At 36.8% G+C, this 126,254-nt stretch overlaps 2 protein-coding genes across 5 annotated transcripts; one reads left to right on the forward strand and one right to left on the reverse strand.

Moving 5' to 3' along the window:
• Positions 1-2,428: 2,428 nt before the first annotated feature.
• GEN1 (GEN1 Holliday junction 5' flap endonuclease) lies at positions 2,429-37,287 on the reverse strand. The gene is made up of 14 exons (XM_046661577.1): positions 36,840-37,287; positions 30,181-30,373; positions 29,327-29,513; positions 24,737-24,913; positions 17,202-17,312; positions 14,175-14,248; positions 12,010-12,101; positions 10,254-10,404; positions 9,907-9,943; positions 9,738-9,818; positions 8,681-8,811; positions 6,843-6,904; positions 5,171-5,311; positions 2,429-4,656 (listed from the first exon to the last, which is right to left on the reverse strand). The coding sequence occupies exons 2-14, from the start codon at positions 30,339-30,341 to the stop codon at positions 3,335-3,337; spliced, it is 2,727 nt and encodes a 908-aa protein (XP_046517533.1). The 5' UTR covers positions 30,342-30,373; positions 36,840-37,287; the 3' UTR covers positions 2,429-3,334.
• A 1,266-nt stretch (positions 37,288-38,553) lies between these two features.
• SMC6 (structural maintenance of chromosomes 6) lies at positions 38,554-119,011 on the forward strand. 4 transcript variants are annotated; one of them, XM_046661572.1, is made up of 27 exons: positions 38,554-38,711; positions 46,402-46,555; positions 51,113-51,230; positions 53,289-53,394; positions 59,672-59,808; positions 60,462-60,523; positions 63,904-63,984; positions 64,736-64,837; positions 68,694-68,813; positions 68,910-69,008; positions 72,998-73,144; positions 73,417-73,505; positions 73,760-73,924; positions 74,327-74,505; positions 76,183-76,387; positions 82,321-82,435; positions 83,660-83,820; positions 87,490-87,625; positions 88,526-88,606; positions 89,968-90,138; positions 99,457-99,594; positions 100,551-100,696; positions 104,197-104,322; positions 107,291-107,396; positions 112,701-112,853; positions 116,109-116,206; positions 117,040-119,011. In XM_046661572.1, exons 2-27 carry the CDS (start codon positions 46,418-46,420, stop codon positions 117,164-117,166), a joined length of 3,306 nt encoding a protein of 1,101 aa, XP_046517528.1. In that variant the 5' UTR covers positions 38,554-38,711; positions 46,402-46,417; the 3' UTR covers positions 117,167-119,011. The 4 variants fall into 4 exon arrangements, with proteins under 4 accessions (XP_046517528.1, XP_046517529.1, XP_046517531.1 ...); XM_046661573.1 differs by having other exon boundaries at positions 46,413-46,555; XM_046661576.1 differs by lacking the exons at positions 38,554-38,711; positions 46,402-46,555; positions 51,113-51,230 and adding an exon at positions 54,903-55,009 and having other exon boundaries at positions 53,300-53,394.
• The last annotated feature ends 7,243 nt before the right edge of the window (positions 119,012-126,254 follow it).

A 126,254-nucleotide genomic window follows, 5' to 3' on the forward strand; every position in this document is an offset into this window, starting at 1 on the left:
CAGAATTTATCATTTATCTATTTAAATTGCACAATTCAATGGTTTTAGTATGTTCAGTTTTGCAACCATCACCACAATCAATTTTAGAACATTTTCATCATCCACCAGCTTCCTGAAAAACCCATCCCATCAGTGGTCATTCCCTTTTCCCTCCTCTGCTCCAATGCCCTTGGCAACCACGAGTCTACTTTCTGTTGCTATAGATTTGCCTAATTGGGACATTTCATATAAATTGAATCATACAATATGTGGTCTTTTGTGACTGGCCTCTGTCACTCAGCATTTAGCACTTAGTTTTCAAGGTTCATCATGTTGTAACATGTATCAGTACTTCATTTCTTTTTATTCCCAATGTCCCATTGTATTGATACACCACATTTTGTTTATCCACTCATCAGTTGGTTGCATTTTGGGGCTATTATGAACAATGCTACTATGGAGCATTGTGTACAGGTTTTTGGGTGAATGTGAGTCTTCATTTCTCTCGGGTATGTACCTGGGAGTGGATTTGCTGGATCATATGGTAACTACGTTTAATTGTTTGAGGAACCACCAGAGTTTTTCCAAAGTGGCTGCCCCATTGTTTTACATTCCTACCAGCAGGTTATAAGGGTTCTAATTTCTCCACATTCTCACTAACATTTGTTATTGTCTTTTTGATTCTAGCCATCCTATTGGCTATAAAGTGGTATCTCACTGTGGCTTTGATTTGCATTTTTCTGATGACTAATGAAGTTAATTTTGTTCATGTGCTTATTGGCTATTTGTATACCTTCTTTGGAGACATGTCTATTCAGATACTTTACCCATTTTTGAGTGATTTGTCTTTTTATTACTGAGCTGTAAGAATTCTTTATACAACGCATTCTCGATACAAGTCCTTTAACACATTAATGACTTGCAAATGTTTTCTCCCATTTTGAGTTGTCTCTTCATTTTCTTGGTGGAACATAAACTGAAACACAAAAGTTTTAGTTTTGATGTCTATACATTTTTTTCCTTGTTGCCTGAGCTTTTGGCATCATGTCTAAGAAACCTTTGCCTAATCCAGAGCCACAAAGATTTATGTCTATGTTTTCTTCTAAGAGTTTTATAGTTTTAGCTGACATTTAGGTCTTTCATCCATTTTGAGTTATATTTTGTATATTGTATGAGGTAGGGTTCAAACTTCATTCTTTTGCACATGGATATCCAGTTGTACCAGTAGCATTTGCCGAAAGGCTATTGTTTCCCCATTGAATTGTCTTGGCACTCTGGTTGAAAAATCAGTCAAACATAAATGTGAGGTCATATTTCTGGACTCTCAATTCTATCCCATTGATCTATGTGTCTACCTTTATGATATTCAACCCACTCTTCATTACCTCAGCTTTGTAAGTTTTGAAATCAAGATCAGAAACGGTAAGTGCTACCATTTCTTTTTTTCAAGAATTGTTTTGCCTATTCTGTGTCCCTTAAATTTTCATATGAATTTTAGAATCAGCTTGTCAGTTTCTGCAAAGAAGTCAGCTGGAACTGACAGGGATTGCGTTGAATCTGTAGATGATTTTGAAGAATACTGCCATCTTAATATCAAGTGTTCTGGTCCATGAACGTGAGATGTCTTTCCATTTATTTTTCTTTCATTTTTCTTAACAATATCTTGTAGTTTCAAAGTGTAAGTTTTGCACATTTTGTTAAATTTATTCCAAAGTATTTTATTCTTTCTGATGCTGTTGTAAACACAATTGTTTTCTTAATTTCATTTAGTATTATTCACTGCAGGTGTATAGAAATACAATTGACGTTTGTCTATTGATCTTGTATCCCGCAGCCTTGCTGAACTCAATCAGTTTTAATAGTTTTTACTGGATTCTTTAGAATTTTGTATACATACGATTTTGTCCTCTGCAAATAGAGACAATTTTACTTTTTCCTTTTCTATTTTTTTTTAAAGATTTTTTTTTTTTCCTTTTTCTCCCCAAAGCCCTCCAGTACATAGTTGTATATTCTTCTTTGTGGGTCCTTCTAGTTGTGGCATGTGGGACGCTGCCTCAGCATGGTTTGATGAGCAGTGCCGTGTCCGCGCCCAGGAGTTGAACCAACGAAACCCTGGGCTGCCTGCAGCGGAGCACGCGAACTTAACCACTCAGCCACAGGGCCAGCCCCTACTTTTTCCTTTGCAAACTCATTACCTCTAGGATTTTTGAGTGCTAAATAAATTAATACACAACTTGATATTTGGAGGTATTGAAGTCAATACTGTATTTTTTTTTTTTTTTTTTTTGCTGAGGAAGATTTACCATGAGCTAGCATCTGTTGTGAATCTTCCTCTTTTTGCTTAAGGAAGATTCACCCTGAGCTAACATCTGTGCCAGTCTTCCTCTACTTTGTATGTGGGTCACTGCCAAAGCATGGCTGATGAGTGGTGTAGGTTTCCACCCAGAATCTGGGCCTGTGAACCTGGGCTGCTGAAGCGGAGCACAATGAACTTAACCACTATGCCACCAGGCTGGCCCCTGTAGATTCATTTCTAAACCAAGAGTAATGGAAAGAAAAAATTGCTATAGAAGAGAAAGAAAACAGAAAAACCAATGAATTGGGAGGCAATCCTACACCAATATTAATTAGCTGTGTGATCCTGAGAAAGTTTCTAACCCTCTTCTGGTTAGACATTTTATTTTCCAAATCTTTTTCCATTTGGCCCACCTATGAATTTCTGGGGATATATAAGTAATAGCTTTTCTCAGTTTATTCAGCCATTTAAAACTATGATCTTTGCTACATATATTGATCATCTTCTCTTTTTCCATTTTTGCCCCTCACAAAAGAGAATAAGGTTACCAAAACTGGAAGAGCACATTAAAAATATCTTCACATTGAGAGAAAACATAACTCTCAGGAAAGGCACAATAGAAGACATTGTGAGAATGAAGACAATTATAAAGAAGTATCCTTTTGGGAGCAAGCTGGAATATAAATAAATACTTCAGAGGCTTGTGGAAGAAATGAGTAGAAGTGAGCAAATGGATGAAGCATCTACTCTGTCTGGTACTGTACTAACATTTCAAAGCTCTAACTAAAAAATAATCAATAATATACAAAATGGGAAAAGTATGTTTTAAAAATATACTTATCTCAAATTGTCACCACAAAGGATCATCTTTTAAAACCAAAGTTTTACGTATCATTTTTTATTACAATTTTGATTAAAATTTTAGGCAAAAGCGTCTCGTGACATATAGAACCACATTACATTTTTCTACCAAACATTAACTAGACACCTTGCCTCTGCCTCTGCCAATGTCGATTGTACTAGAATACTAAGTTATACTTAAATATTTTTAATTTCATTTCAAGTGTTTTGGAACCTCAGTTTTAATCTCTGACATAAAGGGAGAGGACTATCCGAACAAGCACCAGAGTCTTCTTTTTCCTTATGACACTGTGGAAAATTCAGAGACTCTTTCTCTGCCACTGGGAAACAGTTTTCTTCATTTCCAGCTGTTTTATAAGCCTGGACACACTGTTCAGTTTCTTTAATACGTATCTTAGAGTTAGTTAATTTGTTGACATCATTTTTCTTGAACTGGGCTGAGTTATGCTTCTGAGAATTGTGCTTCATTTTGTGAGTTGTATACTTAGCTTTCTCAAACACTGGGACATTTTCTTCATCAGAGGAATGTCTATCAAGGCAAACGCTTTTCTTCATCACAATTTTCTGAGTGGTTTGCACATCAACTTTTCTACTATGATCTAAGGCAGTATTTGGTAGTCCACCTCTAACACTGGAGGTCTTTACTACTGGGTTATTGATGGAATAAGGTATAGAAGTATTCACTTCATAGTTTTCTTGAAACAGCTGGTCTCCTTTTAGAACTTTAGAGTTTCTAGATTCATTTTGTAAGTGAATTCCTAGAATATCCTTTGAAAGATGTGACAGATAATCAGAACTACTGTTAGCAATACAAGCTTCTTTTACAGTAAGTAGGGATAAAGTTTTTAGGTCAACATCTGGTTGTATATTCTCCTGAGGATATGATGATTTTACTTGTATTCGTTCCTTTAAAGGCAAATCCTGAAGATGTAAATCAGTAATGCCAGAAAGTAGACGCTCTTCAGGATCAGACTTTCGAAGATCCCAATCCAACACTTTACTGATGTTTGTGGTGTTCTGCTCTGATTCACATGACAATTGTCCTGGGATATTTTTAAAGCTATCAGGGATGGCTGTTTCAAGCTCTGATTTTAAACCATGAGAGAAAGCGTTCCTTGGAATAGCTGGAGAATTACTAAAAGAAGTACTTTCCCAGTCAATGGTGCTCAAGTGTAGATCAGCAATTGCCGACATATTATGAGAAGAGGTACTGGGTTGACTAGATTCTGAAATTAGAGATTTACTGACAGCTTTAATTTGCTGCATAACCAAAGGTCTTGCAGAAGACATTAACTGTTGTTGTGTATTCAAACAGGGAGCATCTTCAGGTAAAAGCAAGCTATTCAATGATGCAGAAATAGATTCCTGGGATAATGTAGAATCAGGGGAAACTTCCAAACGTAACTTGGAACTCTGCTTAGAAAAGATTTCACATGTGGGTTTTAAAGTCATGTGTGAGTGAAAACTCATCATATCATCTGGTTCTGGCAAATTGTTTTCTTTAGGTTTAATTTTCATGCCTGAAAAGAAAAAAAATGACAATACAATTAAAATCTATTTTATTTTCCTTGAGTAAACAAATAACTAAAGAGTTCAGATTGGAACTCATCTATATAAGTAATTTTTGTCTTTTTTGTCTCAGGGCATTCCTGGAAACTGTGTTATAAAGCAAAATATTTAAAATATTTTCTTTTGGAAACAATGTTATAATTGAATTGTTTTCTTCACTGAGTTCTGCGAAATAAAGAGTATTTATAATCCAAAATACATTACACGTACCAGTTGTTCAATAAGTGGTTAGTATAATTAGCATTATTAATAATTGCTTAAGTCAGCAAACACAATAGATTGGTTTACTCTTGGCTTTTCAGTTTTAAAAGAAAGTATGTCAAGACAAAGAAGCAAAAGCACAATCTTTATGCTTGATTTTATATAACTTTCAGCAAAATTTAGACAAGATAGATTCAAATAGAACAGGTGGCTCTTCTATAACATTTGTGTGTGGCATAAATAGCTGTCAAATGCAATACTTACTTTTTTGTTTCTTCCCTTTAATTTCTAATTTCTGTTTCTGGTAAATAGCAACAATCTCAGGGTAAGCTGCCTCAAACAATGATTTTTCTTCTATTGTTTGCAGAACCAATTCTCCATATTTATCTTCTATAGCATAATGTTCTAAAAGATTAAAGATATAGTAAAACGGCCTTAATTACAGATTTTAAAAATTCAATTTTTCCAGGTAACTAGGTTTACCAGGTAAACTAAGTCATCCACAAATGAACAACTCATTGCAAATCTTGCTTTACAACATCTCTGTTCTAATCATCTGTTGATACTAGTGCAGTATTGATTTTATTCTGCCTAGCAAAAGCTGGAAGGAGATCCCCTTTAAATTCGAACTTTAAATTCTCTTGGTTCAGAGATGGTAGGAGCAGCTTAGAGCATAGAAAATTTGTTTAGATAAAGTTGACTTTAATTTAGTATAGTAAATGTTAAAATTACAGATAAAGAATGGGAACAGACAGTTTCCTGAAACTTCTTCAACATTAACTTTCCTTAATGGTGGCTTCTGAAAAGAACAGAATTGAAGGGGTCATCAAAAATACTACATTTTCCCGATTGTTGTTTCAGAGGTTATCAATCTCTTGATTATAAGCCCAGGAATACTGGACTCACAAGCAGCTGATAAATGAAAATGAGAATGCTTACACGTAAATTTATAATAAGATATACAAATAGTAGACTAGATTCTTGTGTTTATCCTATATGAGCACAAAATTGACTTTGAGAAGTCAAGTTATGATAAAAATATTAATTGAGTTTAAAGTAGAAACAATAGAAACAGGTGAACTTAAAGTGTTTCTAGTCTGACTAGCTTGGGGTACATTTTCTCCCTCAACGGATAGCTCCCACAAGGATAAGTGAAACTAGGTACCTAATCCTCAGTTCCAGACGGAGGAGATGCACCGCCAAACTGGGTTAATGCCATTTTCTTTCCTGGTGGAACTGTTCCTAAACTGTTTTCAAAATTCTTCAGCCCTCTATTTTCCTATTATTGCTTATCTCATTCTTTATAGTTTCATTCTTCAAAGTTGCCTACAGCTTAAACTTTCATTAAACAAATCCACTCTCTCTCATTCAAATATAATCACACAATCTAATTTAAAAGCCAATTGGAAATGAATTTGGGATTATTTTCCATTTTAAATGATCTGTGCTTTCCTTGCCTTCAGTTTTGGAACTAATTCAGAGTTCACTGTATTTCCGCTTGTAGCAAAAGAAGAGTAATTTGACAGCTACGAATTCCCATGAAAACTAAAAAGAGTGGAAGAAAGGGGAGGAAGAGAACCCCAGGTGCCATCAGCAACCTAGATTTCTGTCTGAGACCCACCTATATAGTGAAATTCAATGACCAGACCATTTGTAGTAGCATTTTCTTGAGAAATATAAATCAAAACAATTTCCATATTATTTTCGTAACATTAATTACAAAAGAAATATCCATTTAAGGATCAAAATAAAGTTACTTAAACTTTTTCATATTTACTATTAGTCAAAGCCTATTTAAATAACAGGTAAACTACAGAATTAACCCTTGGTGCATTTGATAGGTTTCTTCTGTATTTCTTCTATGCATTCATATGTATATGATATTTGCTAAACATCTACGGGCAAATGTTATAAATTTTGCTTAAAGTGTACATACCAGGCTTTTCCCATTCTACTTCAAAGCAATGAACTCCATTTCTGACTCGGGTTTTAACAATTCTGAAAAATAAATTCATCTAATGAGGTCCAATTGCATGAGTTATTTGGAAATTTCTAATTTTTAGACTGAATAATTCAATTTCTATTGATTTTTATAATGCTCCGAAAATATATGGAATTAATGCATAGTTATTCCTTTGATTAGTTTATTCAAAAGACAATTTTATTGACAGACGCATAAAGTTTATAATTGTTAGATCCCATCAGTGGACTGACTGTACCTTTGATTATTTTTCAGTGTTTCTCTTTTCCATAATAATTTTTGTTTTTAAGTCTATTTCGTTTCTGTTAATTTTCCTACATCATTTTGGTAAATATTTGTCTTTTAAATCTCTTTATTTTCAAACTTTGTAGAGTTTTATTCTGCATATGCCCTATAAGCAGAATATTGCTGAATTTTGTTCACTCATCCAATATAATGTAATTTAATAGATGAATTAATCCACTTACACTTATTGTGATTACAGATGTAGTTGGACGCATTTGTACATCTTACTTTGTGTTTTCTGTTACCACACTTTTTCTTTGCTACTTCCCTTTCCTCCTTCCTGTATTCTTTTTGTCTGACAGTTTTACTTTCTTATTTATGTATTTAGAAGATAGAGATTGTATTTTTAAAGTTTTACTGGTTACCTTCAAAGGTTTAATGCATATTTTGGGTTTATTACATGCATAGTTTTAGTTTATTATCATCATCATATATTAATCATCAAGCATTATGCAGATATGCATATTTTTTCCAGTCAGTTTATTAAATGAGCTAAATATGTCTTATCAGTTTCTATGCCGACCATTGTTTCTTGTTATCCACATCTTCCCTCTGGGTTCATTTTCGTGTGTGTGGGGAGGATTGGCCCTGAGCTAACATCTGTTGCCAATCTTCTTCTTTTCGCTTGAGGAAGACTGTCACCGAGCTAACATCTGTACCAATCTTCCTCTATTTTGTGGGATGCCTCCACAGCATGGCTTGACAAGTGATGCTAGATCCATGCCTGGGATCCAAACCTGTGTACTCCAGGCTGCTGAAGCAGAGGGTGTGAACTTAACCACTATGCTACCAGGCTGGCCCCCTGGGTTCATTTTTCTTCTTGCTGCAGGACATCTTTTAACAGTGCTTTTAATGAGGGTCCGTGAGAGCTAAACTCTTAGTCTTCATGTCTGAAGATGCCTCACCAACTGTGAATAACGTTTTAATGATGTCTCTATGTTGCCAATTATTTTCACTCAAAGCTTTAAAATATTACTCCATCATCTCCTGGAATCTATTACTGTCATGAAAGATGTGTGCCACCAGGTTGTCATTCCTTTGTAGTTTATCTTTTCTCTTTGATACTTCCTCCCAAACTTTTAATTTCGAAAATTTTCAAACTTTTAGAAAAATTGCAAGAATAGTACAATGAATACTTACATATCCTTTACCAAGATTCATCAATTCTCAGTTTCAGTCTCTCCATTCACTTTACATTTTTGTTTCCTTTCTGGGCCATTGAAATAGTTATCCGATTAAGCCTGGCTATATCTTTTTATATTTATTTCTTTTAATAATTTATCAGTACTACATGTTTGAAGCAGAAAAGTTGTGTCAAAGCACAAACTCGCTATGTTGTCTTGACTGTAAGCCCTGAATAAACTTTTAATATTCCAGTAGATCATTCCTCCATCTTTATAAAACAAAGAGCTATATATCCCATTATTAAAGATATTAAGAAGAATATTTTAGATCATAAGATATTCAAATGGAAATAAGAGACTTCTTCATACAATTCTTTATATTACCGAATTGGCTGTAATTGATTAGAGTTCCTTCTACCAAGCTTTCTTTCTATCATGTCATAGCGGGTTAAAAGCACCAACAATTTCTCACATGCATAGTGATTGGGCCACTCCATTTTTTCAAGAGTAAATCTCTGTAAATTTAATAAAAATAAAATAAGATTTCATTATCTCTTGGAGACAAACAGCACTTTCAAATGATCTTATTTTTTCCTCCGGAATTAACATTAGTTAAAGTAGTATCAATCAGAATATTCTCAGAAAGAACAATGAGCCTCCTAAGGAGACAATACTGCACAATGTTTAAGTGTGAGGGTTCTTGATTTGAATGCCAGTATCATATTTCCTAGATGTTGGGTCAATTACTTAACCTCTCTTAGCCTCAGGTTTCCCAACTGTAAAACAGAACCCAGCTCACGGATTATGAAGATAAAGTGAGATTACACGTAATGTGTTAAATATAATAGCAAATTTTAAATGTTCAATAACTGTTGGTTGCTATTATTACTGTTGTTAGTAGGGATAAGCAACAAGTAGTTATAATTTATTGACCCACTCTGTTTCCCCTAGCTACTATTTTAGAGGTTAATATAAATTATCTTTTTTAATTCTCATAGTGGCTTCATGAGATAAGGAATATTATTTCTATTCTGAGGATAACATATATCCAGTAAGTGACAGACTGTCCAAATTAAATTTAGGTTATTGATTACAAATTCCAATGCCCTTATAAACTATACTGCTTACCATAAAAATATATTTGATCCTGACATTCTCTTGTTATTAGCCCCTCTCCCACAACATGTCCCTGAATACAATCTGTACATGGTATTTAAGGTGTCTTCTAAGGAACAGCACAATTATGATTTGTCTTATGGTCTGCAAAGTATGGTTAGTGTGTGGCAGAGGAATGAAGATTAGAAATAAACGCTGAAAAACATAGGGGCAGTCAATAGGCATCTATTTTAAATCTCCTCTCAGACCAATCAGAGTGCCTATCTATTCTTATTGTCCTAGTATCCAACTTCATACCATAAAGTAAGAATTTATTTTCAGATACCTGAAACAACAGTAAATCAGGCCTTTGGTACCTGATTACCTTCACCAATTTATCCTTGTTCAAAAGGAATTCTTGAATAACCTAGCAAGAGAAAAGAAAATAGCAATTGAGACTTCAAACTTTAAAAAAGCCTCTGAAATAAACACATAGTTGAATCATTACTTATTACCTCAGGGAATGGGAATCCTTCACAACTGCAAGCTTTTCTGAAAATAAATTATATACACGTTATTAATACAATTAAGCAATTTTAGACAGACTCTGAAATCATCTCATCCAATCTCTTCTGATTTAATGAAAAAACGTCCCTGTATAGTATCCCTGTCATTAAGCTTCTCTTTGAATCACTATTAGATTACTATCTTCTGAGACAGGCTGATTTTTGCACAGAATAAAGAAAAGGATTTTGTGAAACATTACTAATCTAGACATGGAGGAAGGTTATATGGAAATACTTCAACCACAGATGTATAAACAGGTGATGCCAGAAAAAAAAGAATTAAGAGAAAACCTTACTTCTTAATACCATTCTCTACTGCATTCAGCTGCCTGTCATGTTCTGTACGGTGCCACTCACAGGGACAACAGTATTCATAATCATGTGGTTCACAATATCGATCAGTTTTACATAATTTGCATCCATTATGCTCATGATCCTTAGGTGAACCTTTATGGAGATACAAAAAAGTATGATTTTCACTGCTTTTTAGAATTACCTTTTACATACATTTTTATGTTTTTGCCCTGACCCAAACTTTCAAAAATACTGCCCTAGCACAGTGCCTAGCATATAGAAGGGTTTCAATACACATAGGTCAAACAGAGTAATGAACACTACAGTAATTCTTAGGGTAAAGTAGATCTTGAGCTGTTACTATTACATGACACTACTTTTTTTTGTTTTTGTAAATTACTCCTCTCTGAAGGTGTTAATTTGTAACTTGATATTATATATTTATAATAATCAACAAAGAAAAACTTTGTAGTGTATGCGGTAGCTACATGCAAGAAAAGTAGGATATTAGTAGTATTAAAAAAAGATTATTTAAGGGCCAGCCCGGTGGCGTAGTGGTTAAGTTTGTGGGCTCTGCTTCAGTGGCCCAGGTTCGTGGGTTTGGATCCTGCAGGCAGATCTACACACTGCTCAGCAAGCCATGCTGTGGTGGTGTCCCACACACAAAATAGAGGAAGACTGGCACAGATGTTAGCTCAGGGACAATCTTCCTCAAGCAAAAAGAGGAAGACTGGCAACAGATGTTAGCTCAGGGCCAAGCATCTTCACTAAAAAAGAAAAAAAAAAGTTTATTTACTTAATAAATCATGAAATGTTTTCTTTAATGAGAATATTAAAAGAATATAGCAGTTAATTACCTCTGCTAGTGGCCAGCTCTCAGTTACCTATATAGCTATTTTTAAACTATGCTTGGAACATGAACAAATTATGACTGTGGGGACCTAGTTCCCTTTAAAAAGAAAACATGACCACCTTCAACATTGTTTTGAGAATATGGAAGAACATACATAATTGATTGATAAATTGATAAATGACCTAAAATTGTCTTTTATAAAGTATCAAAAACTAAGGAATGGCATCTTATCTATAAAAACATTTATTTCTTCCATGACTTCATCTATAACTTAACAATGTTAATAAAACATATTAAGACAAATAGATAAAGCAGAATTCCTTTTAAAAGATGAGCTAATGTGATCTGCTAATCTCTCTTGGGAGCAAAAGGCCTTTCTGACCCAGTACATGTCAGTGACATCACTTTTTTTTTTACCAAGATTAACGAAGAGGATCCAAGCTCTTTTCAATAATAGTGAACGTGTCTTAGAAATTAGTTTTACATCACTATCTCCACACACAATAAAAATGCTCTATAGGACAATTAAGATCGTTTAAGTATATAAATATAAGTCACTGACATAAAAACAAATGGTTTCAGTTCCATTCTCTCCCAAGAATCATCAGTATAATACTTTTTTTCTTAAAAGGAATTTCTATATTGAAAACATAATTTGAAGACCTAAATAATTTGGTAGCATAGTTTGAAATTGCATTTATCCTATATTTATCATTTACATCACATTATTTCAGTAATAAACATTTACTGAGTGCCTACTATGTGTATGTGACACAACTCCTGACTCTGAGAATCCCCAATCTAGTGAGGAGGGCAGGTGTGTACAAAGTACTATAAGAACAGGGATGAAAACACAGGTATCAGACACTAATATTCTAGAGGTAGCACTCCCTATGTCTACTTACCTGGATGGGAACACACAGAGCAATGAGCCAGTTTTTTAATGACTTGTGGTTGTGGATTAGAGTAACCAGATTTTTCATTCCACTGATTAAACCTTTAAAAGAAGATAGTTTAAAAAAAATAAAATAACAAGGTCACCAAAATGACATGTTCTCAAATGTCCAGATATATTGTTCCCTTCCACCTGCCTACTTATTGTCCCTTTGGTGGCAGATAAAGTTGCTGGCCGAGTTTGGGAAAACCCTCAAGCTATGTACCAAAATTTCTAAACGTGGCCCCAAGGACAGCAGAATTGCAACAGGGGAGAGCAAAAAAAAAAAAACAGAGTGAGAGAAAGAGGGGAAAGTGTGTGTATGTGTGTGTATTCGAATACTCATTCAGCCTTTCTTTTTTCTAAATCTTAAGTTAAGCAGCAATATGTGGGGAGAATGATTTGTATATATCTACTCTTGGTCTCTTTTGTGTATGCTAGAGTATAAAACAGAATCCTGTACATGAAAATTTCTCTATATCAGAAATTAGGGTGAAGGGGAAAGTATAAAACTAAATAAAACCTTAAGCTTCTGGGGAAAAACTGTTTAAAAAATATAGATCATTTGAAATTATCATTTTTTAATCTCTATGCAAATAGTGAAAACATTACCTGTTTAATGAAAGATTTTAAGAAAAATGTATATTACTGCTAAGATTTCTACTAAATAGAAGTTAAATTTATTTTTGGCTAATGTTCTAGGTCAACATAAAACCACCAAGAGGGTAGTTAAGCATTTATTATAAAACATAAGCGTTCTGAATTGTGTTCCTCTACTTACAGAAATTAAACTTTTACTGAAAAGCTAAATTCTCTCTTTAGCTCATTGTGTAGTAAATGGTACTAAGAGTTATTATTTGGCTTTTGGAATTTCTAACTCATTTACTACAAAGACCAAGTACAAGCTTGGTAAAAGCTAGGACTAATTACTGCTGGTAAAATAATAAATAGAACTTTAAAAATTAAAAACAACTAGGCGGAAAGTCAGTCTAAATTAATCAAAATTAGAATGACAGATAATTATAACAAGAAACGTAATTTCATTATTTTCACGTGTTATGTCAAACATTTAGTAAAATGTTGCCAAAAGCACATATTTGCTGGAAATATTTCAGTAAGAATGATTTGTAGTTAGTACCACATTTGCTTGCTTTTCCTTCTTTATATTATTCTTCACAATTACCAAATGATTGCTTAACTCACTCCCAGGCCAAGTAGACCTTTTTTCCCTGCTTTGGCATAGGAATCAATGATATCAATAAGGGATTTATTGAAGTCTTAGATCTATTGACAGCTTTACAGCTGAAAGAGAAGCATTACAGGAAAGAGCACAGTTACTGGAAATTGTTTTCACGGTCAGTCCTTCTTGATTTCTGCAAGTTAATGTTTCCTTTCATGCACTCACCATCTTAAACCTACCGCAGGCCAAGACTGCTTTAAGTCTGCTGGTGTTCCAGTTCCTTTCCTCCTTTTTCACGCTACATCTTATCATCATTAATATTAACTTGTACAAACCATTGCTTTCAATCAAGTAAATTCACATGCTTTCAAAACTAAATAGAATTGTTTTTAAACATCAATATATTCTGTATCTTAATTGTTCTGAATCATCGAATCGACAGTTGAAATTAATTAGAATTACTATATCAGTAAATGTATGGCTATAGAACAAAAGGAAGTCAAGTAAAAATTTTGATCAAGTGTTACTTATTATTAAATATTTGCAACATAGGAATTTTATTTATAGAAAATAAATACAATATCAAAGTATTTTATATCAAAAATAATTTTAAGTATAAAATTATTTTAATTTTATGTTTATCTCTACTCAGTAGTAAAACAGTCTAAAATAGCCTGTGGCAGGCAAATGCCCAAACACATTTGACATCTTACTACTTGGGTTTGTAGTGACCGAATAATATTGAAAAAAATATAATATAGCTTAGGACATATATACTCATCCTTTCTTTGGAAAACTTCAGAATAAATAAAAATAACTGATTTTAAGTGAAAATTTAGATTAGCTTAAAAATATAAAACTCTTTTTGGGAAAGTGTAATACTTTTTGTAATATTCACTATTAAGTTCAACAAGAATCAAAGTCCAATGTCACAAGAAAAAGTAATTTTTAGTTACCTTTCAAGTAAACTTTGCCCTTTCAAAATCTGTATTAGTTTTAACGCTTGCTCTTTTCCAACTCCAGGAACTCCCTTTCAGAAAGGGGGAAAAGAAATTCAAATGTTAATCACTAAGGAATGGATAAAGTGTAGTGGGACCATTCAATGGAAGATTGTGCAGCTGAAAGAATGAAGTAACTCTATGTAATGATGGGAAAAGATGTACAGGATACATTGCTGTGTGTAAAATAAAAATTGAAGAATGGCATGTGGTATGATCTAGATTTGTAAGTTAAATAACAATTATATTGTTAATCTGTGCAAACAAAAAAGTCAGAAGGTGGGCCAGCCCGGTGGTGCAGTGGTTAAGTGCACACGTTCCCACTTTGCCAGCCCCAGGTTCGCTGGTTTGGATCCCAGGTGCAGACATGGCACCGCTTGGCAAGCCATGCTGTGATAGGTGTCCCATATATAAAGCAGAGGAAGATGGGCACAGATGTTAGCTCAGGGCCAGTCTTCCTCAGAAAACAGAGGAGGAGTGGCAGCAGTTAGCTCAGGGCTAATCTTCCTAAGGAAAAAAAAAATACCGATGTGATGTTTATTTTAGGAGAGAGGGCAAAAGAATTTTAGAGGGCTTTCTCTTTCTATGTTAATTATTTTGATAATATTTTTAATTTGACCTAAATATACATTATATTTGTAATCAGGAAAAAGCATGTTTATTTAGTTACATGACCATTTAATATTTAGAGACCCAGACTCTAAGGAGAACAAAGGAGAGTTTCAAGTTAACTCTTGAAATTAATAACTTAAGAAAATTAAAACAAGTGTTAAGTTTCCAACACACAAAGCATACAAATAAATGTGTATTCACACGACAATTTCTGGTTTAAATTGAGTCTTCCAGTTCCTATAAAAGTTTATGAATATGTCCTTACAAGCAAGGCCGCTGTTTAGTCAATATGCACCAGGACAGGCATACCAGTTCTAAAATACTTCTAAACTGGTTAGTAAATAGCCACTGCCAAGCACCCTGAGTGCCTGCCAGCGAAGGGGTCTGCCCTCGAACCTGAATGCCCTTCGCAACCCACCTATACCCAGGATTCAGCTACTAAAGGCTAGCATATGGCACAACAGAGGGTAACCCGAAGCCTGTTCCATCTCTACAGCCTATGTCTTTGCCATACCAATTACTAGATATTTGGATATCACCCTTCTTGTATTAGCATTTAGCTACATCTTAAATTTTCTGAAGGCAAATCATGTTAATACATAGCGTTAAAAATCTTTAAGTAGAACAATATAAATAGATAGCAGCTTTGGTTACAAAGGACACTAAAGGTCAAAACCCCTAAGGCTAATGCATAATGTAACACCACTGCAGCTAAAGTTGGTTTCTGTGAGTTCAAGTTTGCAAATCTTTTCTTACATTCAACATTGGGCTGTTTCTAGACTTTAATTATGATATAATTATATATGGGATAGACGAATCTTCTATTTCAGAATGAGAATGACAATATAGTAATAGTATAGTTCCCCCTTATCCACGGGGGATGCATTCCAAGATCTCCAGTGGATGCTTGAAAGCATGGATAGTACCAAACTCTATATATAGCGTGTTTTTTTTCCCCATCCATACATACTTATGATAAAGTCTAATTTGTAAATTAGGCACAGTAAGAGATTAACAACAATAACTAATAATAAAATAGAATGATTACAACAATATACTGTAATAAAAGTTACCGTAGATATTGGCAACCTCAGCATATGAGTTTTTTCTTGCTTGTGTTTGTGCAGTTTATAACTTTCACCTTTTCACTAAAGAAAGCACTTTATGGCTTCTCTTTGGCATATCTGAATTGCCAGCATCATTACTCTTGCTCTTTGGGGCTATTACTAAGTAAAATAAGGGTTACTTGAACCCAAGCACTGTGAGACTGCAACAGCTAATCTAATAACCAAGACGGCTAGTAAGTGACTAATGGGGCAGATAGTGTACATGGCACGGATACGCTGGTCAAAAGGATGCTCCATGTCCCAGGCAGGATGCAGCAGGACGGCTGAGATTTTCTCATGCTACTCAAAATGAAACACAATTTAAAACTTATGAATTGTTTAGTTCTGGAATATTCCATTTAAAATTTTTGAACTGTAGTTGACCATGCGTAACTGAAGCCATGGAAAGCAAAACCATGGATAAGGGAGGACTACTGTAAAATAATTATTTTTGTGTTATTTAAAAGTTTCTTTCCTCCTCCGTCCTTTCCTTACTAGTTAAAAAAAAGGTTGATTTCTCTATTTGGTCATTGATGACATAAATTAGAAATTAGGGTTAATAATTTTACTATCCTGCTATTTTTTCCTCTCCTAAGCTCAGGTAAAAAAAATTTATGTCATCCTTTTTTAGACTTCTCTTGGGGAGAGACATATTTAAGGATGGGGTTTCTTCATAATTCTTAATTCATCACACCTATTATACTATTTTTTTTTTTACAGAGTACTATATTTTGCATCTTAGGATATAAATAAAAGGTTTTTATGAACAAAACTCAACATGATGCTAAGAGGCATGGGAGGATGAATGGCTTACCTCAATAATCATGTTGCCTAGCAACAGTAATAATAACACTGAGCATGTGCACAATTGGAAAGCTACAATGAAACTGAAAATCAAAAAACAAAACAGTGAAAGAAACTAACATTGGCGTGATACAGGAAAAGAGTAATTCCATATTTCCTTCAAAGGGTAGTCAAACTTGAATGTGAATCCCTTAATCTAGAGCAATGGTTTACTGAGATTCAAGCTGTGGTACTGGTTATTATTTCATTCTCATTTTATAGCATTCAGTGTCAGAATGAGCGAGCTTTTTAATGCGACTTGAAATGCTAATTATTTGTTATTGGATAGTTTACTAGGCCTAAAATTACATTCTAAATTAGATTCTTAATCATATAACCATATTACATTCATATTTATGTAGCATGTAAGGTATCAAAAAAGATACACTCTGAATAGTAAATAAATATGACAATTTCAGCATACCTTTGGAAGATAATCACAGCCAAGCAGTATTGCTAGTCCAACCATAGCATCTCTATCCAAACCTAGTTTACTCTTGATAGATGACATTGTATAACAGTCAACATGTGGGTCCTAGAAGAAAGCATGGACATAGTTCAATCTTCAAAAAGTAAACATTTAGATATTAACCAACACTATAAAAAATAATTTGTCAAAGTTGTCTCTAAATGTTTAATTATTCCTAAAGGTTAAAAAGGGAAATTATCCTGATCACCAGAATCTACACAGAATCTAACACTTCAATATCTGGAAATAAACTCATAGTTTCAAAAACGGCTTAAAAAAACAAACTATAGCAGTTAATTTTTTCCTCTTTACTGTTTTTTGGTGTCTACAAAAGTAGATTTTCATCTTACAAAATTAAACACTGTAAAAATGTATATAATAGAAAGTAAACATTTCCTGTAATTGCATCATCTAAAGTTAACTATTATTTTTATTTATTTATTTTTTAATGTTATTTTTCTGTTTTATTCCCCATTATCATTTCTTTTTTTTTGATAAAGTTTTTTTTTTATTGAATTAATGACAGGTTACAATCTTGTGAAATTTCAGTTGTACGTTAATGTTTGTCATTCGTGTTGGAGGTGCACCACTTCACCCTTTGTGCCCACCCCCGACCCCACCTTTCCCCTGGTATCCACTAAACTGTTCTTAGTTCACATTTTTAAATTCCTCATATGAGCGGAGTCATACACAGATTATCCTTCTCCAGCTGGCTTATTTCACTTAACATAATTCCCTCAAGGTCCATCCATGTTATTGCAAATGGAATGATTTTGTTCTGTTTTGCAGCTGAGTAGTATTCTGTTGTATATATGTACCACAGCTTCTTTATCCATTCGTCTGTTAGGTTGCTTCCATGTCTTGGCTATTGTAAATAATGCTGCAATGAACATTGGGATACATAGGACTTTTGGGATTGCTGACTTCAAGCTTTTTGGATAAATGCCCAGTAGTGGGATGGCTGGATGGTAAATGTAGTTCTATTTTTAATTTTTTGAGGAATCTCCATACTGTTTTCCACAGTGGCTGCACCAGTTTGCATTCTCACCAGCAGAGTATGAGGGTTCCTTTTTCTCCACAACCTCTCCAACATTTGTTACTATTAGTTTTAGATAATTTTGTCATTCTAATGGGTGTAAGGTGATATCTTAGTATAGTTTTGATTTGCATTTCCCTGATGATCAGCCATGATGAGCATCTTTTCATGTGCCTATTGGCCATCCATATATCTTCTTTGGAGAAATGTCTGTTCATGCCTCCAGCCCATTTTTTGATTGGGTTGTTTGATTTTTTGTTGTTGAGTTGTGAGAGTTCTTTATATATTATGGATATTAAGCCTTTGTCAGATATATGACTTGCAAATATTTTTTCCCAGTTAGTGGGTTGTTTTTTTGTTTCAATCCCATTTTCATTTGCCTTGAAGAAGCTCTTTAGTCTGATGAAGTCCCATTTGTTTATTCTTTCTATTGTTTCCCTTCTCTGAGAAGGCATGGTGTCCAAAAAGATCCTTTTAATACTGATGTCAGAGTGTACTGCCTATGTTTTCTTCTAGAAGCCTTATGGCTTCAGGTCTCACCTTTAGGTCTTTGATCCATTTTGAGTTTATTTTGGTGAATGGTGAAAAAGAATGGTCAATTTTCATTCTTTTACATATGGCTTTCCAGTTTTCCCAGAACCACTTGTTGAAAAGACTTTCTTTTCTCCATTGTATGCCCTCAGCTCCCTTGTCAAAGATAAGCTGTCCATAGATGTGTGGTTTTATTTCTGGGCTTTCAATTCTGTTCCACTGATCTGTGTACCTGTTTTTGTACCAGTACCATGCTGTTTTGATTACTGTAGCTTTGTAGTATGTTTTGAAGTCAGGGATTGTGATGCCTCCCGTTTTGTTCTTTTTTCTCAGGATTGCTTTAGAAATTCGGGGTCTTTTGTTGCCCCATATGAATTTTAGGATTCTTTGCTCTAATTCTGTAAAGAATGTCATTGGGATTCTGATTGGGATGGCATTGAATCTGTAGATTGCTTTAGGTAGAACGGACATTTTAACTATGTTTATTCTTCCAATCCATGTACATGGAATATCTTTCCATCTCCTTATGTCGTCATCCAATTCTCTCAGAAAGGCCTTGTAATTTTCAGTATATAGGTCCTTCACTTCCTTAGGTAAATTTACCCCAAGGTATTTTATTCTTTTTGTTGCGATTGTGAATGGTATTGTGTTCTTGAGTTCTTTTTCTGTTAGTTCATTATTAGAGTATAGAAATGCTACTGATTTATGCAAATTGATTTTGTACCCTGCAACTTTGCTGTAGTTGTTGATTACTTCTAAGAGTTTTCCAATGTATTCTTTGGGGTTTTCTATATATAAGATCATGTCATCTGCAAACAGCGAGAGTTTCACTTCTTCCCTCCCTATTTGGATTCCTTTTATTCCTTTTTCTTGCCTGATTGCTCTGGCCAGGACCTCCAGTACTATGTTAAATAAGAGTGGTGATAGAGGGCATCCTTGTCTCGGTCCTGTTTTCAGGGGTATGGCATTCAGTTTTTGCCCATTGAGTATGATGTTGGCTATGGGTTTGTCATATACGGCCTTTATTATGTTGAGGTAGTTTCCTTCTATGCCCATTGTGTTCAGAGTTTTTATCATAAATGGCTGTTGGATCTTGTCAAATGCCTTCTCTGCATCTATTGAGATGATCATGTGGTTTTTATTCCTCAGTTTGTTGATGTGGTGTATCACATTGATTGATTTGCGGATGTTGAACCATCCCTGTGTCCCTGGTATGAATCCCACCTGATCATGATGTATGATCCTTTTGATGAATTGCTGAATTCTGGTGGCCAAAATTTTGTTTATAATTTTTGCATCTATGTTCATCAGTGATATTGGCCTGTAGTTTCTTTTTTCATGGCGTCCTTGTCAGGTTTTGGTATCAGCGTGATGTTGGCCTTATAGAATGTGTTAGGAAGTGTTCCATCTTCCCTAATTTTGTGGAATAGCTTGAAAAGGATACATATTAAATCCTCTCTGAAAGTTTGGTAGAATTACCCAGGAAAGCCATCTGGTCCTGGGGTTTTATTCTTTGGGACGTTTTTGATTGCTGTTTCAATCTCTTTCCTTGTGATTGGTCTGTTCAAATTGTCTGCCTCTTCTTGAGTGAGCTTTGGGAGATTGTAGGAGTCCAAGAATTTATCCATTTTCTCTAGGTTATCCTTTCTGTTGGCATATAGTTTTTTGTAGTATTCTCTTATAATCCATTGTATTTTTTTTTTAAGATTTTATTTTTTTCTTTTTTTCCTTTTTCTCCCCAAAGCCCCCCAGTACATAGTTGTATATTCTTTGTTGTGGGTCCTTCTAGTTGTGGCATGTGGGACGCTGCCTCAGCATGGTTTGATGAGCAGTGCCACGTCCGCGCCCAGGATTCGAACCAATGAAACATTGGGCCGCCTGCAGCGGAGCGTGCAAACTTAACCACTTGGCCACAGGGCCAGCCCCTGCAGAGTCTGTTTTGTTATTTCTCCTCTTTCATTTCTGATTTTGTTTATTTGAGCTTTCTCGCTTTTTTTCTTTGTAAGTCTGGCTAGGGGGTTTGTCAATTTTATTTATCTTCTCAAAAAACCAGCTCTTTGTTTCATTGATCCTTTCTACTGCCTTTTTCATTTCAATAGTATTTATTTCTGCTCTGATTTTTATTATTTCTCTCCTTCTGCAGACTTAGGGCTTTATTTGTTCTTCTTTCTCTAGTTCAGTTAGGTGTAGTTTAAGATTGCTTATTTGGCATTTTTCTTGTTTGTTAAGATGTGCCTGTATTGCGATGAATTTTCCTCTTAATACAGCTTTGGTGTATCCCATATGAGTTGGTATGGCATGCTATCATTTTCATTTGTTTCCAGGTATTTTTTGATTTCTTCTTTAATTTCTTCAATGATCCATTGCTTGTTCAGTAGTGTGTTGTTTAGTCTTGACATCTTTGTGCCTTCCTCAGCTTTTTTCTTGTAATTAATTTCTAGCCTTATAGCATTATGATCAGAGAAGATGCTTGTTATTATTTCAATTTTTTTAAATTTGTAGAGGCTTGCCTTGTTTCCCGACATATGGTCTATCCTTGAGAATGTTCCATGTGCACTTGAGAAGAATGTGTATTCAGCTGTTTTAGGGTGAAGTGATCTATATATGGCTATTAAGTCCAATTGTTTTAGTTTTTCATTTAGCTCCACTATTTCCTTGTTGATTTTCTGTCTGGATGATCTGTCAATTGATGTGAGTGGGGTGTTGAGGTCCCCTACTATTATTGTGTTGTTTCTAACATCTTCCTTTAGGTCTGTTAATAGTTGCTTTATGAATCTTGGTGCTCCTGTGTTGGGTGCATAGATATTTATAAGCGTTATTTCTTCTTGATGAAGTGTCCTTTTGATCATTATATATTGCCCCTCTGTGTCTCTCTTTACCTGTCTTATTTTGAAATCCACTTTGTCTGATATAAGAATTGCAACACCTGCCTTTTTTTGCTTGCTATTAGCTTGAAGTATTGTCCGCCACCCCTTCACTCTGAGTCTGTGTTTGTCCTTGGGGCTGAGGTGTGTTTCTTGGAGGCAACAAATTGTTGGATCTTGTTCTTTAATCCATTTTGCCACTCTGTGTCTTTTTATTGGAGAGTTCAATCCGTTTACATTGAGAGTGATTATTGATGCATGTGGACTTAATGCTGTCAATCTGTCGCTCATTATCTTGTTTTCCTGCGTTTCTTTTCCTGTGTGCTTTAGCCTGCCCATTTAATACTGCAATTTCTTATGCTGGGTTTCTTAGATTTTTCCTTATTTATGATTTGTGACTCTGTTCTGTATTTTATTTTAGTGTCTACCCTGAAGTTTGTATTTAGAATCTTGTGTATAATATAGTCTATTCTCTGGTGGTCTCTTACTTACTTGGCCAATACTGATTTAGATCCTTTGCTCTTCCCCTCCTAAATAATTATTTTCATTTCTTATTCCAACTCGTGTTATGAATTTGTAGTTAGAGTGATAAGATCGTCCTTGCTTTGGTAGTTTCCTTACCTTTACCCTAATGCTATAGTTGAATATTTGCTATCCTGTTCTGGTTCTATCCATCGGTCTCCCTAGTCTGTGGATTGTGACCCCCTTCTCCCTTTTTTCTTTTTTCAGGTATGAGAGCCTTCTTGAGGATTTCTTGTAGCGGAGGGCTTTTAGTTACAAATTCCCTTAACTTCTGTTTGTCTGGAAAAGATTTAATTTCTCCCTCATATCTGAAGGAAATTCTTGCTGGATAGAGTATTCTTGGCTGAAGATTTTTATCTTTTAAAGCTTTGAATATGTCACTCCATTCTCTCCTAGCTTGTAAGGTTTCTGTAGAGAAATCCACTGAAAGTCTGATAGGGGCTCCTTTGTAGGTTATTCTCTTGTTTTTTCTTACTTCCCTGAGTATTCTTTCTTTATCTTTCCTTCTTGCCAATTGTACTACTATGTGCCTTGCAGTAGGTCTTTTTACATTGACAAATCTAGGAGATCTGAAAGCTTCCTCTACACACATTTCTCTGTCAATCCCTAGATTTGGGAAGTTCTCTTCAATAATCTCGTTAAGCACACTTTCTGCTCCATTTTCCTTTTCCACGTTCTCAGGAATTCCTATGATCCTTAAGTTCTTACTCCTCATTGAATCCACTATCTTTTGGAGATTTTCCTCGTTTTTTTAAAATTCTTAGTTCTCTTTCTTCCTCTGTCTGGAGCCATTCATCCTGTCTATCTTCAATTACGTTAATTTGCTCTTCTATGGTGTCTACACCAGCATTCAGGGAATCCGTATTCTGTTTTATCTAGTCCATTGTGTTTTTCATCTCTAGTAATTCTGTTTGATTCTTCTTTATAATTTCAATCTCTTTTGTGAAGTAACTCCAGAACTCATTGGCTTGTTTCTCTATCTTTCTCTCTACCTCATTGAGTTTTTTGATTATAGCTGCTCTGAACTCATTAGCACTTAGTTTACCTAATTCCAAGTCCTCAGGACTTAATTCTATGTTTTTATTGTTTTCCTTCTGGTCTGGGGCTTTTAGAAATTGCTGGATGGTAAAGGAGCGTTTTTTTCGCATGGTGGTAGAATTTGGTTGCAGTTACAGCCTGTCGCCACTAGATGGGGGTTGAGAGCCACGTGTTCTGAGCTCTCCGCCTTCAGACAAGATGGCAGCACCCAGTGCGCTTTGCCAGGTGGGAGGGGCTGCTATTCTTGAAGGCTGATCTGGATTCGGATCAGTTCTGTTCTCTGGTCTCACAAGGCCCTGGGTTTATGGGGTCCCTGTGGACGGAAGCTTTCCCCCCATCAGTGGGTTTCCACTGAATCAGCGGCAGGAGTCCTGGATGATCCCCCGGTCGTGCAGCCCCTCCCCCGCTCCTTCCCAGACCCGCGCAGCAGGGTTCGCAGACTCTAGGGGAGGGAACGACGTTCTCTCCTACCCGTTCCAGCGCCTCTGAGGCCGTGAGCAAGGTTTATGATCTCCGCCTTCTTGGTATTGTAGGTCTCTAATGTGTTGGCATTAGATTTATTTGAAATTTAGTTTTTCCAATCCTTTGTTGTATTTTGGAGGGGAGAGAATCCCGGGTCAGCTCACCCGGCCATTTTGCTCCGCCCCTTCCTTAAAGTTAACTATTATTAACAGCCAGGTGCATATTCTTCCAAAAAAAATTTTCTTTGACACATATATACAAATATTTATTATTAACATATTTTTAAGGAAAAACAATATTATTTAAAAGTACTATTTTGCAACATTTTTTGCCTACTAATACATCTAGATATTTTTAATGTCAATAATACATACCGTTTTAATGACTGCTTACTACCACATTATATGGACTCTAAGGCAGTGTTCCTCAATGGGGATATTATTAGCATTTTTGGAGAGATAACACAATTGTCTAGCAAAAGATTTAGCTTTCCTGGCTTCAATCCACCGAATATCTATCGTCTCCCTTGCCCAACCCTGAATAGTTATAACCAAAATGTCCCCTGGGAGAACCTCTCTAGCTGAGAACCATGGCTGTATTTAACCATTCCCTATCAATGGGCATTTGGGTCATTTGCCAAAGTTTTATTACTAACAATGCTGCAATTAACAAGCTTGCATATCTCTCCTTACATATTTGGAGGTGTTTTTGAGGCTATTAGAGGTATTCTTGAGGATAAAAAATGTTTAGGTCAAAGCAGTACATTTCATCTGCAATTTTGTAATATATTATTGAAACTGACTTTGAATTAAATCATGTAAAGTAAGTCAAGCTCTTAGGAAAGTAATACACATTTCAAAGAGAATGAACTATGTGGCGATGATATTTTTAATAAGAGTAAATGTTTTATTTAGCAATTGCTATGTGTCAGGTACTATAGTAAGCATTTTACACATATTATTTCATTTGATCATTTAATAAAAACTTCAAAAAGGTATTTTGTAAAACAAATGCTGAAAAAGAGAAAGAAAACATACCTTGGTATTCATAGTGAAATTCCTGTAAACAGTCTGGGCCCCGTAAAGGAAAGCATCTCCATCATTGGTGAGGCAGCCGTCTACGTAGCCACTGGCATTGAGGTATGCACACATGGCTTCAGCTTCCCCAGCAGCTTGGACCCAGGGAATTCCTAAGCATTCCACCATGTCAAGACACTGAAAAGAAAAAGTAGGTGCAAGAAATCTAAGGATATTATCATTGCTATGTTTTTCAGTGTTTAATTTACGTCTGTATTACAAATATTAATAGTAGCTATTTAGGTGTTTTATAATTTATGACAGTTAAGAAACTGGAAATTTGAACACTGAATACTTCATGGCATTAAGGAATGACTGCTAAACTTTTAGATGTGATAATCAAAACTGTATTGTGGGTATGTTTTTATGTATTTTTTAAGAGTCCTTATGTTTTAGAGAAAGGTACTGAAATATTGAGAGTGAAACAGTATTATGTCTGGGATTTGCTTCAAAATAATGTGGGAGTAGGGGAGTGGGTGGGAGGATAGATGAAACAAGATTAACCAAGAGTTGATAATTATTTAAAGTTGGTGATGGGTTACTTTTGTATTGATTTAAAATTTTCTGTAGTGAAAAGTTAAAAATTTTAATATTAATTAAAAAGTAATCCATATTCAATTTAAAAAATTACTTTAAAAAAGTAATGAATATTCCATTTTCATTGTTTTGTTCAATCTTATTATCTCAAGATTCTGGAAATATCTTTAAATAATTAATCACATTAAGATTTATATCTATAAAACTATAAAAATTCTTCTCACATGATGGTCAACCCAATATGAGCTCTTCCAAAGAAGATGCTATCATACAATTTTGGCTTGAGGCCTTGAGGGTCTCTCCTTTTCCTCATATCCCCTCCCCTCTACAATGAAACTCTCACATTGGGGGAGACCACATAGGGGTCAGTTGTTGGTGTGTGCTTAAGAAGCCAAATGTTGGTGCCGGAGGTTTATATCAATTTGCTGATGTATAAACAATCTGCTGTGAGTTTTCTTTGGGTTGTGAATTTAACCCAGCTGAGTACTTATAGTTTAGCCTTAGAGCCTAATGCACTCTTTCTTGTTGTGTATCGGACTCTCATTCTATCACTGGGGAATACTGGGTATGGTGAGGAAAAGAAGCTATTTGCTTGTAGTTTCTAGAGACTGATAGAATAAATATCATCTCTTTTGCTTTAACTGATTAATTGCTTGAATGCTACATTACGTAAGAAAAACCTCTGCGAGATGTTGCCCAAAGTGGGCAAGGTTCGGAAAGACAAAGTATGTCAAAAAAGGGGGTACTTTTCAGGACTCTGGATGAATGACTTTAGAGAGACAGTTTTGTTACAGGTATTGATTTATTGCAACACCATAGCTGCCTTTGACTTTGCCCCTAGATAAGAAGTATTCTTTCACAATAAACATAAAGAGTTTGAAAGTTATTTCAGATTCTAGTGTCATGTCATTCCAACTCTTTCAAAAAACCAGCACAGAATTTGTGAAGAGGCTGGTTGCAATTTTCTCTACCCTAAGTCTCTGTCACATGGGTTGGAGGTAGTATCGGAGGACTAGTTTGTGTTTTTCATACTTATACCTAAAAGATGGCAGTGGATTAAGAGGAAGTAGGGCCTAGTAAGTGACAGTACAGAAATATGAAAATGAATAATAGGTGAGCAAGACTGAACTGACACAAAATGCCTAAAAACATCACAATTACTGCAATAAAGAAATAGGAATGGAGCAATTTTCTCAAGAAGAGATGGATATCTTTTTGCCTTATACTGGGCATTTAATGCCCTAAGTATGTGGACCATGGATATTTCCAGGAACTGATTATACAGGAAATAATTAAAATCCAGTATATATTTTCTTCAACTACTGATATCATGAAGGTGGAACAGTCACTAACTGAGAATTATTTTTTTTTAAATCACATAAAAGTAGAAAATAAACAAAATTTCAGGAGAAAAATATTAACTTACGTAATACCTTTTAAAATAAATGAAATTTTTAGCCAAAATTAAAAATAAAAACAAGGATATGATTTCAAAGCAAATATGGTAAAAGGTTTATATCCTTAGTATATAAAGAACTTGAACAAAAGAAAAATTAAAACCTCAAGAGATAAGTGGGGAAAAGACATGTTGGCCATTACCCACAGAGGGACTAAAACTACATTAAATATTTAAGCTTACCATTAAGAGACCAATACATATTAAATATGTATTATGTGTATTTATATTTATTATATAACAAAGAAAAACCTTTGTTTTTGTATACTAAACAGTTTAAAGATAAATCTCCTAATATCCAATGTTCTTGTGGGGGCAGTGAAATTGTTTATCTCATCTCTGTACTGGTAGAAAGTAACTGGCAAGAGCAATAAAATCATTCCGAAACTTTGGGCTATCAATCCCACTTTGGGTAATTTCATCTCAAAATTCCAAATCACAAGGAAAAGCTATACACACAAAAAATGTTCACCAAAATTTCATGTACAATAGGGAAGAAAACAGAGAAAAAGCAAACAACATATCCAGTCATGGGGAACAATTTCATAGATTTATATGTTGTACAACCATTACGTTATGATTTTGAATAGAATGTAGCAACAGAGAAATATGGGTATGATACATTAAGTTAAAAGTCCAAGATAAAAGTTATTTGTGCATTATTAAGCCAACATTTAAAAAATATATACATTTGAAAAGAGACAATAGTAGCTTTCTATTGTTTTAATTAGTTTATTTTATTATAGAGATTTCTTTTTCTTAACTTTTATAAATAATATAAGATTTTATAAGTAATTCACAAATATATTAAAATTTAATAATAAGTACTTTTTAAAACTACAAAGCCCTAAGGGAAGGCAGATATGAACTATCATTAATCCCGAACGAGTAAAGTATGAATTAAGATCTCTATTCTGGGAATTGTTTAAGTGCTGAAGATGTCATAAAAGGTAACATGTATCCAGTCCCTACTATGCAGTTGTTCCTTTAGATATATTTTCTCTAATTTTCACCACAGCCCGCTAAAGTATTACTATCCTCATTTCACAGAGTAGGAAATGAGGCAGATATAGGTTAGAAATCTTGCCCAACGTCTCAGAGTTTCTAGATGCCACAGCTAGGACTTAAACTCAGGTTAGTTTCACTCCAAAACATAAACAAAACTCTTCTCTATCCACACTAGCCTTCTATTTACAGTTAGGTTAATAAGTATTAAAGCTATGGAACAACAAGGGAGAAAGGAAAGTCTCTTTAATAAATGGTATTGGAAAAACTGGACAGCCAAGCAAAAGAATGAAAGTAGACCATTATCTTAGACCATGCACAAAAATTAACTCAAAATGGATTAAAGACTTCAATGTAAGATCTGAAGCCATAAACTCCTAGAAGAAAATAAATGCAGTACACTCTTTGACATCGGTCTTAGCAGCCTCTTTTCGAATACCATGTCTACTCAGGCAAGGGAAACAAAAGAAAAAATAAGCAAATGGGACTACATCAAACTAAAAAGCTTCTGCACAGCAAAGGAAACCATCAACAAAACAAAAAGACAAATCACTAACTGGGAGAAAATATGTGCAAATCATATACCCAGCAAGGGGTTAATTTCCAAAATATACAAAGAACTCATACAACTTAACAACAAAAAAATGAACAACCCGATCAAAAAATGGGCAGAGGATATGAACAGACATTTTTCCAAGGAAGATATACAAATGGCCAACAGGCACAAGAAAAGATGTTCAACATCACTAATTATTAGGGAAATACAAATCAAAACTACAATGAGATATCACCTCACTTCTGTCAGAATGGCTATAATTAATAAGACAAGAAATAACAAGTGTTGCAGAGGATGTGGAGAAAAGGGAATGCACACTGGTCCAGCCACTATGGAAAACACTATGGAGATTTCTCAAAAAACTAAAAATAGAAATACCATACAATCCAGCTATTCCACTACTGGGTATTTACCCAAAGAACAAGAAATCAACAATTCAAAAAGATTTACGCACCCCTATGTTCATTGCGGAGTTATTCACAATAGCCAAGACATGGAAGCAACTCAAGTGCTCATCAATGGATGAATGGATAAAGAAGATGTGGTATATATACACAACGAAATACTACTGAGCCATAAAAATGACAAAATTGTGCCATTTTCAACAACATAGATGGATCGTGAGGGTATTATACTAAGCAAAACAAGTCAGGCAGAGAAAGACAAACACTGCATGATTTCACTCACATGTGGAAGATAAACAAAACACATAGATAATGAGAACAGATTAGTAGTTACTAGAGGAACAAGGGGTGGGGGAGGGCAAAAGGGGTAAAGGGGCACATGTGTATGGTGATAGACAAAAACTAGACTTTTGGTGGTGAACACAATGCAACCTATACAGAAACTGAAATATAGTAATGCACACCTTAAATTTACATGTTAAAAACCAATATGACCTCAATAAAATAAAAGTAAATTAACAAAAAGATAGTAAACAACAAACTTTATCACAGTAAAATATACTCTCTAATTCAAATCAGATCAGAATGCTCACCTCTCTTAAGACTGATTTAAAATGTGATCTTCCTGTTTTCTGAGACCATGTTTTTCCAGAAGGCCCGTACCGAATCTGATTCCTCTTGCTTATGACATCAGCTTTCAGCTTTGGGGGTTCCCCTTCCATAATGAACACCAGTTTTACATCCATTAGCGTTAAATATGAGATACGAAAAAATAAGTTCCTGAAATATAAAAATTAGTAATATATTAATCATCATATATTGATAGCAAAAATCAACACAGCAGTATGACATACTGGCAAGAAAATTAAACTAGTATCAAAAATGCAATCGCATTTTATTTATTAAGATTTAAGTGGACTAAGAAACCACGGAATGTTTTTAAGAAGGGAGATGTATGATTATTTTAATTTCTATGTGGAAAATGGTTTGGAGGAGGAGGCCAAGAGTGGAGGGAGGGAAACTAGTGAAGATATCACTTCAGCAGGACAGATGAGAGATGGTGTTGGCACACACTGAGCCAGTACCTCTGGACATTGAGAGAAGTTTGTGAACACAAAATATATTTTGGAAGTAGAACTGGCAAGACTTCCTGATGGATTGGATGTAGGGAGGGATAAAACAGGCAGTGAATGGCTCCCAAATTTCTGCCTTTTCCAATGAAGCATCCTAATGGATATGTTAGTAGGCAGCAAGGTATGTGAGTCTGGACTTCAAAGGGCAAGAGGTACAAGTTTGTGAGTCATCAATAAAGATGGCAGATCTAGACATGTTAATGCATTTTACAATCTCAAAATGTAAAATAACAAAAGAAGTAAAGTGGAAACAAAATCAAGATATCAACTGCTTACGTAATCAAACATTTATATTCTAATAACTCGTACTATACCTGAGGTGGGGCTTCAAGACTGTTCCAATCATTTTTTTGACTGTCTGTGCTTCACATACCCAGAGGCTCAGATCAACTGCAATGGTTTTCCCAGCAAGACTGTGCAAGTGGATGTGCTGCTTAACGGGCTCCAGAATTTGCCACAAGTCATTCACTCCCATTCTGGTGATTAACTGCGCTTATTTGAAACACACTTTCCAAAAAATTTTAAAACACACAGAAGCTCAGAACAGGAATACAAACAATATATTATAAGCTAGTTTAGGATAATAAGATTCTCCTGATTTCTTTCATTTGTCAGCTTTTCTAAATGAACCAAGAACACCTGAAACATTAAAAATGGTGGTAACTGACCTACCGGCTACAAAAACAGTAATGCAACTAATGGATTAAGTTATTTTCAGATTGTAGCATGCTAAATTTGTCCCTAAAATCCACTGATGTCACCAAACATGGGTTTCTCTATAGTACTGAAAAATAAAGTTATTTTTAAAGTTAATGAAACTCAAATGTTAACGGTCTCCTTGTTTCTCCTCATTCTTTCTTCTTCTAAGTTCTCCTTAGCAGTGGCCAAGAATAAAACTTTTCACATGGTTACATTAATATTGCATGAAATTTGGAAAAGGAAAACATTACAAAAAATATATATATGGTGGTAATTGACTTTGTTCCAGCTAATAACAAGAGCTAACAAATGCAGAGGTGGGTAGAAAATCCAGGGATGCTGTAAATCTTGTTTGTCTTCTTCAGAATTCACTTCTTGATTTACGTACTAAAGAGAATAGGACTAGTCTTCTTTCATAATCAGAAAAAACAAAAAACAAAAGCAAGGAAGCATGCAGATAAGCAAACTAAAGAAAAAAACAAGGGGTTAACGAAGGCAAACTTTGATGGAGACAGAAAATGGAGAGTTGGAAGAATATGGAATTATCTTTTGAAAAGAGCATTGACTTCTTAAATTACAAGGTCACACATGTTTGTTGTGGAAAAATAAAAAATCTTTTCAAGGAAAAAAACTTTAAAAATCACCTATAGTCCTACCATCCAAAGAAAACTAATGTTCAATTCTTTTCTATGTACATGACATTTTAAAAACGAAATTGGCTTAAACTCTGCGATTGTATCCTGCTTTGGTATTTTCTGTAGGGCAGTTTTTCTTTATTAAACATATATATCTGTTTTTCTTTTCCTTTGTTATTATTTGACAAAAATATTGTGTAGTGTTTGCAATTAAGATTCAGTTTGACTATACAAATATAATCCAGATTATCATCCTCTAAATAATGACCTTTAATTCATTCCAAAAACACAAGATAGGATACAAAAAATATGAAGTCATAAGCTATCACCATGATGCAAAACCAATCTAAATAAAAAGTACTGTATTGTCTGTTTCCCTTAACAGAGCCCACACTAAAAGTGATTTCCTCAAATTGTACATGGCTACAAAGAAAATAAATGCTAGAAGTGTTGCTGTCATGTTCTTTGTGCTTTTCTGAATCAATTTTATACTGCAGCCAGTGCCACCATAAGTATCATTTTGTGCATTCATTTTTTATGAAGAAGTGCACAAATATTTGCATATATGTCACTTTACAAAGAAAAACAGATTTAAATACAAAGACGAAAGCACCATTAACGTTAACAGTGGCTCAGTGCTAATACTGTCTACTTCACATCAAGAAGTCTCACGGGTTGAATGTGACATTGTGGCACAGATTCAGATTTAAGGTTTTATCTCTTTGTTAATGTGAAAAGTTGTAGTTAATTCTGGAAAAAGAGTGGGGACACATATCTTTTCTAAGGCATTATTATGAAGGCAAACAAGACTTTTAAAGTATCAACCATCAGAACATTTAAAATTCAGAAATAGAAAGTTTGAGGAGGAAGTTCTTGTTGATAGTTTTACTTTCCTTTTATCTGTGACTCACCCTGCATACTGGAAAGGGCAGGGATAGAAGGAATCACAAAATTCCCCTCTGGAGGAATATTATCAGAACTGATCTTATCTCATTTAAATGTGACCCTGACTCTAGCTGTCAAAATTTAAATGCGGGTATCTTCTTATTTAGCAATTTCTTCTAGGAATTTATTTTAAGATATACTGTTAGGTGTACGCAGATTTACATATAAGGATAATCACTGTAGCATTGTTTATAATAGTAAGACACTGGGAACCAAATATGGATCAACAAAGGACATATCTTTAAGAAATTACAGTATGTTCAAACAATGGAATAAATGATGCAGCAAATAAAAATGGGACAAATCTATATGTATTGACAAAAAAGTCTCCAAGTTTTAAAATGAAAACAGGTACAAAATAGTTTATACATTAGGGATGACTGAAGCTGAGGAATGAGAAGAATTAGTCTTCAAAGTATATTCCTCTGTGTTGTTTATTATTTTTTAAAATAATCATAGGCATGTCTTACTTTTCAAATTTAAAATTAGTTTAAAAAATGTGGTCTTATACATAAAGGGTTGGGAAAATAAACTAGAAATCTTTAGATGGTTTACTTTTTGCCTAAACAGTAAGTAACCAAATATGGATATACTTCATGGGTCAGATTAAAAAGCAATGTTCTACAAGGTTACAAGTACCTGAATATTAAATGACTTCAGTATGGCTTTTTAAGGAATGAGAGATTCCTATTTCCTGGTTTTCTTCAGAATGCCTAGGAACTAGTCATGTGGTCACAGGCAAGGTGCATCTTTTCTCTGGCTCTTCCAGCCCTAAAGCTCAACCCTTCCTACCACATCTCCAATGCTTCATTACGTAAATTGACTACACATATAAATGAGTAGTAGTGAATGATGACCATCACATGGTGCAGGGTTGTTATGATAGCACAAATAAGCACACATTTACGTATAGGACTGTGATGTAAACTGTGTTCCTTCTGAGGGCTGTAGGGAAAAAAAATTAGAGAAACACGATGAGGTAGACTTTACAAATTGCAGTTCTCTAAATATTTCAAGCACATTAGGATCATTTTGTAAAGAATCTTTTTGTCTTTTTCCTGAGGAAGATTAGCCCTGAGCTAACATCTGTGCCAGTCTTCCGTTATTTTCTATGTGGGATGCTGCCACAGCATGACTGATGAGTGGTGTGGGTCCACACCCAGGATCTGAACCCATAAACCCAGGCTGCCTAAGCGGAGCGCACTGAACCTAACTGCTATGCCGTGGGGTCAGCCCACAAGAATCATTTTGTAAAAACGTTAATGGAATATATTATTCACTGGGGTACCCATGCCTAGAAAAAAATAAACCCATAACTGATTCTATTAATATATTGAAATTCCCACAGATTGGATCCCTTAAGCAAGATGAAGAGGGCTTTTAACTAAGCCCATAAATAATATCTTTAATAGAACATGATTGTTCCACTTAAAACTTACTTATTCATTTTATTTTAGTTTCTTTGTCAGAAATAAGCCTGGTTTAAAGAAAGAGCATCAGCAGTCATGTTACAGAACAACTAGCACTGGTAGTTGAAGGGTGACCAGCAATGTCTCCCTAGCCCATCTATTTGGCATATTTCCTTTATTATAATACGAGCAAAGTCTACAAAGCTGTAACAGTGGCTACTTAAACACAATTGGTATGAACAACATAGGCAAAAAGAAAAAAAAGTTTGTAACAGAATCATCTGTTAGTCCCCAGAAAGCAAAATTTGAGTTACAGGGGCCAGCCCCGTGGCCAAGTGGTTAAAGTTCTGCGGACTCCGCTTTGGCGGCCCAGGGTTCACGGGTTCGGATTCTGGGTGCAGACCTACTCCACTCATCAGCCATACTGTGGAGCCATCCCATATATAAAGTAGAGAAAGACTGGCACAGATGTTAGCTCAGGGCAAACCTTCCTCAAATACACACACAAAAATTGAGTTACTGTCTCTGAGCTAGTGTTCTCTTCTCCACTTTTCCTTAGTTAAGTGACATTTTCTAGAAAAATGTCTCTCATTGCCAATCCTTCTGGTCACCATATTTTTTAACCTATCTCAAAGCCTTTTAAACCACTTTGGTGCCTTAACCTACATATATCATATATCTAATGAAATGGATTTGAAAAAGGTTAGTCTCTCCTGTGCTCCCCAAGCACACTCCTATAAAGCAGTAATGCCCTGATATGTTTCTCTGAAAGAAATGCTATCATGAAATATACTTTTTTTCCACTTTTTTCTCTGAATGATAGGAATCAAGGGGACATTTTTATAGGAGCTAGTCTTTCTCTATGACACGCCCCAATGAATCTTTTTTTCTTAGTAACTTACCATTAATTCATTTCTATTAGACCTTCTTGAATTACTGCCAAGACTTTATATAGCCTTCGCAACTTTTAACTAAAAATAATTATAACTATGCCAAGCAAGAAGATTCAAAGGATTAGCGGTTGGCATGGGAATTGGAAAGTGAGCAGAAAGACTTATAGAAAGAATACTTTTAGAGTCAGTTAGAAAGACAGACTACACTGGAGAGGATACTATTGCTGAGTTCCCTTTGAAGACTTTATAATGAAGGAATTTTTCTTCACTTTCCCTCTAATTTATCCCACATCATCTGACAACTCCTCCAAGCTTTTGACTGGAATATCTAATCCCCTACTTTATCTTCACATGGATGCATGATACACACCTAACTCTTGATTCCACCACATCTCCTCAAAACTGTTCTACCCCTAGTCTTTCCCAAATACCCGGTGGCTTAAGCCATATACCTAGCAGTCAATCTTGACTCTTTCTCTTTACTTTGCTCTCCAACAGCAACTTAATCAGCAAGTCCTCTATCTCCAAAATATCTCCTAAATCCCCATTTCTAACAGTAGGCCCCTAGCGTTGCCTGTACACGGTGGTAATGGTCTCCCCATTGGCTGCCCTGCTTCCACTTTGTACTACCCTCCACTTCTACACAATCAGTCTCCCAGAGGGAGCCAGAGAGATCTTGCTTAAAAACCTAAAACACTAAAATTATCATTTCTCTGGTAATGGATAGTGAATTTCCTTAAAGGTGACATAATTCCTGTTTGACACAAATTAATTTACTTCTTCATTTATGGTGCTACCTTATAAGCAGTGACAAAATGCAAAGAATATTAATGTAAAATTACATATTCTAAGTGTAATACATTATTTTAAAATATTCTTTTATGATTATCTTCAGTAGATCTACAACCTAAGTTCTTTGAGTGTAAAAATGCATGTTCCTTTCAGAAATCACTCATGAAAGCAGAATATTAAAAGAATAGCTCAACAGTTCTGAAAGGGTACAGTTTTGTGAACCATGTATTTTATGAAAAATGACACCATAACGTTTTAAAAATGCAGTTAATCCAAAATATCTATTTCCATGATCCATTGTTTTCCATTTTTTGTCACTTTCTTTGCACCTCCAAAGTGACATTAAGTAGCAATGGTAAGACTGCAAAATCACATAAAGTTCCAAAAAGGGACAGAATGCAACAGCATTTAAGATATTCAAGGACAACTACACTCAAAGATAGAACAGATGGTTCTTGCCTGAGGTCATGATCAACCTGATGAGGTTACTTGAAAATAGCTCAGCATCACGTAAAATTTAAAAATACTACACATATCAAACTCAATCAAAACTATGGATTCTGTCTTGCTTATTTTAACATGGTGAAATTTGAAATTTTCTGTGGTGTGGGATTTGGTGAGTCTCTACTCCTATCTTTTCTAATGTAATAATTTTATTGATGCCAATCTGATCATTCAATCAATGTATATTATATATAAAAAGAAGAGTCTCCTAATATACTCACAATTCTTAAGAATTAGTGTTTCACAAGAATACTTATGTGAATCAACAAAGTCAGGACAATCCATAGCAAATAACTTTATAACTTATTAGTGGCTTCAATTTATTTATTTTAGTGAAAGTGCACTGAACTTGGGATAGAAAGCCTAGGATTTCAGTCTTGGATATACCACTGACTAGCTCTATGACCTTGGGAAGACATTTAACCTATCTACAAACTGAGAAGTATTACCAGATGAATTACAAGATTCTGATATCCTTTGAATCTCATCACCAATTTTGGTAGCTTGGTATTAAAGAAAAAATCACTCTCTTTCAGATATTATTGCTTGGTAGAAAGAACACGAATTTCTAGTTTAAAGAAAAGGCTTAAGAATCTATTGCAGGTTAAAACAAAACAAAAAAATCCTTTGATGTAACCATATGGTGTCCATAAATCAATTTATGCTCCTAAAACTTCCTTAAAAGCTACTAAGCTTTTATTGGTTAATTATAAAACTGAATGAGGTGAGAAAAGCACAGAACCTTGCTAATTCCACTAATGAATCAAACTTAACATAAAAAGCAGTCAGTGGTTTGATTTACGCAAAAACACACATTTTATTAAACCAACAGTTTTCCTGTTTTAAGCAAAAACATTAGAATTGTCTTTTAACAGTGAAGTGGGAAATACTTTAAATTTCCCAATTCCCATTTAGATAACTATATTTTCACATAAAGAGTGATAAATGGTGTAGTTTCTTTCAGTACAGGATTGTATTGTGCGGGATTTACCACATAATTTCACTAACTAATGCTCTTTTTTATTATTTCTTCAGTTTTATTTTCATATGAATTTAGCTTAAACTTGGAGCATAATATAACCCAGGTGTAACTTACTTGTTATCAATGAATATTTATTAAACGCTTATTTTCCAGGAACTCTTCTAGGGGCTGGAGATGCAATAATGAAAGATCGAGCCCTCCATTTAAGGATCTTGGTGAGATTAGAGATAAAAGGGGAATTAGAACAATGTGACAAGCACAGGCCCAGAGGTAAGGTGAATGAACTATGAGTAGATAGAAAGAGAGGTACCTTGCCTAGTGTAGGGCATCAAGGAAGGCTTCCTAAAGGAAGTGACATCTAAGCAGAGACCTCTGAACTGCCTTTCCCATTGTTTACCAACACGGACCACTTAGGCCAGCTGTTGTGGTGTTTTAATCTATTTTGACGATGTCATACTTCTCACTGTATCACGTCAAGAGCCACAACAGAAACATATATTTGATAATCTTTAGAAGTCAAAGGGAGACTTTGATGGAAGGAATTTCATTACTGGGGACCAGAAGTTTGAACATCACTTTATTTGGGATTGGACTAGGGGAGAGGTCAATGCCACATTTTTTCATCCAGAAAGGAAGATTTTGGAACATAGAAAGTAGATTACTTGGCTCAGCATGTCACGTGATGAGGTGTGTCACGGTTGAAGCAGTAGGTTAATGTGGGGTTGAGAAGAGTGCTGAAGCTAAGCCAAGGAATTGAAACTTCTTGAATTCGGACATTTACTGAGGGAGTTTGGAACAGAGGCTCGCGCAGGGGAAAGGAATGTAACCAACAACCACAATCCCTTACGGTAACTGCTATCGTGGAAGTATTTTCTAAACCCCACGTTAACACCGGAAGAGGAACACCCAAGTGTGCCCACGGGGATCAGGGAAAGCTCAGCCGGGACGCCGGGCCAGGGCGTGGGGCGGCCCCGCGGAGAGCCCGGGGGAGGGCCGCTCCGGCCCCAGCGGCCTCGGCGGAGGCGGGCGGAGCCGCCCCGCGGGACTCAGGGCAGGGCCGGGGAGGCGGCCGGCTGGCAGCCCCGCCGCTCGAGCGCCGTGTCCCCGCACTCACAGGGGAGCTGCGGCCGGCGTCGGGAGGCGGCGGGCGGCACGGGACACGAACGCAGAGCTCGCCCCAACGCAGATTTCAAAGGCATCGGGGGAAGGACCGGGGCGGCGGCGGGTCCCCGGCGTTCCGCGGGACTTACCGGGACAACCCTCTCCTCTTGGTTTTGGAAGACGCCCCTCCGTCATTTACCAATTTGGCCTGAGTGCTAACTATTGCTGCCTCCAAGTTCCTGAATTTTCTCTTCTTAAAACAAAAAAAGGAGAAGAAAACTTCCTCTTTGCTTTCCCAAAGACTGGCGTTTGGGGATTAACACCCTGACCCGGAAAGGTCCTGGGAGCACTTCGAATTCGGCGCCTTCTCCCACACGGCCCTGCCTCTTCCGGGAAGTGACTGTCCCCTGTCCCCCGCCGGGGCCGCAGACACGGCCATCCCGGCTCCCAGCCGACCCGCTGTACGCATGCGTGGAACTGTTGCCGGGGGCTCCGGCTTATCTGCCCTTTCACTTAGGCAAATCATCCACCTTCCCGCCCCACACCGCCGGCGCCGAGCCCTCGGTACCCACTCGTTTTCCCCGTCCGCCCAGCGGTGCTTCCGGCCCCTCCTCTTAGACTCCAGTGGCGCGAAAACTCCGAACCGCGCACGCGCGGGCGGATTCCCGGCGGGCGGGGTGGGGGCGGGGCGCAGGCGCGGAGCGTCCCGCGGTGGGCGCCGGGGAGGCCGGGCTCCTGCCTTCTCCTGCAGCTGGCGCGCGGTTCCCGGCGGGGGCCAACGGCGGCCGGCTCAGGCCGAGACGCCCCCAGGGTGGCCTTAGCGTCCGCTTGCACCGCGACAGCCCCGCCGATCGGGTTCCTTTGGGACACTTCGACTTGTTCGAGGTAGGGTGAGGGCGCGTGCTGTCGCTCTCCCTTGCTCCGGATCCGTCCCCCTGTCTCTGCCCTTTTAACTGGAGACCCCAGCCCACCAGGTGGCGGCCCGTCACCGGAGCTGCGGCAGTGTCTAGGCTGTTCCCTGCGGGCCCAGGCGGGCCGGCCGGCGGGGATCTTCGCGCCCTCTCCGCGGGCTGCACAGGTCCCCTCAGCCGCGGGAAACTTGCCCGTCTGCCCTGGGCCCCTCCCTCGGGCGGCCCTGCGGGGAGCCTTGCAAATCTCAGCTCTGGCGGTGCGACCCGGCGCCCGGCCCCAGGGGCCTTTGGTTTGAAGAGTAGCTTGAAGAAGCTAGGGGTAAGGGAGTGAGGTTGGGTTCGGGAATTAGGGTCTTCTCACGAATCTGGTGAAATCTCACAAGCAGCAACTTAAGTATGTTTAAGAGGTATATGCAAATATCACTGAAATTAGATTTGTTGTTACATTTCAGTTTCATGAAAACGCAAACTGTATTATCTCGGGAAATTAAATTGTGATGTTCGGAGGTTTTATGATGGCATTTCTTCTTCCTGTTTTCTTGTGGAAATGAATTGGAGAAGAATTCCGACTGGGAATTACGGAACCCAGGACTCAAGGAGAAAGGGCTCTGGGACGTATCGGGCTTGAGAGAATACTGTGATGATTCGTAGAAGGAGCAACAGAGTTTATGTGAGGGCTTATTACTCTGCATATTTCATGAGTAGGAGATTAAAAGCGAGTATTTTAAAAACAAGTTATTGTGGTATATTCAAAAGAAGAAAAGTTCAAATTCCCTGACCTTTAGACGGCTGCTGTGGAGTCTTTTAAAACCTTCAATAGCGTGTGCAGTGGCCTGCAGATTGTTCCATGGGCGTGTGGGTGGGGAGGGAGCATATTAGAACTTCTCCTTAGATTTATTTTATCTCATTCTGTTTCTCTGTGAAATATTCAGGGCAATAATTTTATGTTGGAATGTATACTTAAAATTTCTTGAATTGGTGTAAGTACAAAAAAGTTTGGAGATCACTAGAGTGTTGCATGCAAAACGATTTTGTGTCAGACAGAACCAGTGTTGTGTGACTCTGGGCAAGCTGATACCACCTCTTACGTTTCCGGTTCTTTTTCTGTAATTGGAGACCATAACAACGTGGTACCTAACTTACAGGATTCTTAAATGTGTTGGGGGAGGGGAGACACAGAGTTCTTTCTCTATATCTATCTCTAATTAGTATAAAGCATTTAGTATTGAGCCTGGGAAAAAGTCAGTACAAATAGCATATTAAAGTTGTTGCAGTGAAAAACAGGTGTTATTCCCCAGAGGTTTATTTTACTGAATGTATTTTACTGAGTGCTTGGATGTAGAATTTTGTATAAAACCTACCTAAATCTTGACTATCACTTTTAGACCTAAGTTAGGAAAATTAATCCAAGCTGTATCTGGGTTACATTCAGGAATTAATAACCAAGTAACTCAAAATTTTACCATAATAGTATGCATTATATTTAAGGCATAATTAAATGTCACAGTTATATGTACCCCCCCACACTCTTAAGTCTGTATGACTCCAGATGAGGGTCAAGCGTAGTCACTTATATTAATGTTAACTTCTTTGATTCACTAGATAAATCTTTTCTCACTCAACATACTTTCCCTAGTGACCAAATTCAGATGATTTCTGTAGCTTTCTTAGCTCCACTCCCACATCCACCTCTACTGCAGAGTATATGTTACCGCCTGTTGGCCTCTCCATCTCAATATCCTAGGAGTACTTCACACTCAGTGTTTTCAAACAAAATAAACGCTTTATCCTCTTTCCTTGCTAAAGCTGCTTTGACTACTTATGGCATTCAACATTGTGTGAAGATTGTTTCTGAAAATTAAACACAACATGAAATTTTATAATGTGAGCCCAAAGTTTTAATTGGCTGGAATAGTAATATTGGAGGGACACATCACAATAGAATCCTTTTTGTAGTTTTATACATTAATAAAGGATAGACAAGAAGATGAGTAGATTAATAGCCAATTTCACTGCCTATAAACAATTAAACTGTCATTTAAACTCAGTTATTTGTGCCTGGAGGAACTGCAACTTTGGGTTTTGACAAACCTGGGTTTGAATCTGGGCTCTGCTAAATTACAGCTTCATACGCCTGGGCAGATGTCTTTCACTTGAGCCTCAATATCCCCTTTTGTAAGATAAGGCCATTACTTATCTCATAAGGATGTTGAGGATTAAAGGAAATAAAGTGTTTATCTCAAGAGCTAAGCATACAGTAAGTACTCAACAAATGTTACTTCCGCTCACCCACTTCACCCAGTCTTTCAGTCTTTTGGTTTCCTCTCTTCCCTTCATCCCTGGTGTTGCCACTGCTTTGGTTCAGCACCACTCATGCTTTAGAGACTGGTCTCTTTTGCCCGTCTTCTCACTCCCTGTGTTTCGTCTGTCCTCTAGATTGAGGTCACAGGGATGTTTTGAAAACACAAATCTTTGTGTTCAAATTTTATTGTCTGAAAATGCTGTGCTTAGTGTTTCCCAGTTTTACTGATCTGGAATTGTTTGATGGATGGAGTTAGGCATTTTTTCACTTAAATATTTATATTATTTATCATATATCACATCTCATTTGATTTCGTGATATATTCCAAGCAGTGCACTTAATTGAGTGAATACAGTGAAAATGAGGTTGTTTAATGTAGAATGAAAACGTCTGTGATGGTGGGAGGAAAGGAATTGGGAATGAGGTAAATGCAGTCCACGGCAGATTCAGAAGTAGCAGCAATTTGCCTTTTTTTAATCACTATTTTCTGCGGGTAATTCCAATTCTGTTATGTCTGTTCTCAACTACTGTTAGTCCCTACTTTGATATTAATGGGAAGTATGAATTATTAGATACAGTAAAATTTAAAATTTAGAAATTTATAAGCCTGTTAAAATGCGTTTGATCTCTATCAGATTTCTTATGCACATACCTGCTGTAATGAACCCTTGGTTATTGATTTTTCCTCTTGAACTTATTTTTTATTGGTAGTCTGCATATTTGTTACTGTTTGTGCTCTGGTGGAGTTTGCTTCCTGTAAGGGAGGAATGATATGTTCCTTAATTCTGATTTTTTAATTGTAAATAAACATTAAAAACTATGAAGAGCTTTGTGGGTATATTGAAAACCGTAGGGGAGCTTTTTTTCCCTTTTTTGTATATTCCAGAATATTTAAAAATATTTTTCCTTGCATCTGTTTATATGCCTTTTTAGTCTATTGGAAACAGTTTTACTATTTTGACCTGTATCTAACTCTCAGGATGTTCATATGTGTTTTTAAAAATCCAGTATCATTACCTTACACAGTGATTCCTATTTTAAAAGGTAGGATGCTTCAGTGTCTGTTAGATGCAAGTTACCATGGTAACCTAATAGCAAACTGCAAATCCCAGGCCAAGCACAGCAAACAAAACATCCTGGTTGTCATGTAGCACGCTATCTTCAGTGTAGTACAGAATCTCACATACAGTGTAAGAAGCTCATCCCATCTGCCTTCATTCACCTCCCTCCCCTCAATTTTACTTGAAAATGGTAAAATACTAAAATCAGTCAGCTGATGTGTGAGTGCCTGCTCACTGTAAGATCGTGTATTAGGCATTAATAAGAACTGTATCTAAAAGGGCGTTTGCTGTTGGGAAAAACAACAAGTCATGCTGCCTCTTTGCTCTTTTATAATAAATAAATTACTGCTCAGTAATTGAGAAGGGAATAGAGGATGGGTGGGAGAGAAGAAAATGTTCTTGGGGAAATAATGGCCTGTTGGTATGCTAGAGAATTTAAATTAGCAACAAGCTGAAGCTGAAACTAATGTACATTGATTCTTGTTATTAAATAATTTGAGAAATATGTTTGATTTTTAAGTTTTGACTTCTGTAGGAGATTTAAGATAAACATTAAATTATTGGTGAAAAAGATGTTGAATATTTTATAAATGTGTTGGTAATGTTAATATTGTCTCAAAAGGCATTTGTTTAGGATAAGTGTCCTTTGGATATTAGCTAATATACCTTTTAAATGATATTTAATTTATCATGATAAGTTAGGTTCTTCATTGCCTTCAGGATAGAATAAAGTCCAAGTTTTTTTTTTTTTACAACAGTACTTTCAAACTTTAAAGTGCTTATGAATCACCTGAGATCTTGTTAAAATGAAGATTCTCGTTCACTTGGTTGAGGGTGGGACCTGAGATTGTGGATATCTAGCCCGTGCCCAGGAGATGTAGGTGATACTTGCTGGTCATTGGACCACACTGTGAATATCCAATCTACAGCCCTCTGCTGCTCTAATTTTATCGCTTGCCAGCTATGCCTTATAACTTAACGGCGTTGTGTCTTGGACTTGCTTATAGTATCCATATAGCAGCAGTTTGCAAAGTGTGGCCCAGGGATCCATGAGACTCTTTCAAAGGGTCTACAAGGTCAAAATTGTTTTCATAATAATAATGAGATGTCATTTGCCGTTTTCATTCTCATTCACTTATGAGTGTACAGTGGAGTTTTCCAGATGTTAGGAGACGTGTGATCACATTTCTCTGACAACTGATAGAAGGTGTAGTTGTGTGTTTTTTGTTTTAAAGTTTCTCAGTTTTACCTTCTAATCTGGTAAATATTGATAGATATAAACAAAAGCTCTTTGAGGTCCTTAGTACTTTGTAAGAGACCACAGCCTTTGAGATCTGCTGCCCTATGGTACTGGGCCACCGACACAGATCCAAACCTAGAACTTTACCAGAACTCTTTTCTTCGCTGCAGTGACTGCTGGGTGGGGGTGCGAAGTTCAGCTCCCTTCGTGGTCTCCATGGCCACTGCAGTTGGCTGGTGTCCTTGCCTCTCTGGGTAGTGGTAGTGCCTCCTCTGACATCATCCAGGAGGGAATGGGAGTAAGTAACACCCTATTACTGCTTGGTGGGGGTGGACGTCTAGGCTCTCTAGGTGGTCTCCACCGACACCAGTATCATGGCTGCCTACGTGGCCTACGTAGCCTTCTCTGACACTAGCCTTTTGGGATATTGAGATACCTCCTTCTAGCCTCACCAGGGTGGAAGTCCAGGCTATCCACTTGGCCTTGGCTGGCATTGGGGGGACTAGGAGGGGCCGCAGTTTTTTCAGTGGTATTTAATTGGAGTAGAGCAATTAGTGTCTAAAAGTTTTCTGTTTTGTTAGGCTGTCCTTTTCCTGGTCCTTTGGCTAGAGAGAGCAAGCTTTCATTAGGCCTTTTCTTCCCCACTGCACCTGTTGGTGTTTCCTCAGTTGCTGGCTTCTCCAAGTATGGGATATTTGAGGCAAAACAAAAACTCAGGGAACTCGCCATGGTGTCATTTCTTGGGTCCTGAGGTCCCTAGCCAGTCAACCTCCTTCTTTTTCAGAGTTGTCTTACGTTTATTTTCTATATAATTTCCAAGGCTTTTAGGTTTACTAAGCAGGAGGAATAGGGAAAAGTACATCTATTCCATCTTCCTGGAAGTGGAAGTCTCTCATTGCTTTTTGGGGGTGGGGGGGCGAGGAAGATTGGCCCTGAGCTAAATCTTTTTCCAGTCTTCCTCTTTTTGCTTGAGGAAGATTGTCCCTGAGCTAACATCTGTGCCCATCTTCCTCTGTTTTGTGTGTGGGATGTCTGCCACAGCATGGCTTGATAAACAGTGTGTAGGTCCATGCCCGGGATCCCAACCAGTGAGTCCCAGGCTTCCAAAATGGAGCACTGTGCCGCCTGGGCTGGCCTCTTCTCATTGCTCTTTTTAACTTGTACTTTGGAAAAAAAGAATTAGAGACTGAACTAGCCCCACTGCGTATCTCTTATATTTGCTTGTATAAAAATATGTGAATAAACTTTAAAATATTCACATTAGAGAAAAACTAGATTTGATAAAGCAAAGAGCTAGTTTCTAGAGAAAATGTTTAAAATTTAATTAAATAGAATTTGCGTGAAAGGAGTTAGGACTACGGATGAGGATTTTACAAAACATAAGGTAATTTCGTGTAGTAAATTTGAGGCTTTAAATTATCAATGTTTCTTAAAATAAAATTACAGAACAATTGATATAGAGAAGAGTAAAAGACCACTATACAAAAAAGAAATTGAAATAATTTTGTAAAATTAAAACAGACTCCACTAATAACTTTAACCTTAGTTCTTTCTCACCGTCAAAAAACAGTTAAATATCATGCCATAGAAGCGATTTTAGATCATTAAAAAGATGGGAAAACTACTCAGTTTATTTAATGAAGCATGCATTGTCATAATAACAAAACCTGACAAAGATAGTTCCCCAAAACAATTCCTCCAGAATATGTATAGCTATTTGATATTTCTGCAAAATTTGTTCTGTCAGTGTGAGTTTGGAAAGCAGTGGATTAAAAAATTAAAGTGTGTGTGAATGTCTCTCTCCCCTCGCTCTCTTTTCCTCTCTCAAATTCTTACTTCTGTTCCCACACTTCGACTCATCATCTCTTTGTAATGCCATTCCACTAGCTCCCCATACCCTGCCAGCACACACATCCACCTAAGCCTGGCTTTCTTCCTCTGTGTGCACATCATCACATAGACCCATCATCTCTTCTAGTGAGAACTGACTAGAATCTTCCAGTCCAAATTCATGAGAGAGAACATCTCATTTAGTCTACTACTGTCCAGGTACCTGGTACAGGCAGGGTTACGATGGTGTAGTCCTTGGGGGACTTAAATGGGTTGAGACTGGAAGTATTCCTCATAGTCTTTTCTTGTATCTTAGAAATTTCTGATTACCAATGTCGTGGATTTTCCTCTCCATTTGTTCAGCAGACAGTTATTAGGTACCTATCATTTTAGGTCTTAAATGTATTTTAAAGAGAAAAGTGAAAGCAACAATCAGAGTAGTCATAATGTTTAATTTCAGTCACAGACTGTCAGCTTTGATTTGAGGTGTGGTATTCATACATTTAGAAAATCTTGTGTGACTTTGAATATATTAATTTTCTAGGTATAAATTTTACAGTATATTGGTAAAAAGTAGACAATCAGCATGGACTAAACTGCTGGTGCTAGGGAGCAGTGCTTCAAATATGCTGCTTTGGGAAAATAACTTAAAAGTTTTATCTGATTCACTAATACTTTAAGCTTGTAAACATTGGATGATTGCTCTGCAATAATTTCATAAGGCATGATGCTGTCTCCCTTAATAGATCTAGGAAACTAGAGACCACAGTTTCACAAATAAAATCCTTTACCTTTTGTGAGTTTAGGAGTCAAAACATTTAGGGGGGCCCATATCAATAAAATCTTGGCCAGGAATAACTGAAGTAGAATCAGCTAGTGTAGCATATGCAGATGATTCTTTTTGAAAACAACACACATTTTTTATCTTATCCTTCTGTGAGTTAGAAGCCCAACACATCTCCCTAGGCCAAAATCAAGGCGGCTGTAGGGCTTGCTCCTCTCTGGAGGCTCTAGGGACAATCTGTTTCCTTGCCTTTCCAGACCCTAGTGGCCGCCTGCATTCTTTGGCTCACAGCTCCCTTCCTCTATGCAGATGATATTTTTACTTTTTTTAAAGTAAAAATGAATGGACATAATACTTAAAACTTAAGCGCTGTCTGATTTATTTTAAGTTTAATGTGTATGAAACAATCATGGATGCTCTACTTGATTTAATTTATTGATACTATAGTATTTGTTCAGACCTGATGGCCAAAAGGAAGGAAGAAAATTTCTTCTCTCCTGAGAATGCCAAAAGACCGAGACAGGAAGAGTTGGAGGATTTTGATAAAGATGGTGACGAAGATGAAGGTACAGCTTCTTTCGCTAATGGTACCTCTACTTTGGTAAGTGCAAAATTACAAAATTAGGTTTTTTAATTGGCATGTTTCTCATGTTTGGTTTATATGTCATATTCTTAATAATTCAATACAGGAAAAGCAACATGATTTTTAAAAAGCTGAAAAGAACCTGACTAATTTTGAAATTTATGGTAATTATTAGAAAAAATTAGTAGAGAAAACAATGAAACAAACAACTGTTTCTTTGGAAAGATCAATAAAATTGACAAACCTCTCATAAGATTGACAAAGGAAAAAAGGAGACTACACAAATTACCAATATCAGGAATGAAGTAGTAGATATGATCATGGACCCTGCTGACATCAGAAGGATAATAAGGGAATACTGTTAACAACTCTGCACTCCTAAATTTGACAACTTCGCTGGAGTGGACCAATTCCTCAAAAAGCACAGAGTACCACAATTCACCCAATATGGAATAGAGCGTTTGAATCACTCTACAACTATTAAGGAAATTTAATTCATCACTTAAAAACTCCCAAAAAAGAAATCTTTGAGCCCAGTTGGTTTGATTCGAGAATTGTACAGATGTTTAAAGAAGAGTTAACGTGAACTCTACACAGTCGATTCCACAAAATAGAAGAGGAGGAAACACTTTCCGATTCATTGTTTTGATACCAAAACCAGAGAAAGAAGGTACTGAAAAAGCAAACTGCAGACCTCATGGATGTGGATGCAGAAATCCCTAATACAATCTTAGCAAATAGAATTCAGCAATATATAAAAAGAATTATATATCACGATCAAGTAGGGTTTATTCTAGGCATGCAAGCCGGTTTTGGAATCTGAAAATCAGTCAGTTTAATTCACCATTTTAACAGGCTAAAGAAGAAAAATTACATGATCATATCATTTGGCGCAGAAGAAAACGTTTGACTGAATTTAACACCCATTCATGATTAAAATTCTCAGAAAAGTAGGGATAGAGGAGAACTTCCTCAACAAGATAAGGAGCATTGACAAAAAACCAATGGCTAATATTATTGTTAGTGGTGAAACTGAAATGTCTTTTCCCTAAGATCAGGAGCAAGGCAAGGATGTGCTCTCCTCACTGTTACTTAATATAGTTCTGGGAGATCTGGCCAGTATAATAAAGCAACAAAAGGAAATAAAAGGTATACAGGTTGGAAAGGAAAAGAAGAAAACTGTCCGTATTTGCAGATGACATAATTGTCTACATAGAAAATCTCAAAGAATCTACAGAAAAATACCTCTTAGAACTAATAAATGCATTCAGCAAGGTCACAAGGTACAAGATAAACATTTTTTTAGAAAGTCACTTGTTGCATATTAGCATTGAACCCAGGGACATCTAAATTCAAAATATAATACTATTTACAGTCCCTTAAAAAAATGAAATACTTAGGTCTCAAGCTAACAAAATATGTACAGGACTTACATGCTGAAAACTATATAATGCAGATGAAATAAGTCAAAGGGGACCTAAATAAATGGAGAGAGATACTTCATTTGTTCCTAGATTAGAAGACGCAACACAGAAAAGATGTCCGTTCTTCCCCAAAATTATATATAGATTTAATGCAGTTTCTCTCAAATCTCAGTAAGAGTTTTTGTGGATATAGACAAATTTCTTCTAAAATCTATATGAAAAGGCAAATGAACTAGAATAGCTAAAATAATTTTGAAAAAGAAGAATAAAGTGGGAGGCATCAGTCTACCCAATTTCAAGACTTCTGATATACCTACAGTAAATAAGACCCTGTGGTACTGGTGTATAGACACACAGATCAATGGAACAGAACAGAGAACCCAAGGATAGACCCACACAAATCATGACCAACTTATTTTTGGCAGTGGTTCAAAGGCAATTCAATGGGGGAGCAAGGGCCTTTTTAACAAATGGTACTGAAGGAATTAGACATCTCTAGGCAAAAAAATGAACTTCAACCTAAGTCTCATACCTTCTATAAAAATTAACTCAAAATTAGGTAACGGACTTAACTGTAAAACGTAAGACTATAGAACTTTTAGAAACAAACAGGAGAAATCTTTGGGATCTAGGACTAGGCAAAGAATTCTTAGACTTGATGCCAAATGCACAAACCATAAAATGAAAAATTGATAAATTGGACTTCATCAAAATTAAAAACTTTTGTTCTGCAAAAGACCCTGTTAAGAGGATGAAAAGTCTAACTACAGACTAGGAGAGAATACTAGCAAACTACGTATGCTACAAAGTACTAGTATCTTGAATATGTAAAGGACTCTCAAGATTCAACAGTTAAAAGCAAATAATCCATTTTGAGAATGGGCAGAAGGCATGAAGAGACAATTCACTGAAGAGGAGGATAGACAGATGGCAGATAAACACATGGCATGATGTTCAGCATCATTCTTCATCAGGGAAATGCAAATTAAGACCACAATGAGATATTATTACACACTCATCAGAATGGCTAAAATGAAAAAAGCAGTGACAATACCAAATGCTGGCAAGGGTGCAGAGATACTGGAATATTCATATATTGCTGGTGGAATGTAAAATGATACAGCTGGCTATGGGAAATGGTTTGGCAGTTTCTTTAAAAAATTTAACATGCAGCTACCTACCTTGTAACCCAACATTTGTCCCAGAGAGAGCAAGATTTATCTTCACACAAAAACCTATACATAAATGTTTATAGCAGTTTTATTTGTATTAGCCCCAAACTGAAACAACCCAGGTGTCATTCAGTGAGTGAATGGTTAAACATACTGTGGTACATCCGTCCATGGAATACTACTCAGCAGTAAAAAACCAGTGAACAACTGATACAGGCAACAATAGACAATTAGGCTGAATGAAAAAAGCTAATCTCAAAAGGTTACATTCTGTATGATTCCATTTATATAACATTCTTTTTTTTTTTTTGCTTGAGGAAGATTAGCCCTGAACTAATATCTGTCCCAGTCTTCCTCTGTTTTGTATGTGGGATGCCTCCACAGCATGACTTGACTAGTGGTGTGTAGGTCCACACCCAGGATCCAAACGTGTGAACCTGGGCTGCCATGGTGGAGTGCTCTGGGTTTAACCACTAAGCCACGGGGTCAGCCCCCTATATAACATTCCTGAAATGGAGAACAAATTAGTGGGCCAGGGATTAAGGAGGGGGTGGATTGGGTGGATTGGGTGGATGTGACTATGAAGGGGCAACATGAGGGATACTTGTGCTGATGGATGTCCTGTGTCTTGACTGTATCAGTGTCAGTATCCTCATTGTGATGTTGTACTACAGTTTTCAAGATGTTACCATGGGCAGAAGCTGGGTAAAGGATTCACAAGATCTCCCTGTATTATTTCTTAAAACTATACCTGAATCTACAATTAGATCAAAATAAAAATTTATTTTTAAAAGTCTTCAACTGTGATTTCTGGTATTCTAACCATACAAAGATATGAATATTTTCTGCTTTTTAATAAGATACTGTCTAGAAGAAGGGAGTCAGGAAGTTTTTAAAGAAACTATTAAAAAAGCTGAAAACATTGTTCATTCTTCAAAAAAATTGGGAGGTTTGGTAAAATATGGTTGATTTATTTTGGTATTTCTAACTGCAAAGTGTGATCACTGTGTCCCAAATTCATGATTAAAACATGTATAAACCTTCTCTAATTTAATCCTGGTGTATGCTAATTATTTCTGATTCGCAGATTTAAAAACCATATATTCTTTTTTTTTTTTAGAAGATTGGCACCTGAGCTAAACCCTGTTGCCAGTCTTCTTTTTCCATTTTATTCCTTCTTCTCCTCAAAGCCCCCCAGTACATAGTTGTATGTTCTAGTTGTGAATGCCTCTGGTTGTACCATGTGGGATGCCGCCTCAGCATGGCCTGATGAGCTGGGCCATGTCTGTGCCCAGGATCTCAGCTGGCAAAACCCTGAGCTGCTGAAGCGGAGCGCATGAACTTAACACTCGACCATGGCGCTGGCCCTGAAATCATATATTCTTTATACGTTGCCAAAGTCACACAATTATAACAAGTGACAGACATAGCAAATCACAAGAAAAGCAGGTTTTACCTTTTAAGAACGTGTGCTCTAATCTTTGAATTGTCTGTAGCAAATTCAGTGCTCAAACCATGGCTGGATTGTCATCTTTTGAAGTTTTACTACACCAGGGGGGATCTTGTCCCCCAGGGGACATTTAGCAATGTCTGGGTATGTTTTTGATTGTCACAGCCGGGAAATGGTTGTGTTATACCTGTGTCTAATGGGTAGAGGCTGGGTTTACTGTTAAACAGCTCACAATGCATAAGACAACCCCCTCCAACAAAAAATTTTCTGACTCAAATGTTAGTATTGTCTGTTTTAAGAAACCTTGTGATACGCTTATTAGACCCTTTAAGGACTTTAGAATGAGTGGTTACTCATATAAGGTTCCTGTCTAATTTCATCTGACTCATTGATTGAAGTTAATATTATTCACTTTCTGTAATTTCTTTCATTGGTAACACTGCCGGTCTTTCTCCTGCCAGCAAATGCTTGATTATACTGAGTGAATTAGACAAATTGATTGTTTTCTTTCATTGTTTTTTGTTAATAGACTGCAGCAGAAGTTGGAATAATTGAGAGTATTCAGCTAAGAAACTTCATGTGTCATTCGATGCTTGGACCCTTTAAATTTGGTTCTAATGTCAACTTTGTTGTTGGCAACAATGGAAGTAAGTGCTTTTGCACCGCTTATTTTTCTTTGAGCAGTGCTTTGAGATTAGAATGCATTAACTTTTTTAAACAGGTGACTATTAGTGCTTATAAATCCAAGTTTTAGATCTATAACTTGTGGTCATGAATATTTTTAGTGTTTGCTTCCAGTCTATACTTTAAGAAAATAATAAGTTAACTCTGGGTTTGTTATTTATGCAGCAGAGACAAACATTTCCTGCTTATTCTTTTGAATCCATTTACCTTGGAATTCATCCACAGAAGAGTGGAAAAGCTGTCCTCCTTGTGATTGAGGCAGCCCTGTGTCTTACATCCATGAAATGTTGTAATAGAGCATAAATAAAGTGCCAGGGGAATCCAAACACGAATGAAACTACTTCTCACTGTTGGGCCAGTGAAAGCTTTAAGAGGAGATGGTATTTGTTTGATGCTTGAATGGAAATTCTAGATTCTTTAGGTCCCCTTGGAGGAGAAGCAGCTGAGATGTTCCAGGCAAAGACTGCTCCTCACCAGAGGTTTGGAGGGGTAGAAGTAGATGTGTATGGAGAGTGGTGAACTACCTTATATGGCTTTATCTTACACATGGTAGGAGGGGCAGAAGCTGACACTGGAAAATTGTGTTGTGGCTTATATTCTTGAGGATCTAGAATGCCGTGATAAAGATTTTGGGGTTTTATTCAGAAGTCACTGGGGAACTCATTAAAGTTTTTGAGTAAAGTGATGACAGGGTTGAGATTTATGAAACCAACTGGTCACATTGCAGAGAATGGATTAGAAGGGGGAAGACAGGAGTTGGAAAGACCAGTTAGGCAGCTCTTGTGATAGAGGAGCGAGGCTTGAGCTGCTGACAGCTTGACTGGACCAGTCCACTGGGAGAGAAGGCTTGCCAGAGTCTACAACTTTGACAGTGCTAGAATGCAAAACTGGCTATGTGGAGCTCCAGTCTGTTTAGTTGTTGTTCTTTGTTTTCCCTGCTCTATATTCAATCAAGAGGAAAGTGTTTTCAAGGAGAGAATGGACAAAGGGATGAGTGCTACAGGGAGGTCACATGGGACAAAAAGTAAAGAATGGTGGGTTCTGCAGTTAGGTCTTTTCTTTTTTAACTTTTGAAAAGGTGCTTTTGTTATTAAAACTTAATAACAAGTAGTAGAGGCAGGGAATTTGGAAATGAAGGAAAAGGAGAGAGGATAGGGACTTGAAAGACATTCCAGGAACTAAATGGAGTTAGCCAGTGGTGTTTTGCTTAATTTGGGATATAGTGCGGAAGATGCTGGGCTTATAAGAGTTGATTGAATCGGTTGATTGTGGAGTTCAGAAAATAGTTACCATATTCTAAGTAATTGTTATAGACTTTGGAGTTTCAGCTTGTGATATTTTATGTCTGTCAGGGTGAAAAGAAGCACAGTTTTCAAAGAGCTAGCAAATGAATAATATTCAAATTAGGAATAATGGTCAAAATATTACATACAAACATCTGTCTTTATGACTGATAATTTTTTCATATTTAAGTTCATTTATTTCTTCAACAAATATGTGAGTGCCTATTATGGGTTGATATGGGAGATACAGCGATAAAAAAGGCAACGTTCCTGTCCCTGTGGAGCTTGCATTCAAGGGGTGTTAAAAATAGTTTCTGACTTCTGAGAATTTATGTAAAAGTAAATTGTAATTAAATTAGAGTGTAATAAAAATTAGATGAATTAAGTACATATGTGTAATTAGAAAGGTAAATTTATTTAACAGGCTGATGGGCTCGGATGAGAGTTTTAGGTTTGAAAGGTATCAACCATTTTTTCCATTTCCTTGTTAGCGGCAAAACTTATTCCTGAAATGTGCTAATTTTTTTCTAATAGCAGCAGCTAAATATTTCACGATATATACAGCATTTTTTATAAGTTTCCTGCTTTGGTGCTGCAAGGGAATTATCACTGAAGTTTATTTCAGGGTTAGACTAATTCACATTTTCATTCAAAAATCTTTTTACGTCAAATTATAGGAGTTAGCCTTTTCTTTTCTCTCTCTAATGAATGTGGTTTCTTCAACACCTGTTTCTTTAGGTGGGAAGAGTGCAGTACTCACAGCTCTCATAGTTGGCCTTGGTGGAAAAGCAGTTGCTACTAATAGAGGATCTTCTTTAAAAGGTTTTGTGAAAGATGGACAGAAGTAAGTGTTTGCTTTCTACTTGTATTTTTCAGTTCTTTAATAAGAAGCAGCTACTTAGAGTCCCAATTCGTGTAGACATTAGAGGAAATGAACTGGCTTCCCAGCACTGGGACAGAGTATCATACATTTTCATTCCTTTCTCTTGCCACCTGTCACCAGCATGGCCCACTGTTGCCTGTTATCCTTTCCAGAGAGCTTGTGTCAGGTATTGACCTGTTGCTGCCCACTTATACTCTTGTTTCTGTTACCTTTCTGAAAGAACAAGCAGTGATAAACCTCTGAACTTGTTTAAAGGACTATTTATAAACATTGAACTTTCCTGGCTCTTGACCCAAACTAAGTGTCAGCACGTCCGCATTGATACAACACAGGTGAAAGCAGAGTCAGTGGCTGGCCAAGGTGTCCCTGCGCAGATCTTCTGCCTCCTGCCCTTTGAGAATTCCAGAAAGTAGTCCACTCTTTGTCTCTGATTTTGTATCCTTTACCAAGGTGGTTTGCCAATGAGTTTGATTTGAGGACCAGTTACAAGTCTATTTGTGATCCTTCTTGACCCTTGGTGAATGGTCTTTGGCTTTATGTTTATATTTCTTTTTGTTATAGCTTGCATTCACATAACTATATATTAATTACACAATTTGCATCATCATAGATTGATGGCCTTTTGCCCATTAGGAGCTCTTTTCAGACTGATCCCCTTGTTCTTTTTGTTGTTGTTGTTGCTGGGAAAAATTTGCCCTGAGCTAACATCTGTTGCCAATCTTCCTCTTTTTTTTTTTTTCCTCTCCAAAGCCCCCAGTACGTAGTTGTAAGTCCTTCTAGTTCTTCTGTGTGAGCCATCGGCATAGCGTGGCTGCTGACAGATGAATGGTGTGGTTCCTCACCAGGGAACCAAACCCAGGCTGCTGAAGCAGAGTGCACCAAACCTTAACCACTAGGCCATCAGAGCAGGCTCCTTATTCTTTTTTTTTTTGAGGAAGATTAGACCTGAGCTAACTACTGCCAATGTTCCTCTTTTTGCTGAGGAAGCCTGGTCCTGAGCTAACATCCATGCCCATCTTCCTCTGTTATATACACGGGATGCCTACCACAGCATGGCTTTTTTTGCCAAGCTGTGCCATGTCTCCACCCAGGATCTGAACTGGCAAACCCCGGGCCGCTGAGAAGCATAATGTGCAAACTTAACCTCTGCGCCACTGGGCCGGCCCCCTTATTCTTTTTAATACTGCCTCAGATAACTCTGAAGGGTAATCTTGTTTCTCATAACAACTAGATGTCCCAAACTCTGTCATACTAGCTCCCAGAGTGAGGCTACTCACACTGCACGTTCCTCCCTTGCATACCCAGTGCTTCTGGAACTTTGGTAATTAACAGTGATAACTTTTTTTTCATATAATAGACTTTCCTTCTACTCAGTGTTATATCCATTTAACTTCTCCCATTTTATTACTAACAAATAGAATGGGAATGGGCTGTGAATCAGGATTGAAGCTTTCTTATGTGTCTTTCAGAAACCTTAGGAATCCTAAGCCGGGTTCCAAGTTGACTCAGGAGAAGGGGGGAAAAGTACACAGAAAATCGTTTCCCATGCTCTGTGGCCTTGGAGAAGAACTATTTGGTAACAGTTCTCCAGCATATTTTCTGTCTCTACTTATCTTATTTGGGCCTCAGCCCAGCAAAATTTTCTCACCCCCAGTCTCCAAACAAAATTATGTCTGAAGTCAAAAGTTAGTTACTTTATGGGGGCTGGCCCCGTGGCCGAGTGGTTAAGTTCGCGCGCTCCGCTGCAGGCGGCCCAGTGTTTCGTTAGTTCGAATCCTGGGCGCGGACATGGCACTGCTCATCAGACCACGCTGAGGCAGTGTCCCACATGCCACAACTAGAAGGACCCACAACGAAATATACAACTATGTACCGGGGGGCTTTGGGGAGAAAAAGGAAAAAAATAAAATCTTTAAAAAAAAAAAAGTTAGTTACTTTACCATTTTTAAGTTAATGGTCCCAACTCTGTTTCACTGCATTATACTTAACTATACTTTTCTTAGTTGTCCAAACAATCACCTAGTCTACCTAGCCAGATAACACATTGATCTTTCAAATAGACACTTCAGGAAGAAATTGTTTTTTCTTTACCATTAAATGTTTTATGTCTTGATTAAATATTTTTTATTTTTTTCCTCTGGGAAGTACCTGGACCAAAGCAGAAACTTCTTTCTGAGACTTGTCCTTGAAATACTATTAAAGAAAAGAAAGCAAGAAAGAAAAAGGCTAGCATACACAAATCACCAACTTTTAAGGACACAGTTGCCTGTAGATAGGAACATCAATATATTTTAAACAATTAAAGTTAAAAGCTTTAACCTAAGCCCAGTTTCCTTTTTACTGACCTTGTCTGAAAAAGTAGCTACAGACAGCTTTTCTAAACCTATTACTATTCCTCTTGTCGTCTTATTCCTCATTTAAAACATTTAGTATCTATAAAATTCTCCTTACTTTATAGTCTCTCATTCTGTCATCACTTTTTTACTGAAGCCGTTCATTAAGTTTTGCACTTCTATTAGTCCATTCTGCATCTAAAATCTATGTGGCTATCCCAATTTGCCTGAAGAATGTCTGTCAGTCTGGCACAGATTTGAGGTAGTCAGGGACTCTCCCCTTGCCTCCATATCAAGCATTACACTCCCCGTTTGTGACACCTGATCTTTGGGCTGCCTTTGTGGGGGTTTCAGCTAGCCTTAGAGATGCTTACCTAATATGGTTTGGAGAAGCCGAGAGCTGTGCCTTGAGACACTTTACCTGGGGCTCAGCCCTCTGATTATCCACTAATCCTTTCCAGTGATACGGAGACAGTGAATGAATTCTCCTAATGTATCTCCTCCCATGAAAACCTCTCTCAGTGACCCAAGGTCTCACGCTCCTAACTATTCAGGTTCTTCTTGAACATGTTCAGCTCACAGTTCCCTCTCTCAGCCTTTCTAAGACAGACCCTGGTGGCATCGGGATCTTTGCACCAGTCCTGTTTTTAACATCAGCTGGGCATCGGGAGTGAGTTATGGAGGAGTGAAAACTCATACTCCTGCTGTACATTCCTGGTTTATTTAGTTCAGGTTACAGAACTTACTGCAGGTGAGCTGGCTACCCAGAGAAGGAGCACTGCATCATATTTTTACATGGCCCTTTCCTTGTTTCTCGTTCCCCTTAGTGTGTGCTGCTGCCAGGTATCTCTGTGCAGATAGGTTTTTCCAGAGTTTAGAAAGAAGCCAAATTCTTACTGTGGCCTTGCTTGTTTGTGTTGTCATTCTGAAAGAACCCTCACTGATAGTCTCTCTTTTCACTTAAGGGTCTCCTGGATTTATAGGTGTTGGACTCTGTGACTCTTGACCCAAATTGAGCATCAGCCACATCACTATGGTGGGCAGACAGCAGTTAGTGCCCAGCTCACTTGTCCCTGTCTCCTTGTACAGGTTTTTTGAGCAGTTATTATAAGGTTTTTTTCTTAAGGCTTAATTTTTTGAATAACTTGCCTTTCTTATATTTGTTAAATTCATATAGCAACAGGATACCAGTGCCTCCAAAGTTCTCACAGTATTAAAGATAGCTTTCAAATGCAAGGAGTAGCTAGGAGTGAAAATAATAAAGTAGATGTTTGTTAATGAAGAGAGATGTTTGATAATTCAGAAAGCAAATATTTGTAGTCATTTTATTTTGTTTTATTTATTTTTTTTTTCTGAGGAAGATTTGCCCTGAGCTAACATCTGTGCCAGTCTTCCTCTATTTTGTATGTGGGTTGCCGCCACAGCATGGCTGCCAACAAGTGGTGTAGGTCTGCACCCGGGGAACTGAACCTGGGCCACTGATGTGGAGCACGCTGAACTGAACTGCTAGGACACACAACCAGCCCCTCATTTTATTTTTAAAATGTCTTCATGAGGTACATTCACGTAATACTAGGTAATCACACTAGCTGACGAAATAAAATATTTTTACTCCATGTTGCAGGTCAGCTGCCCCTCCCCTATCATACTTTAGTTCATGGTTTTCAAACTTGACTGTTCATTTGAATCAGCTCGGGAAGCTTTTAAAAATCCTGTTAATCATAACTTTTCAGGTGCATATCTGTCTTAATTAGGGATTTCTGATTAAAAAAACACACACACCGACCCAGTCAGGGTAGCTTTAGAGAAGGAGATTCATCGTAGACGCAGGGATCTATATCTCAGAAGCTGCGGGGAGGAAGAACAATTCAGTCTCGTGAGTGAGCAGGACTGAGAGACCTCAGAACCAAGGATCTTCTTTGTCTGGGTCTTTTTGTGTGTGTCTCTGGCTTTCTCTGTGTGTCTTTGTGTCTAGGCCTCTTTCTCCCTCTCCCTTCCTTCAGTCCGTGCTGCAACTCTTGCTCTACCCCACCGCCCTGACCCTCCCTACGTAGTGGGCTGTACTTCTGTGTTGAGCTCTCCTCCCTCTCTCCTGCTGACAAGTGTGTGGGTGTGTGAATGTGTTTCTCTCTCTCGCTGCCTCTGGGTTATATGTGCTCTTGCTTTTTATTTAGCCGAGTCCTTGTTAGTCTAGGTCTTTGTGTGTGCAGGCATTTGTCTTACTGTCTTAGTCTGTGGGCTGTGCGTGTAAGGAAGTGCTCTAGTGTTCTCTTTGTCTCTGATTCACTGCCAGTATCTGTGGGGGTGTGTCCCTATCAGTCTGTTTCATTGGCTTCTCAAGAGCTTATCTGTTCTGTGCTCCTGCTTCTCTCTGTAGTCTCTGCAGACTTTCTACTTTACTTGCTCATCAGAGTATAATACCCCAAATTGGTTTCTCTAGTCCCAGAGGCCTCATAACTTTTTCCAGGCTCCAAGGAATTTCCATTTTTCCACTTGGTTGTGTCTTACTTTGGATTTGTTTTAAAAACGTTTCATTTTGAAGTAATTTTAGATTTACAGAAGTGTTGCAAAGATATTACAGTTTCTTTCACACCCTCAATCGCTGGAGGAGAGGAGGGGGACTGATATGGCTGCTAAGCCCTCTTTCTGCTAGGACGCTTACAAAGAAAAGGGTAGAGGAGCAAGAGCTGAGCAAAGCCTTCAGTGTGTCTGCTGTAATATCAGTTTACAGGGAAGTTCACCTTGAGTATTTTTGCCTACATTTCTTGCAATGGGAACAATTTTGGAGTATCATTACAAATTCACAAAAACAAGCATGTTCTATTAAAGATTTCATTTAATTACCAAGTAAAGTAATTTTGCATTTGAGGACTTTAGCAGTTTGGCAGATCTGAACCAGAAAAAATATTGTCTGCTTTTATGTTTAAGGAATTATAAATATATATTCATTAATGCACTTCATTAGCATCTTTTCTTTGTTTTTCTACCAAGTCTTATTTTAACAGAGTTAGAGTAGAAAAATAAACAAAGGTTGATTTTTTCCTCTCTATAATATGTTAAAATATGCATGACTATAAATGCTTTAAACTTCTTTAAAACTTTAAAAATAATTCTTTTGTAATACCAATAAACTTTAAGAAATTTTGGGCTTCAGTTGACATTTCTTGATATCAAATCCTCCGATCTTTTTATTGCTAAGTAATTGAAAAATTAAGTTATTTCCTCTGATTCTAATTCACTTAGAAAATGTTACTTCACCATAATTCTTCATTATTCTTAAAGGCTTGCTGTCAGTGTAGTGCCTTATCTTGTAATTTAGAGTAGGTATTATAATACCGATTACACATTGCTTATCGGAAAATGTATAACTTATGTACATGATTTGAAACAACCAAAACTTAAACTGTTTTTGTACAAATGTGGTATTTCTATTGTCGATAGAATAGTAACTTTTTTCTTTTTTCATGAGTAAGATTGGCGCTGAGCTAACATCCGTTGCCAATCGTCTTCTTTTTGCTTGAGGAAAGATTGTCCCTGAGCTGACATCTGTGCTAGTCTTCCTCTATTTTATACGTGGGATGCCACCACAGCATGGCTTGAGGAGCAGTGTGTAGGTCTGCGCCCGGGATCCAAACCTGTGAACCCCAGGCTGCCAAAGCACGCAAACGTAACCACCACACCACCGAGCCAGGCCCTAATTATTTTTTATAAAATTGTCAACTTTATTTTTTTTGTTAGGCTTGATATCTTTATCATTATCCTGTAGTAGCCAATCTGCCATCAACGGCTGGTGTAAAGCTAATTTTCAAATGAATTAGCCAGATTACTTGGGGTTTTTTTAAAATATAGGAACCTAGTATTGTAATTGCACTGTACCTTCATGTGACTTAACCTTATTGCTTTAGCTCAGCAGATATCTCAATAACGTTAAGGAATAGAGGAGATGATGCCTATAAAGCAAATGTGTACGGTAACTCTATAATTGTACAACAACACATCAGCATGGATGGAAGTCGATCTTATAAACTAAAAAGTGAAACAGGTTTGTTATGAATTTCTTTTCATATAAGTTATTAGTAAATATCCAATTAAAAAAGAGTTAAGTGATTGTGCTATTATTCATTGAAAAGGCACTTCTTCCCACTCTCTTGACACTTCTTTCTTGTAAGATGATTGGTTGGTTGCATGTGTATGTTCATACGAATGTGTATGTACATGCATGTATTACACATAGTTGTTTTACCACAGGACATTCTACAGCAAAACCATGATTAGCAGGATTTGGGTCCGTTTGAAACAGGCTATGCCATTTTGTTCTCACCTGCAGACCTCCTTTCACCCCTTTAGTTTCTATTGCATGTGGAAAGAGATGCTTAGCAAAAGGTGGGAAAGGACATAAAGGAAGAGGAGATGAGTGTTAAGCGTTACTAAACAGCTAGAGGAGGAGGAGGAGAAAAGGTTTAGCTGTGAGAAGAGAAGTACTATCCCTGCATCTGGTGCTTCTTCCTCCTCTGTCCTTGTGCCGTGATGGGTGCATCACCCCAGTTCATTCAGATATGTGTGTTCAATGGTGCCTGTCTTGATGACCTAATGAAAAGTAATTAATATTTGTATTTATAAGTAATTGCTCATTTTTTTTTTTCTATATTATTGCCCTAGAAACAATCTGGTCATTTTATGTGTTTCTCATACTAGGCACCGTGGTTTCCACTAGAAAAGAAGAGCTGATTGCAATTCTTGATCATTTTAACATACAGGTAATCGCTAAATTTGTGCTTTAGATTAATTCATGCACTGGTTACTTTTTTTCTGATTGCACTTGGGGTGTAGAAAGAATTAAAATGGCTTCAGATAAGTATATTGACCACAGGAAGAACATGTATAACTGTTGTTAGCAAAGTTCCTTAAAATTTGCGAATTCACCAGGAATTTTCAGTATGTAATATAATATCTTTAATTTGATAAAGCAGTCAAGAACATCTGGTCTATACTGGTATGTACTAAAATTTATGTTAATAAGGATGTAAAGTTTCTTTGCTTTCTGCTGTCCTAGTCGGAATAGTATCACAGTTCCCTAAACTCAGTTACTAAATTCTTGTAGAAAGGAAGTTTATTCTAGAAAGATAAAGCATTTCTTTATGTATATTGGAGTTATTGATGATACCTTGTAGGAGACGAGGCTTGAATTCTTTCTGCTAAGGTATTTTGACTGAAAATTGGATATAGGGCATGTATAACCCTGTCACATTAGCACTGGAATTGTCTTTAGAGGTCATCTAATCCAGACCCTTTATTTTGCAGGTGAGCAACTGGGAGCTAGAAAAAGTTAAATTTGTGCTTAAGGTTTTCTAGGTGTGGTTACTGGTGGAGCCTGGATTGGGACCTAGGCCTGCCTGTTCCACTCTAGCGCTCTTTCCATTGTACCACCCTGCCTTATTCTAGGATTGAGAACACCAAGACTAGTCACCAGGGGAAAAGAATTATGAGTCTGGGTCCCTTTTCCACTTTGGTGTAAAACAAAGCTCTCCAGAAAAACTTTCTGTGATGCTAGAAATATTCTGTAGTATGCTATCTGATTGTGTACCCACTGGCCACGTGTGGCGTGTGTGACTGAGAAATGCATTTATTTAATTTTACTTAAGTGTAAAAAGCCACGTGTGGCTAGTGGCTTGCATAGAAGGCAACATAGGTTTAGAAAGATAATTATTAAAATCTGGAGAAAAGCAGACACAGCAAATAAATTTGAGACTAGAACACAGGACAATTTGTTATGGAAAATCAGGAAAACTAAAAGTCAGAGTTTACAGAATCATAGGTGTTGGGAGAATCTTGAGGGCATCCAGTATAGTTAGCATCCTCCATCCTTACCCTGTGTGGAATCTGCACCCGGTATTCCTTCAGTGGATGCTTGAGTGGATAGAGGTGGGAAAATCACCTCTGCCTGAGGCTTCTCATTCCTTCTGTGGCCAGGTGTATTAGAAAGTTTTCATTATGTGGAAAGGTGAATAAAACCTGTTTCTCTAAGCTACCATTTCCTTGGAGAATGTGAAACATGCTTCTAGTTGAAATATTTGAGGATTGTTATCACAGCTCCTTTAGTCCTTTTCCTGCATGATTCAGTTCACTAAAGGTTCAGGTTCACTGATCAAAATACAGAAGGTCTGGAGCTGCACTTAACAGTACAGTAGCCGCTCGCCACAAATGGATGTTAAGCACTAGAACTTGGGGTTGTCCGAATGGAGATGTGCTGTAGTGTGAAATACACACCAGATTTTGAAGACTTAATGCAAAGGAATAAGTCAATTTCTTATATTGATTATATGTTAAAATGATAATATTTTACATAAATTAGACTAAAATATATTATTAAAATTAATTTTAACTGTTTTTACATTTTTAATGTAGCTACTGCAAGATTTAAAATTGTATGTGTGGCTTGCATTATATTTCCATTGGACAGTGCTGGTCTAAATAACCAGGAGGGAGGAGAGTATTTAATGTCTTTAAGTCCTTGATTATATTTGTTCCTCCATGCCTCTGCTTCTCATCCCTTCTCTGAAGTTTAACCTTTTTGTGCTTGCTCCACAGTTTTGGCAGGTAAAGCTGCAAGATTCTTAAATAATCCCTAGAGTAGTGTAGGAACTAGGAACCCCATTTCAGAAACATTCAAAAGGATGTAGAAGAAACAGTGAAAACTGGTGAAGCTGTTAATTCAAAGTTGGTGGTAAAATGTCTGTATTAAAGCTAGTGCGTTAGGTCTTACTTTTAAGAAGTCAGATACAGTGTGAAATTAAGGTATAGGGCAGGCCTTGTAAAAAATATGTGGCAATCAGAGTGTGGTTTACCTATATCATAAGAAAAATGTGATATGTAGAAGTTTCTTTCTAATGCATGAATGTTTTTTAGCTTACAAGAAAAGACCCCAAATCTTTCCTTTTTTTTTGGAAGATTAGCCCTGAGCTAACTACTGGCAGTCCTCTTTTTTTTTTTTTTGCTGAGGAAGCCTGGCCCTGAGCTAACATCCGTGCCGATCTTCCTCCACTTTATATGTGGGACGCCTACCACAGCATGGCGTGCCAAGCAGTGCAATGTCCGCACCCGGGATCCAACCAGGAAATCCCGGGCCGCCCAGAAGCGGAACGTGCGCACTTAGCTGCGCCACCAGGCCGGCCCCAAATTTTTCTTTTTGAGGAATGTTTTAACCCTTGGTATACTAACAAAGTACATTTGGTATTTTACAAATGGTAAAATGAAGCAGTTTAAAATGTTTTTCATTTCTACTGGTCCTACATATTCTCTAAATGGGATTATTTTTTAACATGTAAATTACTTTGTTATTAACACCAAAGATGTAATTAACAACCCTGAATCTTTTTGAAGCAAGTTATACTTTTTAAAAAAGCTTTTTCAACTGTAAAGTGCTACTGTACTTTGCTGTTATATTAACTGTACTTTTAACTTGTTAACCAAAGGTAGTTTAACTCAAGCAATGGCTTATTTAAAATGACTCTCGCTCCAAAAGATAGAAGTGACTCAGTATTTCCATTTGTTTTACAATATCCTCATGAAGAAATAATGAGAAATGGGAAATCTGAAGACGTGCTGTAAGAAAAATAAACAATACTTATCATAATAGTGATTAGAAATAACCGAGTTGGACTTTTTGTATTTAGTTGGAGAGAAAAAGTAACTTGCCTAAGGCTACCTAAGATGTTAGAGACAGAGCCCAAATAAGACCCCAAGTCAGCTGCCCCCATGCTGGGGCTTTTCTGACCTGTTGTCTGATAGTTAACCAGCAGCAGAGGAGTGATAGACTATAAAACAGATGAAAAGAGAAAACTTTCTAATAAAAGAACTTCTTCAGAGAGTTCTTGTGCTTATGCTGTCATGTAATGGCAGAATATTTAATATTGGCTAGAGTGTTCATTTTAGTACTGTGAAATTTTGAAACATTGTCTCTACATTAAGAATTTCTAACACTTTGTCTTTGTGTATTTACCCTAATGCTCTAACCTTTGCTAGTACTTAGCATTCTTGATGGCACTGTAGATCACTTGTAATGTATATTTCAGTTCATTTATCTTTAAGGCACATTAAAATGAAATATTCAAACATAATCTTCTTTTGTTTGTTTCAGGTGGATAATCCGGTTTCTGTTTTAACCCAAGAGATGAGCAAGCAGTTCTTACAGTCTAAAAATGAGGGAGACAAATACAAAGTAAGAAGCACCAAAGTAAATATAAACCTAACAAAAGAATACATTAATAGATTAAGCATATATACTGAACATTACTCTTGCTCACATAATAAATGTTATTTTTTTAAGCCACTATTTAAAGTAGTATTGTAGGACTAATTTAGGAAATTGTTAAGTAAAATGGAAGTATAATTTTCTTGTAAATCCTGCTTCAATTTTTTGGCTTTTAATTCTGAGATAGTAGATTATTATTTTATAAAATTAATCTTTAGAGAAATACAAGGAAATAACTAACCATGCATATATAATAACTTGTAATCCTTAAATTATTTAAAACTCAAGAAACTAACAAAATAATTGACTACTACTAAAACTTACAGTATAACCTTTGAATAGATTTTGGAATTTCTTATTCTAAGAATTTAAGATCTGCTAAGATCAAGAATAGAAATGTTTTTTCTGTTTTCATATTTGCTTAAAGAATGGAAGGACAGTGAAAGTGAGCCTTCAAAATGGTCTCACTAGCAGTGTTTTCTTTCGTGGGCTTTTAAGAGCTTTTGCAAATGAACGTATAGATGTGAGCCTGGCAGGTTAAGTAAATTTTAGGTCTGAAATAAGACATGTTCTTTGTGTTTATGTGTACTTGCCTAAGTGTGTTTTTAATGTCTTTTTACATAAGTGATCTAAAAGTTTTTGGAGACCAAATTCTCTTTTTCACACTTCCATGGAAGTTTTCAAACTCCTGCTTGTGTTTTTCTTGTCGTTGATATAGTTCTTCATGAAAGCAACCCAACTTGAACAGATGAAGGAAGATTATTCATACATTATGGAAACAAAAGAAAGAACAAAGGAGCAGATAAATCAAGGAGAAGAGGTTTGCAAACATTTAACACAAATATTTTTGAGATGAGTCAGATTCCCATAGTACTTAGTAGGTAAATGGTATTGTAAAATGATATGCCTATATATCTATTTAAAACTAAGAACGTTTTTATAGCACTCTCTGAAGTGTTTGAAGTGTGGTTTTTATATCCATGAAATTTATTAGCCTTTACTTCTTTGTTTTGTAATAATGGCTATGTACACATCTTACTTCCTCTGTTAGACTATAAACTAAAGGACAGGATAGTATCTAACATACTTATCCCTTGATATATGATCAGTTGATTCCACAGTAGTTATCACTAATTCCCACTATAAGTACTTTAAAAACTATAATATTTCTTTCGATAGGAAAATAAGCACAAGCCTTAAGCTGATATTATCAACATAATATGCGTTTATAACTAAGTACGGTAGGTATCTCTTTCATTGCACTAGTAGAAGGTTACTTTCTTTAAGCTCTGATAGCTTGGTAGCAGCTATCACATCAGTACTCACGAGCTTGGCAGCTGTGCAGATTTGCCTGAATTTGAAGTCACTCAAGCCAGCGTGACTTACATAAATTTGTTTTTACATCTGCTACATTTTGTTCTTGTACTTTCTTCTTCACATTCCTGAAGATCCAACCTTCTGTCTGATAATCAGAGACTTCAGAATCACAAGGCTTGTGTTTCAGCTGTTCATCCAGTACATAAAGGCCCACCAATTTTTGTCTGATTCTGTGTCTTGTTCTGTTGTTCTTTAGTCAGTTTTACACAACCAGCTGAGCTGTCAGCAACTTCTTATCTTGTTCTTTTGAGGTAGAGTTATAGTAAGGATTGACTCAAGTCAAACTTGTTAGATGTTACACTGACCTTTTTACTTCATTTTTGAGGAATGTATATTTAAAATTAGGTTTATAGTTGTATGGTTCATCAAGTGAAAACTCAAAAAGCAAAGATTGAATATATTTATCTTTATTCCCCACATCATAATCCTTTCAGACCCGGGGTATGTGGTAATGTGCAAGGAGGTACTATAAACCACAGAGTTAACATAGCTCACTTTCTTGGAGTATCAGTGTTATTATTGGGGAAGGGAAATATTTGCATATTCAAACAAATGTATATAGTATATGTTACATTTATTACTTTAAAAATATTAAATCAGGACACTGAAGAAGTTTGTTTGCTTTGGATAGTTTGGGGTTAAACACTCACTTTCTTTATGGTATACTTTTATCGACAGTTAAAGATATTTTGGTTATGAAGTTTAAGAAACACTTCCCTATGTCATGTAGCAGAGTTCCTTATGTATAATATGCACTTAATAAGAACTTTTTTCCTACTTAGTTAAATGCCCTGTATTCTCAAAATAAACTCTGGGTTTGAATAGTTAAGTCTTTAAGAAATAGTGTGTGGAAGATAGAAACTAGAAGTCATTCAGTGATCAAATATTAAGTTCCTACCATGTGCCTGCTAGCCTTGTGCTTTGGCCATATAATGGCAAATAAGTATCAGGATTCTTGGGGTCATCGACCTAGCTATTTGGCGGGAAGCAGGTGGTAAATAATTGAGTGTAGTGAGCACTACTAAAGGAGTTAGAGACTAGGTTTGTCCAAAAGCACTTAACAGGTTACTAGCAGTGGGGGGTAGGAACAAGGCAGGGGCAGTGGGAAAGGTACAGTTGTTAAGGAAGTGATGTCTAAGGTGAGAATTGAAGGATGAATAACACCAGGCAAGGGATGGTGAGACTAAGGAAAGGTTTTCCAAGAAATGAGCTTGCTTGGAGTTTCAGCCCAGAGAGCATGTGGTACTTTTAAAAAGCTGTCAGAATTTCAGATTGTCTAGAGTGAAGAACACAAGAGTGCGGGATGAGAGGCCAGTTTGTGGAGGACCTTGTAAGACTTAAGGGCCCTAGAACACATAAAAGTGGATCACTTGATTAAATGTATGTTTTCAGTAGAGTGCTTTGCTATAGAAGAGAGTGAATTGCTGTACGGAGACATCAGATGTAGAGAGCTCAATAAAGAAGGTAATTAGCATTGTCCAAAGAGATGATGAGGACGTAAGTCCAGGGTAGTGGCAGTAGTAATGGAGAGCAAAGCTTTGAAATGATTTGGGCAGATCTTATATGGGACGTGGAAGGTAAAGCTGAGACAGAGGAGACATCATGGGTGATTGAACGGACTCCAGATTAGATCAGCTGACCTGGGCAGTAGAGTAAGTTTATTAAGATAGGAAACTTGGGAAAAGGAACCAGTTTTTCTTTTCCTTTTCTTTCTTTTGTTTCTTTTAAGGAAGATGATGAATTCCCTTTTGAAAGATTAATTTTGAAGTGCTTATAAAGCATCCAAGTTGAAATGTAAAGTGAGAAGTTGGATGTATGAGTTAGGCATACAGAAGTCAAATCTGGCCTCAGTAAAAATTTAGGACTCATCATGTGTGGTTGATATCTAAGCCACAGGAATGACTTAGCTTGCTGAGGAGGAGAGGAAAGTAGGCCCAGGCCTGAGCTATGAGAAATGCTCGTGGAAGCCATAGAAGCCAAGGGAAGAGAGAATTGAGAAAGAAATGGTCAGGACTGTGAGATGTACTGTGTGGGCAAACAACACAAGGATTGACAAATACCCCCTGTGTTTAGTGACATAGTCTTCATAGATGTCTATGGCGAGACAAGTTTCAGTAGTGGTGAAAACAGAAGCCAGATTTGTGGGGCTGAAAATGTGAGGAAATGGAAGAGATGAGAGAATTTTCATGAAACTTGACTGGAAAGGGAAGAAGACTTTCAGAGGAGGAGGTGGTGCCCAGTGATGGGTAGTGGTGGTTTTGTTTATAAGTGCGAAAGATAGTGAGTAAAGATTTAAACATGATTATGGAAAGGAGTCCGTGAAGAGGGTGAAGTGGAAACAAAAATTAAGATACGGGATGAAAAAAATCAACTAATTTCGACCTCCTGAGAACACAGGAGGGGGTGGCAGGATCCAAAATCTAGGTAATAGATGGGGACTGGACTTAAGTATAATGCAGCCACCTCTTCTTTTGTAGCAGGAGGGAGAAATGACTGCTTTAGATTTGTAGAGAAGGTTGTTCGAAGTTGGAGAGAGTTTTTCTCTGATGGCTTCTAAATTCTCTGAAGTAGAAGACAGAGAGAATGAATGAAGGATCAGGGTGGCAGGGTATATGAGGTTTGAAGAGAGTGATAATGGCTTGAAATAATCCTGGAGAATGGGAAAGTGACTTGGATAGGAAAACCGAGTAAGATCTACAGTGTGTAAGGATTTAGTTGAAGATGGTAGGCATAAATGAAGAGGAGAGGTTGTCTGCCCAAGTGTACAGAATATAAAGTCTAGGAGCCACTTCAGAAGCAGTTCTAATGTCATTCTATTTAAAATTTGCTCGATGATTTTATTTATTAATTATTAAGAGAGGACTTAGATAAGAAAAATTATAACACTTTATTTTTGGAAACAAATTCCTTCTGAGCCTTCCATTACCTTTGGAATGTTTACTGGGTATACTTTGCCCAGAACAGACCAGTCTGTCTATCAGTTATAGAATCGAGAGAAAATGGGAAACTGAGTTTTGGGTTTTGTTTATACTGGCGTAGTCTTGAAGCTTTTATCCCTTTGCTACTCTTCGTATGAAGAGTATTTGGCCATTTTTATAGTACAGAAAATAACTAAATTATTGCATCTAGTTAAAGTATACCAAAGAACCCAAAATATTTTTATTTCACCTTAATTAAATCACTTCTTAGCAAATCTTTTTTAGTACTTGTTCAGGCAATGTATTCAAAAGAACTGCATTTGCAAAATGTCTTGTTCTTTCAATGTTAATAAGAAATATATCCTTTTTTCTTTTTTTAAGCGACTTACTGAACTAAAGCGCCAGTGTTTGGAGAAAGAAGAACGTTTTCAAAGTATTGCTGGTTTAAGTACAATGAAGACTAATTTAGAATACTTGAAACATGAAATGGCTTGGGCGGTGGTAATTTTCACTGAATTATTCACATATATTTGTAATATATAGAATATATTTGGTTACAATTAGTCTTATACATAATTTGCTATAATTTCTTTTTAGGTCAATGAAATTGAAAAACAATTGAATGCTATCAGAGATAATATCAGAATTGGAGAAGATCGTGCTGCTAGACTTGACAGGAAAATGGAAGAACAGCAGGTATTACTCTTTTTTATACAGATTTAGTAAATTGAATCATATGAGATTGTTGATATTAGACTGTTTAAGACCTACAAAAGTAGCAGTTTCAGCCTAGATATTTATCTGTATTTGAATTTATTACTCAAGTGAAGCCAGTGTAAACTTTTGTTCAAGAACTGTTGTGGCAGCTTTCTCTTAAAAAGAGTGTTGTGTTTGGATCTCATAGCCTCTCTGAGGCTAGGGATATAGAAGTCTAAATGCATGTGTGTGGACAATGGTCCTTTGTTACCGACTAGAGATGATAGAGCATAAAGCTTTTACTCTTGGGTTCATTGAGGAGTAGAGACATAAAACGGTCTGAGGAATAAAGGGGTGCTAGGAAAATAGTCAATTAGCATAGCGTTAAAGCTAAGTATCATGAAGTATAAGAGTTCAGAACTGGACACAATGCCCAGAGATTGTTAATGGAACATCAGGGAACTGAGTTTTAGGACCCAGCCATCAGAGACTTTCATGTATGTGGAACACATGTGGGATAAGTTGTTAGGTCTGTTAGGTTAATTTCAACCTGAGGTCTAAGAGCCCAGGTAGAAGCTACTGTGCTGTTTATCTAACATTCAGGAAAGCCACAGAGTCTTCCACTTGAGCCTAGAGATAGAGGTTGGTTGAGTGATAAATAAAGATAGTAATTTTCTTTTGGGGGTTTCCACTTGGGCCTTTTTACCATATAGCAGATCCCCTCTTTATCCTTGCCTTTTCATTCTTTTTTTAAGAGCTTTATTGAGATATAGTTCATATACCATACAGTCCATTCATTTAAAATGCACAGGTCAGTGATTTTTTAGTATGTTTACAAGGGTATGCAGCCACCACTGCAGAATTCCTCATACTGTCATGGCAGAAGTAGGACTCCTAGCCTTTCTTTCTTTATAGCCCCATGTACTCACTGTGGCTGACTTACCTCTTAGTACCTACTTCTACTTAGCTTGGGAGTTTTGGGCTCCCAAGCTTGATTGTGGCCTAGAATGTAATCTTCCCTACCTCGCTTTTTCCTATATGCCCTCAAAGACATGTCTTTTTCCTTTTAAGGGTTATGACAATCCATCAAAGGTAGTAGATGAGTATGTAAAAACACCAGAAATAGTGAAGATAGTATCTTTACTTAGTGATCTCTGGGCTGAGTTTCTTACTCCCTCTTCAGGTAGTACCTGGGAGTTCAACCCCACCTACCTCTCTCACCTGAAATTTTCATTTCTGAGAGAATATTCTAAAATTTATGCAAATTCTTCTCAGCCTTATTTTTTAGCTTGTTAAAGGGGAAGACCTTAAGTTACTTTCCTCTTTAGATATTTCCCCACCCTAAAAATAGAATGCAATGTGAGTGATAGGGTCCCACCTTTTCTTCAGATGGGAAAGGAGGATCTTGAGGCGGGGTGATACTTAATTCTGTGGGTGTTTGCTCCACTTAAGTGTTTGGCCACTCTCTGTAGTAAATGGTAAATTTCTGGAGGGTAAGGACTATGTTATATTTATATCCTTCCCACCAAGTCTTACATAAAACCTTACATATAGTATATGCTTGATTATTGATTTTACAATGACTATTGAGTGGAAGGTTTCTGAAAAAATAGCGTCTAAAGCAGACTTTGTTATTTTGTTCTATTTATTTTTTTATTGAGGTAACATTGATTTATAACATTATATAAATTTCAAGTGTACATCATTGTATTTTGACTTCCGTATATGTTACATCGTGTTCACAAAGTCTACCTTCCATCCATCCCCATACAGATGTCCTCCTTTACCCCTTTTGCCCTCCCCCCAACTTCCTTCCCTTCTCGTAACCACCAGTCTGTTCTCTGTATCTATGTGTTGTTGGTTTTTTATCTTCCATGTATGAGGGAAATCATACAGTATTTGCCTTTCTCTGTCTCACTTATTTTGCTTAGCATGATACTCTCAAGGTCCATCCATGTTGTTGCAAATGGCAAGATTTCATCTTTTTTATGACTGGGTAGTATTCTATTGTGTATACCACATCTTTATCCATTCATCCCTCCATGGGCACTTAGGTTGTTTCCAAGTCTTGGCTATTGTAAATAGTGCTGCAATGAAATGAGAGTGCATACATCTTTTCAAATTAGTGGTACTCTGATTGTCACCACTTGTGCCTCTGGGGGGTCACTGATGTCTTGCTGTTGCTAGTGTTGCTATGGTCGTTGGCTTCCCTCCTGGGCATACGGGGATGGCTGATGCCTCCAGTGCCTCTGGGATCAGCTGGGTCAGAAGCTCTTTCACTGTGGTAGGGAGAGGAAGAGGGTGGGGAGGGAGCTGGGTTCTGGGTTCACAGGCTACCAGCTCTGGTGTTTCCTGTTACCTTGTGGCCACAGGTGCCACTACAGTTGGGTTGTGGGAGTCCCGTGTGCACCTCTGCTGCTGCTACCAGACTCTGAGCTGCAGCTGGACTGGGATCATGGGGCTCCACCTCTGCTGCTGCTTGGTTCCCTATGGCTAGAGTCACCTCTGCACCCCCTGGTGCTGCCCACCAGGTTCTCTGGGGCTTAGGGTGGCTGGCTCAGCTGCTGTAGCTGGGCACCGCCTCTGCTGTTCCCCCATTTTACCTCTTCTGTGTGTTCCAGTCCACCCACCTTCATATGTACCGATGTGTGGATTTCTCTGGGGTTCCGGTGTGTTGGGCGTAGCCTGTGTTGGGTTATGGATGTTTTACTGACTGTGGATTGAAGGGGAGAGACAAAGGGATCCTCTCACGCTGCAGACTTTAAACGTGTGTTAACCTAATTTAAAACTGAAAATAAATGAATTATGTTTAGTTGTATAACATGTGGGCCAACTTCAATTTTTGTAAAACTCATGCAGATCATACAGTCAATGTTTTAATGATAAAACTTCATTACCATTCTATGCAGTGCTTCCTAAATATCCTATGTATTGGCAATTCCCTCATCTTTATCTCCTCTTCAAACTTTTATCCTGAGCACTTGATTCAAATATCTGTCTTCACATCTTTACCTACGTGTTGCAGACACTTAAGACTTAGCATGTCTAGTTGAATAGTTGTGACAAGCTAACAAAGCATGAAATATACACTCTCTAGCTCTTTCTAGAAAACGTTTGCTGATCCCTGATCTAAATAGTTCTTGTATTTGTCCCTTCTAATCCTTTCCTATTGTCGGTGCCCCATTTTGGTCCCTAATTATTTTTGTTCCACAATCTCATGTTACCTGCTTACTGAAATCTTTACCTTTAATGTTTTCCTCCACCCTGCCTTCCATGTGCTCCCAAAGTGAGGTAGTGTATGGATTTGGTCATGTCTTGTCTCCCTGTTCTCTAGAGGGTTAAGTTGTAAGCTGATCATTATGGGATTCAAAGCCCTTCTACCCGCTTCGTCTCATCTCCTATCACTCCCCTCTCAGTTTAAGCCCCAGAAATATTTTAATTCCTAAAAGTAAATATTAATACCTTTCTACATGCTTTTCCATCTGTCTCTGACACTTTTCCCCAAGTTTTCTCCTGGTACATTTTGATTAATCTTTCACATCTCAGTTCAAATGCTACTTCTGCTTTGAAGACATTCCTCACTTTTTCTGGCAGACCTATGGGTTCTTCCTCTATGTTTGCACGATTGTAAATAAACATACCCTACTTAAGCATTATTGTTTACAAGTTGTATTGTCAGTTTGTGTGTCTGTTTCTCAGCTAAATTGTGTTTATCTCCCTTTAATTGTGTTACTTAAGACAGTTGTGACTATATCTCTGTATCCCCAGAAGATAACACATTTGTTGGAAAACTCAATGTAGAATTAAAATTAATTTATATTTTAGTATTTTATATAATTATGTTTGCTTGTCTAATGTCTTAGTTTATTTAGTCAGAGTGAAAATAAGTTTGTTGTTGAGATGTGAACTACGTAATAATTATTTTTAAATTTCTCTGTTTATTGAAGACAAAGAAAATATACTCCATCAATGTTGTTATTTTCTTAAAGGTCAGACTTAATGAAGCAGAAAAAAAATACAAGGATATTCAAGATAAACTAGAAAAGATTAGTCAAGAGACAGATGCACGAACACCAGAATGTCTGGCTTTGAAAGCAGATGTTACTGCTAGGAAAAGGGCCTATAATGAAGCTGAGGTGAGAAGTCTTCTAACCTGAATATTAAAAACTGCATATCAAATATAAATACTGTTCATTTATTTTTAAAAGTACAGTTTTGTAATTGAGAGAAATCTGTGTGGCTTTCAGACTTTCAAAACTGTAATGATTTCATATGGCCATTTATGTACTTTATTTTAAAAATATATTTCTGCATATATTTAGCTTCTGTTTTAAAGATTTGGCAAAAGTGGACTTGAATGGGATATTTGTTTTTTTGATTTACTCGAATATATATAATTTTTCCTTAGGTTTTATATAATCGCTCCCTAAACGAGTATAGAGCATTAAGGAAGGATGATGAGCAGCTTTGCAAAAGAATTGAAGAACTGAAAAAAAGGTAAGACAGTTACTTTGCAATCGTTGTGATAATCTCATTTTGTAATAAAGTGATCTAGGTGAAGTGGAGTGCAGTCGGCCCTCTGTGTCTTCAGGTTCCACATTGGTGATAGGGAGGGCCGACAAAGGGACTTGGGCATCTGCGGTACCAAGCAATGACTGTATTATTGCTAAAGGAATTTTATCACGCTGCTTTGTTTTTTAAATGTTATGTTTCTCACTTAACGTTTTCCATTTTGGATTATTTACTGTTAGTACTGATCAATCTTTGGAACCTGAACGATTGGAAAGGCAAAAAAGAATATCTTGGTTAAAAGAAAAAGTAAAAGTCTTACAGGATCAAGAAGGTTCTGTCAATCAAGAGATCGAACAGTTTCAGCAAGCCATAGAAAAAGACAAAGAAGAGCATACCAGAATTAAGTAGGTTTCATCATCCTTAACATGTTTTTTTGATTGAAAATTATATAGTTTTGTTCTTTATATGAAGAGACAAAACATGGTTTTTTAACATTTCTTCTACATAATCAGGGATCTTTTAAAATCACTTTGCCAAGACTTTTCTTACACTTGTAGATTTGGACAGTTTCTGGGATTCCTAGTCCTCATCACTATCGATCATTTCTTTTCATGCTAAGCTCATGCTAAGTTTTGAGTACTTCTGACTGTTTTTCTTTAGTAACACAATTATTTTCAAATAAAGAAATTTGCTCTTAGTTTTTAGGGTAGCTGGGTCACTGGTTTGCAGGTGTTAGGGGAAAAGGCTGAATATTTCTGTATAACTGTATCACGTATTTGTTCTTTTTTTGTGCTTTCATTTTTTAGGAGAGAAGAATTAGATGTGAGGCATACGCTGAACTATAATCAGAGGCAACTGAAAGAATTGAAAGATAGTAAAACTGATCGCCTAAAAAGATTTGGCCCTAATGTTCCAGCTCTTCTTGAAGCAATAGATGATGCTTATAGACGTGGGCATTTTACCTGTAAACCTGTGGGCCCTTTAGGTATTTGTCACCATTTAGTCAGGATGTAGTAAACATTAGAAATAATTTTTTTTTTTCAGGAAGGGGTCTATTGAATCTAATTTTTTTTTTTTTTAAAGATTTTTTTTTTTTTTTCCTTTTTCTCCTCAAAGCCCCCCCCAGTACATAGTTGTATATTCTCCGTTATGGATCCTTCCAGTTGTGGCATGTGGGACGCTGCCCCAGCGTGGCCTGATGAGCAGTGCCATGTCCGCGCCCAGGATTTGAACCAACGAAACACTGGGCCGCCTGCAGCAGAGCGCGCGAACTTAACCACTCGACCACGGGGCCAGCCCCTGTTGAATCTAATTTTAAAACTATTATCAAAGCTGTGTAGTTATGTGTGGTTTTAATTATATATGTATTTTTAAATAATGGTAAAAATCACATTAAACTTTCAGACTTTCCTTTTATATCTTTAAATCATAAAATAGCCAAAAGAAAGAGAATTTAACAAAAGGAAAAGTCATTACAGAGTTTAATAATCTGATTTTGATTTTTTTCCTGAATGGATGAGTGAACAAGTGAATGAATTAATTTGAATGTAATTGATTAGTAGGAAAATCCAGTTACATCAAGATATAGTGGAAAGAACACTCAACACCTGAGTTTTGTGTAACCTTTATAAAATGACTTGTCTTTTCCTAATTTCACTTTAAGTTATCCAACATTCTTTCTAAGTCCTCTTCCAACCGTAAAATCTGGGGTTATTTAATTATCCTCATATATACATGAGATTTAAAAAAATCGAGTTCTTCTGAGGAGTTTTCTCTAATTCTGTACATCGTTAGGTGAAAATGATTCTGTAAATATAAATATATTTTCTTAGTAAAGTACTATATTACAGGCACACCTTGGAGATATTGTGGGTTCAATTCTAGACCACTGTGATAAAGTAAATATTGCAATAAAGTGATTCACAAGAAATTTTTGGTTTCCCAGTGCATATAAAAGTTGTATTTACACTATACTGTAGTCTATTAAGTGTGCAATAGCATTATGTCTAAAAGAACAATGTAGATACCTTAATTAAAAAATACTTTATTGCTAAGAAATGCTAACCATCATCTGGGCCTTCAGTGGGTCCTAGTCCTAATCTTTTTGCTAGTGAAAGGTCTTGTAAATAACACAATATCTGTGAAGCACAATAAAGTGAAGCACAAAATGAGGTATGCTTGTATGGTGTAAGTACAGATTACATACTATATTAAGTATTGTAGAAATGTCTCTTCATTCAAATGGTATGTACATTTATACTTGGGATCCATTTCAATGGATGAGTCATTTTTTCCCCTCTCTAAATCTAAAATCCCAATATCAATTAGTTTTACAGAAAATTATAAGAAATCTATTAACCTTTTGGCTTGATTTTCAGAACACCATTCAGAGACTGTAATAGTTTAAACTTACATAGAAAAACCACTATTAATTTACATTAGAGTGGGACAGTTTTTTTCACAGGATTTGGTAGGTTTTCTCCCTGTTGTGTCCAAAGGAACTGTGGGGATTTCTCATTCAGTGAAAGTAAGATCTGTAATATCATTTAAGCTGCTTTATGTGAAAGTATTTTGAAGTCATTAATGAACTATTATTAAAAGATAGTTACATTAATATTTCAAAGTAAGTATGGGCCTTTTAATAATTTTCTCTCACTTTTAGGAGCTTGCATTCATCTTCGGGACCCTGAGCTTGCTTTGGCTATTGAATCTTGCCTAAAAGGACTTCTGCAAGCCTATTGTTGCCACAATCATGCTGATGAAAGAGTTCTTCAGGCACTGATGAAAAAGTTTTATTCACCAGGGACCTCACGGCCACAGATAATAGTGTCTGAGTTTCGGAATGAGATGTATGATGTAAGACACAAGTAAGGCATCAGTAATTAAATATTGTTTCTGCTTTTGCTTAATCATCTGCAAGGTTAGAAGGAATTAAAACATTTTTATGTTAACCATACCTACACTACTGATGTGCAAAATTTTATCAAGGCACTTCTTTAATTTCAGTCTAGGTATTGGAGATACAGAAATAAATAAGAGATACTCCCTGCCCTCGTGGTCTTTATAGGAGTTCTACTGTGGGAGGTAGTACAGGGAAACCCAGATGTAGTGTGGCATAGAAATTCTACTGTTGAGGGAAATGATGCAGACCTAGGCAAACTAAGAGAAAGGCACTAAGGAAGAACTTTGGTACGCGTTACCCACTGTTCAGCGGTCAGGGTGCTTCACAGATTCTTTAAAGAGCTGTGATTGTTTTCTTTGATGAGCCTAACAAACCTTCTCAAGAGCACAATACCCAAATTGGCCTCTTTGCTAGCTGCTGGCTAGCTAGTCACTTTACTTTTGAATATATACATATTTTCTAATTTATTCTTTGTCAGCTTTGATGAAATTGGATCACAAGATGCAGATGTAGTTCAGATGAGGGGGTAATTAAATGTTAGTAGGTAGGTTAGGAAAGAAATCAGAGAAGAGAGGATAAATGATCAATCTTCTAAGTGATGACTTTGTCAAGTGATAGACAAAGGTTAATTGCCTTCTAGGCAGATAGAATACTATGTGCAAAACGCATGGGGGCATAACCTCATCAATTATTCTGCAAAAAATAGTGTCTGCATTATAGATAATAAGGAACAGATTAAAAGAGATATTTAGGACCAAATCAATAAATAGTGTTACTTGAATGTAAGAGAAGCAGGAATGGAGGATGACTCTTAGATTTCTGGCTGGAGTGACTTCCTAACAGATACGCCATCAAATGATTTAGGAGAAGTATAAGAAAAACGTGGCTTTGTAAAAGTAGATAAGTCCTGTTGTGGAATTGTTGATTTTTAGCTTTTAGGCTAGAAATAAAGATTTGGGAGTTAGGGGTAGAGAGTTTTCTCTATCTGCCTGAAAACTTGACTTTATGTTAATTTCTAGCTCTGATCCCTGGTTTCTAAGACCTGGTAAGAGTGAAATTTAAGTTGTGCTACCAGACAGCATTGCTTATGGTAAAAATGACCCCTGACAGGTTAGCTGCATCTGGCCTGGGAGAACTCTATACACCTGGTGGGAAGCCAGTATGGTGAGTCTTGTACTTGGGCATTTCCATATGGGACCTTGGAAACTATTGCCATGAGGTTATTAGGAGAGATACTGGCTTCTTTGAGGAATATCCTCCTGCACCTGAACTGTCCTTTGGAGAGCAAGAAGAGTTGTCATGGACAGCTGTATGGACTGTTCTGTGAACTGCTGCAAAGCCTCCCATAAAGAGGAAGGCCTGGCACTGACCTGCTGGGATGTTGTGTTTCCCAGACGTATTTCTATTCTCTTAGCAATATACCAAGTGTGATTTACAGTTTCCTGTGAAGGGGTGCAAAGGTGAGCTAAGTTTGTGCAGTAGAATGTCACTTTTCTTGGAAGTAGGTGATTTCATGTGCTAAGAACGAGGGCCTCGGGAGTTGGGTAGGAGGTTTGGGAAAATGAGAGAGGAGGCTGACCCAAAGTTCACTTGAGATTAGAACACCTATGGTGGCTACAGGAATTTTTACTAATAATGTTTGATTTTTTAAATAGAGTTGAGTGGAGAATGTGTATTGTTGAATTAATATTGCATTAGAATTTTTTAGAGGGGGTGGGTATTTTTTAGCGTGGGTGAGAAAGTGCTTCTGGGAAAGTAGTTCAATGATTGGCCATGGGTTTTAGGCTAGATGGGGATGAGAAGGAGGCCTGGGAGAAAATCTATATATAGCTCAGCCTTGATGAAGTTAGAAAGCAGGTTTAACAGGTGGGATTAGCCTAGAAGATGGTAGGTTGTAGTGAGAGTGGGAAGTTAGAGTCTCATGGGAGCAGCTCCAGGGATGACACAGTCCATGTTTAGCTTCAGGAGTAGGTTGAAGTTGGTGGAGGAGTGGAGGAAGTTGGATGGTAATCCTTTTGGGTATTGATATTGACAAGTCTTGAGTATGTTTAATACCCTGTCAACTTTCGCTGCCTTATAAACATTTTGAAGGGGTGACTTTTTTTGTGAAGAACTTTATCAGTATAAGTTGTGTTTCAAATGCTAAACTTAAAAATTGGGCGTGTTATTTTAACGTAGAAAAGAACAGTGAAACTCTCTAAGAGTGTGGAATGAATCGGATACATTAGGCTTAATTAGATAACCTCAACCAAGATACTTAGAAAAATGCTTAGCTCCCCAGGGAGATATTGGGGAAATGTCATTTCCTTTCCTATGAAAAGGGCCTTCATTCCTCTTTTCCCAGGAAGTAGCGGCTACTGCCCCACTCAGCTTGTTATTACCCCCATCTCAACAGAAATGTTCTTTCTGCCTGAGGCTCTTCTACTTATGCTCTGAATTGCGTACTTTCCTGCCTGATTCAGGAACCATTTTTAATTAATTCAGCTCTCTCCTGAGCCTTAAACTTTGCTACCCTGTTGACTTCTCTCCCCTTGTAACATCCTAGGTCACTGATTTGCCTCTCCCATCAGAAGAATGACCTACTCCTAGGGGTGACTGTGCATTTACTCCCTGACTCACTGCTATCTAGCTGCTGAAATATTCATTGTATTTTTCAGCTATTTCCTTGTTGCCAAATCCAACGTATATGTATATATTTTTGTGTATTTATTTGCCTTCTCTTGGGCATTAGATACCATTAAATATACCTTCCTTGAAACCCCTGTGCTCCTTTGGTCACTGTGACACTACTTTCTGGGTTCTCCTTCTACCTTTCAGATGCTCTCAGCCTATGTGGTAGCTTTTCTTTATCTCCCACTCCTTTTATCTTGGTGCTCCTGAAGGCTCTGTCATTGGTTTGTTGTCACTTCCTATATCCTGCATGCTTCGCTTCAGTGGCCCAGGTTCAGTTCCTGGGTGTAGACCTGCATTGCTGGTCGGTGGCCATGCTGTGGTGTGGCCCACATACAAAACAGAGGAAGATTTGCCACAGATGTTAGCTCAGGGCGAATCTCCCTCAGCAAACAAAAACAAAAACAAAAAACATGCTGTAAATTTTAAACGTTTTTTCTATATTTTAATTTGATTGTGATATTTTTACCATTACTTGCCTTTAAAAATCACGTTTTTATTAAGTGATTCCCTCTAAGCTTAATTAGGATAATCAAATCATTTTGTTTTTCCCTCCTCTTACCAGTGAGGCTCATTATATTTGCCTGCAGTTTTCCTGTCTCTCCTGTCCTCTTTAAGCTTTCTACCTGACATTGTTTGGTGAGCTTATTTCATATTGTTCTTTCCTTGTCTCCTGTCACTTATACTTCACTGCCACTGTTCCTTCCTACTTCTGGTTCTCCTAGACTGATTTGATAGCATTTCTTAGCATGCAACTAGTTGTGGTATGAGCCAAGATGAAGTAAATCCAAGGAAGTAAAGCAGGATGACAGGGTGGTTGTTACTTGGTGCTGTATAACAATCTGGGGGGAGCAGGCTTGTCTAGCAGTGGTGTGTGCCTGCCCAAAAATAGTCGCTCCTTCCTAGCACAGAAGCCTGTGCTTTCAACAGACTGGCCAGAGTCTGCATTTCACCAGGATCTCCTACCACGTCCTCTCCCTCTGCTTTCTCTGCTCATAGTTGACTTTGATTCATTGATTGACACTGCTTGACATTGCTAGAACACCCACTTCTCATTCTTTCCTATCCTTGTTTTTACTTCCACTTGAACTCCATCCTACGTTTACTATCCTATTTCTCTGCTTCCTTTTACAAGAAAAACTCCTCAGAGTGGTCTATGTCTCTCGTTTCTCTCTTCCCCTTCTTTCTTGAACCTGCTCCAGTCAAGCCTTTATGACTTCACCACATATCAGAACAGCAAGGCACCAGTGAGCCTTTCTTTGCTTGAGTCTGTAGTCTGTCCTTCCTGCTCACAGACTTGACCTACCAGCAGTATTTGACTCAGCCGATCCTTTCATTCTTCCTGAAACGCTTTTTACTGGAATGTTCCTAAGACCTCATTCTCTGGTTTTCCTGAATCTCTAGGTATTCTTTTTTATATCTTTTGCTCCTGCCTCACCTCTCACTGCATCTGTGCTCCAGAACTCGTTTCAAAGTATGCTTGTTCCCTAGGCGAACTCCTCCAGTCTCACAGCTTTAAAGACAGTTCATACACTGATGATTACCAAATCAGTGTTTCTAGTGGGGCTCTTTCCTCTGAACTCCAGAATATAATAAACTGAATATATATTTTCCACTTTGATGTCCAGTCGACATTTCAAACTTAACATGTCTAAAAGCAAAATTCCTATTTTCTACCCTAAAACTTCCTCTTTGTAGCATCTTGCCCGTCTTCATTTTTCAGTTACTCAAGCCAAAACCTCAGTCATCCTTGACTCCTCTCTGCCACACTGCATCCTATTGGCTGTTCTTTAAAACATATATCCAGGACCTAAACATTTCTGCAGTGACTACCCTGGTTCAAGCCATTGTCATGTCTCACTTGAGTATTGCAATGGGCTGATCTTTCTGCTTCTGGTTCCCCGCCACCCATACTCAGTATTGCAGAGTAAAGTCAGATCACGTCACCCCTCTGCTCAGAGCACCATATACATTTCCCATCCCGTTTCCCTTATTATAGGCTTTACTGCAACCTCTAGGGCCCCCATGATCTCTCCTCTTGCTGTCTCTCCCGTCCTTGTCTCCAGAAGCCCTCGCCTCACTGCTCTGGCCACCCCAGCACTCTGGTCTCCTGGTTCCTCCACACCCCTTGTCAGGGCCTTTGCAAATGCCATTCCCTCGACCCAGAATGCTCTTCTTCAGGATGCCAATGTGCCTCTCCCATTTCTTCAGTTATCTGCCCCCTATTACCTTAGTGAGGCTTCCTGACCCTTTTTTGTGTGAAAAAGCACTCTATGCCCCTTTTTCTTTTTCTTTATTCTCTGTCTCCCTTCAATAGAATGTGAGCTCCATTGGGAAAAGGACATAATCTGTTCTGTTTACTGCTGTCTCCTCATCCTCTGAACAACACCTGGTACAAAGTAGATGATCATTAAATGCATGTTGAATTAATGAATGAATAGATGTTAAACGTATATACAAAGATACAGGCTTTGTTTTGGAGCTCTAGGACTAAGATTGCACTAATGATGCCACGATCGTTTCCCCCTTAGCCATTCGTGGCTCCTGCACCTGCTGTTCTTGGTGTGTCTATTTTTCAGTGCTGTCAGTAGCTCAGATGTTTAAGTTGTTTTGTTGAAAGATTGAATGTCTTTTTAGGGAACCCAAATTACAATTAATAGGAGTATCTTTTCGCTCATATTTCTTCTGTGTTGATAATAAACTTCACTTCAGTTTTTCTTATCTCAGTGGGAAAATTGTTTAGCTATTTAAAATGTGTTTTAATTAATTGACATTTATGTTTATGTATGATAGCAGTATAAGATTTAAGGAAATTGTAATTATTAATTATAATAGGCAACAGGACATAAAGATTAAGAATCTGGGTTCCAGAGCTGAGCTGCCTGGTTTAAATCCTAGCCCAATCACTTAACCGGCCTTAGGACACTGGGGAACTTCTTAAACTCTCTGAAGCTTCGTCATCTGAAAAAAAAGAAAGAATAACATTATCTATCTCATGCTTGTTATGAGGATTAAATGAGCTCATATTTATAATCTTAAAATAGTACCTGGCACATAATATTATATAAATATTTGCTAAGTAAATAAAATAAATTAAATCTATTACAGATGTTCTGAAATGTTATTAGATATTTTCCATTGGCTTATTATTGTCTACCCACTCATTAAAAAATATATCTATAAACTTAAAGTTTGATGAGTTAATACTTATATATTTTTATTTCCTAGAGCTGCTTATCATCCAGAGTTTCCAACGGTTCTGAAAGCTTTAGAAATAGATAATGCAGTTGTTGCAAACAGCCTAATTGACATGAGAGGCATAGAGACCGTGCTACTAATCAAAGTAAGACCAAGTATTTGCTGTATTGTATATTATTTTTAAGTTTTCAAAACTGAAGTTGGTTAAATAAATTCCTATTCCCCTTCTATATCATAGAGTTGTTGATATGTTTTACCATTGTACTTTTTACCCCATAGGAAAATCTATACAATCATGTAGAGCTGGTTGTGCATTTTCTGCCCCAGGAAACTTTTATAACTTTTGACTGTTCTTTGTAAAATAATTTTGCTAGTATATATTATTCTTTTGGCTCATGATGCTATAAAATTTTTTTGTTCATTCTTTCTTGATTAGCTGGCGAATCCATTTTTTATTTATCCTCACAGATACATGTATTATTACTATTCTGCTTTTTAAACAAGTACTTTACTTGATATTTTATTAATTTTTATTCTTAAAATTTTGAGTCCCGTAAAATAAATCAATATTTACTTTTCTTCTGTGTGTATATTTTTATGTACTTGTTGGATTAGGTCATCATATTGTGTTTCATCTATTGACATAAATTTGCTGAAAAGGGACAAGGAAATTCAAAACAGAAATCTGTAATCAAGACAATCATGATAGAGTCTGTCTTTCTCATTAATGGAAATGGAGAAGTAATGGTATCAGTAATCCAAGTTGTGTGTATATATATTGCAAGTTCATATTGGAATTATTTGTGGCCTTTGCTATCTCATAATTTAGAAGAATACTTGAAAGAAAATAATGAAGTCCTATTGTAAAGATCTTTCCAGAGAGGTTGACTAGGCCTCCAGTAAGCTTAATCCCTTTTTACTTCCTCCAGAGCTTAAATATTTCTAGGCTTTCCCTACATATTCAGTATACTAAACTTTTATTGGAATTTGCTATTCACTCACATCTTCTTTAGGGTGTAAAACTTAGAAAAAATAAGATTTGTGTGAACTGAGCTAAAGTAAATATTTCCATGTGAAAAGATACGTACAGTAATTTGTAATTTTAAATGTATAGCAATATTAGGATTTAAAAATAAAATATATCAGTTTGTCATAAAGCATTGTTTACTACATTATTTTAAAGACTTAACAGTTTTAATTCTTTGAATCTTGAAAGTTGTTTTTAAAACTTTTATTTAACTTTATGGAATTATTTTACTAGAATGTTTAAAAATACTTGAATCTTAGTGATAGGTAACATTTTGAAACTGTATGCATCAGAAGTGCTTTGACAGAACTTAAAAATATATTCCTTCTCCTCCTCTTTCAGAACAATTCTGTAGCTCGTGCAGTGATGCAGTCCCAAAAGCCACCCAAGAACTGTAGAGAAGCTTTTACTGCTGACGGAGATCAGGTTTTTGAAGAACGTTATTATTCATCTGAACATACAAGACCGAAGTTTCTAAGCAGAGATGTGGATTCTGAAATAAGGTTAGTGTCCATTGTAGCTCTACCATATTACTCCCACTGCTTCCTTCAGGCTTCAGTTCTTTTCATATTACTCTATTAGTAGTTATTTCAGTGAAGAATTGTGAGTAATCTCTTTGTTCTTAAAAATATATTTAGCCGGATGTAGAATTCTAGGTTGACAGTTATTTTCCATCATCACTTTGATGACAGTATTCTGGGCTGAGATCACAAAGGGTGTTCCCTTGACCAGCTGATCTGCACGTTGTCTATAACCTGTCTGCAAGGAGGTAAGGAGCTTAACTCAGAATAGAAATCAGCTACATCACTATGCCCATTGTGTAGTTCTGCTGATTTTTTGTAATGAGAATACAAGTATGCTGGTCTACATTCTGTCTCAGGTTCCGTACTATGTCTCTGACTGGTACTTTGAGTTGCACTGTTTTAGAAAGAAGATCAGTTGGCACCATAAGAACACATGCCTAGGAAAATAGAACTGCTAGAGGAGACAAATTGAGAAGTTGAACGAAAAAGTAATGTGTACTTAATGAGAGTCAAGAGCATGCAAAAAGAATTTTTGGTACAAAAAAACGTGATTTTCCAAACGAACTACTTCAGTTGATGAATTGATGGGTTGGAACTGAATCAGTGACCAGACCTTAGGTAGAAGAACTTACCACTTAAGTAAAAGAAATATCTAAAAAAATTGAGTAAAAGTGGAAGTATTCTAAATGACTTGTGTGTGTAGGAGAAATGAGAGTTTTGTTGAAATAGATTCCCTGTTGCTAAGTAATAGTAGTCATTTTAGTGTGATTATGAGAGCAGCATAAAGGAAAATAATTGTAATAATTATTGTAAAGTTGAGTAAAATCTCAACTGAGCAACAGAAAAAAGTTAAATGATCAGCAACTTGGTGTTGTGGCACCCAGCACACATTTTAAATTGACACTGAATCTTTCTGATAGGATAAACGAAAGTCCATAAATGTTTGAATGCATCTATATGAGAGTGACCTGTAACGTGATAAAGTTTTATCCATTGTGCCAGGACATTTAAATCAGGCCTTCCTAATTCTAACTGGACAAGACTAAATTATATGGTATTCAAGCAAACAGGAGTGCAAATATATAAACGGTGTTGGTAGTGTTACTCTGTGTAATTCACACTTCTTTTGACAAAAATGCCTCATGCATTCGTGTCCCAAGTCTTAAAACAAAATAAGTATAGTACTCTTGGAAAAGATTAAGTCTATCTTGCAGCAAATTAGGATCCCTGATTCTACATTTTAGTAATAAAGTTTCAAAACTTAATGTTGGCAGTCAATATTTGGCTTCATTTTTAGCTAAAAGTGTTGTATTAATGTGTAATGGACAAAAAAACGCTTTTCTTTTAAAAGCCCCATGAACAGTGGATTTTAAAAAATTGTTTACCACATTGAAAACTTCATTGATTGAAAATATACCAAGTTCTGATGATATTTAAATGACTTTGTGTCCTCTGTTTTGACCTGAACCAGTATGATAGTTGTCTGATATTTAGAAGTTTAAAAAGATTCAATAGTGTTTTTTAAATACAGAAAAATATTAATTGGAAAACAAAAGTAGCTCATAATCCCATTTCTCCATAGTATCTATTGACATTTTAAAAATAATTAGAAGTAATATGTGCATATGGTGAGAAAATTCAAACGGTACAGAAAGACATAAAGTGAAACCCTTCATCCTCCTCCCTTTTTCAACAGTAAGGAAATAGTTTAGCAGTTTCTTATATATATTTCCAAAACAGTTTATATATTTATACCATATACATATGATTTTTAAAATTGAGATATACTTCACATACCATAAAATTCACTCTATTTTAAAAGTGTACGATTTAGAGATTTTTATTTTATTCACAAGGTCTGCAACCATTACCATTGTCTAATTCCAAAGCATTTTTATCACGCCAGAAGGAAAACCATCCCCACAAGTAGTTATTCTCTATTCCCTTCACCCCCAACCCCTGTTAACCACTTGTCTGCTTTTGAATTTGTCTTTATGCATCAGTCTGTTCTGGATATTTCATATAAATGGCATCATATAATATGCAACCTCTCGTGTCTGGCTTGTTCCACTTAGACCGCTAGAGCATGGTCTAGCGAGTGCGGGGTGTAATGGGGTGTAAGGCATGCAAAGTGAGGGGTGCACTACTGGGACAGGCTGCTCTGGAGACGTGTATTCATCCCACACAAACAATGCACGCCTGCGCAGTTTTAATATGTCTCTCTTTAGGGAGCAGATGGTCTTTCTCCGTGTAAAAGTTAATGAGAAAGTAGGGAGAAACGCTATGTGAAAACATGAAACAGAATTTGTCCTACCCAGCAAAAAGGAAGTTGTAAAATTTAACGGTTTTGTTCATATAAATTATGATTGCCTAATTTTATTCTTAACATTAAAAAATTATATAATAATAGAATATTTTTGGTGCTCATTTTGTCAGTTTTTAATTTTGATTTAAGCTCTAGGTTTCAAAGTTTGTTTACTTGGTAATTTTTTTTAAGCACAATTAACTGTTAATAAAGGTAGAGATTTATATGTGGTAAAATAAACTTTTTATTAAATCCTCAGGAGCCCTCTTAAGTTTTTGCATCTGGCCCCAGTTTTACCAGAAATACCACAATTATTCTTGTCCTTTCCTCATTTTTATTATTCATGTATCACTCATTCAGCTATCATTTATTGATTTTTTTTTTAAATTTTGAGAATTCTAGCAAGGTAGCACAGTTATAATCTTTCATCAAATTTAAGATGCTCTATTATTTTATATGTGAGTAAAAAAGAGAAAATACTGTAATTGAACCGTGGACTGGAGATGATTTCAGAGCTCAGAGATGATAAAATGTGGAAGAATATACATCTTAATGAAATACGGCATACGCTCCCAATCAGAAAAGTTTTTCTTAACTCACAGGTGGTTGTCTTCCACCAGGCGCACAGCTTTGGGAGACAGGTGCTCAGTTCAGTGAGTTGGGAAAAGATCTTTTCTAAAGACAGTTGATTTCTGCTGGCACAGGGACCCTTTATGACTTTGGCATCTGTCTACTTTATTCTCCATCCCTCTTCATTGGCCTCCTCCTCGTCCCTTTCACTCCCCACACATTCTTTTATTCACCTACAGTAAATGTTGAGCTGACTATCAGTTTTATCTGTTTTCATCTCTCTGTGCCTTTGTATATTTTTTTCCATTTGGCCCCCAGTTGGTCCAGTTGATGAAAACTTTAGAGAGTACAATTCACTTGGCACCTCTCTCAGACTCAGTCTTATGTTTCTGTAGTACTGCGGGCATAGAGTATAGTATCCTGTTCACATTTTAATGTTATGGTTTATTTCTTGATTTTTTTTCCTTTTTGTTTGATTCCTTCATGTCTTAATTCTGTTTCTGCTTTTGCCTATCACTGTACACAATGCCTGCCGCCCAGAAATTGTATGGTAAATACTTATTAGTGAACTATGACTCCACTTAAGAAGATTTTTTTTGCAATCTCTGTATTTTCATGTTATTAATAACTTGGTAGGAATAAAGAACTGGCTTAACTGGATAGGGTTTTGCAAATAAGCTATTACAAATAAGCCTTTCTTTGTAAAGATCTAAAGTATTTGTAATATTTAGACATAGACTTACAGTATTTTTTATCCTCTCCTCTCTCGCAAGTGACTTGGAGAATGAGGTTGAAAATAAGAAGGCCCAGATCTCAAATCTTCAGCAGCATTTATCTGCCCTTGAAAAGGATATTAAACGCAATGAAGAATTTCTTAGAAGGTGCCAACTACATTATAAAGAGTTAAAGGTGAAAAAATATGCATCATTTTGTTTTTCTCAGCTTATCACTTCCAAGTTATTTTTAAGATCCTCCCATTCATTTAGTTAGAGGAGTAGTTCTCAAACGTTTTGGCCTCAAGCCCCTTAAAAGAGGTTTCATTTATGTGGGTTTTATTGGTCAGTATTTGCATTGTTAAACAGTAAAACAAAATTTAAGAATATTTATTAGTTCATTTACAAATAATAATCTCACTGTGTGTTAAATAATGTTTTTATAAAAAATAACATTATTTTCCAAAGACAAAAATATTTAGTAAGAAGATTGACATTTTTATGTTTTTGTAAAGCTTTAATATCTGGCTTAATAAAATTCAGCTGCATTGTCATATCAGCTTCTGCAGTCAGTCTGTTGAAATCTTTCGTACACATCATAGAGTTAGAAACCTCTTGTACCCTTGTGAGAAAGTGATACCAAAAATGGTGACTAATGTCTTAGTGTTTTTATGAGGGTAATTTTGACCTCACGATCCCGTGAAAGAGTCTCAGAGGCACCCAGGGGCTACTTGGCTTGTCCTTCGAGAACCACTGGATCAGAGTAATCGTTCCATAACTTGAGACTGGGTGTTTCAGAAAAATATTTTCTGAATATTCTGTGAATTCAACTTTGTCATCATTTTAAATACTAAGGTGGAGTGTAGTTAAAATTTTTTTGCATAGGAATGGATTAACAATAAGGGTGATTATGGCAGACTTTATGAATAACTACTTTTGGTTCATTTAATGCTAACCTGTCTCTTTCATTAACTCCAGAATCCTTCTGTAACATAAAGCAGAGGAGAACTTTGTGGATTAGTAACATCCTTTCCAAGGTTTTTATTTTTATCTTTTATTTATTTTTATGTTACTAAAATCTAAATACTTTTTTCAGGTGAAAATAAGAAAAACTATTTCCGAAATTCGGGAGCTTGAGAATATAGAAGAACACCAGTCTGTAGATATTGCAACCTTGGTAAGATTCTTTTCCTCAAATTAAGTGTAGTGTTAAAGGACAAAACTATCATTTAGGTTAATAGCACCTACTCTCAGGTGTTTTTCTAAATCCTTTTAATTGAGGCTACTTTTTCTGATTGGTATCTCCGTTTTCAAATAAGGTAGAAACTACCTGGCATCTGGCCTTCAAGTTCCTTAATGTTTTGTTTTGTCTATATCATTTGCATGCAAAATAATTGATTTTGTCTTCTACTACACAAAACAAAACTTTATCACAGCTTAATTGTGCTTTTAAACCATGCCCTTTCAAACCAAACTGCCTAGCATAGCATTTTTCAGAGTTAATCAGTATCATTAGTAATGGATATCTTTTAGTCAATTCTAGTTGGTCTCTTTGCATTATTTTCTTTTTTTCCAAGTTAATGGTTTTCATTTTAATTCACCACAAATTTGTTACTCTATTTTTACTTTTTTTCAGGCAACTGTTTATAATATTCAGCTTAGCTTCTTTGAGTTGCAGTAAGCCACGGATTACATAGATTGTAGAGTCTTGTTAAAATGGATAAATATTTATTGTGTCTACTCTGTACTGGGCACCATGTTAGGTGTTGGGGGATTCAACAAGAAACAAGACTCATAAAGCCGCTGTGCCAGTGGAGCTTTATTCTAATGAGAATTTGTCTTCCTTTTTTATTAGTAATCTTATTTTTCACTTTGGGTTTTTCTATTTTAATTCCTTTTATTGATAGACTACGTTTCTTAAAGGTATGGACTATGTCGTCTTTATCTTTGTTGACTCATCATCAAACACATTGTCTGGCACAAGATATACATTTATGTACACTATATTTTAAAAGAGAAAGTGAGTAGATAGAATAAAAGTTATTCTTTTTGATTATGACCTCAAACACAATATAGTTTAACTTGTCTGCTCATGTTTTCCCTTCTCTTTTTTTTCTGAGGAAGATTTACCCTGAGCTAATATCTGTTGCTAATCTTCCTCTTTTGCTTGAGGAAGATTCACCCTGAGCTAACATCTGTGCCCATCTTTTTCTATTTTATATGTGGGTCCTGCCACAGCATGGCTGACAGGTGGTGTAGGTCCAAGCCCAGGAGCCAAACCTGGGTCACCAAAGTGGAGAGTGCTGAACTTAACCACTAGGTCACAGGGCCAGCCCCCATCCCTTTTTATGTTTAAATGTTTTTTTCTACTTCCTAATTTACCATTAAGGATGTGAAAATATCCTAGTGTTCTTTGTATTTGTCTTTGATCTGATTTGCCTATAACCTTCAATTTCTCCTCAGAATTGTTTTGTAGTATTTTTTATTTGATAACTTACATATTTTAATTAACTCTATGTGCTCTGTAAATGTAACCAGGAGGATGAAGCTCAGGAAAATAAAATCAAAATGAAAATGGTTGAGAAAAATATGGAACAACATAAAGAAAATATGGAATATCTTAAAAGTCTGAAAATAGAAGCAGAAAACAAGTATGATGCAATTAAACTGAAAATCAATCAGCTATCCGAGCTAGCAGATCCACTTAAGGTATATATTATTGTTATTCTGTTATGTATATATTTTATGTTTCAGTTCTATATCTACAATGTACTCACTAGATATTGCCCTAACCCAGAATTTATGGTTAAATGTAAATATAACCACATAAAAATGGGATGGAAACCAAATTTTCATCATTAGATCAATTAGAATTAAACACTTCCGTTCATACCTTTAGAAGAATAGATTGCCAAATTTCCTTTTCCTCCAGAAGATTACAGCTTTTTTTCCCTCTTTATTTTATGATTTTTTTTTCTTTTTTTAGAGCCAGAGGCAGGGATGTCTTGTCTGTCTATACTGTTTCTCTGCTTGCCTGTTCTTTAGTCCCACCTTTCCTTCAGAAAACTCAAGGATTAGTTGATATAAAAGCCAACTTCACATAAAGTACTCCCCAATTCCTGTTACTTGGCGTGTCTCAATTATATTCTAGCTTGAATTTAATTGACATTTTTTTTAACATATGCTTTTTGAAACCAAATTTAGGGAGAATAAAGTTATTTCCCAATTAAATTGTGTAAATTTCACCATGTTTATTAGCTTAGTTATCAATGGCTTATTGTCATTATCATTTTTTGTGAATAGCTCAATTGTTCTCAGAACTTCAAATTTTATTTATAAGAGGCTGAGAAGAATGAATAAAATATTTTAAGAGCAGGAGAGGTATGTTGATGGTATTCTAATATACCTCCCCTTTTTTTGCAGGAAAATTAACCCCCGTTGAATCAAAATGTATTTAGATAGTTTAAAAGTTTAAAAGAATTTGCATGCATATAAATTTTATTGTAATTGTCTCCATTGAAAATTTTGGAAAAGGTAATTTAAAAGAGTTGGGAGAATATTAAAGGGAGTTATAAGAGGAGCCACCTAGAAACAGCTTTCCCTTGTTTGTGGTGGATTTCTCTGTAGTTGCTCTGCATAGAGCTGGGATTCCTGTCTGCCCTTAGAACCCAAGGTGGTTTCGTTTTTTCTGTTTGAGATAAGAATAAATAAATGGGAAAATAGGCTTATAAATTAACTGATTAAGAAGAATATAAAATTTAAATATTAAAGTTGTGAGGAAAGATAATATTGAGAAAGACAAGAAAGTAGTTGCTACAAAAGATAAGAATTAAAAAGACAAAAACACCTAAGATAACAAAGAAGACAAAAGTAGTTGTTAAGAGAAAATAGAATAAGAAGAAATAAAATAAATTATTTATCGCAGACAACTTAAAATTAAAAACAAGAAATGATGAAGAGTAAGCTGTGTTCTGTTCTTTTAGGGACCTCTAGGCTAAAGCAGCTCCTGGAATTGGAGTCTATAAACAAGTTCAGGAGCAGCAGATGTGAGCAGGAGGCAGTAAGAATCCTTGGTCTTAGCTCTCTGCCTTGGCTGCAGATAACTGACAGCGAGGAGATGAGTCTTCAGTGAACCTGCATGCGACCAGCCGGTAGCCGAGGACCTTTTCCTTTGATGTGTCACACCACCCTAGGCCAGCATTGACAGGACCAAGAGGATTTGGCCAGCAGGATGATTTAATTCCTGAGAAGCTGCCATCATGATATATTAGCAGCTTCTAGATAGGGTCTGTTTGCTGTTAGGACCTTTGTTCATTCGTGTCAGGGGTGGTGAGGAGTAGACTACTGTTTAAATATGTAGTCAATGAAATCTTAGCATCAGGAATATTTTTCTCACTGAACAGTTTACTTTGATTTATACTGCAAACTTAATGCTTTAGTTGCAAATTAAATTTGTTGGGCAGGGAGTGTGACCCACATTGAACCTACGAAGATAGATGGTTTGCATTGTTGGAGTCGGAGGGCCTCTCAGTTTCTGATATAGACGGAGAGTTTATTTGGATTGAGGGTGACTGTACTTTTGAAAATTCCAAGATCTAATGTTTTATAGTTTTTAAAACCTCATAATTAATGTAGGTTTATGTGAAACAAGTGACAGTAATACATACTGTAACAATTTATCCAGTGTTGCTAAGTAACTAGAATTGGTTATTTAGGCATCCAAGAGAATAAAATTTTTCAATGATTCTGTTTGTAGTGATACCTTCTAGCATCTCAGCCTCTTTTTTAAAAGCTGTAATTTCTTAAAGGCTAGAAACTCTGTAGGTTTAGGGCCATATCAAAGTTTAATTTTAGACCTAATCCATCCTAGTCCTCACCCCAAAACCAGGATGAATGTCATCAACTGGCTTTTAATATCTCTACGTCTCTGTTTCACCATCAGCAAAATGAAATGAAATGAAATACTCTCTTACTTCCCTTTTAGTTTTAAATTTGATGGTACTCACAACATAAATTTATTAAATATACAAGGACAAATCAAACAGCCATGATAAAAGTGGAGAAAGGGATATTAGCATCTATAGTTCTTTTCATACTATTTTACAAGTTAAGTCTTTTCTTTCCGAAGTTCTTAGGAGGAAAGATTAACCAGCCCAAATATATCCTGATATAGTTTACCCCTTTGGCTCCCTAAAGCAAATGTGGGCCTATTTATTTAGAAAGTTTCCACCAAAAATGATTAGAAAACTTGGTGTTCAACCATTCTGTTTCATAAGCTATTCCAATTTTTAGTTGTAATATTTCCTACTGCATAAATTGCACCCATTTTCTTTCACTCTGGAGTAAAGGAACAGCTTATCTCCATCCTCCATGTAACAATGCTTTTATTTTTAACAGAACTCCTTTATAAAAGCTATGTATGATCGGGTGTCTACCATGGGTAATAGTTATTTTTAGCAGTATGAACAAGATGCAATGAATTGTATTCTTAGATTAGGAAATAGCCTCAATCTTATATGTTATACGAGGTAAATATTTTGTATTTTTAGATACTTGACAAGTTCTTTTCCTTCTTGGGATATCTCCAGATATTCTGTCTTTCATGATGCTTTTATTGCTGTTTTGCTTTGTGTTTATTTCTTTGTTTATAGCTGCAACTAATGAGGCCTGTCATGATAATCATAGTATATATGAACAGTGCTAAGGTCAAAAAGAAACGGGCAAACTAGCTAAAATTTAATTTGGTGGTTCTTAAATCAGGAGCCTTTTTTAAAAGTTTCATTGAGATATAATTGACATACAGTAAATACACATGTAAGTGTCCAATTTGATACATTTTGACATGTATATGCCTGTGGAACCACACAGTTAGAAAAAGGAACATACCCTTCATGCTCGAAGTTTCCTCCTGCCCCTTTGTGATCTATCCCTCTCCACTCCCTGCACCTTGTCCCCAGGCAACCACCAGTCTGCTTTCTGTTACTATAGTCTGCACATTTTCTAGAATTGTCTATAATGGAATCACACATTATGCACGCCTGCTTTTTTTTTGATCTGACTTTTTTCAGAACCTAATATTGTCTAAGCACATAATGTATATACACTCCTTGTTTTGAAAGAAAAAGTGAGTGACTAGAATAAGTTTTTCTGTTTGATTATGATATTCATATTTTTACTTGAATCAGTAATTCATTCCCTGTTAATGCCAAGTAGTATTCCGTTGTGTTTGATACCATTTGTTTATCCATTTACCTGTTGATGGATATATGGGTTTCTACTCTTGGGCAATTAGAAATAAAGCTGCTCTTAACATTTGTGTACAAGTCTTTGTGTATCAAACTAAATGACCAGACTATCTGACAATCTAAACCCTCATTTGGTGGTTCTTAAATCATGAGCTATTTTAAAAATCGAGATTCGGGAATTCCAGACCTGCTAAAACAAAATCTCCAAAGGTGGAGTCTAGAAATCTATCTATTTATTAAAATGTCAAAATTGATTATAATATAGTCAATCTATGGATCGTTCTTTGAGAAAGGGGCCATAATTAATGGCTGTGTGCATATATCATCTTCTAAAATCTTTCCACCAAGCTATGCCTCCTTTAAAGAAAGTCATATACTGTATATACCCTAATATATGGCAAACTCCCATGGTCACAATAACAAGGGAAAATATATTTTGACTACCATTCATATGTGAAATTATGAGGTAAAATAATCAAATGTGTACTTATGACATTCAGTTTAATTTAGTTATACATGAACTCAGAAGCATGTACACAAAGTGATATATTTAACGTTTAGAAATAGTACTTTGTTTCCATTCACATTTCATGAATTAATTTTATGTAACCTTTCACATGTGTGTTCAGCATTGGCATCTTTATCTTGCTTAGAGCTGTATTTGGGGTAATTAGAATAGTTGAGTAACACATTTTTCTAGTGCTTTGGTCTTCTCTTTCATCTATATTTTGAATATAGCACTTTTAAAAATGTGTGTTTCAGTTTACCCACAGTAAAATTCACTCTTTTTTGTGCAAACTTATATGTTTTGATAAATGCATAGAGTTATGTACCTAACACCACAATCAAGATCCAGAACAGTTCTATCATCCCCCCAAAATTCCCTTATGCTGCCCCATTCTAGTCAAACCTCCCCCACACTTAACCTCTGGCAATCGCTGATTGGTTCTCCATCACTGTGTTTTCGCCTTTTACATAAAATATCATATAAATGGAATCATATTGTAGGTAACCTTTGAGTCTGGCTTCTTTCATTTAACATGGTGTATTTGAGATTGTCCATACTGTTGTCTGTATCAATAGCTTCTTTTTATTGCTGAGTTATAATTCCATTTATAGATGTACCAGAGCTTGCTTATCCATTCACCTCTTGAAGGACATTTAGATGGTTCCTGTTTTGGTGATTATGAATAAAGCTACTATAAACCTTCAAGTATAGGTTTTGGTATGAACATAAGTTCTGTTTATCTTGGTTAAATACCTAGGGGTGGGATTATGGGCTGTTGGAAACCATAATCATCTGGGTTTTTTTTTTTTTAATTAATACAGAGAATAATATTGATTTTTTTTGGCCAAATATTAAAGTCACCTTGGCAGACCCCTTACAGTCATAATTATTTTCCTTTTTAGAAGTGATTAGATTCAACTTGCCAAAATTTTATTAAGGATTTTTGATGCTATGTTTGTTCATTAGTCTTTGATTCTCTTTTCTTGTGATGTCTTTCCCTGATTCTTTTTGTATGGCTATATTGGCCTCATGCAATGAGTTTGGAAGCGTTTCCTCTTCCCTTTTCTGAAAGAGTTTTGGCAGATTTGGAATTATTTCTTCCTTAAATATTTAATAGAATTCACCAGCAAAGCTCTGTCTTGGCCTGTAGTTTTCTTTGTGGCCTATAATTTCGTTATGAATTTAATTTCTTTAGTTGATACTGAGCTATTTAAGTTTTCTCCTTAGGGATTTTATTGTTTCACCTAAATTTGTCATATATATTCAGCTTGAAGTTGTTCATAATATTTTCTTACCATCCCTTATTAATCTGAACAACAGAGAGAAAATAGACTGAAAAAGTTGAGTAACACCTTAAGGATCTGTGAGATTGTAACAAAAGATCTGACATTTATGTCATCGGAGTCCCAGAAAGAGGGGAAAGAGGGCAGGGCTGAAAAGGTATTCTAAGAAATAATGGCTGAATACTTCCCAAATTTAGCAAAACGCCTGACCCTACCGATTAAACAAAGTGAGTGAACCATAAACAGAATAAACCCAAAGTAATCCACAGTAAGACACATCACAGTCAACTTCTGAAAGCTAAGGACAAAGAAAAAGTCTTAAAAGCAGCAAGAGGTATTCTTTACCTATATGGAAAAAAACTATTTGAATGATAGCGGATTTCTCATCAGGAACCATAGAGGCCACATGGAAGTAGCACATTTTTCAAGTGCTGAAAGCAACACCAGTCAACCTATAATCCTATGTTCAGCGTAAATGTCTTTCAGCAATAAAGGGAAAAATCAAAACTTTTAGATGAAGGAAAACTTAGTAGAGAATTTATTGCCTGCAGACTTGTTCTAAAAGAATGACTAAAAGAAGTTCTCTAATCAAAGAGAAAACAATAAAAGAAGGAATTTTGAAACTTCACGAAGGAAGAAGAACAAGATAAACAAAGAAATAGGTAGACGCAATAGACTTACCTTCTCTTCTTGAGTTTTTGAAATTATGTTTAGAAAGCAAGCGGAAATTATCATATGTCTGAGGTGATTCTTAAATATGTAGAGGAAATGTTTAAGATAATTTTATTAAAAATTAGGAAGGATAAAGGGATAGAAAAGAAGTATTTGCATACTTCTAAAACTGGTAAAATAATGACCAGTAGATTGATGTTGAGTATATATAATATAAATTTAACACCTAGAGCAACCACTAAAAAAGCTATACAAAGAGATACACTCAAAAATATTGTAGATAAATCAAAATGGAATCCTAAAAAAATGTCCAAGTAACCCATATGAGGTAGGATAAAGAAGACAGATAAACAAAAAACAAACCAAACAATGGAATGACAGACTTAAGCCCTAAAATATGAATAATTACATTCAATGTGAATGGTCTAAATAAATCAATTGAAAGACAGATACAGGTAAAGTAGATTAAAAACATGACTACAGTGTATGCTAACCACAAGAGGGTCAATTCCAATATAACCGTATAGGCAAGTTGAAAACAAAAGAATGGAAAATTATATATCTTGCAAATAATAATCAAGTGAAAGCAGGAGCACCTATATTAAAATAGATAAGGAGGACTTCAAAGTAAAGAAAATTACCAGAGATGGAGAAGGACATTATATACTGTCAAAAGGATCAATCCACCAAGAATACTTTGCAATCCTAAATGTCTGCACCAAATAGCAGAGGTGCAACATATAAGCAGCAAAATATGATAGAACTCTCTTAACAATTGAAAGGATGACTATACATAAAATCAGTAAGGATTTAGAAAACTGAACAGACCATCAACTTACAGGATCTAATCAATACTTGTAGAACAATACTCAACTACAGCAGAATACACCTTATTTTCAAGGGTCTGTGGAGCATATACCAAGATAGACCATCTTCTGGACCATTAGAAAAACCCAACAAATTTAAGAGTTGAAATTGTAAAGTGTGTTTTCTAATCACCATACAGTCAAACTAGAAATCATTAACAGAAAGGTAACAGGGTAATCTCCAAATACATGAAACTAACACCTTTCTAAATAGCCTATGGTCCAAAGAGAAAGTGTTGAGAAATTTTAAAATATTTTGAACCAAATGAAAATGAAAACACACTTTTATCAAAATTTGAGGAATGCTGCTAAAGCAGTGCTGAGAGGGAAATTTATGGCACTAAATAATACATTAGAAAAACAATACATAAAAAGGATTATTTACAGTAACCACATAGGGTTCATTCTGGGGATGCAAGACTGATTCCACCCTATTAACAGGCTAAAGAAGAAAAATCGTGTAATTGTATCAATCAGTGCATAAAGAGTATTTGACAATATTCAATACCCATTCATGATTTTAAGAAAACTCAGAAACCAGTAGAAATAAAGAGGAACTTCTTCAACACATTAAAGAGCATCAACAAACAACCTGCAACCTTCCTAACAACCTTCCTCTTATTAACATAGGAAGAAGGCAAAAATGTTCCTTCTCACCACTTTTACTCAATGCAATGCTGGCAGTTCTCGCCAGTGCAATATGGCAAGAAAGGAAATAACATATACAGATTGTAAAGGAAGAAATAAAACTCTCTCTCCTGCACATGACATGATTGTTCTCTTAGAAAATTCCAAGTCTACAAGAGCACTCCTAGAACTAATAAATGAGTTCAGCAGAGTCATAGAATACAAGATAAACATACAAGAATCAATTGTATTTTTATATACCAGCAATGAACACGTGGATGCTGAGATTAAAATTACAGTGCCATTCACAGTTGCTCAAAAAAGAGAAATATTTCTATGTAAATCTAACAAAATATGTTCAGGATTTGTATCCTGCACAACCACTTGTCTCCTGGCAACCACTACTTCGGTCTCTATAGATTTGCCTGTTCTGGACATTTCATGTAAGTGAAATCATACAGTATGTGGTCTTTTGTGGCTCGCTTCTTTCATTTAGCATATTTTCCAGGTTTATCCTTGTTCCAGGATATATAAGTAGTTCATTTCTTTGTATTCGCTAGTAATATGCCATTGGGCGGGTGTCCTTCATTTTATTTATCCATTCATCAGTTGATGGTCATTTGGGTACTGCTGCTGTGAACATTTGTGTACAAGTGTTTGGATAGATACGTGTTTTCATTTCTGTTGGATAGATAGCTAAGAGCGGAATTGCTGGGCTACATGCTTATACTGAGTTTTGAGGAACTTTGAAACCATCTTCCAAAGTGACTGCACCATTTTACATTCTCACCAACAATGTTTGTGTGTCCAAATTCTCCACATCCTTGCCTGTACTTGTTATCGTATGCATTTCCTATTTTAACCATCCAATTGGGTGTGAAGTGGTATCTTATTGTGGTTTTGATTTGTGTTTTTCTTATGTCTAAGTCTGTTGGGCAAATTTTCATTTTCTTATTGGTCATTTGTATGTCCTCCGTGGAGAAATGACTTCAAATCTTTGCCGTTTTTTCACTTGTATTACGTGTCTTCCTTGTTAAGTTTTAAGTGTTCTTTATGTATTCTAGATATATGTTTGATGTTTTTAATGCTATAGTACCTGGTACTGCTCTTAAAACAGAAAGCATTCAGTATTTCATCTTCAAAGTAATGGCTGGCTGCTGTTTGTGTTTTAATTGTTCTTCTCCTATTTCCTCTCTTTATTTCCTTCTTTTGGGATTAGCCAAGTAACTTTTAGTCTTCCTTTTTCAAATCTCCTCTACTGGTTTTTTAGCCAGAACTTTGTTTTTCCCCGGTGATTGCTCTTCATTACAATATGCATCTTTACCGTATCATAGTCTACTGCTATTTATTTTTAAAGTGATCTTGGGATAGCTTCTTTACAGTTATATTTTGTGCTCAAAATTGTGAGATTATATCTCCCGAAATGATGACTAAATGTCCGTTAAATTTCTTTGCATCCTTTCCTCCTCCACCCCGAGTCACCTTTTTTAAAACCAAGTGGCCTCTGTAAATAGCCCACACTTGCATTGTTTTAAGTCTTTTCAGGCTAATGTAGCTTCCCACAAAACTACCTTGTTTACCAAAATAAAGTTGAAAGCACTATAATATATGGAGACTTCATATAAGAATTTGATTAGAATAATGTAACTTCTTAATTTTGGGAAACTCCTCGCTCAGGTACATACAGACAGGAACTTTCATACTTGCCTCTTCAAGCAGCATGCTCCTATCCACTTTATTGAGTTGTCAGTTAATTTTGTACCTATGCGGGTAATTTTTTTAAAACAATCTTTTCTTTATAGATTATTTTGGCTTTATTCAAACAGGATGAATTAAACCTGGCTGATTCTGAAGTGGATAACCAAAAACGAGGGAAGAGGCACTATGAAGAGAAACAAAAAGAACACTTGGATACTTTAAATAAAAAGAGACGAGAACTGGATATGAAGGAAAAGGAACTAGAGGTTAGCCATCATTTTTTTTTTTTTATGTTTTGTTTACATTCTTAGTCATGTTTATTGAAGTTTGTTTCCTTAATGTCATGTTTCCAACCATAGACAAGTTGTCTGATGGATATCTGTCTGGTACAGAGTAACAACTGTTTCGGTGAATCAACAGGAATAGGCTTGGGGACTCTCCAAGTGTGGGGACTTAAATAGACCGACGTGAAGAGGACTTTAGGCAATAGTCCCATATGGTGCCTCTGAGGGATTTGGAAAATGGCACTCCCTCTAATATAGCTCCTTAAATGCCCAGCTTGGCATGTGGATAGCAGCTTTATGTCAGAAAAAGGCACCCCTTGCTCTGAGTAGCGTGGTGTGGGCTGGGCTAGAATTCAGCTTCTCCTTACCAGACACCCTGCTGACAACTGTCAGCAGCAGCCTTATTTTTAGAGAATAAGTTGAAGGCGACCTTGGTCTAACTAGAAGAGATGGATTCCAACTTTTCTTAGGAAAATGATCTAAACTCTGTAATCCATTGCCTTACTTCTTTAAGACTTACTATACGAAATGAGGTTTTTAATAGTCTATGAACGTGATGCTTTTGTTGGTGTTTTCAATACTATTTGGTGTTCAGAGTGCCTCCTAAAACACACAGAAAGCTGTCCGACCTCAGTGCCCTGGATGCCAAACTTTTCATAATTGCTACGTAAAATTTGTTTCTCTAGGAAGTTAACGGAGATCTTACAAATTATTAAAGTTGTGCACAGTAATGCAGTTTTCTCTTGAAGATTTATAATGATGCTGGACTGTATTCTCAATATAAAGCTTAGAGAAATAACATTGATACCAAATGTAACTAAAATACATTTCTTAAACATTAAGTTCAGAATTTTGCTTTGCACATTTTGGCATGAGTAGTACAATGAATTGTTATATCAAAGAAGAGTTTTAAAGATACTAAACATCTGTTATCTTAGGAGAAAATGTCACAAGCAAGACAAATCTGCCCAGAGCGGATAGAAGTAAAAAAATCTGCATCAATTCTAGACAAAGAAATTAATAGATTAAGACAAAAGATACAGGCAGAACATGCTAGTCATGGAGATCGAGAGGAAATAATGAGGTAAGTGGTTGGTAGCTTTTCTGTTTGATTATTTTATCCATATATATTATCAAGACATAAAAAGTAACTGTTTATATGTAAATCTTAAACTTGGATGAAGTGTTGCTATGGCATATAGTTATAGCTAAACTAGTGTTATTAATAATAAACTAACTTTTTTCCTCTGAATTATTGCAGAACTTATGGAGTGACATTTTAACATAAATGTCATTTTTATACCTATAAGGTTCATATAGACGTGAAAATGTTCAGCTTCACAAATAATCAAAGAAATGCAAATCAAAACAGAAGCCATTTCATATATATCGATGAAAAAAACACTTATACTTCATGTCAGTGAGATTTCAGTGAAGTGGATATTTTTATATTACTGGTAAAAATGAAAGCTCTAGGATAGTTAGAGCATAGGTTCTGAAGCAGTAGTACCTTGGTTTGAATTGCAATTCTGCTACCTACTTACATGACTGGAAAATTAATCTCTCTGAACCTTAGTTTTCTCATCTATAAAATAAAATGGGAAAATTATAGTACTTACCTCATGGGGTTGTTATGAAGGTTAAATGAGATGATCCATGATAAACAGAATATATAAGATACACAGTATGTTAGATATTATTATTATTAAAGTCTTTCTAAAAAGCATTAAGGCAGTTTATGTCAACACCTTCAAAAATTTCAGTTTGGCCAAGTAGCTTTGTTGTTATAACATAATCCAGAATGAGAAAAACAATTTGTGCTCAGATGTGTTTATTGCAGCATTATTTATAAGACTGAAAAATTAGAAATAGTGCACAACTGTAGGATAGATTAAATTATAGTAGAAAATTACACTTTATGGAGAACTTTTCATATTAAAAAAGGCTGGAAACAGGAGTGATCTCCATTCTGTTTTCAAAAACATTGGAAAACACTAGAAAAAACATAAAAATAGTAAGAGAAGTTTTTCTTTAAAGTAGATAATACTGCATTGTTTTAAAAATACATTGTAAGAAGCATTCATTGACAAGTTTTTACTTCGTCTCTAGTCTCATCATCTCTACTTTTCTTTCCTTTTACTAAATTAATTTATTAAATATGTTTTTGGTGTTTCTGAATGCAAATACAAGGTAACATGAGTATATGTTACTTTTCATTCTTGCAGATACAAAAGGTAACACTATATAAACTGTTTTACAGATTGCTTTCTTTGATTTAGTGATATATTTTGGAGATCTTTCCATACCAGTACATATTTTCTCATTATTTTTTTGTAATTTCACAGTATTTAACCATCTCCTACTGGTGGGTAGTTGAGTTTTAATCTAATCTTTTGCTATTATAAATGGTGGTACACAAGAAATAATTTTGTATGTAGGTCATTTTGTATATATCCAGGGTTTTTTTTTAATGGGATAAACCCCATTTTGGCAGAGTCCCCTTTTCAGGGACTGTACATTTTGTGCTCCCATCAGCAGTGTGTTAGAGTGCTTCTTGCCCCACAGCCTAAACCATGTGTGATCATCTTAGATTCTTTTTCCTGATCGGTGGATTTCCTAAAAGAAAGAATATACCTCAGTGTAATTTTAATCTGCATTTCACATATATTGCCTATGGTTGAATATCATTTCATGTCTTAAGGACCATTTATTTATATTTCTTTTTCTGCGATCTTTTAGTGTACTTTTTCATTTTTCTGTGAATATTTTTGGTGTGAGGAATGTATTTTATCTTTTTTCAAATGTCTATGTAGGAAAGTTGTTTGTCCTCTAATTGTTTCCTTAAGAGTGGCCATGTGAACAGTGTTTGTTGTGTTTTTGCATGTCCCAAACCATTTGTCTCTAGCTTTGAATTTGAACGATAGCTTATCCTGGTATAAAATCCTTTTTCTCCTGAGTGTCTGTTTATGATGACACTTGTCTATCAAGTCCTATAACTTGTCCGGAGTGTCAGGTTCTGTGATCCTTTCCCTGGTATACACTGTGCTTTTTATTCTGTAGATTTGTCTTATTTTTTAAAAGTTTTCTTATATTGTACTTTTTAAATATTTTCTGTTCTGTTGTTTAGTTTCCTTTTTTGAGGTCTTCAGTTGTGCATATGTTGGACATCCTTTGTTTTCGCTAGTTATTTTGTCTAATCATTTTATCTGTTTTTTGCCCCATTTTGTCTGCTTTTCTCATTTATGATCTCTCTGTCTACCAATGTTTTCTGTGTTGTCTGTTTGCCCCTGTGCGTCATCTTCCCTTTTTGTCTTTGTGTCTTTGTTCTTTGTGTGTGTGTGTGTGTGTGTGTGTGTGTGTGTGTGTGTTTAACCCCCACCTCCTCCACTTTGGGTTCTACAAGTGAGTTCTTGCTTCTCCTCCTGTTCTTTTCTGGTTATCACCTTCTGTTTGCGTGTCTATTCTCCAGGCTCCTTGATTTATCTCTTCTTTCAGTTCTTCTATTTCTGCTTTGAGGTAGTCCTTCCTGGTAGTAGTTGTCTCATCTTTTGCTTTGTTTTAATTCGTGATGTTCAGTTACAGTCTTCATCTTCTTTGTGACAACATTATTCTAGGAACTTTTCTTTGTCCATAGGGGGACTTTTGCTGCTCTTTCCCACCTGTTTTTTTTCCATAAATATCTTTGTATGGATGCTATGCTTGTGCTTTTTCTGTTTTTATTTTTTAATTGGTTGGATTTTCCTGGACTGGCATTTGAAGAACGATGGGGCAGGGAGCTGTGGGAGCCTTGGCCAGGGTTGTCTTTCATACCTTGTCTGGAACTTTCTCGTTTGCTCCAGCAGTGAGCTTTTTTTTTTTTTTAAAGATTTTATTTTTTCCTTTTTCTCCCCAAAGCCCCCCAGTACATAGTTGTATATTCTTGGTTGTGAGTCCTTCTAGTTGTGGCATGTGGGACGCTGCCTCGGCGTGGTTTGATGAGCAGTGCCATGTCCACGCCCAGGATTCGAACCAACGAAACACTGGGCCGCTTGCAGCGGAGCGCGCGAACTTAACCACTCGGCCACGGGGCCAGCCCCCAGCAGTGAGCTTTTGCCTCCATGGTGGTGCTTCTGAGTAGCCCTGCCTTCTCTACCTCTTTGACCTCGTCTCCTTCAGGCTGGGCTTCTGGGGGATCCTAATGCTCACCCTGTGTTCCGCGGTTTCCACATTGGCGTCTGTCACTAGGGAAACATTTCTTGGCTCCCAGAGTGATCCCTTCACTTTTTGAAGGTGTATATTTGCCGGCATTCTCTAGGATCTGCCACGTCTCGGCCCCACCTCGGCGCTCTCCTCGCCTGCTTTCTCTGCCTTCTCCAGGCCTTGGGCTCTCTTCCTGCCCATCTCTGCTAACAGCTCTTCCCAGCCAGGGCAGCACACACTCATTCTGGTCACACATTTTGTCTGGAGATTTTTGAAAGCTGCTACTTCTGAAGTGAGTCCCCTCAGCACTCCCTGTTCTTCCTCATTAAATATATTTGAGGTTTTACTTTTCTTTATATTTCTTTGAATGTCATTTATTTACTTACTATTTTGTTCATAAAATAGGCAGTACCAAGAGGCAAGAGAAACTTATCTTGATCTGGATAATAAAGTAAGGACTTTAAAAAGGTTTATTAAATTACTGGAAGAGATAATGACTCATAGATACAAAACATATCAACAGTTTAGAAGGTAAGTGCATTTAAAAATATTACCACATATTATACATTTTGTTTTTTCTTTGTTTTCACATTATCCCTTATAAATAATAAAATTAGACTGAAAGAACTTTACATGATTCAATTAAAGAAGAAACTGCCAGTGCTTGCTTTATTGGCCAGTACTTAGGATCCTATAATTTAATCAGAGAATTCTGGATTTGAAGAGTCCTTTTTAGTGAGCTTATCCACCTTTTCCACTCCGTTAGATGTCCTTTACTAGATAACTCTTAGATAGCTGTTCAGTCTCTGCTTAAATAGATCCTTTGACAGGGAGCCCATTGGTTTGGAAACAGCCTGTTTCATTCTTGGACATTGTATGTTTTTAAGGGATACGAGTTTTTGATGGGACCTCTTGAGGCAGTATCTCAGATGATCTTCCGTGATCTAATAGAATAGGTCACTCTATGGATGCAGAATCTCTGTTTTGTTTACTGCTGTATCTCCAGTGTCCACTCCAGTGCCTGAAATATATTAGAAACTTGATATATATTGGTTGAATGAATGAATACAGGGTCAGGGCAAGTGGGTATTATTAATGTACCCAGAAATAGGCAGACTCGTAGGAATAGATTCGCCCCAATTAAAATTACAAGCAACAGAAAGAAACGAGAGGTAGTTGATAGGTAGGGGTGGCCCTTGATGTACTTGGATCTAGGGCAGCCCAAGTCTTTCTACTTAACCTCTATTTTCCCAGGTGGCATTCCCTCAGTAACATGCTTCTTACCTGTCTTTATACCCCAAACTCAAGTTAAGACTATAGAAATAAAAAGTATATCTAGCTGTATCACATATGGGGAAATTCAGGTAAAGCCATAAGGAGAAGCAGGCTTTGCATGTTTGACCATATTCCTTAACTAAACTAAAGGTTAGTTTTTGAAATGTGCGTTCCAGTTTTATAAGCATGTTTTTAGGGCTTTAATTATATAGGATTCATCTTTATCCTTTTGAGGCTACTTTGTAAGTTCTGTTAGTTGGGGCCAGAGCAGCCTTTAGTCGAGGGGCAGTTTTCTCCTGCCTGTGAAGCAGTGCTCTTGTAAGTTCTCCACTCATACCTCGTGAGTTCTCAGGTTGTCCACTTTTGCCAGTGGGCATGTGAACTATTCCTGGGTGACCTTTGGGGAAGCTTCTGCTTCTTTCCAACGTTTGTTTCCCTGACCTCAGGTAGTTGCCTCTCACATGCCCTGAGGAGTAGAGGACTCGGCCTGAGGCTCTCGAGGCACCCTTTTTAGGTTCTCTCGTTTTCTCTCTGTGTTGCTCTCTCTTCTCTCTGAACCAGAGGCAGCTTGGCCTCCCCAGACTCCTAGCTCTGTTTACTCACACAGGGTGACCTCCAAGGTCTGCTGGGTTTCCTCACCCCTTTATTCAATGAGCAGTCATTCGGGGCACCCTTAGGGCTCAGTTTGTTTGTTTCCCATCTTTCAGAGATCCTTTTGACTGGAACTGCCTGCACAGTCAGGCGTCCAGTCTGAAAACTCTTGGTACATATATTTTGTCCCGTTTTTTAGTTGTTTCAGGCAGAGGAATAAATTCAATGCCTATTACTACATCTTTTCCAGAAACAGTAAGATTTGTATTGTTATCTAGAAAATTTGTTTTTAAAATATCTTCTGTAAAAGTGTTGGTCTTACAGTTTATTACCTTGCTATGTTTCTTCACTACTGATATGTTTTATACTGTTTACCCAATCTTAGGAGGAGAATAAGAATGATTACATTTTAAAAATTATTTGTCTCTTTACACTGGAGAACCTCGTCATTTTATGAGGACATTCTCTCTTAGATATCCCATGAATGGAAGCAGTTGAAGAATACATATCAGTATTGAAAGAAAGAAAGTTAAGAGAAAATTCTGAAAACCAGCTAGCAGTGGTTGCTGTGGCACAAAAGAAAACTCAGGCTATTGATATTTTCTAGTGTGGAGATTTAATGCAGTTTAGCAAGGGAATTAAGAGGGAAAAGAATAAAATTATAATTACTCTTAAGAAATGAGCTTTAGGCTCCTTAAGGAGCAAAGATGTTAAGAAAAATAGCCGGTCACCTATGACCCAGATCTTATTTTCTAAATACCATTCTCCACCAAAAGGAATCACGGCTCCTTCGAGGAATGGCTGATTCCAGAGCTGGACAGGGAAGATAACAGATGAGCCTCTTACTATGCTAGAAAGTAAGGCAGTGCTCAAAAAAATTGAGAGTCATGGTAAAAGGACATAGGAGGCAGCTGGAAGGGGCTACCATTGGCGAAATCTGGGACAATTTGAGGACCACAATAAATAAGGACAGTAATGGATGGTAAACAATGAATAAAATAAGAATCTGTGACTGTATCCTGATAAATAGAAAGGTGGGTAAGTAAATAAATAATTGAGGAAGAATGAAAAATCTCCTTACAGTAGAATGCTGTCTGATAAATAGAGAAGGCATGGTAGAGTTTGTATTGTACCAAGCAGTGTGCAAGGTGTTAGAGGTACAAAGTGAATAAGAGATTGCCCTTACACTTTTTGCTACTATAAAGTTGAGAGGAGACAGGCAAATGAATAAGCCACGCCATTTACCCGTTATCTTAACAGTACTAGAGTTCAATCCTCTCATAGACAAGATTTATGTCTTTTGTATTAGAGTGATGCCTTATATAAATTACTGGAATATTCATATGAACTGGTTGTAACACAATGGGGAATCTTAAATGTGGGATGACATCTTTATTAATTTTGTAGATATTTGTTTATTATAAAAAGAACTGAAGTGGTAAAAATGTGGAGACACAAATGAAATATAAAGACATGGGGAAAAAATCCTAAAGTCCCACCTATTAAATGGGCAACCAGTGCTAACCTTTTGGCATATTTCCTCCTGATCTTTCGTGCTGGCTTAAAGATCATGTTCAATATACGGTTCTGTGTCTTTGTATTCTTTTAATGTACCCAATTTCTTTATTTCAAGATGTTTAACTTTACGATGCAAATTATACTTTGACAACTTATTATCTCAGCGGGCCTATTGTGGAAAAATGAATTTTGACCACAAGAATGAAACTCTTAGCATATCAGTAAGTATCTTAACTCTTTGCATGTTGATCATAGGAGAATTAGCTGCTGCACTTCTTTTCATGATACGTTGATAAGCTTTTGACCTGTTGTCTTTGAAAAACAAAAGAACTTATTTTTAACTTAAGGATAGTCTTTGCCAAAGTGTTGAAAATTAAATTGATCTTATTGGCTAAAGCAGCTATTATAGCTCCCCCCCCCCCGACAACTACATTATTTTCTTATAATGATAATTAGGAATTTTATTTTCAGTAACAGGTGTTCATCTTCTCTTTCCATTCCACAGGTTTCTTTTCTACATTCATAAAGCATTTTAAATTATGTGCAACATTATAGAAAGTCCATATTCTCTGGTCACGTTGTAGAGAGCCAAGAAAGGATTCCCAAAGAATGTTCTACCCCATGTAATTGTCTTTGTACTTACTAGGTGTCCCTAGATCTAGCCTCTTTTGGATAAACAAAGCCACCATATTCAACTCTGTGGATCTGTGTTTGTGGATTCTTCTATAGTCGCATGCGTTAAAAGAGGGAATGTTGGATGTAGCATTAAAATTGTGTAGTCAGGATGTCAAGAGCAGCTACCCACTCTTAAGTAATTGGGGAAGAACTTTCAAGTAATTGCTTAGTTGCTATAAATTTTATACTTTCATTTTAATTCTTAGAATAAATAGTAATTTACAATATATATATACAACAAAGGGCTCATACCAAAAGTTTTTTATGAATGATAATGATTAAGAAAAAGAATGATAATGATTAAGAAAAAGAATGACAATGCATTTAAAAATGATCAGAAGGCTTAAATAGGAACTTCATAAATTAAAATATCCAAATAGCAAATAAGTACTTGAAAAAATGCTCAGTATCATTAGTCATCAGAGAAATACAAATTTATACCATAATAAGTTACTATCACACTGCTATTAGTGTGACTGAAACGAGCAAGGCTGATAGTATCTTGTGTTGGTAAGAGTGTGGACTTAGAACTCTCATACCTTGCTAGTGGGAGTATAATTTGGTATAACTAATTTGAAAACCTGTCTGTCAATGTCCATTAAAGCCATTCCACTCTTCAAAACTCTTCAAAAACCAATAAAATTCATCTATGGTGATTAAAGTTAGAATAGTTGTTACTTTTGGGGCTTGGTAGTGACTGGAAGGAGATGCAGGGAACCTGCTGAAATCCTAGGGATGTTCCCTGTCTTGATCTGATTAATGATTACCTGGGTGTGTGTATATATGTGTGTGTGTAAAAATTACATGAGCTGAACACTTAAGTTTTGTGTTCTTTACTGTATATAAGTTATACTCTAGTAAAAATGAAAAAGAAGAAGATATTAGGAGTGTTTGAATAATTTATCCCCAGAGCTAACTGTACAGGACAACCCAAGCTAAACTTTTTGATGTTATCATCTGTTATTCAAAAGAATATCGTTGCTTTAAGAATCTTTAAGCTACATAGTCTTGATGTTATAAATAAGGAAACTGAGACTAAAGTCCCATGATAAGTTAGTAATAGATCAGGGATAAAATTTGGAATTCCACAGTTTATCTAGGGCTTCGTTAGTAGATTGATACAAAATGCAGTTTTGGAGGAATAGATTGCATCCTGTTACTTAGTCTTCGCTTTTATGCAGGGTTTTTTGTTTGGTTGGTGGTTGTTTTGGTTTGGCTTTTTACTACTTAGATTAATGTTGCTGTTTCATTTGGATTTTCATAGAGGATTCAGACTTACAGATGATAAATGTAAAATTTCAGTGTATGTTTAAATTCAGAATTTTTTATAACCCTTTGAAAATTAAAAAATAAATGAACTCGAGAGCTTCAGAATTTTACAAATAGTGAGTTATAAAATGTGAAGCTATGTGTCTGTTAAAACACATGATAAAACTTTATGATATGAAACTGGTTGGTGCTCTGTTTTTTCAATTTATGGGCGTATATGTATATCTGGAATTCTGTCAAAATTAAATAGAATTCCTTCTAACATTACTTTATGCTACCTTCTCAGGAACTCTTGGAAAGTTTGTTATTAATGTCATTAATTGATTTTTTATAGTCCCCGTGAACCCTTATTTAGTAAAGAGGAATTTTCTGAAGAGGCTTCATTCACACTGTTCTTCTTTGGCCAGTGTGAGCCTCTTTAAATTGGTCCTCTTATCCTTTTAGCATTCAGTAATTACTTTTAAAGCAGCTTAACCACTAGATGTCACTGTAATTCAAGTAACAGAAGATTATCTTGGCACTTAGAAATGTTTGGGAAAAAAAATAAAACAATCCCATTCACAATAGCATCAAAAACCGTAAAAAAAACAGTGAAATGCTTAGGAATAAATTTAACCAAGGAGGTGAAAGATCTCTATACTGAAAACTATAAGACATTGATGAAAGAAGTTGAAGAAGACACAGATAAATGGAAAGATAACCTGTGTTCATGGATCAGAAGAATTAATATTGTTAAAACGTCCATACTATCCAAAGCTATATATAGATTCATTGTAGTTCCTATCTAGACTACAATGATTCACAGAAATAGAAAAAACAATTGTAAAATGCACATGAAACCACAAAAGACCGCAAATAGCCAAAGCAATCTTGAGAAAAAAGAACAAGAGCAAGGCTGCAGGCATCACACTTCCTGATTTCAAACTACGTTACAAAGCTGTAGTGATCAAAACAGTATACTACTGGCATAAAAATAAACATATAGACCAATGGAACAGAATCAAGAAACCCACACATAGGCAGTAAACTTTTTTTTAAGATTTTATTTTTTCCTTTTTCTCTCCGAAGCCCCCTGGTACATAGTTGTATATTTTTAGTTGTGGGTCCTTCTAGTTGTGGCATGTGGGATGCCGCCTCAGCACGGCTTGATGAGCGGTGCCATGTCCGTGCCCAGGATCCCAACCAGCAAAACCCTGGGCTGCTGAAGCGTAGTGCACAAAACCACTTGGCCACAGGGCCGGCCCCTACAGTAACCTGTTTTTTGACAAAGGAGCCAAGAATATACAATGGGGAAAGGATAGTCTTTTCAATAAAAGGTGTTGGGAAAACTGGATATCCACCTGCAAAAGAATGAAACTGGACTCTTACCTTATACCACTCACAAAAATCAACTTGATGTGGATTAAAGACTTAAATAGAATACGTGAAACCATAAAACTTCTATAAGAAAGCATTGGGAAGAAGCTCCTTCATGTTAGCCTTGGCAGTGATTTTTTTGATTTGATACTTAAAGTACAAGCAACTAATGCAAAAATAAACTAGTGGAACTATATTAAACTGAAAAGCTTCTGCACAGCAAAAGAAATGATCAACAAAATGCGAAGACAACCTATAGAATAGGTTGCAAAATATTTGCAAACCATGTATCTGATACGGGGTTAATATCCAGAATATATAAGGCACACATACAACTCAATAGCAAACAACCAAACAATCCAATTTAAAAGTTGGCAAAGGACCTGAATGGACGTTTTTCCAAAGAAGACATACCAGTGACCAACAGGTACGTGAAAAGGTGCTCGACATCACTAATCATCAGGGAAATGCAAATCAAAGCCACAATGAGACAACACCTCATACCTGTTAGAATGGCTGTTATCAAAAAGAGAAGAGATAACAAATGCTGGTGAGGATGTGGAGAAAAGAGAACCCTTGTACACGTTTGGTGGGAATGTAAACTGGTACAGCCACTGGAAAACAGTATGGCATTTTCTTAAGAAATTAAAAATAGAACTACCATATGATCCAGCAGTTCCATTTCTGGCTATATAGCTGAAGGAAATGAAATCACTTTTGGAAAGATATCTGTACCCCAGTATTCGTTGCAGCATTGTTTACAATAGCCAATACATGGAAACAGCGTAAGTGTCTGTTGGCAGATGAATGGATAAAGCAAATGTGTGTATATACAGTGGAATATTATTCAGCCATAAAAAGAGGGAAATCCTGCCATTTGCAAAAACATGATGGACCTTGAGGGCATTATGCTAAGTGAAATAAGTGAGATAGCGAATGATAAATACTGTATGATCTCACTTATATGTGGAATCTAAAAAAGCCAAATTCATAGAAACAGTAGAATGGTGGTTGCCAGGTATGGGGGACAGTGGGAGAAGTGAGTAAAGGTGATCATAGGGTACCAGCCATAGAAGATGACTAAGTTATTCCCTGTGTTTTCTTCTAGGAGTTTTATGGTTTCAAGTCTTGTATTTAAGTCTTTAATCTGTTTCAAGTTGACTTTTGTGAGTGGTATAAGATAGGGGTCCAGCTTCATTTTTTTGCATATGGATATCCAGTTTTCCCAGCATCATTTATTGAAGAGACTATCCTTTCCTCATTGTATATTCTTGGCTCCTTTGTCAAATATTAGTTGACCATATATGTGTGGGTTTATTTCTGAGCTCTCAATTTTGTTCCATTGGTCCATGTGTCTATTTTTATGCCAGTACAGCATGGTGACTATAGTTAACAATACTGTGTTGTATATTGAAATTTGCTCAGTGAGTAGATCTCAAAAATTCTCACTACAAAAAGAAGTATGTGAGTTGATGGATATGTTAACTAACCTTATTGTGGTAATCTTTTTGCAATATATACATACATCAAATTATCACATTGTAAACATGGATGGACCTTGAGAGAATTATGTTAAGTGAAATAAGCCAGCAAGAGAAAGATAATCTGTGTATGACTCCACTCATATGAGGAATTTAAAACTATGGACCAAGAACAGTTTAGTGGATACCAGGGGAAAGGTGGGGTGGGGGGTGGGCACAAAAGGTGAAGTGGTGCACCTACAGCATGACTGACAAACATTAATGTACAATTGAAATTTCACAAGATTGTAACCTATCAATAACTCAATAAAAAAAAAGTTATCACATTGTACACCTTAAATTTGCACAATGTTATATGTCAATTTTATCTCAGTAAAGCTAGAGCGGATAAAAAAGGAAACTAACAGCATCAAGAAAACTAGTTTAGATTATTTATTTTGATTACTAATGTTAGTCTAATATTGGCATTTTTATTATTAATTGGAATCCAGTTATGGGGAGAAAATCCTTTCAATTTGATTTTCTTGCAATAAAACAAAAACCACTATTATACCGCTCACTGTTATCCTGTAAAATATGTTAAATGAGATAGATGTCATTTCCTATCACTAAATGATTTTATTCTTCTTCTTTTTTTTTTTTTTTTTTACTATAAGCCCATTCTTTCTAATGCTAGCCAATCTTTTTTTGTAAGCAGTTTAATCGGACTTTTTCTCTACTTTGTTTTTTGTTCACTCACTCAAGGTTCAGCCTGGAGAGGGAAACAAAGCTGCTTTCAATGACATGAGAGCCTTGTCTGGAGGCGAACGCTCCTTTTCCACAGTTTGCTTCATTCTGTCTCTGTGGTCCATTGCCGAATCTCCTTTCAGATGCCTGGATGAGTTTGATGTCTACATGGTAGTGTTAAATTTTACATTCTCTAATGTTTTTTTGTTGTTGGAAATGTGTCTTTTGAAAAGAAGCAGTTCTTTCTGTAGTTTTACCCATGATGGAAAGCTCCTGCCCTGACACTTCAGTGTGTGATCCGTGGTAGAGAAGAACCACAGAATCCTACTTCTCTCCCTGGATGCTACACCTGTAGAGACCCTGTCCTGATTTCATCACCTTCTCTCCCATCCGGGGTGTCCTTGCTCTCCACCAGATAGACTCCTTCGGCCTTTTCCCTAGTTTATTTCCTTCTTCCTTTTTAAAACAAAATCATAACTAGTTTACCACCCTTGCTTTGACTAACTCTAGCCGCTGTTTGTCCTCTCCTTCCTTCACAACCACACTTTCCCAAAGAACAGTATATGTAACACAAGGGAGGAAGAGCATTTCACTTTGAAGTTAACAAACCTAGGATTGACATCTGCCTCTGCCGTTAGTGACTCTGATAAACTTTGGGAAAAGTATTTATCCTTTTGGGGCCTCAGTTTCTTCATCTATAAAATGAGGTTATTAGTCTTTCCTACCTCATAGGGCTATAGTGAGGCTCCAGTGAGGTCTTGCATGTAATGCACTTTCAATAGTGCAGGCACATGGTAAGTCTGCCCAAACTAGCTATCAGTCATTCTCTTTACTACTTCGTGCCTCGTTCTTTCCTAACCCACTGTAATCTGGGTTTAGACTATGATACTGCAGCAAGACTTGTGTAGCAAAGATCATAAATGAACTTTTAGTCTTACTTTAACTCTTTGAGATATTTGGCACCGCAGACCTATCCTCCATCTCTTCAAACATGTCTTCTTGCCAGTTCCCAGCTCCTCTTTCCTGTTCTGCCTGTTCTCTTGGTTCTGATTGCCAAGCTGCCTCCCCTAATTCTATTGGCCTTAAATGTTTGAGGTCTTCTGTGTTTATGTTTGTTTTACTGTGTTCATTTTCTTGGATACCATACCCTGCCTACCCCCGCCACATACACGCACAGTCCCCAAAACTACTACCTACATTTGGATACCAACAGATATACATATCTTGTCCTAACATCTCTCTGTTAGACATTATCTAGTAAATGAGCACGTCTCAGACTCAGCATGGCTGAGACTAAATTTTTCTTCCACTCAAAGCCTCTTCCTTTTCCTGACTTGCCTCCTTGATTAGTGGCAAATTGCCATTACCTACCCAGTCACCTAACTGCAAAACCTTTGATTTATCTGTGAGTCTTCCTTCCTTTTCGCTCACACGTTGAGTCTGACCTCTCTGTTTTCCCTCTTTTAAGTATCTCCCCTGTCTCTGCTGTCCTCTCCTTCCTGTTCCTGCGCAGCTCCAGCTCCAGCTCCAGCTCTTGCCCATTGTAATCGCCTCCTGTCCAGACTCCTAGACTTTAATCTCGCTCCTTCTCTTCAGGCCCCTCCTTTACTGTTTTACCAGGTTTACGTTTCCAAAATAAATCTGCTTGTGGTCGCTCACTTGTTTAAAACTCTTCAGCGGTTAATTATGCAACCTGGGATAGATGTTTGTGTGGGGTAACTGAGGCCCTTTGTGATCCAGTATCTGCCTCCTTTTTCAGGGGTACTAAGCTATTTGTGGTTTTCTAAACACTGCCTCTGCCTCTTGTGCCCTCCTTCATTGTATGTCACACCCCCGCTTATCTTTCTAGACTTGATTCGGATGTCAGCTTTATGTAGCCTTCATGCCATCACCCTGCCAGGCAGGACCAGGAACTTCTCAGAGCTCCCATGGCACCACCTTACGTCAATCATGCTGATACGTTATTTTTATATTTTATATTATAGTGTATATTTTATGTACATTTCACTATTATATATCTTATATCTTTTTTCATTCCATTGCAGCCCCTTATTTTCATGTCTGAATCTCCCACCAAATTATAACCTTTTGAAGTTATCAAGTATATCTTAATCATATTTCTACCTCCGAATGCCCAGCCCATGATAAGCATTTAGGAAATGCTTATTCGTGAATCGGAATTTATACTTGTGAGTGCTGTATAATCCTTCAGTGTCTTTTTTTTCTTATGATACCATTGCCAAAGATTAGTTAGAAATTCCTCTGAGAATTGGCTTAAAGCTAATTCACAAACCATAGGAAATGATTATTCTTTCCATGCAGTATTTTTGTCCAAAATGCCATTATGCAGTCTTGTCACCCATCTTATTTGTCCAATTTAATTCTGAACAACTTTTTTTTATTTCAGAAACTTAGAGGTTTTTAATCAGAGTGGCATTTTGCCCCATTGAAATCATTCAGAAAAATGCACCCAAGTTCTTAGAACCAATCCAAAGGGAACAAATATTTTTTGGTGCACTCGGGCTTTGTTATTGAATGATAGGCCTCCCCAGGGCAGAGTTTTGAAAGGACAGTGTTCCATTTGTGCGAGCTCTGGTTATTTTTGTTAACTTTAAGTTAGATTCCATTACAGATAGGCCTGATGGAAGATTTTATGTAATACAAGCCACTGAGAAATATAGCCAGGGTATGGGAGCCCTGTCTGCCTGCAATCCTGTGTTCTCAACCACCGTGCTGTTCCACCACGTGTAGTTTCAGACAGACCTTGAAAAGGATGTGCGTTCATCTGTCTATGTTTTCAACTTTCAGGGGTTTCTGGGGGGTACTTGGATTTTTTTTTCTTTTTCTCTTATTTAACTCAAAAAATATAAGCTCGCAGTTTAATTCGTTTAATTTCAGAACCTGTTATAACTAAACACTATTTTCTATACAAGGATATAATGTTTAACTTATTTTAAAGATTGGATCAAGAAATTGGTCTGTAAGTTCGAGTTGGTTCACGTACAAATTGTAGAAGGACATGGGGGCAGAGTTTTTAAAGCACTTTAATCATTGAGGGAAGATTTGAGAGACTTAAGTTTGCAACTAGCCACTTTTGACACTCTTCTCCTGAGTGGTTATTACTGTACAAATTAGATCCATTCTGTGACATTTAATTGTGTCTTGTGACTATTTTCTGATCCCTTTAATTGCTGAGTATATTTGAGGGAGGGAGCTATACTTACAAATGCTTTGACTGTAGAAATTCCCTGGAAGATACGTGTCTTCTGTGATTTTCCCCTGGTAGTTTTTGGTATTATCTTTCCCTGTATGAGTTGCTCAGCGTCATAGATAAAAATCCAGGAGTTTGTAACAGCCAGCAGAATGCTGCTTCTACAGGAACATGGTTGACACTGGAGCAGTCCTAACCCCTGCCTTGCTCTTCAGGACATGGTTAACCGGAGGATTGCAATGGACATGATACTCAAGATGGCAGATTCCCAGCGTTTCCGACAGTTTATCTTGCTTACCCCTCAAAGCATGAGGTAACTTTCTAAAGTTCTTCTGTGAATATATATATCACATATATAAAAAGGGGAAAGAAATCTTTTATAATCTTAATTTTAAAATGCAAATAAATAAATGACCAATAAAAAGAAAATTTAGCTTCTATATCAGGAGATTTAAGATAATTTTTCCTTCTTAAATATTTAAAATTTTGCTTGTGTTGTCTCCCTTCTATGACAGAAGCAAGTTGATTGGAATGTGATTATTGACTTGTTACTATTTCAATTTCGAATCTGCTCCTAGGTGGTTAGCATAACCAACTAATCTAAAGTAATTTTAGTAATTCTGTTGCGACTAAAGAAACAATTGGTGATTTCCCTAGTCTTGGCTCTTTTTCTGGTGACTTACAAGTACCAGTCTTTCTAAATGAATGCTGCTGTCAGTCAGCATTTATCGGGCGCCTGTAAGGTGATCAGGCGCTGTGTCACTTAGAGTTGATGTTCCATCTCTTAAAGTGGTCACTTGACCATATGAGGATTTGAATTTATGATTGGGAATATTCAGGTAACTCCTTCCTTGCTAGACAAGAAGAGTAAGAGTTAGAAATAGTTGATATGTACATCTCCTCACTTTCTTTTTCCTCTGAACTGGAAACCCATGGCATTTAGCAGGAAGTTCATTTTAAAAAAGGGTAACAAATTATTTCTGTATTGCAAATTATATTTCTCCTAGAACTCCAGATATTAGATGAATCCCCCTTTTCACAGACAGCAGCCATTTAGATTTATATATTCATGAGGTGGTAATAGAATATTTTTTAATGTGAAAAAATTTTCTTGGAAATTTGAGTAATTAAGTTTGCTTCCTCCAGCTCACTTCCGTCAAGTAAACTGATTAGAATTCTTCGAATGTCTGATCCTGAAAGAGGACAGAGTACACTGCCTTTCCGGCCTGTGGCTCAGGAGGAGGAGGAAGACCGAAGTCCATCTGTACCTTAATACGCCATGTGTCCTCATGCTGAAAGATGTGTAAAGGGAAAAAATTCAGGACTAGTTGATGAGATAAAAAGAAACTGAAGATATTCTAAAGTAAAAGAAACTCCTTTATATATCTGACCATAATAAAATGTGTAAATAAGCCTAGAAAACCAACTACGACCAGCAATTTAAAATTACTATTACTTTACTTCAAGAGAATCAATTTCATAGTACTGGTTTTAAATCTTTTTTCCGTTTCTTTTTTTTTTAAACCATCTACTTTTATAGATTCTTTTTCAGAAGTAAAATTTTGTACATATGTACATGTACATACCTGTTTAGTTTGGGTTCATTTCTATAGTATTTTCTAAGAATTAAAATAAAAGTTTGAGCACCTGCTTATATTTAGTTTTGCTTTTCCAGAGTATTACATATTACATTCTCATTGCAGAGGATGAGGCACACAGATGGTCTGTGGACAGGGACCAGACTACAGTGGCTTTAGTGTCTGTTTTTTGCTTATTAATTATGAGGGACCTACACAGGACTATAAAAACTTTGGTCAAAATCCCTACACAGCTCATTTTTAGCCCTAGAGATCCAACTATAGATTTTGGCTGTATTTTTAATTATTGAATTTCATCAAATTTAAGGTACTGTCTATTTAAAAGACACTTTTATGGAGCACTAAAGTACTGCCAGCACTCCGACACAATGCCTTTCTCTCAGTCCTTTAACCGTCGTCCACCCAACTAAGCGTCTCACCCGTGTCAGAACTGGGTTGCAACACAGTTCTGTGCCCTGACCTGCGGCATGCTTGCCTGGTTTAAAATCCTTCAGTTTCCATTCCAGGGGCTCTCAAACTCTGGATCAGCTGAGAGAAGACACAGTGCAGAGGGACTGTGCAGACCAAGCTGAGGACGAGGGTAGAGGGTGGTTCCCCCTGGAGCAGGCGAGTAGCTAGGAGCCAAAGGCCAAACTGTTGATGGTGAGCTGACATCAATTATGAGAACACCCTGACCTTAGAGTTGTTAAAAAGTGTGCTTCTTAGAATGATAAAATATAGTCTATCATAAGAAATGGTACTTTTGATTTTTTTTTTGGTAAGAAAACATGAATAGGACTCCTGCCTGTATTCTCTGTGTTTGATACTAGGATTAGGGCTAAACTTTTTTAAAAAGACATGGCTATCCAACAAGAAGTATTCCCTATATTGCTAGCAATAAATATTTATGAAATTGAACGGAAAGTATTTTAAGAAAAAGACAGTATTTTAAAAGCAGCAGCACTTCTATAATTACTGAGAAAATACTGGATTTTGTTTTTGGGGGGGGGGGAGGAAGACTAATTTAGTATTAAGTTGAGATCACTTGGCAGATGAGAAGTCCAAAAATTTGTGCTTTTCTACACTATGAATTTACAGAAAGAGGAAATGTGTGTTGAATGTTTTAATGAACATTCCCCACTAAAACATACAAAGTCTGATTTTTTTGTTACATTTATAACTCATTTGTATCAAAACTATTTTAACATACATGTGCTTTTTCAAATAAAAAATAAGTGGAATATACCAAATGCATAAACTTATATTAGTTGAATAATTTCAGTGTCTGAATTTTTGTGATAGTTTTTGAATGTTCTGGTTTTTAATACAGAATGGGAAATGTAATCCTCAGGTCTCCGGGCTTCTCTTGTTGAGTCAAAGATTATTCATTGCTTTGGCCTCACGAAGTTTTGGTTTTAACTATCATAAGTGAAAATATCTTTAATTGATATTCTAATTAATAGTAATATTAATTAGAATGAAAAGAAATTGTTCTTTTAAAATATGTGTAACTTGTAAAAATAAAACTTTATATGTATTAAGGTCATGCTTTTGTGAATTGTGGAAGGTGGTATAAACTGACTGAATCCAGCCTCTTCCTGGAAAGTGATGGAAATGTTACACAGACGACTCTACAACCCCTAGTTTATCACAGTGCAGCTCTCACTGAACTGAGTAATGAAGCCTCAGGAAACAAGGAAGAAAGGCTTCCTTCTCAAGAAATCCTGCCGCCTCAAATCTTTGAGGTGAATGTGATTAAAATCCTTCTCAAAATGACAAATGTGATGAGTTTTAGTAAACCAAGGTGTAAATAATATCGTTACTCAAACTGATAATCAACGCTAAAGATTCAGGCATTACCTTCTTAAATGTTTTCCAAGTTTTCACTTCTTCCTTCCTCCCATCTCCCAGTGCTTTTTTTTCATGTCTTCAGAATGTCTGGGCTGTTTATAAATGGAGACCAAAATACTTCAATTCTGCGTTAAGAAGCTATTTGCTGGTACTTACGAACTGGATCAGAACTGTTGCCCACTGTGATGAAAGCCAAGTGATGCAGAGTGTCTGAAAGTTTTCCTGAGTACCAACTAGATGTGGTACAAATTAGTACAAATTCTTATGTCCTGAGTCAATAATTTTCTGGTTAGATTTTTTACTTTTTTATACGTCTACATAGGTGCCTATACTTTGACCGACACAGATTTTCAGGAGACTTTGTTTGAAATTTATAGTTTTAAAAGTTTAAATATTTTGTGACTTGAACTAAATGCTAGTGGACTTGAAGATATATCAAAATATCATTTAATAGGAACAGGTTTTATTCATCAAAGAGTGGTAAAGTAATAATGTGGATATAAATTAGCTGTTTCTTTGAGTCACTGCATAGAATTTTCTTTCTTAATTATATTGATACTTAGCCTATTAAATTTTGAATAGAGCATCTGGATAGAATCCGTAGAAAGTAAAGTGGCCTGGCAGTACTCAGGTATCATAGCAAGCTTAAGAGGGGTTTTGCTGCCGAATTTTTCTCCAGTTTAAGAATGTGAAGATGAGTTAATTTAAAAATGATTATGTTCCTGCCATGTGCTGGGAACTGTTTTAAGCACTGGAAATATTACTGTAAGTAGTATTAAATCTGCCCTCAGGGAGCATCAACTCTCGTTAGGGAAACATAATGCCATATGTGATTTCAAATAAAGGTAATTGCTAGGAATGATAAGCAGAGTGAGGGGTTGGGAGTGGAGGGGAGTGGTGTTTCAGATGGAGTGTTGAGGGGAGACTGCAGAAGGTGATATTGAAGCAGAGGCCTGAAACAAGTGAGAGAATGAGCTATCGGAAGATCCAGGGCAACAGCTTCAAGCAGAGGAAATGCGTGCATCGCCCTTAAGGTGAGAAGGAGCTTCATGTGCAGGAATAGAGCTTTGTGAGCAAAGGGGGTGGCTAGGGCGTGAGATTCAGAGGTAGACATGAGCGAGATCATCTGAGGTCCTAAGCAGGTGTTCAGACGTGGTCTGGTAAGCGTTTTCAAAGAATCCCTCTGGCTGCTGTGTGAATGGATTAGGATTAGAGTAGATCAAACGTGGAAAGAGCAAGCAATTTGGAGGCCTTTGCAGTGATCCAGGTAAGAGGTCATGGTGACTTGGACTAAAGTGGTGGCAATAGAAGCATTCAGATTTGAAATCTAGAGGCAGTGGACTTAATGATGAGAACACTGTGGAGCTGTGAGAGAAGCATCGAGGATAATTGGCCAGGGGCTTAAAAAGCTGGGTGGATGATGGTGCCATTCACAGAGATAGGGAAGATGCAGAGGTGGAGGCGACAGATGGATGGCTAGTGGGGGAGAAGTAGAGAAGCTTTGAGTTGAGCATGCAACATTTGAGATAACCACCAATCAGGTATTTGCTGGGTAACTACACTGGTAAATGTAAGAACTTGGAAAACAGTAACACGACTTGAGGGTCTAGAGATCTATATTTCGCCCATAAAATGCTGGGAAAAACCCAAATTGCGTGCCCAAAGTATATTGGAAACCTTATTGCTTACAAGAAAGGACCTGAGAGAATAGTGTGTCATTTTATTTAGAAGTGCTAATTGACTCAATTTCTCACTCTGCCCCTGCACATCCTTTGCTGTAAGGCTCTCCAAAGACGTCTGTTGAAGCGTGTGTTTTACATCTTAACGTGGTTTCCAACTGTGGGGACGAAATAAGCATCTGGCCTCTTAAGAAAGCAGTTTATATTACTCATCTAGAGACGTGATCCTGAATGAGAGAATTACAGGAAAGATGAAGACTTAGAGCAATATGATTCTCTTTTAAAAATAGTTTAGTTATTCAAGAAATAAGAAAGAGAAGAAATATGGAAACTTAGGACTTCTAAATGCAGAAAGAGTTCAGGCTAGAAAAAAAGTAAGACATTTACTGGCCTTTTTACTTTCAGAACAACAGCAGGAATTAAACAGCTAATTAACATGGTAATTAAAATAGCAACTGAGTGTAAGCTGGAACCCATAGAACTCAGGCCGACTTGAATGATTGGAGGAAGCCTTTCCGAAGGAACCACCGTGACTGGTTGGAATATTGAGGACTGAGGATGCCTATTGCTAAGGCATGAGTGTGTGTTTGAATGGAACTCAATTGCAGAGAGTCACGTTAAACATAGCCTTCAGTTCATGACTCACCTTCGTCACTGGTCCATGAGTACTTACTTCCTTTTACCTCCATTCTTCATTCCCTGTGGCGGATTATATTTTCTAAAGGTGACCACAATAGATGCTTCCCATGTTCTTCCAGAACCTTGCCTTGCAGGTCTCATTCCCTTCTTAATCTAGGCGTATTTGTATCTCACTTATTATTGACAGACTGCAGTGGAAATGACACTGTAACTTCTAAGGCTAAGTCAGAAGAGGCAATGAAAAGAAATAGAAGTCCCACCTTGATCTCTGGAATATTCACGCTGAATCACTGTGCCACCATGAAAGCAACCTAGTGAGGAAGCCTAAACTAAACTAGCCCATGTGGGGATACCACACAGAGAAGCCCTGAGACTACATGAAGAGAGAGATGCCCAGCCATCCCTCAGCTGCACCAGCACCCCTCTATTCCCCATCTCACTGCAACTGCAGGACAGTTCCCAAGCCAGAACTGGCCGCTGTCATTCCGGAACTCCTAGCTTACAACAACCATGAGAGATAATATAATAATTGTTTTAAGCCTCTAACTTGGGGTGATTTGTCACCTACCATTAGCAACAAACAGATTTTGGTATCTGAAAGTAGAAATACCAAAAAAAAATCAATCTAAACCAGGTGGCACTTGCTGGAAAGACCTTGAAGATAGTTAAATTGACAAACATGAATCCACAGGGCCTTGAGGAGGAGTGTTAGCAGAATGTTAAAGGGTCTCAAGGATGCTTTTGGTGAGGGCTAAAAGACAGTAAGGGAAATGCAATCGGAAGCAGGAGAAAAGGGGACCCTTGTTATGTAGTAGTGGAAAGTGTGGCAACACTGATGCCACAGTAACATGGAAAATAGGAAATGTACTTAACAAACCGGTCACCTTGCCAAAGCGATGTCTAGGTGGAATATGAAAAGCACCTCCTGACTTCTTGCTGCCCATGGTAAAATGTGAGAGGAAAGAGATGAACTAAAGAGCAAACGGTTACATATAAAGGAGCCAGGGTTGGTGAAGATCCTTGGTTAGGACCTCAGAAAGATCCAAGACAGTGCTTTTAGACCTTTTCGAACAAACAAAAGACCTTTTTCTAAGACTTGCCTTTCGACACCTCTTCATTAAACAACAGGCTTCCAAGACCATTAAGGGTGTTGTTCCCTAGCAGTCTCACAATGAGCCCCTTCTAATGGAGTGGATTTTATAAATTGATATATAGGAAACCTATAAGGTTTTTTAAAGAATTGTATCCGCTTAAACTGAAAGAGACAGTAAAAAATGAAAAGAAGTTTTTGTACTCCTAAACTTTTATGGGCAGGCAGTAGACAGAGAAAACTATAAACATAGATACTTTTTTTATGAAAAAGGAAGGCTAGGGTTTGGCCCAGTGGCATGGTTGTTAAGTTCGCACACTCAGCTTGGGCAGCCCAGGGTTTGAGGCTTCAGATCCTGGGTGCAGACCTACACACTGTTCGTCAAGCCATGCTGTGGCAGCGTCCCACATACAAAATAGAGGAAGACCGGCACAGATGTTAACTCAGGGACAGTCTTTCTCAAGCAAAAAGAGGAAGATTGGCAACAGATATTAGCTCATGGCCAATCTTCCTTACAAAAACAAAGGGAGGCTAGCTCAGAGGGTGGAAACAAGAACACAAAAGACAGAGCCAAGAGCCGTGGAGAACAACCCTCAGAGATTAGGACAGAGCCCTAATCAAGGAACTTACAAGACATACCTGCCTGGATTTCAGAACTGCTATGTACCAGAGACTACTGTGAGCTCTCCATTTCCCCCTTTTTTAAAAGCATGTCTCTTGCAATTATGCTAGGCCTGTCCACCATGATGTGTTGTGTAAGAAAGGAAAGGGGCAATAGTTATCCCTTGAGTTCATAGGCCTTTGGGTATCAAAAATGGTGATACTCGATATGCTGTACTTGAGGAACCACACCTGAAGAGCATTTCGATGATGAGATTTGGAGCCTCAAGCCTGCACCTGAAGTCACAATGGTATGAGACGCTTCTGGTTTCTTGGGAGAAAGTGAATGTGTTTTGTATGTGGAAGGGATGTGAATTGTGGCTACAGAGCAGACTGTAAGAGATTGTTTTCTAAAGATAGTGGCAACAATATCTGTCATGTCACGTGTTCTTCTAGAACTTTACCATAACCTACGAAGATGTAGCGTCTAATTCCCTTCTTGACTATGGATCGGTTTGTGACTATTGTGTAAGCAGTAGAAAGCAGTATAAGTGATATTTCATGATTTCGTGACTTCTGAGGCTAGGTCAGAACAGACAGTGAAACTTGCAACTTCTTTGCCGGAATACTTATGCTGGAGACCTGAACCACCATGTAAGTAGTATGACTGCTCTGAGGCCGCCAAGCTGTAAGGAAGCACAAACTAGCCCATGTGGAGAAGCCCTGAGGCTAGAAGAAGAGAGATGCCCAGTCAGCTCCCAGCTGCTGCAGGCACCTGTCTCAGCTCAAGCTGAGCTCCAACTGCATGAAAGTCGCCAAGCCAGAATCATCCGGGTGAACCCCTCTCAAATTCCTGACCCACAGAAGCCACGAGAACTAGTAAAATGATTGTTTCTATTTTTAAGCCACTACATTTTGAGGATGAGTTGTGGAGCAATAGTAACTGAACTACTCCCATTACCACCCACTCCCTAGAAACCATTATAATGTGATTATTTCCCTTTATTTTACATGACTTTGGTGTTCTTTTGTGAGAATGTATTTTTCATTTATATATATTATACTGTGCAATAGATGTTATTGTCTCTTTTTTCCCCATTCAGCATTTAAAAAATATGTCCATGTTGCTTGTGTGTACATCAGTCTTGCTTCCAGCTGATGCATAGCAGCCATAATTTGCATGCAGCATATTTTACTTACCTATTCCTCTAGTGATGAACCACTAGATGGCCTCCAATTCCCACTCCACAAACAGAGCTGTCACGGACATCTTGGGAGACATCCCCTCACGACCCTCTGTGAGAGCTTCTTGGGGCGATATACCCAGGAGTAGGAATGCTGGGTCAGAGGGCATAAGTACACTCATTCTAACCAAGTACTACTGGAGTGTTCTCCAGGATCACTGTACCAGTCCACACTCTCAGAGTATTGAGGACTGAAACAAGAAAATAACAAAATGTTCATTTGCTGCCCCAATTTCTACATTTTATTTATGAAAAGAACCAGTGAGTCTGCTGGAGGGTTTGTTTTCCATAAGTGCCTCAAATACCCATGTGGCTCACCTCCTTCATTCAGGTTTTACTTCAAGTGTCACCTAAGCACCCTATAGCAAATAGCCCCTGCTGCATCCCATCGCTCTCCATCCCTCTTAGCTGGCCGTGCTTTTCTTCAGAGTTCTTACAATTGGACATCTGTGAGTGTGTTTGGTTATTGTCTGTCTCCCCCAACAAGAATGGGGTTGGGGGGACCAGCCCTGTGGCAAAGTGGTTAGAGTTCTGCACTCCACTTCAACAGCCAGTGGTTCATAGGTTCGGATCCTGGGTGTAGACCTACTCCACTCATCAGCCATGCTGTGGTGGCATCCCACATACAAAATGGAGGAAGACTGGTACAGATGTTGGCTTAGGCCTAATCTTCCTCAAGCAAAAATAGAGGAAGATTGGCAATGGATGGTAGCTCAGGGTGAATCTTCATCACCAAATAAATAAAAGAGTGGTGTTGGGTGCACAGCAGGTATCAATGATTTTCTATGAATGTGTCACCCAGAGCCTAACTTAACCAAGCGCCATTTTAAGGAGCCTCTCCAGCTCATCACCACACCCCGCCCTCACTTAGTTGTGGGGAGAGAGAACCAGGAGGCACTAAACCTCCCCCATCTTTCCCTTCCTCCACTTTGGACTCACCAAGCACAGGGGTTAAGGGCATGGGGACATTCTATTTGCACTTGGGACTGTGCTCTCTGGAAGCGGAAGTTGGGTTCTATCAATGTTTCGGGTACCATTGGTGTCCTGAGTGTTTGTGGTGAGGTTTGCTTGCTCACACTTTCTTGCTGAGTGGATGAATGGAATCATCAGGCTCTGATCTCTGGTCTCATTTAATGATCCTAAGACAGACAGAGTAAGAGTATTAGGAAAAAAGGCACTCGATGAAAAATGCTTGGAGGAATAACATAGCAGTGCTATGTCTGATACTATGACTAATAGCTACAAAAGGTAAATTAAATTTAAATATGATAAAATGGAAAATTCAGTTCCTCAGTCACACTCGCCATCCTTGAAGTGCTCAACAGCCACATGTAGCTAGTGCAGATCCGGAAGTTTCCATCATCACAGAGCGTTCTATTGGACAGCACTGGAAAAAGAAACTGAACTTCTCGCATGTTCTGAAAATGCAAACCTCCTTTGGAGTTCTTGATGGAATCTCTTCTGCCTTCCTTCCCCAAGGTTAAAAGGCTCAGAGTTCTGTTCCATCATTAAAAAATAACAACTGGTATATTTTTGACTTGGAAAGACAAGAGTCTTCTTTCCTACTGGCTTCTTTTGGAGGACACTGCTCAGCCTGCTAAATGTGCCCTCCTCAGAGTTATGTAGAACATAATGTGTTGTTAGCACCACAATCACACTGAGAGAAAATTTATTTTCATAT

This window comes from Equus quagga, chromosome 5, assembly GCF_021613505.1.
Source record: "Equus quagga isolate Etosha38 chromosome 5, UCLA_HA_Equagga_1.0, whole genome shotgun sequence".
NCBI classification, from domain to species: domain Eukaryota; kingdom Metazoa; phylum Chordata; class Mammalia; order Perissodactyla; family Equidae; genus Equus; species Equus quagga.

What these genes read in the sequence shown, in the direction of transcription:
- GEN1 (XM_046661577.1), bottom strand. Translation starts at nt 30,341, where the DNA reads ATGGGAGTGAATGACTTGTGGCAAATTCTGGAGCCCGTTAAGCAGCAC. An exon ending in AATCAATTACAGCCAATTCG is followed by an intron (nt 6,905 to 8,680) that starts GTAATATAAAGA and finishes TTTATTTTTCAG; the next exon opens with AATTGTTAAAACCCGAGTCA. An exon ending in TAAAGGGAAGAAACAAAAAA is followed by an intron (nt 4,657 to 5,170) that starts GTAAGTATTGCA and finishes TTTTCTTTTCAG; the next exon opens with GCATGAAAATTAAACCTAAA.
- SMC6 (XM_046661572.1), top strand. Translation starts at nt 46,418, where the DNA reads ATGGCCAAAAGGAAGGAAGAAAATTTCTTCTCTCCTGAGAATGCCAAA. An exon ending in AGATAAATCAAGGAGAAGAG is followed by an intron (nt 64,838 to 68,693) that starts GTTTGCAAACAT and finishes TCTTTTTTTAAG; the next exon opens with CGACTTACTGAACTAAAGCG. An exon ending in GGAAAATGGAAGAACAGCAG is followed by an intron (nt 69,009 to 72,997) that starts GTATTACTCTTT and finishes ATTTTCTTAAAG; the next exon opens with GTCAGACTTAATGAAGCAGA.